General features: G+C 36.8%; 1 pseudogene; it reads right to left on the minus strand.

The window, feature by feature from the left end:
• Positions 1 to 57,003: 57,003 nt before the first annotated feature.
• LOC705156 (mitochondrial import receptor subunit TOM6 homolog pseudogene) lies at positions 57,004 to 57,392 on the minus strand (annotated as a pseudogene).
• Positions 57,393 to 144,179: the final 86,787 nt, after the last annotated feature.

Here is a 144,179-nt window from a genome sequence, read left to right on the forward strand (position 1 = left end):
TTTACTGCAATCTCTGAACATAAATTGTGAAGATTTCATGGACACTTATCACTTCCCCAATCAATACCCTTGTGATTTCCTATGCCTGTCTTTACTTTAATCTCTTAATCCCATCATCTTCTTCGTCAGCTGAGGAGGATGAATGTTGCCTCAGGACCCTGTGATGATTGTGTCAACTGTACAAATTGTTTGTAGAGCATGTGTATTTGAACAATATGAAATCTGGGCATCTTGAAAAATGAACAGGATAACAGCGATGTTCAGGGAATAAGGGAGGTAACTTTGAACTGGCTGCCGGTGAGCCGGACGGAACAGAGCCATATTTCTTCTCTTTCAAAAGCGAATGGGAGAAATATGGCTGAATTCTTTTTCTCAGCAAGGAACATCCCTGAGAAACAGAATGCGCCCTGAGAGCAGGCCTATAAATGGCCCCCTTAGAAGCGTGCGGTCTTTTAGGGTCGAAGCCGAAGGGATGAAATAAGCCCTGGTCTCCTGTAGCACTCCCAGGCTTATTAGGATGAGGAAATTCCCACCTAATATATTTTGGTCAGGCAGGTTGTCTGCTCTCAAACCCTGTCTCCTGATAAGATGTTATCAATGACAATGTGAAACTTCATTAGCAATTTTAATTTTGCCCCATCTGGTGGTCCTGTGATCTCACCCTGCCTCCATTTGCTTTGTGATATTTTATTACCTTGTGAAGTATGTGATCACTGTGACCCACACCCTATTCGTGCACTCCCTCCCCTTTTGAAAATTGCTAATTAAACTTGCTGGTTTTACGGCTCAGAGAACATCACAGATCCTGCCGACATGTGATGTCTCCCCCGGCCATCCAGCTTTAAATTTCTGTCTTGTGCTCTTTCCCTTTATTTCTCAAACCAGCTGAGACACTTAAGAAATAAAAAAGAACCCACAATAAATATCAGGGGTGGGGTTCCCCCCATACTCAGTGTGATACCAAAGTAAGCCTTTCTTTTGCTCATAAGTTTGTGCATCAGCATCCACTTCAGGTGCTAGTCTTCCTGTGAGCTGAGGTTGCTCTTCTGATGTGTCCCTCATTTTTTGATCAGCAGGTTAGTGTGACATTTTTCTCCTTGTGAAGATGGCAGAGATGCAAAGAAGACAGTCTGACCCAGGCAAGCGCATATCACACTCTTACTTGTGTCATGCCTGCTGATATCTCACTGACCAAAACAAATCACATGATCAAGCCCCAAACTAAGGGCTAAGAATATATTATCCAACCTCCTCCCCCAGTTATGATGCCATGGCAAGGGTGTTGGATGTGAGAGAAGTGAAGTATTGTGGTCAATAAATCAATGTACTATGCACAATTTTTCTTACTCCATATTACTAGAAAATTAGAAAAATTAACTTAGAAGGACATCATTTATGGCAGAAATTGACTGTCAAGTTGTTTTCTATACCTGAATGGAAACTTTCAGTTCTATGCTAAGTGATGAGACAATGAGATATCACTCACACCTGGAAGTGTGTGTGTGTGTGTGTGTGTGTGTGTGTGTGTTTTAATTTAAAAGGTAATAGTAAAGTGCTTCCTAACCCAGAGTTGAATGTATTTGACTCGGGAAAGCATTTTATAATGTTTTTAGAAGCATTTTGAAGGCATTTTAAAATATGCACAATAACATGTCATTTGTTATTTTTTGTGATGAATAAATACTTTTCTTTCTAGTCTAGCCTTCTTATATCTTAGCCTCAATATTATTAGTTTTTCTGCTTGGAGGCTATAAATTTTAGGCTACTCAAGACACAGAATTCATTACTGATATATGTACCCTGGTGTTAATGGCTGGTGGAGAACTGTTTGATTCTCTTATTGCCCAACCTGTGTGCACACCTTTTCTCTTAATGACCAGCATGACCTAGCAGGAGAAAGCAGGATTGCACATTACTATTTTTTTAAATTATTTTTTATTAGGCAGCCTTAAAATACTTAGACTTAGGGGCACAAAATAATTGCATTCACTTTTTCACCATTTCTTTCAATGTTGAATCAAGATTAGGAGGCAAAATCAACTGTCATCTATGATTAATGGAGTGTAGTAATTGGCATTAAGAAGCAAGCTTTTTAATTTGATTAACTACACTGTTTATTGCTACATTCACAGATGCTACTCTGTTAGTAGTAATCACGACATATTTTATCTTTTTCTATTTTATTTTAATACACAAAGTAATCATTAACCAAAGTAAAAAGTATTTCGTCTACTGTATCATGAGTTTTCAGCAACAGAAAAAAAACCCCCACAGTTTTCTCATAAACTCCTACCACATATGTGAAGAAATGGTTTAAGCTTTGCTTACGATATGGCTTTATCCAGCTCTAAAGTGAATTATCTTCTAGCATGCATATGGGGTGAGACTTGCCTTTTCAAATTACATGTACTTTCCATTAAGTGTTATTCCATATTGCCATTCAGCAATGGAATTTTGCCAATAACAAATTGTGTTTTCTTTCTGACCAGATTCATCATGTAATTGATATCATATAGTACTTGTCCTTCTATGTCTGATTCCTTTTGCTTAGCATAATGTCCACCAGGTTATTCTAAGTTGCCACAAATGGCAGGATTTTCTTCCTTTTTAAAGGCTGAATAATATCCCATTATATGAATATACAACATTTTGTTTATCCGTTCATTTCTTGGTGGGAATTTAGGTTGCTTCCATATCTTGGCTATTGTGAATAGTACTGCAGTGAACATGGGAGTGCGGCTATCTCTTTGAGATCCTGATTTCAATTCCTTTGAAAATATACCCAGAAGTAGGATTGCTGGATCATATATTTCTATTTTGAATTTTTTGAGGAAACTTTATAGTATTTTTCCATGGAAACAATTTATACCTCCACTAACAGTGTAAAAACATCCCTTTTATCCTCTGCCTCTTGCCAACATTTATATATATATATTATATATTGCCTTTTCTTGAATTTTTTGTCAGTTTGTACGTCTCCATCTCTTTAGGGTCAGTCCCTGGCACTTTAGTTTGTCCCTTTGATGTCATGTTTCCCTGAATATTCTTTATCTTTGCTATATGTCTTGGTGTCTGTGTAAGAAGCAGGTATTTATTCCAGTCTTCACAGACTGGCTTTGTCTGGAGAAGTTCAACAGTTAGCCTGTCCAGGGATTCTGGGCAGACTGTCTCTTGTGGACCACGGTCGGGCTTGCTGCTGGAGCCTTTGGGATAGCTGGTCAGCTGTCTGGGTCAGCAGGTAAGTGGGCTCAAGGCATGAGACCCCTGGAGCTGACCTAGCAGTGGAGCAAGCCTTAAGTCTGGGTCTGTTGGAGCCAAGCTGATCGTGGGGTGGGCTTGAAGCTTGTGGCCGTTGGGCCTAAGATGGCAGTGGGATAGACCCAAAACCTGCTTCTGCTGAGACTGCTCTGGAGCTGAGGCAGGCCCAGCAGTAATGTGATCTGGAGATTGAGTCTGCCACACAGGTCTGAAACCTGGGCTGTAGGGTCTGGCCTGGTGTGAGGGAAGATTTGGAGGCTGAGTCTGCAGGTACCAGCCTGGAGTCTGGGGCTGTGAATGCTTTCCTGATGCTGGGTTTTTCTGTGGCAGGCCTAGATTTGGAGTCCAAGGCAAAGTCCTCTGCTCACTTCCCTGTTTTTCCCCTGAGTGGAGTTTTTTTCTCTACATGCTCTGCTACCTGGGGTTGAGGGAGAGGTGACATTGGTAATGTAAAGCTGTCTTTCCTACCCTCTTTAATGCATCTTTTCTCATTTCTATGCTCTACCCAGTACTGTGATCTCTTACTTGGTTTGCTTAGCTCTTGTAAAAGATTTTCATGCATGGATACCTGTTTAAATTGATGTTTTGGCAGAGGAATTATCATTAAGAAGTCCTATTGTATTCTTGCTCTACCCCTTTCATGTTGCCTTTTCATATTATTGATTGGTTCCTTTGCTGTACAGAAGCTTTTCAGTTTGATGTAATACCACTTGTCTATTTTTGTTTTCATTCCTTGTGCTTTTGGTGTCATATCTAAGAAATCATTGCCAGGGCCAATGTCAAGAAGGTTTTTCTCTGTTTTCTGCCTTGCTCCCTCCCTCCCTGCCTCCCTCCCTCCCTCCCTGCCTCCCTGCCTCTTTTTTCTCCCTCCCCTCCCCTCCCCTTCCCTTCCCTTCATTTCTTCTTTTAGATGGGGTCTTGCTATGTTGCCCAGACTGCTCTTGACCTCTTGGACACCAGTGAACTTCCTGCCTCAGCCTCCCAAGTAGCTTGGATTACAGGCACATACCATTGCATCCTATGTTTTATTTGAAAAGTTTTATAATTTCAGGATTTATGTTTAAATCTTTAATCAGTTTTGAGTTGATTTTGTGTATGGTGCAAAATAAGAGACCAATTTTATTCTTTTGCATGTATATATCTAATTTACCCAGCATCATTTATTAAAGAGTTTTTTTTCTCATTGTGTATTCTTGGCACCCGTTTTGAAGATCAGTTGACTGTACATGTGTGAGTTTATTTTTGGGCTCTCTATTCTGTTCCATTGGTCTGTTTGTTTTTATGACAGTACCATGCTGTTTTGATTATTATAGCTTTGTAGTAGACTTTAAGACCAAGGAGTGTGATGCTTCCAATTATATTCTGGTTCAAAATTGCTTTGGCTGGTTAGGATCTTTTCTGGTTTTATATGAATTTTAGGATTATTTTTCTTATTATGTAAAAATTTTATTGGGATTTTAATAGGAATTGCATTGAATCTGTAGATAACAGAATCTAGAAGGTAGTGGATAGTGTGGATATTTTAACAATATCATTCCTTTCAGTGAACATAGGAATGTCTTTCAATTTATTTACATCTGCTTTAATTTCTTTTCTCAATGTTTTGTAGTTTTCAGTAGAGATTTTTTACTTCCTTGGTTGAGTTTGCTCCTAAGTATTTTAAAAATTTTGTAAATGGAATTGTTTTCTTAATTTCCTTTTTGGATAGTTCATTGTCAGTGTATAGAAATGCAACTGATTTTTGTATGTTGATTTTGTATCTTGCAACTTTGCTGAAAATGCATATTAGTTTTAACAGGTTTTTTTTTTGTTTGTTTGTTTTGTTTTTTTTGGAGGGGGTCTTCCGGGTTTTCTACATGTAAAACATGTCATCTGAAAACAGAGGTAATTTTATTTCTTCCATTTGATTTACATGCCTTTTATTTCTTTTCCTACCTAATTGGTCTGGCTAAAATTTTCAGGTCTATGTTGAATAGAAATGGCAATAGTGGGCATCTTTGCCTAGTTCCAGATTTTAGAAGAAAAGTTTTCAGTTTTTCACCATTGAGTATGACGTAGCTGGGGCTTTCATATGTAGTCTTTATTCTGTTGAGGTATGTTCCTTTTTTAAAAATTTTTTTGAAACAGGGTCCCGCGATCACCCAGGCTGGAGCCCAGTGGTGTGATCATAGCTCACTACAACCTCAGATTCCTAGGCTCAAGTGATCTTCCTGCCTCAGCTTCCTAAGTATCTAGGACTACACCATGCCCAGCTTATTTTATGTTATTTTATTTTTTGTGGAGATGGAGTCTTGCTATGTTACGCAGGTTGGCTTCAAACTCCTGGTCTCAAGTCATTTTCCTACCTTGGTCTTCCAAAGGAGGAGACCTGGGATTACAGGCATGAGCCACCACACTCAGCTATAAGTTTTTATACCAGATACTTTAAGAGTGTTTTTTATGATAAAATGGTATAAAATTTTGCCAAATGCTTTTTCTGCATCGATTGTAATGATTGTGCCATTTTTTCCTTCATTTTGGTAATATCATCTATCACATTAATTGATTTCAATGTGTTGAACATGCATCTCCAGGATAAATCTTACTTGATCATGGTGTATAATTATTTTAATATGCTGTTAAATGTGGTTTGATAATATTTTCTGAGGAATTTTCCAGTCATGTTCAGCAAAGATATTGCCCTGTAGTTTTCTTTGTTTGTGATGTCTTTGTCTGGCTTTGGTGCTGGCCTCATAGACTAAGTTTGGAAGTGTTCTTTCTTCTCCATTTTTCGAACAGTTTAAGAAGGATTGAATTGATTCTTCATTAGATGTTTAGTAGGATTCACCAGTGAAACTATCTTGTCCTAGGATTTTCTTTCTAGGGAAATTTTTGAATACTGATCCTTTTTTTATATTTTATTTTTCCTTATTTTTTATTGGTCTGCTCAGGCTTTCTATTTCTTATTGATTCATTCTTAGTAGATTGTTTCTAGAAGTTTATTTCTTCTTGGTTGACAAGCTTGTTGGTACAGAATTGATTATAACAATCCCTTACTATCTTTTTATTTTGGTAGCATTGGTTATGGACTTACTTATTTGAGTCTTCTTCCTTTTTCTTAGTCTAGCTAAGGTTTTATTTATTGTATTTGTCTTTTCAAAAGACAAACAGTTATACTGTTCCTTGTGTTGTTTTTCCATTCTCTATTTCATTTATTTCTGCTTTACTCTTTATTATATTCTTCCTTATGCTACCCTTGGGCATACTTTCTTCTTATTTTTCTCATTCCTTGAGGTGTAATATTAGGGTGTTTATTTGAGATTTCTTCTTTTTTAATGCAGGCATTTATTCTTATAAACTTCCCTCTCAGTACTGCTTTTGCTAGATCCCATTAGTTTTATTATGTTACATTTCATTTTTATGTGTCTTGAAATATTTTCTAATTTCTCTTTTCATATATTCTTTGACCCAGTTGTTGTTTTTGTGAATTTTTCTGTTTTCCTTTTGTTATTGGTTTCTAGTTTTATTCCATTCTATTCAGAAAAGTTATCTGGATAAATTCAATCTTAAGAATGTAAGATAGGTTTGTTACCACCTAGCATGTGATCTGTCCTGGTGAATGTTCCATGTGTGCTTGAGAAGAATGTATATTTTGTTACTTTTGGTGGAATGTTCTGTTTTTGTCTGTTATGTCCATTTGGTCTATAGTGTTATTTAAGTTTGCTGTTTCCTTTGTCAGTTGAACAATGACAAGATGCAGAAATTTGAAAAGAAGAGCTTTATTTCTCATAAAGGTCTACAGCCTGCAGAGTGGCCATTCTTACAGGCTGGGAAGCATAACCTCTAGTTAGAAGCCAGAAACAGGCACTTCAAAGGTGGAAAGAATAAGACAAGGCTTTATGCTGAATGTGGTAGCCGAATATACATATTTAATAAGCTATAGGAGGATTCATGAGTATTTATGAAAGGAGAAAGGTACATGTACAGTTGAGCTTCAGGCCCCTCCGTGAGACCCATGTTCAAAAAATGGCAGTGTTAACATGATCCAAGCATGAAAATTTTGCCCTCTGATGCCAAAAGGTAAAGCAGAAGACATGAAAACCCTCGCTGTGCAACATGCATAGACTGGCCAGAATCACTCTGGTCAGTGGTCTTTTAGCAGGAACAAGTGCTGGTTAAAACTGCAAAAGGGAGGAGTAGTGTCAGGCAACCCTTGATACCAGGGGTGGAGTGAGTTCATTCAAAAAGCTGGTTTCTGTTTAGTCCTTAGGAAAGAGAGCCTAATGGTGTTCAGTGAGGGAGAGGGTATAATGAGGCATGTCCCATTTCCTATTCTGTTATGGTAAGAATTCAGTTTTCATGGTTTATATTGGGCCCTTTAGTTAAGTGGGGGTCCATTCATTTGGTTGGAGGGCTTAGTATTTTATTTTTATTTCTCTTCTTGATATTTTTGTCTGGATTATCTGTCCATTATTTTAAATGGGTGTTGCAGTCTCCTATTATTGTATTATCTACTTCCTTTAGATCTGCCAATGTTTGCTTTATATTTTAGGCGCTCTAATATTGGGTCCATATATATTGTAATTGGTTTTTTTTTTTTTTTTTTTTTTTTTTTGAGACGGAGTCTCGCTGTGTCACCCAGGCTGGAGTGCAGTGGCGCGATCTCGGCTCACTGCAAGCTCCGCCTCCCGGGTTTACGCCATTCTCCTGCCTCAGCATCCCGAGTAGCTGGGACTACAGGCGCCCGCCACCACGCCCGGCTAGTTTTTTGTATTTTTAGTAGAGACGGGGTTTCACCATGTTAGCCAGGATGGTCTCGATCTCCTGACTTCGTGATCCACCCGCCTCGGCCTCCCAAAGTACTGGGATTACAGGCTTGAGCCACCGCGCCTGGCCTATTGTAATTGTTATAGCTTCCTGTTGAATTGATACTTTTATCTTTATATAATGACCTTCATTTCTCTTGCAGCAGTTTTTGATCTGAAGTCTACTTTGTCTCATGTAAATATAGCCTCCCTTGCTCACTTTGTTTACCATTTACGTGGAATATCATTTCCAATTTCTTTGTTTTCAGCCTATTTGTGCTCTCAAATTTGAGTGTCTTGTAGACATTATATAGTTCAATATATGTGTTTAAGTCTATTCAGCTACTCTATATATTTTGATTAGAGAACTTAACCCATTACATTTCAAGTAATTATTGATAAGTAAGGATTTACTGTTGCCATTTTGCTAATTGCTTTCTGTTTTGTCCTTCTTTTCCTTTTTTGCTTTTTTATGTTTTGATGATTTCTTTGTAGTGATATACTTTGATTATTTTGTCTTTATCTTTTTTATATTTGCTATAGGTTTTTTACTTTGTGGTTACCGTGATATTTAGCATAACATTTCTTGAAGTTCTAATAGAGTATTTGAGCTGATAGCCTCAATCACATAAAGAAAACCCTCTATACTTTTACTTCCTTTTCAACACTGTGTTATTGATGTCAGAACTTGCTTCTTTTACACTATGTATCTATTAACTAATTTTTGTGGTTATAGTTATCCTTTATCCTTTTATCTTTTAGCCTTTGTACTAGGGCTAAAAATGTTTTATGTGCCACCCTACAGTATTACATTACTATTCATTTGTCCATATATTTATCTTTACCAGTGAGATTTATGCTTTGATGTGCTTGCATGTTGCTCTTTAGCATCCTGTCATCTCAACTTAAAGAACTCCCCTTAACACTTCTTATAAAACTGGTCTAGAGATGAGGAACTCCCTGTTTTATTTGTTGGTCTGTGATATAATTTGGCTCTATGTCCCCACCCAAATCTCATGTTGAATGGTAATCCCCACGTGTGGAAGGAGGGGCCTGGTGGGAGGTGACTGAATCACGGAGGTAGATTGCACCCTTGCAGTTCTCATGATAGAGTTCTCACAAGATCTGATCTGGTTGTTTGAAAGTGTGCAGCACATTCTCCTTCTCTCTCTCTCTCTCTCTCTCTCTCTCTCTCCTGCTTTGGCCATATGAACACTGTGCCTGCTTCTCATTTGCCTTGCACCATGATTGTAAGCTTCCTGAGGCCTCCTCAACCATGCCTCCTTTATAGCCTGCAGAACTGTGAGTCAGTTGAACCTTTTTTATTCATAAATTACCCAGTCACAGGTAGTTCTTTATAGCAGTGTGAGAAGGGACTAATACAGAAAATTGGTACCAGAGAGTTGGGCATTGCTCTAAAGATACCTGGAAATGTGGAAATGACTTTGGAACTGGGTAATGAGCAGAGGCTGGAACAGTTTGGAGAGCTCAGAAGAAGAAAGATAAACAAAGTTTGGAACTTCCTAAAGACTTGCTAAATTATTGTGACCAAAATGCTGATAGTGATATGGAAAATGAAGTCCAGACTGGAGTAGTCTCAGATGGAGATGAGAAACTTAATGGGAACTGGAGTAAATGTCACTCTTGTTATGCTTTAGCAAAGAGACTGGTGGCATTGTGCCCCCTCCCTAGAGATCTGTAGAACTTTGAACTTGAGAAAGATGATTTAAGGTATCTGGTGGAGGAAATTTTTGAAGCAGCAAAGCATTCAAAATGTGGCCTGGCTGCTTCTAATACTGTAAGCGCATATGCATTTGCAAAGAGATGGTCTGATATTGGAACTTTTATTAAAAGGGAAGCAGAGCATAAAAATTTCAAAAATTTGCAGGTTGACCATGTGGTAGAAAAGCAAACCCATTTTCTGGGAAAGAATTCAAGCTGGGTGTAAAATTTGCACAAGTAAAGTGGAGCCAAATGTTAATAGCCAAGACAATGGGGAAATGCCTCCAAGACATTTCAGAGACTTTCCAGGCAGCTTCTCCCATCACAGGCCTGGAGGCCTAGGAAGGAAAAATGGTTTTGTGGGCCAGGCCAGGGCCCCATTGCACTGCACAGCCTTGGGACATGGTGCCCTGTGTCCCAGCTGCTCTAGCTCCAGCTGTGGCTAAGGCCAAGGTACAGCTTAGGCTGTTGCTTCAGAGGTTGCAATCCCCAAACCTTGGCAGCTGCCACATGGTGTTGGGCCTGTGAGTACACAGAAGGCAAGAGCTGAGGTTTGGGAGCCTCTGCCTAGATTTCAGTGAATGTATGAAAACACTGAGATGTGCAGGCAGAAGTATCCTGTAGGGGTGGAGCTTTTGTGGAGAACCTCTACTAGGGCAGTTTAGAGGGGAAATATGGTGTTGGAGCCCCAACACAGAGTCCCCACTGAGGCATTACCTAGTAGAGCTGTGAGAAGAGGTCCACCATCATCCAGACCCAGAATGATAAATCTACCAACAGCTGGCAGTGTGCACCTGAAAGCCATAGGTACTCAACACCAGCCCATGAAAGCAGTCACAAAAGCTGTACCCTGCAGAGCCACAGGGGTGGAGCTGCCCAAGGCCTTGGGAGCCCACCTCTTGCATTGATGTGGCCTGGATGTGAGACATGGACCCAAAGGAGATCATTTTGGAGCTTTAAGATTTAATGACTGCCCTGCTAGGTTTCAGACTTGCATGGGGCCTGTAGCCCCTTTGTTTTGGCCAATTTATCCCTTTTGAAATGGGAGCATTTATCCAATGCCTATGCCCCCATTGTATCTTGGAAATAACTAACTTGTTTTTGATTTTTCAGGCTCATAGATAGAAGTGACTTGCCTCGTCTCAGATGAGACTGGACTTTGACTTTTAAATTGATGCTGAAATGAGTTAAAACTTGGGGGACTGTTGAGAAGGCATGATTTTGTTTTGAAATATGAGACCTACATGAGATTTGGGAGGGGCCAGGAGTGGAATCATATGGTTTGGCTCTGTGTCCCCACCCAAATCTCATGTCAAATTGTAATGCCCATGTGTGGGAGGTGATTGAATCATGAGGGTGAAATTCCCCTTTGCTGTTCTCCTGATAGAGTTCTCACAAGGTCTGGTTGTTTGGAAGTGTGTAGCACTTTTCCCTTTGCTGTGTCTCTTTTTCCTGCTCTGGCCCTGTGAAGACCATGCCTGCTTCCCCTTCACATGCCATCATGATTGTAAGTTTCCTGAGGTCTCCTCAGTCATGCCTTCTGTATAGCCTGTGGAAATGTAAGTCAATTAAACCTCTTTTATTCATAAATTACCCAGTAGTTCTCTATAGCAGTGTGAGAATGACAAATACAGTCTGTGGAAGCCTTTTTCCCTCCTGTATTTTTAAAAGACAGTGTTGCCGTATATGACAAACCCATGGCTAATATCACAAAATCATGTGAGACTTTATTTGGTAAAGTCAAAATCTATTTACATTTGTTAGTAGTAAACCTTAAAAGAAATTCAGCTTAAATATGTGGATCCATCCTTCTTATAGTTAATAAGAAAGTAGGTAACCACAGTTTAAAAGGCCACCTTGCAAATGAGAGCTTATAATAGCAGTTATACTTTCTTTAGTGGAAAGAACACAGGAAGGCATGTTTCATGTGACCCTTACATATTTATAGTTTTTATGTGTATCCTTAGCCACATTTTATTTGTTTTTGTATAATTTCACTTGACAAACTAAAATGTTTGTGACTCTCCTTATTCAGTATTGCTTTTATTATCTATGTTTCAACATACATGCCCATGAGATTTGACAGGATGCCCTTAAGCAGTCTCCTAACTATCATAATATGATATAATGCTTCAAATGAACATAAATGTATAGTTCAAAATATGCATCTACAGCTCAAACTATGCATTTACCAACAGAGTTAAATACAATACTCTAAAGATACAAGAATTTGTTGTTGGGTGTATGTATAGGTGCTCTGTGAACTCATTCTCACTATATCAATGTTATTTCCTACAAGTATAGGAAAAGTAAGTGATAAATTAAAATTCTGTTAACTCTTCTATTGGAAGTTTTGTATCTTTGGCTTTATATACTTTATTTTGACTAAAACCATAAATGACTCAGAGGAAAGGAAAAAAAGTACTTTTGACAATGCATATATTTATATTTCAGGTCAGGAAATGAAACTCAGGCAACCAAGTTTACACATCAAAGTGTACATTCTTTCTTAAGCTAAAGTAGTAGTATTTCATATTGTAAAGAATAAGTAAGCTAAAAAATAATTGGATTTTTATTTAATTTCAATGATAGCAAAGACCTCTTGTTTAGTACTATATTCCCAGAGCTTTAAAGGATGCCTGGCACACAATACATACTCTAAAAATGAATGAATGAATGAATGAATGAATGAATGCAAAGATGACAGAGAGGATTTTTGACTTAAAAAGTATGCTTTTTCATCACCAAAACTCTCTTTAAAGTTACCTTATTTTTTAAAAAAAAAGCATGTTAAGAACTCCTGGGCTTTAACCTGTCACCTTGCAGAACAGTCTGTTTTCAAGAAAATATAGCTTTTACGGCAGAGGACTGCAGCAAACTCAAGGGGCTAAGTAGCTTTCCGGATCCCTTAAATCTCTTCTCAGATTTAGGTTTTGTTAAATTAGCTATTAGCCAAATACAAGTAGAAGAGTTGTCAGGAAGATGAAATTCCACAGTCAAGTACAGCATAAGAATAAATAGAAATAGAAATGTGTAATCTGTAGGTTTCTCGAGGGGTTTGAAACTTGCCAGCTGGCTTGTTAAGGGGAACTCAGACAAAGCACTGAAAGCTCTGATTACTAAAGGATGCTTTGTTTTAGGACATTGATAAAAATGAAAGCAAATACATTCTAAGGATGAATTTAACAAAAAGTGTTCATTGAATGCATAGGCTTTTTAAAATCAGGATTAAAAAGTTTCTGCCTCCAGGTCTTTGATTTTGTAAAAATGCTTACGGAATATTCAATCTGTTGTAGACAGTTGATGGAATCTGGTAATCTATGTTAGGGAGCAATCGCCTTTTGGGTTCATCAGATTTGTTTATTTGGTCAAGGTGGAAGAATCTACAGCAATGCTTAGAAGATAATTAAGATTTCAGCACCCAGATCAATAAGGAAAGATAAAGAAAAGGAGATTAGTTCTTTCAGAAGATAAGTTTGAGAGGTGACTAGATGTCAGTCTTTAAGTATATGTAGAAATTATCAAGCAGACCAGTTTTCCTCTTTCTTTCTAGCATGGCACAGAAGGAAGTGGGTTTGGTCAATCTTTCATCAAATATTTATTGAGAGCTCGTGTTTCGCACAGTATTGTGAAGGATACTGTAGCCAACACAGGGAAATATGGATCTCCTCAAGTGTGCAGTATGAAATGCAATTTAAAACACTTGACTATCTACTATGTATAAGTATATAAATATGTGTAGTTTCTCCACTGTTTATTTTTGGGGAGAGAATAGCAGCTACCTTAGTTCAGCATTTTGACAGGAACCAGGAAACCTTCTGATCTTTACCAGATGTATGGCAACCTAGAACAAAAAGCACATTTTTAGCCTCTTTTGCAGCTAGGAGTGCTTATGTGCCTAAGTCCTGTTAACGAGATATGAACACAGGTAAAATGTGTAATCTGTAGAAAATTCCCTTAAAGGGAGGAAGTGCATCCTTTTCTCCCCTGTAGGCTGAGTTCTAGAGCTGGAATAAGTAGCACAAGGTGGGAGCTGAAAGAGGAGGGTGTGGAATAGAGAAATGTTTCCCCTCATTTAAGAAGTTCATATGCTTATAGATACTTCCATTTGTGTAAAATAGTTAATTAAAACATACAATGTTTGTGATATGAATGGTACCCTTTAGACTTGTACAGTGCAGAACCTATACAATCACATTAATATTTGATAAGCCTGATAATCATGGAGCCACCATAACTAGTCTGAAACTGCAAACACATTTTACAATTTTTTTTCGAACTTTTAGTGTTTTTGTTACTCAAGGCCATACCTAATCCTATATGCTGTCCTTAACATGTAAGCTCCCCTGAAGCAGAGATATTCCCTTTCTTTGACATTCTCCAGTGCCTCGATAGAGCCTGCTATATAGAAGACACTAAAATATTTGTTGGCTGACTTCTGAAAAAGAAAAAGGAAGAAAACAAAACAACAAACAAACAAAGAGAGAGATTGACAGTGTGGGCTGGAGAGCTAGGAATATTTTTTCCTTTGCTAAGAGTTTGTGACCTTTTGAAATTTTACCATACATAAAACTGTTTTTATTGGAATCATATGTAAAATAAAGTAAAAATTGGGCCATTAATACCTACCATATTTTGTGATAAAGAAAATTGCTTAATTCTTTAGAGTAATGTTTTTACAATATAAACTAGTAAGTTTAAAATAACTCAGGCAAGCTGGGCATGTGGTGGCATGTGCCTCTAGTCCCAGCTACTTGGAGGCTGAGGCAGGAGGATTGCTTGAGCCCAGGAGTTTGAGGCCATAATGCACTGTGATTGTTCCTATGAGTGGCCACTGCACTCCAGCCTGGAAAAATATAGTGAGACCCTACCTCTAAGAAAAACAAAATTAAAAACATCTTTTTAAAGCCAAGGCCTAGCTACATATTTATATTGAGAAATCAGCCTTTAGCATTTTTTTTTCAACTTTTATTTTAAATTCAGAAGGTACATGTATAGGTTTGCTACTTGTGTATCCCTCCCTTCATCCCCCACTTCAGAAGTTCCCAGTTTCTGTTGTTGGCATCTTTATGCCCATGAGTAAGTACTTAATGTTTAGCTCCCACTAATAAGTAAGAACATGCATCAACCTGTAAAATTTAAATTGTGACCATTTCTGAAAGATTGACAAAGAATTATTTTTTTGGTCAATTATTTAGCATTTGCTAAATTTCTCCTGTGAGGACAACACTGTGGTAGACACTGCGTAGCTCACAGGTAGAGTCTCCATGTGATTGCTGACCACACCCATTCTTTACAGGTTCTGAAATAAAGGAACAATATATAAAAGAGCTAAATAGAGAACAAAATGCTTGTTTCATTGATGTTAAGGCTGGATTAGAGAAGTCAGCCTTATGAACTTACTTGCCATGGAAAAGCCACGGTAGATGACAGAAAGCACAGAATGTGGACACTGTTCATCCCCAGGTAGATTGTCAGAAACCATCTGCATCAGCCCCTCTCCTCCCCTGCACTGGGATAGGAGGTTTCATGGTTGTTTCTTTTTCCCCCCATCAATCTCAGCCAACCCGTCTGATTCTAATCTACTGATGACAGCCACCCTTGTTTTTCCAACAGTTTTGGATTTATTCTCAAATATATTTGTCATTTCCCCCAAGTTTTGGGATGGGCATGAGGTAAACATATGGGCCAGTCTTTCTTTACATCACTCTATTTCAGGTCACCAAGATTTTGTGTATATTTTTTTCCTATTTACTATGCACTTATTTTAATTAAACAACCACAAATAAAAAATTCATTTGTTTCTGCAGTTCTAGATATATATTTTTATTTATTTAAAAAAATATATTTCTGGTGGGGCACAGTGGTTCATGCCTGTAATTCCAGCACTTTGGGAGGATGAAGTCGGTGGATTGCTTGAACCCAGGGGTTCATGACCAGCCTGGGCAACATGGTAAAACCACATCTAGACCAAAAAAAAGAGAAAAGTTAGTGGGTGCGGTGGCATGTGCCTGTAGTCCCAGCTACCAGCTACTCGGGAGGCTGAGGTGGGAGGATCTAAAGTCCAGGAGGTCGAGGTTGCAGTGAGGGGTGACCATGCCACTGCATTCCAGCCTGGGTGACAGAGAGAGACCCTGCATAAAAAAACAAAAAACAAAAAACAAAAAACTGTGAGGTTTATGCTTATTGGAGATAAGAAAAATGATGGTCAAAGGTGTTTGAATGAGAGATTGTGTTTATCCATGTGCTTAAATAATAAAGTAGCATCCTTGTCTGTGAAGTTAAAAGTTGGCACAGCTACTTCCAAATTCATACAGAGGAGCTCCCTTTAATCCCTAGCTCAGCCTTGGTGGGATTTACACAAAGAGATTTTTAATGTTGATTTGAATCTTCCCAGTGATACAATCTCAGAGTAGTAAGTTGGAAACTGGATGGCGTGGCCTGTTAGACTGAGAACTAGATGTCATAAGGCAGAGTGTGCTTCTTCCTTTTTATTCTTACTATCCAAATGGTCAAGGGTCCCCAACACTACCTTCGATTCCAAGATTCACTAGAAGGACTAACAAGATTCAGCATAGAGCCATAGCCATGGTAAGATTTATTATAGTAAAATGATCCAAAGCAAAATCAGCAAAGGAAAAAGGTGCATGGACAAAGTTCAGAGAAAACCAGACTCAAGCTTCCAAGGGTCCTCCCCAAAGGAGTCTCACAAGATGTGCTTAATTCATCCAGCAATCTGATCTGTTGCGAGAATATATATGAAATGTTGTCTACACAAGAAGCTCATTAGAGACTCGGTTTCCAAGGGTTTTATTGGTGGCTGGTCATCTAACTATCCTCTACTTACTACATAACCAAATTCTAGACTCCCAGAAGAAAAATAGGTGTTCAGTAGACATCACATTATTTGTATGAATATTTTAGGCACAGTATATCACCTTTATCTGTTAAAGAATGGTAGGAACACTCCAGAAATCCAGGTTACCGAACGCCAGCCAATGGCCCACCTTGCAAATAGTCCTTTCTAAGGATAAATAGCTATCTCAGTTCAGACCTATTATTGAAGTGTCTGCTATATACTGGATTTCTTCCTCCCTACTGTGTGAGTTATTAATATTTTGCCCAGTTTTAGTAATTCTTCTAACAACAAATTTGGAAAAGCAGAAGAAATTAGTCCATTTGCATTTTCATGAGTAAAACTTTTAAAGATTTAACCAAGAATAATGTTAAAAATACACAAACATATACGTTTACTGTAGGTTACATGTAGTCTTGCTACATCTTTTTCCACTGAACTGTATTTAATGAGAAAATTAAGTTTTCTTAATATCTTATGTATTCTGTACGTTATTGAATTTATTAGTTGCTTTTATTCTTTTTTCTTAAACTTTCAATTTTGAGATAACTGTAGATGCAAATGTATTTATAAGAAATATACCCTCCACCCAGTTTTTTCCAGTGGTAACATATTGCGTAACTATAGTACAATATCACAGCCAAGAAACTGACATTGGTATGGTCCACAGATTTATTCAGATCTCACCAGTTTTACACATATTCATGTGTATGTGTGTTGTCTTTGGTTTTATCAAATTTTCTCACATGTGTAGATTCTCATAACTACCACCACAGTCAGGGTAGAGAACAGTTCATCGCCATAAGGATTCCTTGTGTTGGTCTTTCTATCCACACTCTCCCTCCATCTCCACTCCACTCACTAATCCCTCATAACCACTAATCTTTTCTCTATGTCTATAATTTTATCATTGTAAGAATGTTGTATGAATGAAATCGTACAGTATATAAACTTTGGGATTGGGCTTTTTCATTCAGCCTAATTCCCTTGAGATCCATCCAAGTTGCCTGCATCAATAGTTCATTCTTTTCTATTGCTAGTAGTATTCCATGGTATGGATGTACCATGGTTTGTTTAACCATTCGCCCATTGTCAGGAATTTGGGTAGTTTCCACTTTTTGATTCTTACGAATAGAACTGCTCTAAATATTTACCCATTGTGCCATGAAAATAAATTTTAGTTTTATCTGATAAGTGCCCAAGGGTGCAGTTGCTGGGTTACATATAGTTGCATGTTTATTTTTATAAGAAGCAGCCAAATTATTATCTCATAAGAAAAGTATAAGAGATAAAGTTTTTCTGCATCCTCACAATCATTTGTTGTTGTTCCTGTTCAGCCATTCTGATAGATGGGCAATGATCTCATTTTGGCTTTAATTTTAATTTCCCTAAAGTCTAATATTGTTGAACATATTTTCATGTACTCTGTTGCTCTCTGTATATCGTCTTAGGTGAAATGTTTATTGCTCATTTTCTAATTAAATTTTAAAAAATTGTTAAATTTTGAGAGTTCTTTATATACCCTAGATATTAGTTATTTGTCAGATATTTGCAAATATTTATTTCCAATCTCTAGCTTGTCTTTTCCTCTTCTTAATAGATATTTCACAGGGCAAAATTTTAAATTTTGATGTTCAATTTATCAATGTTTTCTTTTATGAATCATATTTTTGTGTCAAGTCTAAGAGCTTTTCTTCTACCTAGCCTTATGTCCTGATGATTTTTTCCTAGTTTTTTCTAAAAGTTTTATAGTTTTGTATGCTATATAAAGTGACTGCCTGGAGCAGCAATTTTCAGCAAAAAAAGCCACCTTAGAATTAATGTTGCAAATGGTGAAACACTAGACGTGTTTTGCCACTGTATAATTGTCAAATTTGTGTGAATACACGTATTCTGTTGTAGAGTACAGATTGCTTGTTGCTAGTGGTGAGAAATAGTAGACTGAGACAGAAATAAGCTTTAAATATTTATTAAATTGTCATTCCTTGAATTAAATTTTATCATGTGTCCATCTCAACTTATTTCTTTTATTTGACCTGAATAATTGAAACAATGAGAAACAAAACACAGGAAAAGTTATAATAAATAATGTGGTATTCCTTATTTATTTTTCTAGAAATATGAGATTAAAAACTTTTTTAGTGCAGAAAGACCATTTTATCTTGCAGAATTACCTTTTAAAAGCATTTTGTGAGTGCTTATTCAGAGGTGTCTCAGGAAAAAAATTACCATTTCAGATTTTAAATTAAAATATGTAACAATGTTTGGCCATTATAGTGGTTCCTCTCCAAGCCACACTTTATCTCCAATCTTGTTCATCCTTAACAAGATCAAGCACATCTTCAAACTCAATTCCGTGTAATGTCTGATTCTGGATGTTTTTATTTTTACCAAATTCTGCTTGACACAGAGAACCATTCAATTAGGCTTTTAGCTTGCAATGGCTTTCTTTCTATGCTTTCCACACACTAGAATACAGTTCACTTCCTGGCAGCTAAAAAGAATAGCTTTTTGAACCTTTCTCAGAAGGAAAAAAAATCCCCTCTTTTAATGCAAAAGTTAAAATTGCTGGGAAGGTTTCCTATGCCTGTGGATCTGGAGTCTGGAACAGTGCCATTAAAATATATCACATTGTTAAAAATGACTGGACTGCTCTGTAGGTGGCAGACTACCATTACTTTTTCCTTAGCTTTAAGCATGTACTTGCTTATTAACAAGTCACCAAGTAGCGCAGACGCCTGTTCCCAGTTCCAAGAATCATCCAATTTTCAACCACTTTTTAATTGATTTCTATCTCTTCTAAAGTTGTCTTGGACTTCTATTTTGTTTTGACTCACACTGATGTCATGTCTCAGTGTTCAGACATTCTATGTCGATTATTTGAAAACATACTACTGTTTCTACCCTAATAAATTTTATATACACTTACACTCTAAAATCATTCACTGGCATTTATACACTGAATATGTCCAATAGCATATTAAAACCCACATAAATAAAACCCAAGAATGTAAATGTAAAACAAGTTTATTTCATACCATTTCTCAACTAAATGATGCTATATAAACAAAATGTATAAGCTACATTTTTATCGCATATATAAAATTTTGCTTAAAGTTAGCATTTATGTGAAGAGGATATTGATTTGAGAGTCAAAAATAATCACAGGTCATTTCTAGTATGTCTGATAATCTCCTCATGTATAAATTGTCTATCAAAAATTAAAATGAAAGCTCTCTTAATTGTACTAAAAGGCATTTAATATTTATTTTCTAGTCCTTTTAATAGTAAGTTTTGTTTTATAATTTTTGAAGAAAAATATTTCAAATTATATTTTTACTGTATTACAGGATTTTGAGGTAAATTTTAAAATAAATTTATGAATTAGTATACCATTTTGAAATAAAATTTTAGAGGTTGGAGAATTTCAGATTGGCTTATTTTTAGTGACTGTAACAAAGTCAGAATACATTAGAACCAGTAATATTTTCATTGTGTCAGAAGAAATATTTTGGAAATACTACTCTCTCTAGATTTAGAGTATTATACAAACCCAGAGGTAATGTAATTCTCATGTATCTAATAAACACATTTCAAAGAAAAAGAGCCACCTTCTGAGGTTATATGGAATATCAGTCACAGAAACTGGATGGAGAGACAAGTTTTCATAGCTGCTTGATGCTTTTAGTCATGGGGTCACAAAGAGATTAATCTTGAGAATGATGACAAAATGTGGTAGGAATTTCTTACCCTCAGATGCTCTTTATTATTTTTTCTGACCCTGAAATTCCTATGCGTTCTCTGTATTTCTGACAAAAACTCATGAGGGCTGATTGGCTCTGATGCTCCCTGGAAGAAATAATTTAATTGCATATGACATCTAACAGCCTCCCAATTTTCTTTTCTTTTTTTTTTTTTTTTAATTATGTGCTGGAGAAAATCTTTGCTAACCATATATCTGACCAAAAATATAAATATCTGTAATATCTTGTAGCTAGAATACATAAATAACTGAAAGCTCAACAACAATACAAATGACCCAATCAGAAAATAAGTAGTAGACACTTCACTGAAGAGGGTGTGCAGATGGCAAATAATCTCATGCAAAAATATTCAACATCATTAAACATTAGGGAAATAAAAATTGAAACCATAATGAAATATAACTCTGCCCTTGTCAGAATGACTAAAAGACAGTGATAGCCCCAGATGCTGATGAGGATTCTGAGAAATGGGATCACTCATATTTTGATGGTGGAAATGTAAAATGGTAGAGTCGCTATGGAAAATAATTTGACAGTTTCTTATAAAAATCAACCTGTGTTAAAGGGAAAACTTTAGATAAATTCAATTTAGCAAATAATCACATAAACTCTGAGCAAAGTACAATTCATGAATTGGGTAGCACCCTGAGCCAGTAGAGATTTGGAGAACTCCATCCAACAATGTGGGCAGACATTATTTATAGACAGAAAGAGAAAGTAACATATAGAAACAGCTTGGTTGTTTACAGCTCAGCATTTGCCTTAAGTTAACATGGTCTGATCAGTTGGCAGCCTGTGATTGGCTGCAGCTTGGCTGCTGTGATTGGCTGTAATTCTTGTTACAGTAGATTCTGGTTATAGAAATATATTCTCGAGTTAGGTTTCAGTTTGTTTACATACTAAGTTTGCTTGCGGTTCCCTAGTATGGCAGCAGATTTAGGCCAAATTTAATTTAGTTTAACACATGAAATTACCGTGTGACCTATGGATTGTACTCTTGGACATTTATCTCAGAGAAATGAAAACGTATGTCTAAACAAAAACCTGTCCATGAATGTTTACAGCAATTTTATTGATAATAGCCAAATATCTGTTAATGAGTGAATGGTTAAAGTGTAGTACATTTGCACTATGGGACACTACTCAGCAATTAAGAAGAAAAAACTACTGAAAATCACCAGAGAATAATGCTCAATAAAATCATAAAAGGTTACATGCTGCATGATTTCACTTACATAACACTCTTGAAATAACAAAACTACAGCGATAGAAAACAAATTGTTGCCACAAAAGGTTAGAAATGGGAGAGTGGATGCAGCTTTAAAGAACCACCACAAGGGAATCTCTGGATATAACTGTTCCGTATCTTGATTGTGATGGTTGTTACATGAATATACGCATGTGATAATATTGCCTGCAAATATAAACACACACGCACAAATGCATGCACAACTGGCAAATTCTGAAACAACTCTGTGAGTTGTATCAGTTTCCTTGTTGTGATATTGTACTATAGTTATGCAAGATGTTAAAATTAAAGGATGCTGGGTAAAAGATGCTTGGGATCTCTTCAACTTCCTTTTTAATCTTTCTAGGAATATATAATTATTTCAAAATAAAAAATCAAAATGCTTATTTTTTTCAAGAGATTATGCTATGCTAATCTCCCAGAGAGTAAACTGATTACTATTTTTGTTATCTTTATGATTACATAAGTTTAATTTTAAAAAGAGACACAAGGCCGGGCACGGTGACTCAAGCCTGTAATCCCAGCACTTTGGGAGGCCGAGAGGGGCGGATCACGAGGTCAGGAGATGGAGACCATCCTGGCTAACACGGTGAAACCCCGTCTCTACTAAAAAAATACCAAAATAAATAAATAAATAAATAAATAAACTAGCCGGGCGAGGTGGCGGGCGCCTGTAGTCCCAGCTACTCGGGAGGCTGAGGCAGGAGAATGGCGTGAACCCAGGAGGCAGAGCTTGCAGTGAGCTGAGATCCGGCCACTGCACTCCAGCCTGGGCGACAGAGCCAGACTCCGTCTCAAAAAAAAAAAAAAAAAAAAAAGTAAAATAAAAAAATTAAAAAAATAAAAAGAGACACAATTTCTAGACATAAAAGTGTAAAATGCAAAAATGTTTTGTTTAAATTATTTTTTTTAGGATCTGCACTCCTCTTAAACCTTTCAATCTGTCATACATGTTCTAGGACTATTCTCACTTAATAGTTTCTTAGCATTCTGCTTTTTTGCCATATGTGAGGTGTAGTCTGGAATTTATTTTCCTCCCCATTTGATCTAGATTAAGCTATTTGGCTCCTGCGCCTAAGAAATCCCAAAATACTATGAATCAAAATGAAGGCATGCATGTGATAACTTGCATGTAGACTTTTATGATTCTGGCAGAACTCTTAATATATCCTTAGTGAAAACATTAACTTGATGTTAAAGTAAATTTCTAATATAATACCATTGGTATTACTAGAAATTTTCTAAATGTTTCTAGGAAAACATAAATGGGCACCTCAAAAAAAAAAATCTAATTCTCCAAGACCAACTAAAATCACAGTGTTACGGCAACAGCAAGATTGTGGCTTTGAAAAATGATCACTTATTTTTAGGAAGCATTAAACCTCAACGTCTTGGTTCTTATATGTGATTCTAGAATGAATCTCCTTTGAGGCTGGTCTTCCTGAATTAAGGATATATTTTAGGGCCAAGCTCAACAGTTTTTAAGCAATTAAAAATTTTTACCTGTTTACAGACCTCACCAGGTTTTCTCTGCTCTCAATTAATTCTTTTTTTCCTTTTCTTCCTACCCTGAGAGGCTTTGGAGCTGACCTTTTAAAACATCTTGACAAACAACTTCTCTCTTAAGAGACCAAATCTTCTTACTGCTTGGAGTATGAGATAGTGCTGTATGTGACCCACAGGGCCAAGCAGTCGGAATTAGACCAGAGTGGCATTTATTAAACATTCTTCTGCAATGTGTGTGTGTGGGTGGTGTGTGTGGGATGGCTGTTTGAGTAGGAAGAATAAAGTGGCCAAGGCATGTACCAAAATGGACAGGATAGTTTTTTCAGTGTTGCATATTTTGCCATGGATTAGACCAGACGCAAATTTCTCCATATTAATTTAGGAAAAATTTATAATTTAAAACCTCTACATGCTATGGTAAGAGTACTGGGTTTATAATCAGGAGATCTGGGCTAGAGCTGTCTAACCCAGACTGACTTTCTAATTTTCCAGTTTTATGATCTTGTATGAAGTTAATTTTGTGTTCTTTAATACTCTCATGTGTAAAGTGAGGCCTGTAATACTGTCTTAAAATAGCTTTCATGAAGATTAAATAGGTTAATATACATGTGAAATTACATTTCAAAATATAAAAGTCTATTTAAAGCGGGGCATGGTGGCTCAAGCCTGTAATCTCAGCACTTTGGGAAGCTGAGATGGGCGGATCACAAGGTCAGGAGATCAAGACCATCCTGGCTAACACGGTGAAACCCCGTCTCTACTAAAAAATACAAAAAAGCTAGCCGGGCGAGGTGGCGGGCACCTGTAGTCCTAGCTACTCTGGAGGATGAGGCAGGAGAATGGTGTAAACCCGGGAGGCGGAGCTTGCAGTGAGCTGAGATCCAGCCACTGCACTCCAGCCTGGGTGACAGAGCGAGACTCCGTCTCAAAAAAAAAAAAAAAAAAAAAAAGTCTATTTAAATATAAGATGCTATTGCTCTTTAACAATCATTATGATTTAGTTAATGTATGTAAATCTACATGTGTGATGTGTATGTGAGTATATTATATATGTATATGTAAATATCCTTCATGAAGGGTGAGCGTAGACCTTTATATTTCTTTTTAAACCAGTACATGTCCAGTGCCCAGTACATAGAAGACACTTAATAAATATATACTGAATGAAGAGATGAATGAACTTAGAATGTTCAAATCTAAAGACTTTATTCTAATTTAATCAATATCAGGTAAATAATAAGCACAGAAACTGTTAGAACAAGAACTGAATTATAGCATCTCCTACATGAAATTAAATATTTTTAGAAATGGTGGTAAAAGTTTTTTATTTGTATTAGCACAGATATAAGCATCAATCATGACGTCTTTCTGCTCATAAACCTTAAGTAACTCCCATTGCTCCTATTGCTTAGAAAATAAAATCCATTTCTTTAGTGTGGGACTAACCTTTTCAAATTTATTTTCCACATTACAATCTTGCTTCTTTTGGATATTTCTTATGTATCACCCAACTTCCCCCTTTCCCCCATCTCTTGCTACCTTGCCTGTGTCCAGGCTTTATGGTCATTTTGAAATGTCCTTCAACTTACCTCTATGGAAGCCAATTCCACCCATCTGTCAAGTTCTGTCCCTAATGCCACTGCCTCTATGGAGCCTATGCAGATATCCTCAGATAGAGGTAACCTCTTTCCACATTCATTCCACTTTATGTTTGCCCTCTTGAGACCTTTGTCACTTCCTAATCAGATTATAAACTTTTTTTTTGGTGGCAGATTCTATGTCTCATTTACTTTTATATTTACAAAATTTTCTGCATTGTAAATATAAAACAATTGCTTGTTTATTAAACTGAAGGCGTATGAATTGTCATGCTTCTGCTTGTGAAAGACATGCATTTTTCAATAATTGTTATGTACAGTAAGGAATATATAGGTATCCATGATTTTGGCATACTTATCATCATTATGGTTAATTGATTTTGGCAAAAGTGCCAAGGTGATTCTATTGGGAAATGACATTTTTTTTTTCAACCAACAGTTCTGGAACATTTGGATAACTTATGCCAAAAGCAAAGCAAAATAAAACAAAAAAGGAATTAAAACTCTTATTTCACCAATAACAAAAATTAACCCCTAATAGATCACACAAAGAAAATCTTTTTGTTCTTGAGTTATGCCAAGAGGTCTTAGATTTGACATCAATAGCAAGATCTATAGAGAGAAAATGGTAAATTAGACTTTAAATTAAAAATTAAATGTTTATTCCTCAAAAGACACTAGTAAGAGAGAAGAAAAGACAACCCAGATAATTTGAGAAGGTATATATTAATCATATCTGAGAAAGGACTTATACCCAGAATATATGAATAAAGACAGAGTAAACCAATTACTGTCTAGAATATGGAGAAATGAGAATCCTGAGACATTGTTCATGGAAATGGAATGTAACACAGCCGCATTGGAAAGCAGTTTTATCATATCATTATAAAGGTAAACATACACTTGCCATGTGATGTAGAAATTTTACCTTTAGATATTTACCCAATAGAAATGAAAACAAGTCTCTCCACAGAGACTTCTAAGTTAATGTGGATAGTAGCATTGTTCATAATAGCTCCAAACTGAAAGCAATCCAAATATATCCAACTGATGAATATGTGAACAAGATGAAGCGTATCCTTACAAGGGAATATTTTCTGGCAATGAAAAGGAACAAAATACTGGTGTATGTAACAACATTTATGAACTTCAGAAACATCTTAAGTGAAAGAATATTTATGTATGTAATGATTCAACCTGTAAGTTTCTACGTATGACAAAACTATAGAGACAAAACAGATCAATGGTTGCCTGGTGCCAACAAATGGTCATGCTGGAACTTTTTGGGGATAATGGAAATGTTTTAAAATAGAATTGAAATATTGTTTTTAACCCTGTACTAATTTAATAAAACTCACTGTTACACTGATAGTGGGTGTATGTCATGGTATGTAAATTATATTTCAGTAAATCTGATGAAAGAGAAAGATTTTATTTAAATTTTGAGATCAAGAAAAGTCTAAGGAAACAAAATTTAAGCTTAGACCTAAAATATGAATAGGAATTAGGGAACAAAATTGCTGTTAAACAGAGACAGATCATATCAAACATGTAGGGAGGCACTAAAAATTTGCTTCAATGAATGAATAAATAAAGGAAGTGAGGATTGGAAACTTCATTGAAAATAACTTATAACCTCTCAAAATCATTATGATTTGAATTATTTCCTTGTTAGAAATATTTGTTCTACCTTTTATTGATTCAAAATCTGCTTTCCTATAGATTATATTTATTGATCCTATCTCTCTAAATCTGGAGCTATGCAGATGTCTAGCCGTTCACAAGTTTATATAAGACTAGCATGCTATTTTATACTCTTCTCCAGGATACACTCCATAATTTCCTTAACCATTTCTTACCTGACTTGTTTTAAAGACCCTTTATTATTTGGATTGATGGTAACTTTGCTGTGTCTTCTTTTTCTGTTCAAATACGATTTTGTGAACTGAGAGCCATTTATGTACTGCATAGACTCGGACCATCAGGGAGTAGATTAGCCAGCTCAGTCTTTTGTCTCTAGTTACAGACCAGACATTAATAGAGCCCAGGGTTGAGGAAGCTTTGGGGATTTTATTGTAACATTGAATAAATGGTGTTCAGTGTCAAATAAAAACCTTTTTTCTTCTTTCTAACATATGCTTCAGCTCAATTGCCTTATCTCTCTCAAGTTACCATGAAATAAATGTTTTACTTATCACTTTTAAAAAAATAAAGATTCAGTTTTTCCAGACTAAAATTATTTTGGATTTTCATTCATTGACAAAATATTTATTGAGCATCTGTATTAGATACACATGGTAGAAAAGAAAGTGAGCTGCTTTCTCTCAAGGAGTGCATATTCTAGTGACTTTATTTCACCCTAGAATATGAGCACATCATTTTCTTTCTGTCTTAATCCAAGTATTTAAGAGTAAAGAGTTCAAGGCTAAGAGTGGAGTAGAGTGGCACATTTCTGGAAACCTTTCACAAAACTATCTTTAGTAGATTAATAAGTACTATGTCATTTAACCAGCATAATAATTATTCCTGAACTTTGCAGTTCAACCTGAATTCCTGATATATTATACCTTCCATCTTTCACTGTGCCATCGCTCCAGTCTCTCTAAGAAGGAAATGAATTTAACGTATTGTTAGAGATAGAAGATCCTAGTTAGTCTTCCAAGGACTTCCATTATATTGCCCAGGATTAGGGTCCTTCTTGTGATAATGTTAAGTTCGTTGGCTTTTAATAGAGATGGAAGTAGTTGTAGCACAGGCAATAATAATAGCTTCACTCATCACTTACTAGCTTTAATACATAATATCAAGTGTTTAACTATTTTACTTTATCTTCACAATAGCTTAATGAAGTAGGTCCTATATTATCCCCATCGTATGTATGAGAAAAGAGAATCATAGAGTATTAAGTAACTTGACAAAAAAATCACATAACTTATGAGGGCTGCAGGGACTCCCTGGTATCCTAACCATCATGTTACATTACCCTCCATGAAAACTGGAACCATTGCATCTCCTGTCTAATGCAATGCCTCAATGCCTGCCAGGAAGATAAACTTGTTAGTAAGGAGGACATGAACTTTTTGTCTCAACTTTTATTTCAGGATCAATGGGTACATGTACAAGTTTGTTACAAAGGTATATTGTGCAATGCTGGGAAATGGTGTATGAATGAATTCGCCGCCCAGCTAGTGAGCATAGTACCCACAAGGTAGTTTTTCAACCCCTTTCTTGCTCCCTTCTCCTCCCTTTTGTAGTACCTGGTGTCTATTGGTTCTATCTTTGTATCCATCTGCACACAGTGTTTAGCCCTCACTTATAAGTGAGAGCATGTGGTATTTGATTTTCTGTTCCTGTGTTAGTTTGCTTAGATAAAGGTTTCCAGATGTATCCACATTGTTGGAAATGTATTTTTTATGGCTATATAGTATTCCACGGTGTATTTGTACTGCATTTTCTTTGTTCAATCCACCACTGATGGCCAGCTAGGTTGATTCCATGTCTTTGCTATTATGAATAGCATTGCGATGAACATAAGGGTATATGAAGGAAGACATGAATTGTAGTAGATGTTCTTCATATAATAATTTCAAATGGAATGTTAGACATGACTTGTCATGAATTTCCAAGAAACTAATAAAGCTATGGCTTTAAGGACCCCAACTTACAGGTTTCCTCCAAAGATTTGTTCCCTAATTAGTGATTTAAAATTCTGGGTTCTTTTTTTTTTTTTTTAACAAGGACCACCAAAATTGTGTAAGTGTATCCCCCAAAAACTTACATCTGCTCTTGCGCATCATTTTTTTTTTGTTAATTTTGTTTACCTATTCTTCCACCAGGAAGTTTTATTGGCCTTTATTTCCAAACTTTTTCAATTTTTCACCCTCTCTAAGTTCTTTCTCCTGCTCCTCTTGGATTCCCTTTTCTCTCTGATTAAAAACCATCTCTTTGTCTTATTTGGATGAATTTCTCTCTTTCCTCCCATGTTTTGGTCTTCAAATAGGTTTCCCCCAAAGTGGGATATTTTTCTCAAGGATAGATCCCAGAAGTAAAGGAATGATTATACCAACTTTTTTTTTTTTTTTTCCTGAGAAGGAGTCTTGCTCTGTTGCCCAGGCTGGAGTGCAGTGGCACCATCTCAGCTCACTGCAACCTCCACCCTCTGGGTTCAAGCAATTCTCCTGCCTCAGCCTCCTGAGTAACTGGGATTACAGATGCGTGCCACCACAACTGGCTAATTTTTGTATTTTTAGTAGAGACGGGGTTTTGCCATGTTGGTCAGGCTGATCTCGAACTACTGACCTTGTGATCTGCCAGCCTTGGCTTCCTAAAGTGCTGGGATTACAGGTGTGAGCCACTGTGCCTGGCCCCATGCCAACCTCTTTCATAGATTTTTACTTCCATTTACTTTCAGCATTGAACACAGACTCTCCAACTTATTTCCATGAAAATATCAACAGGTCTGTTTTTTATGAAAATGGTATAATCATCTATTGCTGTATTATAATTTTAACTCATTTCTCTCTTCTTAAGTCAAAACTATAATTTTGTATCATTCTCTTTTTCAAAATTCCAAATTCATATTGGTACTCATGACATAGATGATTAGGGCTGAAAGTACTATTTCCATTTGCTCCCATTTTCTATTTACATATGAATCACTTCCTACAGTCTAAGTACTCAATCTGTTTTCTTCTAGTTATGTTATAGAAGTAGACTCCCAGTGAGGTCTTTATATATATTTGTGTGTGTATTGATCATGAAGACTATTTTTAGAACATGATGAAAGATGTGTACTATCTCCATAAATATACACATATATAACATATTACTTCTGTACTATCAGGGGATTGACTTACTCTTTGAAGCCCACCTATAATTTCCCAGGCCCACAGACACCAGACTAAGTATCTTCACAGTACAATTACTAAAATCTAGAATAGGTAACAATATGTGCTGAATTACTTTGAAAATCTACTTTTCTCCATAGTGTCAGTTTTTTGTTATGTTCTTTGAGGGCTGAGGAAATGTCCTGCATATATGCAAATTGTTGGATCACTACGTTCTTGAATCATTACCATTTTGCTGAGGACACTGGTAATGTAGTTGATTTAAGTCTTTAAGTCTCCTAGTGAGGTTTATTTTTTTTTTTTCCAGAACAATGTGACTCTTCTCTTTTAAAACCCATTAAGGGATGAAAAAGTCATTAGAATGTGAATGTGGATATCTCAGGAATTGATGTACTACATTTGGAGCTGTTATATTAATGAAAACGAGATTATCATAGAAATGAATCATATAGCCATAAACTTGTAACACACAGTGGGATCCATTAGTATGTCAGTGGAAATGATGTGGTGTTATCAAAGAAAATGTAATTTGTCTTAATGGAGAGAAAGTGTGAGCAGAACATATAGATGAATTTTAGAAAATTTTTAAGAGGATTTAAAAGCTACAACTATTTCTATATCTTAAAAGTCTTTAAAATCGGTTCTATTGTTGAAGAAGATTACATGCAGATAATGATGTTATTTATTATATCAACTAACAAAGGTTGAAATTAATTACTGTAAGATTGTTAATTTTTACCTATCTTTTAATATGTGCAGAATTTCTACTGATGTATAGACATGTCTTCTTTTCCTGCATCTATCTTGTAGTTTAAGACTCTGATATAAATTTCTTTCTCTGAAAGCCATTCAAGTCTCCTGTTTATAAAAGTAGCTTTGGTATAGTGGTTGGGGATAAAATAAAGACACTAAAAAGTTCGTCTTTTACTTTCAGTGACTGCAATTAGAGTGGAATTGTAACTTCCCTTCTGCATTAAAAATGTGAGTAGAGTTTAAGATGAATATATAGCAATTACTTATTCTCTAAGCTGAAAAGTTGCTTCAGTAGGTTTAGTCTGAGTGTTATGATGAAAATTAGGGGTTATTGACCCTGATAAAAGAAACCTGGATTGATGGTCCACTTAATTTTTTATCCAGAGATCCCTGAGAGGTCTCGCCCAGCAAATGATAATTTGGAGTTTACGATTTTACTTTATTGTTGTCTTCCAAATGACTTAGATCTTGAACTGAAAAAAATATCTCACATCACAACCTGGAAATAATATCTTCATATAACTTCTTATCTTTCTTTTTGTATTCTGGAAAACATAAAAAGCTATATACACAAAATGTATTTTCAGTATTTAATCAATCATGTGAGTTGTTGAAAATTAACTAGTTAACAAAAATAACATATATAATCCGCTAGTTCAAAAATTTGATAATTTGTAAACTAAGGCTAATAAGAGAAAATTTTCATGAACATGTTAATGTTTTATAGATACAATGATGATTTCTAGAAATAAAAGCAGAAGGCTTAATAAGTTGATTAACTAATATTTATGAAATTGGCACAATAATTAATAAGGCAAGGAAAGCATTCCCTGACTCCACATGACAAACAATTAGATATTTTAAATAAAGTGTGAAAAGTGCCTGGTGATAGGAAATACAAAAAATGGCAGTGTACTAATAACTTAGGCAGGTAGTTTAGGAAATTCTGAGACCCTAGCTTGTCCTCCAAGTATCTCCACTGATACATATCACAATGCCATGAACATTTCAGATGTTTAACAAATATTTGTTAAATGAATACATGAAGATATCATGCCCACCCTTAAGTACCTAACTGCTGGAGAGACAGACATGGAAAGAAGTCTTAATTACATGCTAATAATAATAACCACTTAGTAAGCATTTCTTTTGTGGGAGACCAACTATGCAGGCATTTTATGTCTATTATGTATAATGTTTTAAACAATCCTTAAAGATAATAATGACGAATTAGTAGCTGATATTTACATAATGCTTACCGTGTGCTAGTTTTTCCTTTTTGTCTGGCTGAGAGAGGGTAACTTAGGGAGAAGGGAGTAAGGTGTGAGACACTTTTTCAGTCAAAGGGTACATCCTGAGTAAAGCCAGAGAAATAGAAGAATGAACAGTTTGTTCAGGAATAGAAGTAGTTATTCAGTGATCAAATGATTTGTAAAAGATGTTTGGAATTCAGTTTTACCCTGGACCTACTGCCCCTCTGAACTTTATGTGACGTGAATCATTACTTTCCATGAAAGGTGAGTGTTTTAATGTTAAATTAAATCTTACTTTCTGTAGTATATTTTGTTATATACAATGATCTTGGCTTCATTATGGCTGGTGGAAAGAAGGTCATGATCCCCTTTCTGTCATGCCAGAGAAGATATGAGTGTGACATCAGTGAAAGTCACCGAGTGAGGAGAAATTAGACCATACAGAACCTTAAAATTCTTACAATATGTTCTTTTACACTGTTGAAGGCTTACTCTCATAAAACAAGTCAATGGGTGAAGAGCAGCTGAAATCAGAGGCTCTTTCCTGCTTTCCGCCACTGTTTTTATATTAGAAGAATGCAAAGAAAGAAACACGCATGTGATCTCAGCTACACTAAAAAAGCCACTTTTGGGTTCTCTGTTTTTCAGATACGGCAAAAGGAATTCAAGCAAATTATTAGTCACATGAATGCAAGGAGATGACAAATTATAGATGAAAGTGAGAAACCCCTCTAGGAGAGGTTTATAATAAAATTGTCAACACTCTCTTTAAGAGACTCAGCTGGAAGCTGCTATAGTCTCTAAAATCACTAGCCTCAGATTATCTTTTTTCTCCTTTATTGAAGCACTAACATCAACCACAGGTGGTAAGTGGTAGCCAATTATGCTCCCACTTTCTTTTTTTTTTTTTTTTTTTGAGACGGAGTCTCGCTCTGTCGCCGGGGCTGGAGCGCAGTGGCCGGATCTCAGCTCACTGCAAGCTCCGCCTCCCGGGTTTACGCCATTCTCCTGCCTCAGCCTTCCGAGCAGCTGGGACTACAGGAGCCCGCCACCTCGCCCGGCTAGTTTTTTGTATTTTTTTAGTAGAGATAGGGTTTCACCGTGTTAGCCAGGATGGTCTCGATCTCCTGACCTCGTGATCCGCCCGTCTCGGCCTCCCAAAGTGCTGGGACCACAGGCTTGAGCCACCGTGCCCGGCCCTCCCACTTTCAAAATTAATAGCATTGTGCAGTCTGACAGTCTTATATTCTTGGCCTATGTGTTAACTGTTAGGCCACTGCTACTTTTTCTCTTTTTCACCAGTGAATACATTAAATTCAGCAACTACAGCTGACCAGTGGGGCCCATCTGTCTCTCGCTTTCTCCTAATGAGCTGTGAGTCTGGGAATGACCAGCATAACCTGTCCAAGCAGTCGTCTTCTTGCCAGAGCCAAGCCACACCAGCGGGGCCTGCTTCTTGCCCCCTCCTCTGGCATCCAAGCATAGACACAGGTGAAATCTAGTGAAAGTGGCAAAGGGGACGTAGAGCTATCTTAGCTTCATGTGCTTCTTGTTGAGATTTCAGGGAGAGAAAATGTAAATACAACATTTAATTAGCTACACTGTCCCGTACTACCTGAAGTTCTTTTGATTAGTAAGATTGAGAGGTTTATCTACAGGCATAACTCAAAATTTAGATTTTAATAAGTCTTCATATTTATCTCATAGTGCTCTTACCTCTGTTTTCTCCAGTCTTTTCTTGTTGTTGTTAACTGTAAGCACATACGTGATTCATTTCAATCCACGTCTTCATCAGTGGAAGTTTGGACTCCTGCAATAATCCTCTTCCTGTAGTGCTCCCAAGACAACCCTCGCTCCCATTCCCACTTCCTGTTATTCCATCCTGCATATTGGTGGCGGATTCATCTTCCTGTTATAGTTTCTGCTTAGGAAACAAACAACTTTTAATATTTCTACTATATTAAATCTAATGTAATTTAGGGAGTAGGTAGCAGTGTGCCAGGAGATAAAAGTGGCTTCAATGACCTACTTATCCAGTTATTTTTCTGTTCTTTATCTTATTTAAAAATATATTTATTCTACTGCCAGACCCAGTTCTCTCTCTCTCTCTCTCTCTCTCTCTCTCTCTGTGTGTGTGTGTGTGTGTGTGTGTGTGTGTGTGTGTTTTGGTTTTGGTAAATAATTTGCAATCTTTTCTGATAAACTACTCTCATTATTTGTGGACAATTATTTCATATTTCTAGATAATTTCAAAGAACACAATCGCATCTACCATTTGACAAGTATTCCACACATTTACATTTTACTCCATAATCCATTTGTGTCCACTTAAAAACATTTCAAGTCAATTGCCATTGAATAAAGTTATAGTTCTAGAATACGTACCATGTTTATTTTGTGGACTTTTTTTTTTTTTTTTTTTTTTTTTTGAGACGGAGTCTCACGCTGTTGCCCAGGCTGGAGTGCAGTGGCGCGATCTCGGCTCACTGCAAGCTCCGCCTCCCGGGTTCCCGCCATTCTCCTGCCTCAGCCTCCTGAGTAGCTGGGACTACAGGCACCCGCCACCGCGCCCGGCCAATTTTTTGTATTTTTAGTAGAGACGGGGTTTCACTGTGGTCTCGATCTCCTGACCTTGTGATCCGCCCGCCTCGGCCTCCCAAAGTGCTGGGATTACAGGCTTGAGCCACCGCGCCCGGCCTATTTTGTGGACTTTTGAGGACCCAAACATACTACCCAGTATTTCATGTAGTACAGTCTTCAGTTGAGGAAGCTGGTTTTTACACTGTTTGCTTCTTTGGTATTAAGATTTTTACTTATTCGACTCACAGACAATCTCATCTCCCACTTCCTCTTTGAAGACTACTTGGTGTACTCCAGGCTTTGTAGGTGTTCCTCTTTTTTTAACTCTTAAAATATGAAACATTTCCCCATAATTTATTGAATATCTTATTTGGAAAAGGAAAGTATCAATTGTTCAGTGTTTGGCACATTCTGTCTGTTTTAATTGTTTTGACTTGGACTAAAAATTCCTTAAAGGGTAAGGGGCATGGTGCAGTGAATGAAGATACGAAGAACACTTAATATTCTTCTGAGTATGAAATAGTTACATATGTGGTTGGTTGTAGAAGGTTTCTTAAACTACTGACAAGAGTTGAAAAGGTGAAAATTGTTGATGTTTTTGTTCTGATAGTTGGATTTTCATTTTTCAAAATACATGACCATGATTACTAAGGACAGATAACTCCTCAGAGTGACCTTCTAGTGAAAAGAGTAATAAAATGTGCTTTCATTTGTACTTTTTTTTTTTTTTCTTTTTTTTTGAGACAGTCTTGCTCTGTCACCCAGGCTGGAGTGCAGTGGTGTGATCTCAGCTCACTGCAAACTCTGCCTCCCTGGGTTCAAGCAATTCTCCTGCCACAGTCTGTCTAGTAGCTGGGATTACAGATGCACATCACCATGCTTGGCTAATTTTTTATTTTTAGTAGAGACAGGGTTTTGTCATGTTGGCCAGCCTGCTCTTGAATTCCTAACCTCAGGTGATCCGCCCACCTTGGCCTCCCAAAGCTGGGATTACATGAGTGAGCCACTGCGCCTGGCCGATTTGTACTTTTCTAGTTAGTTTTATTTAATTTCTTTTTCCTTTGTCAAAAGCTCTTCCTGATGAAAGTCACTTAAATAAATCATTAAATTGAGAGACAACGCTTGGTGCAAGGATAATCTAATCAGTTGTTACTGTGACTAATGATTAATCTTTTTTCTAAATTCTTGTTACATTTGTGGTCTGTGCCACACTATTAAGTAGTTAGTTGCATGCTATTTTTTCCTCTAGTAATTTTTATGCAGAATTAGTTGACCTCATAAGGACAGAATCTGTTCTTGCAAATACTTGTGGATCCCACTGTGCTGGGCACCCTAAATACTTAGCTGTTTAGCATTCAAACCTGTGCTTAGACACAACTGAAAAATGAACAATATTTCTACAGAGAAAGGTGCCTGAAACTTCTCTTATTTCATACTCAATTTGCATTTCATAATAATATGATGAGCTTGTATGTGTATATAAACATTTACCTTTTCAAATGCTTTCACATTATAATCTTATTTCATCCTTTTTGGTATTTTATCCTACTGGTTCCTAACCTTTTATGATAACAGTGCCTCTGGTTGATTTTATAAACCACACATGACACTTGGAATTCGGTTCTTGTTATCCTTCATGTCAGAGAAGTTTTAAATAATCTTTTAGTAGAAGATTTTTACTTTTGAAAATCAAACACTATTTCCCTCAGTTTTATAGTTTAGAAAGTTTTCTGTAGTCTCCCAAAATATTTTTAGCATTCTGTTAATTTTCTCAGCACATCCAATGATGAGTTGTAACCCTTAAGGTTTACATCATCATCAACATTGAACAATCACTCATCTTGTACTAATACAAAAGGTTGCATCTGAAGAAACCCATTCCCTCCCTCCCTCTGTCCCTCCCCTTCCTTCCTATCCTATGACTCCCAGGACCATGATTATCAGTGTCTCTTCCATCTCATTTTCTTCCTTTTTTATTCAAGAGTCCCAGCTCCTTTGAAGTATATGCCACTCACCATCCACAACTTCTACTAAGCTTCTTACAAGTCTCTCATTCACTGAAAAATTAGCTCCCAGCTTATTATTGTCTTCCTCTCTACCCCTACAGCCGTCATTATTTATGGTCAATTCAACATTCACATGGATGACACACCCAACATTCTGACTTCTTAAATCGTGAATCTTCTCATTTTGAAAAATCTGTTCTCTACTGCAATGGTCATATATATCCTAGACCTTGTCACTTTGGTAACTATGTCAGCTCCTGTTTTTCCACTTCATTTACTCTAGTATTTCCATATTCCAAAAGTCCTTTTATTTAATGAAAACCTTATATTCATATTTACTTTCCATCATGCTTCTCTAATTTTTGCTTCCTTCATACCTATCAGAGAGTCTACAGTTCAGTTAAATAGCTTCTGTAACAATCTCAACTACTTTTCCTCTATTTATTCAACTGTCAAAATTCTAAATTTGATTTATACCAAATTGTTTCCTTCTCTGTGGCTGTCCTAGAGAAGCTGGATATTTTAAAAAATAAGAATCACAGAACCCTGTTGACTTCTTTTTCTTTAAGTTAATTAGCATACAAATTTAGTTAGCACTTAACTCCATCAGATAATTTTGCTACCTTTTCCTAGTGAGTTTAGTTTTCCACTCTCTGTAAACTATTCTAGTACCTTTTCTCTCCTGATCATATTCTCTCATCATGTCAGCTGATGAACTCACATCATACTTCCAGTTGACGAATCTGTTGTATGTGTACTCATAGTTTCTGCCTTGCTACTTGCACAGTAATTGAAGTGTCCCTCTTTCTATCAGAGGCCACCTCCTATGTGCCTATGAGTCTCATCCCTCCTCAACTTCCCCAAATTCATCTCTGCAGCTCTTTTTCCCCCTTTCTGCTTTATTACTGTGTTTCCCACCCTCTATGATCATTCAACAATGCATATAAACATGTTCTCCAATCAACTATTAAACGACACTTCCCTCCTTCCCCCAGGTAAAGTCTGTACTTCCCTAGTTCTGAGGGTTGTCTCCTTGCAAGTCTAGATTGTATATACCACCTCCATCCTGGTCTCCACTTTTTTGAAACTGTTTTGGAAACCATTCTTGTCATCACTCTCAATGCTGTACAATAAGTAATTCTAACGTCTCAGTGGCCTAAAACCCCATTTATCAATCTTTCATATTTTGTAAGGTTGGCCTTAGTAGGCTACGGAGGTTCTTCTGATACATCCTACTCATAGGCATTGCTTCTCTCATGCGTCTTCCCATTCTGGAACTTAGGCTGAAAAGGGAGCAGCTTTTTCGGACTTCCTGCTGGCAAAATTAATGAAAGTTCCTGAGAGGGTCAATTAGCCATATGGTCATTACAATAAAGAGTATTTCATATTTGTTATTATATGTAAATTATGTACTATATCTTTGAGTAAAATTTATAATAAGACTTTGTTTGAAATGCATTTGTATATCTTTTTTTTTTTTCCTGGAGAGTTTAACAAATGTTAAACATTTGCCAGCATACCACTGCTATTATGCTTCTTATATGCAGCACATCTAAAAAAAAAAAACTCCTGCTATTCTCTTTTCACAGCTCTCCCTCTCATGACCGTGTCACCCTCTCAGTCTTCTCTGTCCTGGTAAATGATATAATCATTCAATCTGTTGGAAAATCCTAAAACCTAGTAGTCATGCTTGGTTACTTTTTTTTGTCTTCTAAATCCAGACAATCAAGTCCTGTCATCTCTACTTAAAATATAAATTACTCTCCACTTTCAGTGTCACCATCCTAATCCATTGTCACCATTATTCATTGCCTAGGCTATTGGCAATTTCTCTTAACTGGACTCCATTCTTCCTTGTCTTGTCTCCCTACATTCGCTCCTTGCTTAGTATAGCAATTTTTCAAAAATATAAATCAGGTCATGTCACTTCCCTGCTTAAAACACCTTGATGACAGATGCCTTACTTAGCCAGGTATTCTTGGGCCACAAAAATTTTTCTTAATAGGCTTTATTTTTTAGAACAGTTTTTAGTTCATAGCAAAATTGAGCTGAAGATGCAGAGATCCCCCATATGCCCTCTATCCCCACATATGCACAGCTTCACCTACTATCAACAACCCAGACCACAATGGTACATTTGTTACAATTGATGAACTACATTGACAAATTATTATCCAGCATCAATAGTTTACGTTAGGGTTCACTCTTAGGGTTGCACATTCTGTGGGTTTGGACAAACATATGATGCCATGTATCCAACATTATAGTCTCATACTGAATATTTTCACTGCTCTAAAAATCCTTGGTGTTCCACCTATTTATCCATGGTGAAATGGATAAATCTCCTTAATCCCTGGCAACCACAGATCTTGTTACCGTCTCCTTAATTTTGTCTTTTCCAGAATGCCATATGGTTAGAATCATAGAGTATGCAGCCTTTTTAGATTGGCTTCTTTAACTTTGTAATATGTATTTAAACTTCCTTCATGTTTTTTCATGACTTGATAGCTCATTTCTTTTTAGTACTAAATAATAGTTTATTGTCTGGATGTACCACAGTTTGTTTATCCATTTACCTACTGAAAGACATCTTGGTTGCTTCTAAGGTTGAACAATTATGAATAAAGCTGGGAAGGAGTTAAGAATATGTCACACCAAAATTTTACCACAGTTATTGAGATTCTTATTAAACCACTAGAAAGGCCAAGGTTGTGAATGTCAACAAATGTTATGTGACCTTTCCGGTATGGTCTAGAACGTCAGGAACTTTGTGCTGTTACCTCTTCAGGAATTACTGAGAAACTTTCTCAGATTTCTCATTTTTCCCCAGCCACATCCAGGTGGGGAGTATCAGATGGGAACTTAAAGAAGGAGACAATGGGGCCACTGCAAGATCTTACATCTGTCAAAGCCACACATTGATTCACTACTGCTCTGGAGGGTGAAGGCAATTAATTCTGCTTCTCTTATACTTCTAAATCTTATACAAATTGAACTCACTGGCAGAATGTAACTCATATCTAAACCCTGGAAACAAGGAAGTCTGGAAAATTTATTTTTCAGGCTTCTAGCCCCTGACATTCAAGGAAGAACATGGATAGTTTTATAGATAAATCCTGGTTGCCAAAATAAGCAAAAAGAAAAAAAAACCAAAAAAAAAAAAAAAACAAAAAAAAACCCACCAAACCAAACAAAAACAAAAACAAACAAACAAAAACGAAGCAAGCAATGTGCAAGACAAACTAAATACATATCCCCCCCTTACCTCCAGATGGATGGTTAACAACTGCAAAGCAAAGCAGATGCCCTGAGAATAAAATTTTCTTCTCTAGGAAGTTCTTGATTAAAGGATTCTTGTCCCACTGAACGTCTGATTCAGACATGATTTCTCAAATCCATTCTCTCTGTTTTTCTCACATGTAGCAAAAATGATAAGAGCATTATAAGAGAAAAGGTGAAAGGGCTGAATGAAATTTCCATTGATTCTGGATGATGTCTGCCCTTTGAAGATTTAAGAAAGGAGAAAAATACTGTTTTCTACATTATGGTACTTGAAGACCTGGCTGAGGAAACAAGATTAAAGCACATAGAACAAACTGGGAACAAATATGCTGTATGTTAATAATATGCTTGGTTTTGTAACATGGGAGAAAATATTGGTGTGTGTAGAGTAATGGAAGAAGGCGTCTGTCTGAGCCTTAAAGATGGATAGTAATTGGGGCAGTGAGAGGAAGGGAGGAACATTCAAGGTGTATGTATGGAGGGGATAATGCTGTAAGGAAGGGTTGGAACGAGCATGTCAGGGAATAGTGGGAAGTTTTTCAACAACCTCCTAAAATAACTTCATCTCTAAATTTGCCCTGTCAGTTAATTTGCTGTACCTATTACCAATAGTTCTTCACTTTGCCCCCCTGCCTTGACACATGAAGACCCTCATTTTTATTACACACTCTCAAGTATTTACCTAAAGTTATTAACATTTCATGTCATGGTTCTGCCCTTCTCTTTCTTTACTGGAAATACTTATCAATAAGTAAGTGAAAAATAATGATGAATAATAGTGATGGCTTCTAACTTGAAAGTGGAAGAGCATATCAGAAAACAAACTGTTGGTAATCAGTTGAGAAGGTTGTTAATTTGCTCCTATATATGTATATTTTAAATATGTTCACAAACTTTGTTAACTATATTAATAATAAATAAATGTCAACATATCTTTACATTTTGGGAAAACATCTGTGAGTTTTGATACGAGTATTGAGGATGGCTGTTTTGTCCAGACAATAGGTAGATAAATGTAAAATGCAAATCTGGTTTTATTACCTTTATAGAAATAGTTCAGTGGCTCACTATTATATCTGTGCTTTGAATTTGTCATCCAAAGTCTTGTCCCCTGTCCACCTCTTTGCTGTCATCTCTCACCTTGCTAAGAGGTATACTTATGCTCAGTGATTTTCTAGTAGTTTGCTGCAGGCATTATGCTGTTTCACATCACACTGTCTTTGCTAATGTTCTTTTTTCACCTAAAAGATTCTCCTCAAACCTGTTTCAATGTGTTTAATTTTTCCCTGTCTTTAGAAATTTGGCTTAGGCATCAACTGCTACAAAACATCTTCCTTAACCTTGTATGATGAGGTTTAATGTCTCTGTGCTTTCACATAAATGTGACTATACTTTTATCATTACACTTTCCATAGTATATTGAAATTGTCTGTTTGGATTTCTGTCTTCATCACTAAAATGTAAACTGTGTAATAATTGTAACCATGTTATATTGAATATTGATCATTGTATTCCTTGTACTTAGCAGAATGCCTAACATATAATAATATCTTCAATTGATGAGAACTGGTAAGAGTAGAGGTTGCAAAATTGGGGAAATTTTTTGAAAGACCAGATAGCTTGCTTAGGGAGGCTGAGAATACCAGGCTCAAAAATGTAGGCTATGTGTAATAGGAAGCTACTCTAAATTTTGTGAACACCTAAGTTTTACTAGGCACTTAAAAATGCTTTATGACAGATAGGCCAATTGAACAGAATAGAGAGCCTAGAAATAAATCCACACCTATAGATAAACTGATCTTCTACCCAGGTGAAAAGAATGCATGATGAGAAAAGGAGAGTTTCTTCAATAAATAGTGTTGAGTAAACTGGGTATCTACATGCAAAAGAATGAAATTGAACCCTTATGTTATATCTTATTTAAAAATGAACTCAAAATGTATTAAAGACTTAAACATGAATGTCAAAACCATAACACTCATAGGAGAAAATATACAAAAAAAAAAACTTCTTAATATTGGCCTTGGTAATTTTTTCTTGAATATGGCACTAAAAGCACAGGGGAAAAAAGCAAAAATAAACAGTGGAGTTACATTAAACTAACAGGCTTCTGCACAGCAAAGAAAATAATCAATAAAATGAAAAGGCAACTTATAGACTAGGAAAAAAGATTCACAAATCATACATCTGCTAAAATGTTAATGCCCGAAACATATAAGGAAATTCTATAGTTTGATAGCAAACAAAGCAAAAGAAAAAACAAAATACAACAAAAAACCTTGAAACCAAACCAAAACCACAAATAGCCCCATTAAAAAATGGGCAAAGGATCTGAATAAACAGTTCTTCCAAAGAAGCTTAGAAATACCAAGAGGTATATGAAAAGGTGTTCAATATCACTAATCATCAGGGAGATGCAAATCAAAACCACAAGGAGATATCATTTTCCATCTATTAGGGTGGCTATAATCATAAAACCAAAAGGTACATGTTGAGGAGAATGTACAGATAAGGAAAACCTATATACTTTTGGTAGAAATGTAAATTGGTGCCACCATTATGGAAAAATGTATGTAAATTTCTCAAAAAATTTAAAATAGAACTACCATTTTGTGATAGTTAATGCTGAGTGTCAATTTGATTGGGTTGAAGGATGCAAAGTATTGATCCTGGGTGTGTTTGTGAGGGTGCTGCCAAAGGAGATTACCATTTGAGTCAGTGGGCTGGGAAAGGCAGACCCACTCTTAATCTGGGTGGGCACCATCTAATCAGCTGCCAGTGCAGCTAGAATATAAGGCAGGCAGAAAAACATGAAAAGACTAGACTGACCTAACCTCCTAGCCTACATCTTTCTCCCATTCTGGATGCTTCCTGCCCTCAGACATTGGACTCCAAGTTGTTCAGTTTTGGGAGCCGGACTGGCTCTTCTTGCTCCTCAGCTTGCAGATGGCCTGTTGTAGGACCTTGTGATTATGTGAGTTAATATTTAATAAACTCCCCTTTATATATATATATATATACACACACACATATATATATACACACACACACACACACATACACATACACATATATACACACACACATATCTCCTATTAGTTGTGTCCCCCCGGAGAACCCTGGCTAGTACACATGTATATTCCAGCAATCCCACTTCTGGGTATATATTCAAAAATATTGCAATCATAATCTTGAAGAGATATCTGCACTCCCACGACCACTGAAACATTATTCACAATAACTGAAACATAGAAGCAACATAAATGACCACCAATGGATAGATCGATGAAGAAAAGGTGATATAGTCATGTAATGGCATATTATTCAGCCTTAAATAGGAACTATTACTATTTGGGACAACATGGATGAACCTGGAAGACATTTTGCTAACTGAAATAAGATATAGAAAGGCAAACACTAGATAACACTACATCTCTGATGGATCTAAAATAGTCAAACTCATAGAAGCAGAGAGTAGAATGGTGGTTGCCAGGGGCTGAGGGGAGGGAAGTATTAGTTAAAGGTCACAATGTTTCAGTTACATAGGATGAATAAGCCCTAGAGATGTACAGTACAGCATAGTGCCTATAGTTAATAATATTGTATTATATACTTAAAACTTTGTTAAGAGGATAGATCTCATGATAAGTGTTGTTAACACACACACGCACATACAAAGATGGTGGGAGGCAACTTTCAGAGGTGATGGATACGTTTACAGCATAGATTGTGGTGATAGTTCCACAGGTATATAATCTTCAAACTCATCAAAGTAGTAGTATATATTAAATATGTGCAGCTTTTGCATGCCAGTCATACCTCAATAAAGTGGTTAAACATGCTGTATAAATTAGGTCTTAGGAATACCTAATTTTTCTGTCTTTGGGGGTAGGGATTATTGCATATATATATATGTATTTTATATATATATATAAAAGACATAATTGATGCTCAGGGATGACAAATAGCTTTCTCAGTATTACAAAGTTGGCAAAAAATGGAGTGGGTCTTTAAACTACAATCTGTCTCTGAGGTCTTTCTATATTGTGTTAAGTAATCTAACAGAAGTAATTGCTGTAAATGGTTATTTGAAGTAATCACTCTTTCACTGATTCCTTACTTGAAGGTTTAGGTCATATTTTAAAGCTTACACACAATACCAGTGAACCCAGATTTTTTTCAGTTTCACAGTGGTTCTTTGACCTGCTAGAATCATGTGTTTATGGAGAGAGCCAATATAGCACACAGCCTGTTACATTATTTGGGATGCCATTCAAAGTGCAGCTGGCAAATACTTCTGCCAAAGGAAATTTCAGTATAAAAGTGCTGCTGCTGAAGGCTATTGAGCTACCTATTTGTAAAAGCTATCTGAGTCATTTTTCTTTTCATCCTCTATCACCAGCAGTGGGTAATCCTTTAGTTCCTGTATTGCTTTTCTAGTCATTCTTCTTAGAATGGCAGAATCACACAATGGTTGCCTGGAATGTGCCAATTTCTTGTGGTTTCTCCTCTGATTATGTTTGGAGATGTCGAGAGAGAGGGTGAAACATGTAAAACCAATCTACTAATACCAGCTAACTTAAGTAAAGTTTGTTTCAAATGGACTGCCCTGGAAGCCACCAAGAATCATTACGTAAGCCACATTTTTCTGAAATGTAGGTGAGCAAAACTGAGCTTAGTTTCTTCCTTTATACATTTATTTAACACCTAATACAGGTGTTCATAGCATTTATTATTCTTTTAATTTCTTTACTAATCTCTTTATCACCTTCTAGATTGTCAACTCTATCAGTACAAAAATCTTGGTTGCCTTTCTCAGCACTTTACTGCTAGCATCTCACATGGATCATGGCGTGGAGTAAGCAGTTAAAAGGACAATTACTGGATGAATAAGTTATAAACATGCAATATTTTTGACTGTTACAAAATTCTCCACTCTGGTACAAAAAAGGCAAATAATTACTATATTCTTTAGAACAGTGCTTCTCAAACTTTCATGTATCTGAATTACCTGAGGATCTTGTTAAAATGCAGTTGGCTGGCCGGGCGCGGTGGCTCACGCCTATCATCCCAGAACTTTGGGAGGTGGAGGCGGGCAGATCAGGAGATCAGGAGATCGAGACCATCCTGGTTAACATGGTAAAACCCCGTCTCTACTAAAAATACAAAAAAAGCTGGGCGTGGTGGCGGATGCCTGTAGGCCCAGCTACTCAGAAGGCTGAGGCAGGAGAATGTCGTGAACCCGGGAGGTGGAACTTGCAGCGAGCCGAGCCTCCAACCTGGGCGAAAGAGCGATACTCCATCTCAAAACCAACAAACAACAAAAATGCAGTTGGCTTTAGCAGAGATGGGACAGAGCCTGAAACTGCATTTCTAACAAGCACGTGGATGATGCCACAGTTGTCATTAGACATTTTGAGAAGCAGCTGTTAGAACACCTCAGCCATGAACTGCTATGTCCATGTTGCCACTTCTTCCTCCAGTTTCATTTATTTGCTGGCTGGCCTATCTGGCTTTCCATCAGCAATTCATTAACCATCTTTAGATAGATAAATCGCTGTGGCTACTCAGCCTGGGACACACTAGATGGATACTCTCTCAGAGAAGCAACTCAATTGCAAGTTACAGCCTTCACTTGATAGGATCTGTCCCTTGTGACTTTTGATTTTGGGTTCATATCTGAAGCTCACATTTGTTTTCTTTGTGTCACTCTCTTAATACAAGTAGTGCATCTCTCTGTCCGCAGATACCAAGGGCTGGCTGTTCCCCTTATTGTCACAGGCTTTGAAGGACTGTCCAAGATAAAATGTATGTATGCTTAACATTTCCCATGTTAAGCTGGATGATTCTTAAAATACCCTACTAAATGTTGCAAAAATCTATCCATGTATTTTGGAGGGATATAAAAACCAAAAACAGGATCAACACATATAAGCTTTATTATATTTATGGAGATTCTTTTTCTGTACATGGGGTTATTGAGAGGAATAAGTAAAACATCTAGCTCAGCTATGTGATAAGAGCTTAATACAGGGATCTATTAAAATATTTTTATTGATTTCATTACTGTTGGCTTGAGGTGTGTCCAGCGCTACACAATATAGGTATTTTATGGATTCCAATTGGGTTATAATATACCTTTTGTTGTAAATTAGCTAGAAACTGAGAAGTTCTATCGCTAGCCCCAATGCTGACTCAGGCTATTTACTGACCATCTTCTAGATTATTTTTAATAGAAGGGGAACAGTTTTTCACATCATTGAATTCCATTTAGGCTTTTTAAACCTTAAATAGTATTTAAGTAATGACATTATTCTTTTTCTCCTCCTAAATATTTCCTGAGCTCCGTCAATTCCCTTTTCATGATGGTCTATTGTTTAGGCAAGTTTTTTCCTTATCTTTTTCATTTTTGATTTATTCTTTAATTTCATGACTTCTACTTTCTTATTTTATCTCATATTTAATATTAGGTTACAGTTTTCTTCTACTTTGCAGCTATATTTTGTTGCTGTTCTTTCATTATCTGTTAACACATGAATCAGGACTTTTTCCTTTAGTTCTTAGGATATAATTTCATGAGGTTGGGTAGCTAGCCTTTTCTTCTTTTCGTGGCTAATCAGATGGGTTTTCCTCTATTCTCAGAAGTAGGTTCCTGTGCAGGGGGTGGGTAGGTTAGGGTAGCTTTCTCTGTTTTTTGCTCAAGGACTTTCTCTTCTGTGGTTACCACGAAGTATTAAAACTGTGGCCTCTTTGTGTAGAAATGTCCACAGATCTGTTATCTGCCTTCTCAGCACATTTTACATCCAGTAACTGTACCCTTGGCCTCCTGACCTGTTCAATTTGGATTCTATTTCCGGAATGTTTTCTCCCTCAGTGTGAGTTTTTGTGTTTATGAAAGAGAGACTGCTGAGTATTTCTGAGATGCCCAAGTATTTAAGCAGCCTCAGAAAATCCTGCTTCTTCAGGAGACTGTTGCTGAGTCCATGCCATCTTTTCTGGTCATGCTAAACTGTGATTGCTATTTATTCCACCCCTAGTAGAATCCTCTCTTTTTGGGGGTATTCGTTAGAAATACATAAAATAAAGCTTGGAGGCACTCGAGATCATCAGAATTCCCTATATCTTCCCTTCACTATTTCTGCAAAGTGTTAGATCCATGCAGATTTGGGCCCTCTCACTCATATTCTGGAAGATGGCTGTGCTATCCTAGATGCTCAGTTATTAAGAGGATTTAAGGAGTGACTGATTGTGTAGAATCACCTGGGAAGCTTTTGAAAAATACCAATACCTATCCCTTGCTCCCAAGATTCAGTCAGTTTGAAGTGGGGCCCAGGAACCAGCATTTTAAAATTGCTCCCACCATGTTCTAGAACGCAACTATGACAAGTAACTGCTGTTCTAGGTTGATTTTAAGTTTGGTACTCAATTCAATTGGTGCAGAGTTTGAAGTCTTTCCTTTCCTTTTCCCTTTCCTTTTCCCTTTCCTTTCCTTTCCTTGTCTTTTCCTTGTCTTTTCCTTTCCTTTCCTTCCTTTGACATAGGGTCTCACTCTGTGATACAGGCTGGAATGCAGTGGCACGATCATGGCTCACTGTAGCCTCGAGCTCCTGGGATTGAGTAATCCTCCAACCTCAGCCTCCCTAGTAGATAGGATTTCAGGCACAGGCATGCACTACCACACCCGGCAATTTTTTTTTTTTTTTTTTTGGTAGAGACATGGTCTCACTATGTTACCTAGGCTGGTCTCGAACCCCTGGGCTCAAGCGATCCTCCCACCTCTGCCTTTCAAAGTGCTGGGGTTACAGACATGCGTCTTCATGCCCGGCCTCTAAAAGTCATTCTTTTAATACAAATGCAGCATTAGTTTTCCCTCATAGAAATGTAAAAATCAAATCCTTCCTATAAAATTATCATTCTGCAGTATCTTCTCTATTTTTTTTCCCTCTTGCCATCAGAAAATATTTTGAAAAGTTAAGGGCTTTTTATCTTTATGGAATGTGAGCATAGAAGAAGCATTTCTAGTCAAAATACCTGACTTAACTGTTTTTTTTTTTTTTAAATATTTTCTTATGCTTTTAATTGTGTTGAAAGGATTACCAGTTTTCTAGTTTCTTGGTGCTGAGAAGAGATTTGCTAATTCAATATTGTCCTCAAAAAAACACAGTGAATAAAATTTTACTACAGAAAGGGATGCCAGTTATATATACACAATTTAAAATTTTTTCCTTTATGTTGAATTTCCTTAAGGGAAAAAGTAGTATTTATCTTCAGTCACTTCAGCACTTATAAAATATATGGCATAAAGTAATGTAAAAATTTGTTAAGCAAATGTTGTATGAAATGAATGACAAAAATGCCAGCATTCATTCCACAGGTTTTTAATACCAATTGTGCAAATAATTATTTAGTATATATGATGTTTAAGAGCTACATTGAATAATTTTTGTTCGATTCAAAGTATATGCATTTCTAGAGACAACAGCAGAGCGTACATGATTAGATTGCTTTAGTTCATAAAATAATGTCAAGAAAAAAATGGTGTGTCAAAGTAAATTTTAAGAAATTAAGAGAACAATCTTTAAAATTTAAAGATATATTTAGAGTGTCTTTAGGAAAGTCTGGCTTAATGTCCAACGTTTAGTGCACTGATCACGTGGACATGAATCTTTGATCTTCATTTTCTTTTTTTTTTTTTAATTTATTTATTATTATTATACTTTAAGTTGTAGGGTACATGTGCATAACGTGCAGGTTTGTTACATATGTATACTTGTGCCATGTTGCTGTGCTGCACCCATCAACTCGTCATTTACATCAGGTATAACTCCCAATGCAATCCCTCCCCCCTCCCCCCTCCCCATGATAGGCCCCGGTGTGTGATGTTCCCCTTCCTGAGTCCGAGTGATCTCATTGTTCAGTTCCCACCTATGAGTGAGAACATGCGGTGTTTGGTTTTCTGTTCTTGTGATAGTTTGCTAAGAATGATGGATTCCAGCTGCATCCAAGTCCCTACAAAGGACTCAAACTCATCCTTTTTTATGGCTGCATAGTATTCCATGGTGTATATGTGCCACATTTTCTTAATCCAATCTGTCACTGATGGACATTTGGGTTGATTCCAAGTCTTTGCTATTGTGAATAGTGCTGCAATAAACATACGTGTGCATGTGTCTTTATAGCAGCATAATTTGTAATCCTTTGGGTATATACCCAGTAATGGGATGGCTGGGTCATATGGTACATCTAGTTCTAGATCCTTGAGGAATCGCCATACTGTTTTCCATAATGGTTGAACTAGTTTACAATCCCACCAACAGTGTAAAAGTGTTCCTATTTCTCCACATCCTCTCCAGCACCTGTTGTTTCCTGACTTTTTAATGATTGCCATTCTAACTGGTGTGAGATGGTATCTCATGGTGGTTTTGATTTGCATTTCTCTGATGGCCAGTGATGATGAGCATTTTTTCATGTGTCTGTTGGCTGTATGAATGTCTTCTTTTGAGAAATGTCTGTTCATATCCTTTGCCCACTTTTTGATGGGGTTGTTTGTTTTTTTCTTGTAAATTTGTTTGAGTTCTTTGTAGGTTCTGGATATTAGCCCTTTGTCAGATGAGTAGATTGCAAAAATTTTCTCCCATTCTGTAGGTTGCCTGTTCACTCTGATGGTAGTGTCTTTTGCTGTGCAGAAGCTCTTTAGTTTAATGAGATCCCATTTGTCAATTTTGGCTTTTGCTGCTGTTGCTTTTGGTGTTTTAGACATGAAATCTTTGCCCATGCCTATGTCCTGAATGGTACTACCTAGGTTTTCCTCTAGGATTTTTATGGTATTAGGTCTAACATTTAAGTCTCTAATCCATCTTGAATTAATTTTCGTATAAGGAGTAAGGAAAGGATCCAGTTTCAGCTTTCTACTTATGGCTAGCCAATTTTCCCAGCACCATTTATTAAATAGGGAATCCTTTCCCCATTTCTTGTTTCTCTCAGGTTTGTCAAAGATCAAATGGCTGTAGATGTGTGGTATTATTTCTGAGGACTCTGTTCTGTTCCATTGGTCTATATCTCTGTTTTGGTACCAGTACCATGCTGTTTTGGTTACTGTAGCCTTGTAGTATAGTTTGAAGTCAGGTAGCGTGATGCCTCCAGCTTTGTTCTTTTGGCTTAGGATTGTCTTGGAGATGCGGGCTCTTTTTTGGTTCCATATGAACTTTAAAGCAGTTTTTTCCAATTCTGTGAAGAAACTCATTGGTAGCTTGATGGGGATGGCATTGAATCTATAAATTACCTTGGGCAGTATGGCCATTTTCACAATATTGATTCTTCCTATCCATGAGCATGGTATGTTCTTCCATTTGTTTGTGTCCTCTTTGATTTCACTGAGCAGTGGTTTGTAGTTCTCCTTGAAGAGGTCCTTTACATCCCTTGTAAGTTGGATTCCTAGGTATTTGATTCTCTTTGAAGCAATTGTGAATGGAAGTTCATTCCTGATTTGGCTCTCTGTTTGTCTGTTACTGGTGTATAAGAATGCTTGTGATTTTTGCACATTAATTTTGTATCCTGAGACTTTGCTGAAGTTGCTTATCAGCTTAAGGAGATTTTGGGCTGAGACAATGGGGTTTTCTAAATATACAATCATGTCATCTGCAAAGAGGGACAATTTGACTTCTTCTTTTCCTAACTGAATACCCTTGATTTCTTTCTCTTGCCTGATTGCCCTAGCCAGAACTTCCAACACTATGTTGAATAGGAGTGGTGAGAGAGGGCATCCCTGTCTTGTGCCAGTTTTCAAAGGGAATTTTTCCAGTTTTTGCCCGTTCAGTATGATATTGGCTGTGGGTTTGTCATAAATAGCTCTTATTATTTTGAGGTACGTTCCATCAATACCGAATTTATTGAGCGTTTTTAGCATGAAGGGCTGTTGAATTTTGTCAAAAGCCTTTTCTGCATCAATTGAGATAATCATGTGGTTCTTGTCTTTGGTTCTGTTTATATGCTGGATTATGTTTATTGATTTGCGAATGTTGAACCAGCCTTGCATCCCAGGGATGAAGCCCACTTGATCATGGTGGATAAGCTTTTTGATGTGTTGCTGAATCCGGTTTGCCAGTATTTTATTGAGGATTTTTGCATCGATGTTCATCAGGGATATTGGTCTAAAATTCTCTTTTTTTGTTGTGTCTCTGCCAGGCTTTGGTATCAGGATGATGTTGGCCTCATAAAATGAGTTAGGGAGGATTCCCTCTTTTTCTATTGATTGGAATAGTTTCAGAAGGAATGGTACCAACTCCTCTTTGTACCTCTGGTAGAATTCAGCTGTGAATCCATCTGGTCCTGGACTTTTTTTGGTTGGTAGGCTATTAATTGTTGCCTCAATTTCAGAGCCTGCTATTGGTCTATTCAGGGATTCAACTTCTTCCTGGTTTAGTCTTGGAAGAGTGTAAGTGTCCAGGAAATTATCCATTTCTTCTAGATTTTCCAGTTTATTTGCGTAGAGGTGTTTATAGTATTCTCTGATGGTAGTTTGTATTTCTGTGGGGTCGGTGGTGATATCCCCTTGATCATTTTTAATTGCGTCGATTTGATTCTTCTCTCTTTTCTTCTTTATTAGTCTGGCTAGTGGTCTGTCAATTTTGTTGATCTTTTCAAAAAACCAACTCCTGGATTCATTGATTTTTTGGAGGGTTTTTTGTCTTTCTATCTCCTTCAGTTCTGCTCTGATCTTAGTTATTTCTTGCCTTCTGCTAGCTTTCGAATGTGTTTGCTCTTGCTTCTCTAGTTCTTTTAATTGCGATGTTAGAGTGTCAATTTTACATCTTTCCTGCTTTCTCTTGTGGGCATTTAGTGCTATAAATTTCCCTCTACACACTGCTTTAAATGTGTCCCAGAGATTCTGGTATGTTGTATCTTTGTTCTCATTGGTTTCAAAGAACATCTTTATTTCTGCCTTCATTTCGTTATGTACCCAGTAGTCATTCAGGAGCAGGTTGTTCAGTTTCCATGTAGTTGAGCGGTTTTGATTGAGTTTCTTAGTCCTGAGTTCTAGTTTGATTGCACTGTGGTCTGAGAGACAGTTTGTTATAATTTCTGTTCTTGTACATTTGCTGAGGAGTGCTTTACTTCCAATTACGTGGTCAATTTTGGAGTAAGTATGATGTGGTGCTGAGAAGAATGTATATTCTGTTGATTTGGGGTGGAGAGTTCTATAGATGTCTATTAGGTCTGCTTGCTGCAGAGATGAGTTCAATTCCTGGATATCCTTGTTAACTTTCTGTCTCGTTGATCTGTCTAATGTTGACAGTGGAGTGTTGAAGTCTCCCATTATTATTGTATGGGAGTCTAAGTCTCTTTGTAAGTCTCTAAGGACTTGCTTTATGAATCTGGGTGCTCCTGTATTGGGTGCATATATATTTAGGATAGTTAGCTCTTCCTGTTGAATTGATCCCTTTACCATTATGTAATGGCCTTCTTTGTCTCTTTTGATCTTTGATGGTTTAAAGTCTGTTTTATCAGAGACTAGTATTGCAACCCCTGCTTTTTTTTGTTCTCCATTTGCTTGGTAAATCTTCCTCCATCCCTTTATTTTGAGCCTATGTATGTCTCTGCGTGTGAGATGGGTCTCCTGAATACAGCAGACTGATGGGTCTTGACTCTTTATCCAGTTTGCCAGTCTGTGTCTTTTAATTGGAGCATTTAGTCCATTTACATTTAAGGTTAATATTGTTATGTGTGAACTTGATCCTGCCATTATGATATTAACTGGTTATTTTGCTCATTAGTTGATGCAGTTTCTTCCTAGCCTCAATGGTCTTTACATTTTGGCATGTTTTTGCAATGGCTGGTACCGGTTGTTCCTTTCCATGTTTAGTGCTTCCTTCAGGATCTCTTGTAAGGCAGGCCTAGTGGTGACAAAATCTCTAAGCATTTGCTTATCTGTAAAGGATTTTATTTCTCCTTCACTTATGAAACTTAGTTTGGCTGGATATGAAATTCTGGGTTTAAAATTCTTTTCTTTAAGAGTGTTGAATATTGGCCCCCACTCTCTTCTGGCTTGGAGAGTTTCTGCCGAGAGATCTGCTGTTAGTCTGATGGGCTTCCCTTTGTGGGTAACCCGACCTTTCTCTCTGGCTGCCCTTAAGATTTTTTCCTTCATTTCAACTTTGGTGAATCTGGCAATTATGTGTCTTGGAGTTGCTCTTCTCGAGGAGTATCTTTGTGGCGTTCTCTGTATTTCCTGGATTTGAATGTTGGCCTGCCCTACTAGGTTGGGGAAGTTCTCCTGGATGATATCCTGAAGAGTGTTTTCCAACTTGGTTCCATTTTCCCCCTCACTTTCAGGCACCCCAATCAGACGTAGATTTGGTCTTTTTACATAATCCCATACTTCTTGCAGGCTTTGTTCGTTTCTTTTTCTTCTTTTTTCTTTTGGTTTCTCTTCTCGCTTCATTTCATTCATTTGATCCTCAATCGCTGATACTCTTTCTTCCAGTTGATCGAGTCGGTTACTGAAGCTTGTGCATTTGTCACGTATTTCTCGTGTCATGGTTTTCATCTCTTTCATTTCGTTTAGGACCTTCTCTGCATTAATTACTCTAGCCATCAATTCTTCCACTTTTTTTTCAAGATTTTTAGTTTCTTTGCGCTGGGTACGTAACTCCTCCTTTAGCTCTGAGAAATTTGATGGACTGAAGCCTTCTTCTCTCATCTCGTCAAAGTCATTCTCCGTCCAGCTTTGATCCGTTGCTGGCGATGAGCTGCGCTCCTTTGCCGGGGGAGATGCGCTCTTATTTTTTGAATTTCCAGCTTTTCTGCCCTGCTTTTTCCCCATCTTTGTGGTTTTATCTGCCTCTGGTCTTTGATGATGGTGATGTACTGATGGGGTTTTGGTGTAGGTGTCCTTCCTGTTTGATAGTTTTCCTTCTAACAGTCAGGACCCTCAGCTGTAGGTCTGTTGGAGATTGCTTGAGGTCCACTCCAGACCCTGTTTGCCTGGGTATCAGCAGCAGAGGCTGCAGAAGATAGAATATTTCTGAACAGCGAGTGTACCTGTCTGATTCTTGCTTTGGAAGCTTCCTCTCAGGGGTGTACTCCTCCCTGTGAGGTGTGGGGTGTCAGACTGCCCCTAGTGGGGGATGTCTCCCAGTTAGGCTACTCAGGGGTCAGGGACCCGCTTGAGCAGGGAGTCTGTCCCTTCTCAGATCTCAACCTCCGTGTTGGGAGATCCACTGCTCTCTTCAAAGCTGTCAGACAGAGTCGTTTGCGTCTGTGCAGAGGTGTCTGTGTGTCTTAGTTTACTGTGCCCTGTCCCCAGAGGTGGAGTCTACAGAGACAGGCAGGTTTCCTTGAGCTGCTGTGAGCTCCACCCAGTTCGAGCTTCCCAGCAGCTTTGTTTACCTACTTAAGCCTCAGCAATGGCGGGCGCCCCTCCCCCAGCCTCGCTGCTGCCTTGCCGGTAGATCACAGACTGCTGCGCTAGCAACGAGGGAGGCTCCGTGGGTGTGGGACCCTCCCGGCCAGGTGTGGGATATGATCTCCTGGTGTGCCTGTTTCCTAAAGCGCAGTATTGGGGTGGGAGTTACCCGATTTTCCAGGTGTTGTGTGTCTCAGTTCCCCTGGCTAGGAAAAGGGACTCCCTTCCCCCTTGCGCTTCCCAGGTGAGGCAATGCCTCGCCCTGCTTCAGCTCTCGCTGGTCGGGCTGCAGCAGCTGACCAGCTCCGATCGTCCGGCACTCCCCAGTGAGATGAACCCAGTACCTCAGTTGAAAATGCAGAAATCACCGGTCTTCTGTGTCGCTGGCGCTGGGAGTTGGAGACTGGAGCTGCTCCTATTCGGCCATCTTGCTCCGCCCCCCCGATCTTCATTTTCTTATAAACTTTTATTCCTTTGGTTGAACTTATTATATATATAATCTATGTATATTTATGTGTATATACCCACATATTATATATATAATATATTCATAAAATATGTATTTTTATAAGAGATGTATTGTTTGTACAAGAAAGATTAGTGCATTCTATTATACATTCCAGTGTCATCTTCAAGCTACTGCCAGGTAATAACTATGTAGTCTTATATTTAGTCAAACATTTTCCCATTTCCTTAATGGCAAAGGCCAAATGAAGTCAAGACTAAATAAACTGATTAATCCAGCAAGGAAAAGTATATTTAGGACTGAAGAAAGGCTTTGTTTGCTTTGAAATATGTCTCAGCACCCTAGTTTGGCAGGGGCCTTTATTAATCTACTTTATACCTCATATAAGGATACATTTGACCTTTTAAAAAACTGTTCTTACAGTATGAGATAGATGAGTTGTTGATGAGAGTTGACATGGGTACTGTGTGGATTACATAGGAATGAGAATATATGATTTACCTTATGTATTATTTTTTCAAATCATGAGCTTAAATAGTTTATTATTACTCGTGTTGGTTCTTTTTTTTTTTTTTTTTTTTTTTTTTTTTTTTTTTTTTAAATAGACGGAGTCTCGCTCTATCGCTAGGCTGAAGTGCAGTGGTGCGATCTTGGCTCACTGCAAGCTCCGTCTCACAGGTTCAAGCTATTCTCCTGCCTCAGCCTTCCAAGTAGCTGGGACTACAGGCGCACTACCATGCCCAGCTAATTTTTGTATTTTTAGTAGAGACTGGGTTTCACCATGTTGGCCAGGATGGTCTCAATTTCTTGACCTCGTTATCTACCTGCCTCAGCTTCCCAAAGAGCTGGGATTATAGCAGTGAGCCACCGTGCCTGGCCACTTGTAGGTTCTTAATGCACATTTTAAAAATAAGTGACAGAGTTCATTTTATACTCTTCAGATTCCCCAAAGGAGACACTCTGCATGATTAGATTATTGTCTAATACAAATAGAAACGGTGACACAGGTGTGGAGTAGTGCATTATTTTAAGAGGTGGCCTTTGGTAATGTTAGTACATATGAAACTGTCACTCTTCTTCCTCTTCTCCTAAAAAAAAAAAAAAAAAAAGCCACAGGGGTGAGCTTCCTTACTGGACAATGCTGTGTGCAAGTAAAGGCCAGGAGTAATCTGGATTCAAAATTCAGCATAAAACACTGTATTAGAATTGATCACTCCAGAGGCTATAAATACAAAATGTCTGACAAAGGCCCTGACAAATAAGAAATTTATCAGAAAACAAGCCAATTGTGGATCACATATAACAAGTCAGCAGCAAGCTTTGTTGAGCTGTCTTTTTCTGCTGAGTAGAGATAAGATTGATTGGCGCAACTTTAGGCAACCTCCCTTAAGCAGCAATAAGAACACAAAAAGTAGAGGCTGGAGGAGGGATAGTGTAGATATATAATTGGGGAGTTTCACAAGGAAATGAGGAAAAAATCAGCAAGAAATCTCTAGGGAAAGAGAATTAGCAGATGGCATGCCAAGTAAATACAAACTCCTGTCACTTATCACATTGACTGTGATTATCTCTGCCTTGCTTACCATAATTAGACATGGAAAGTGTTTTGCTTTTTTTTTTTTTTCTTCTGGAGAAAAGTTCCTGTTTTCCTAATATAGGGTATAAAAATAACTAGATTATATAGTTACTTGATTAACACTCTAAGCATTTTATTTCTAGTTCTTTTATGTGGGAATCTTCAATGGGGTTGTATTTGTAAACTGATCACACATTATAAACCAGTAAAAAAAAAAAAAAAAAACTACTTATTTGATCAATGTAGATAAAGCAGAATCATACATTGTGATTTTCTGATTGATTGGTAATAAAAAATGTTTGAGAAACAAAAGGAGACAACTAGAAAATACTTTAAAAAATATTGTTTTTTTAAGGACTCTATTCCAGAATATATTTTTATTTTTATTATTTAAATTATAAAAAGGAACTGAACAGAATTTGTGTGTGGCCAGAGGTCTTTGCCTGATTGCGTTTTCCCCTCTGGAGGAAGAATAATGTATGCATTCTAAAATTGTAATTCCATGAAGCAAGATGATCATCAAGGTGCATGAGTTAAATCAATATTTTAATTTTCAAATACATTATAAATGTCTAGAAAATATATGTTTAGGGGAATTATTTTTAAGACATATTTGCAAGGCGGTTTCAAAGATATATATCAGTGTTGTCACATAAATTGTTACATGAAAAATTGATGGTTGAAACTAGCCCAGACACTTCTTCCCATTAAATACAGTAGAAAAAAAATGGCAATTTTCTAAGTGTCTTGTGTTACTTTGTACAAATGCCAAGAAATACTGTGGTGTGGTGGATAACAGCATGAAACTGGGAATCTGATGGACCACAGGCCAAGTTACAGCTCAGCTACTTAACCACCCCCTGACCTCATGCATGCTATTTGTCTGCCCAAGTAGCCTCCACATTTTCTTTTTTCTTTTTTTTTTTTTTTTGTGTGTACGATATTTATTTTAAATGTTTGTTAAAACAGCACTGTTATTTCTCAGGACAAGAGCAAAGATCACCCCCTGAGAAGCTTGGGAACTATGTACAGAACTTTATAGAACAGAGGCAATACTTCAGCTTAAGCCTGTCTGCTGACTAGAGAATAGAATTCTGCGTGGACTCAAGGAACAAAAGGAAACTAGGCAGGGAGAGGGAAGAAAAGTGCCCATCTGAAACAAACTTCAGCTGCCATCAGGGCACATCTTGTGGTGGTCACAGATTGTAGGCTGTTTTTTGGAAGATTCGGGTTCAGCACAGGATTCCATTTGTCTATTCGGCTACACCCCTAGCTGAGGTGCCATGAGGTCAATCTCAAGTTCCCGGCCAGCCCAACTCCCGCAACAAAGCTTCCCAAATTTAGTATCAAGTTCCTCCGGAAGTCATTCCTATCAGTGGCAAAGCGGTAGACGCCCCGAAGCCAATCTCCCACGTTGTCCAGTATTTCGGGAGTTTCATTAGCCGAGCCAGCAGCGCTCACCGGGACCCCGCTGGAAGCCATAGTAGGCAGCTTCCCATGAAAAATGAGGCCAAATAATAGTCTCAGCCTTGTGAAGATTAAATGGGTTAAATCATGTAATATATTTAGCACAGTAGCTGGCACATGGTAGCTCTCAAATTGTAGTTATTATTTTACTATTAGTTCATTGAATCACAATAATTAGCAACAGTACTTGAAAGAGAACCTTGATATTTTAAAAATAAAAAAAGTTCAACGTTTTCTAGCTTGTCATTAAATATGTTCAAATAAGAAGTTTGCCATGCCAGGCACTCCACAATAGGCCCAGTATACCTCTCTGAACTTTTCTTCCATAGCTTACCACCCTCCCACCACCCTGCAGTTCTCTCTCCCAGTACAAATGACCCATTTTTGGCAAGCACACAGTCTTGTTTACTACCATAGCATTGCTTTGCTCGTGTTGTGTTCTTTGCTGAGAATGTTCTTTTCCAGGTTTTTGGAAGTTCATATTCTTACCAGTAAAATCTTGTACAAATCGAATTTTTAAATTCCCTATGGTGCGTCCCTCACTTCTCCATCTGTCATGATGAGGAAAAATACAAATCCTCCCTTCTTTGATCTGGAAAATTTAATCTATTTCTTTCTCCTGTGAAACTTAATTACGTGCTTGTCTTCCTTCTCCTATTTGATTGGAAGGCAAGAGTATACGTCTTATCCATCTGTTTACTTCCTCTCCAGCACAGCATTTTGCACAGAGGAGATGCTTTGTGAATACTTATAGAATGAATGAATATTGCATTCGTGATATATTTAACACTAGCAGCTATTAGCCAACACTGATAACTACTCATAACATGTTCAAGTAGTTCTTAAGAATAAGGAAAAATTTATTTGAATAATTATTATTGTGAATTTCATAAATATTCTAAATCACCTCAGTATGATCTGACCTTATTTGGAAATAAAAATTTGGAAATAAAAGCTTCGGGTTTATTTTTATATATAGATCTAAAATTTGAATATTTTTCTGTGCTGATTAAGTAGAATTTATCCTGGTCATTTAGATTCTGAACTTTTAATCAAAAATATTTGTTTGCCTGGATTATTGAGATAACTGCCATAATCTTCCATTTCTTGTGGTTTATGTCAATTACTGATCTTACTCAATTTTCTAATATTGTTTCTTTGTTAGACAACAAATTCCCTCACCCCAAAAACTCATTTTAGTGACAGTAATCAGATTGTGATGTGGCCTGAAAACAACACTGTTCCTCCTTCATGAACCAATGGCCCTGTGGGAGATTGAGAGAAACTCTGTACCAGCTTTGCTTGGTCAGTCTGGTTGCCATGTTTACTCAGTGCCCAGGAGCCTGGTCTCTTCTGATGCAAAATAATGATGATGATGAAAGTGTCTCATATACATTCAGTACTTTTTTATTCCTTTAAAATACATTATCATATTTGGTATAATAAATATAAAAAGTGACCTTTTTCTTCCTTTTTTAGTTTTTGATTTAACTATGAAGAATTTCTATCATTAGGAAATACAAAACACATGTAGAAATGTGAGGATATGACTACTTTTTGAGCCCATTTGCTGAGCAGTGTGCTAAATGTCAAGCTAATTTAATTTAATTTATTTCTTATCTTTTTAGGATCGTTAATGTCTTCATCTTGATGATGTTCTTCCTCTTTCCTCTGTATATGTCAGGCATGAATATATACATTTATTCACTGAGCGCCTATTTTGTGCCGTATACTATGTTAGATGCAAGTATTTTTATAAAGATTGTTTAAACAGTAAGATTTATTAATTTTTTATTGGTGTTATTTTTAATGTTAAATTACTATTTATTTTTTATTTGTTCAAGAATAAATTTTATTCATTCAAGAATCTCAAATGCCTTTTTCAACATTTTTGCTGCTATGCTGTTACAATTGAACAAGCTTAGTAAGGCAGAAGAAGATATAGTAGTATTAAATTACTTTAAAAAAAGTAAAAAAAATCCACTCAAAGAAAATTCAAGGGAAAATCCCAGGAAAATTGACCGGAATGAAAACTGTGAAAATAGCAGGATTATTCAAAAATGTAATTAGCCTAAATTATGTTATCACCCATTTTTCTGGATTACAGAAAAAAAAACTCCTAATAATTAATAGTTATTAACCATCTACTTGTACAAAGAGCTATAACATATTGACAACCTATTAAGAAATAAGATGAAAAATAATTATGGATGTAGACAACTAATTTGGAATAGATTTGGAGCAATGAAAGGAAAATGAGAGAATAGACAGTAGTTAGAGGGACAGAAAAGTCAAGGACTGGTTGTTAAGGGGAAGTCTTGCATATAATTGAAGTCAGAGGAAAGAGGAAGAACACCATAAAGATGAAGACATTAAAGATCCTAAAAAGATAAGAATTAAATTACATTAAAATAGCTCTTAAAAGTACGGGAAGAAAATAGCGTAGATGGGGGTATATTTTTCCTTTCCAGGATAGAGTATTTATTTGACCTGAAAAATACATGGGTTAAATGCTTTAGAAAAAAGAAAGGTACCAGTGCTATCACCTTAGTATTTGGAAGGCATTACTTACATTATCTGAGCTGGATAGGAAGTTCCGAGCAGCATACTTTTGACCTAAGTGAACTATCGAATTTGTGGTTGTTGTTTAGAGAACCTGGCAACCCACATGATGTGCTGGTCCTGGTGTTGTCTGGAATTCTAACTGAAAACACTGTTAGGATCTAAGAGAGAGAATGAAGGACAATAAAAATTGTGTGAAGGTTATGTTTTTTAGAAAGTGACCTAAAAGTCTTACCTCCATCTAAACAATTTCAGGTGTCTAAATTCTTGAAGGAGCCCATTTACTTTAGGGCTATTCAGTGCAAAGTCTTACATAAGACTAAATTCCATTAAAATATTTTTTAAAAGCAAAATCAACATTGTTTACAGTGGATTTGCTGGGTGATGTATTCAAATGCAAGACTCTGTCAAGTGTTTTTGCTACCATATGTACACCTATTAATTAACTCCTTGTAAATGTCTCCAGTATTCCCTTGGGTTTTCTGAAGTTAGGTGTTGAAGCATCACTTTTGTCACAAATCCTATTTCTCTCAACTTTTAATATGGAGTTTCTAGAGACCTAATAAATAGCCCCCCTTCTCTCTCATTCAAGTTGATAACCATTTCAGAGATAGATATGGGAATTAGGAAATAGGAATGAATATATAAATTTTATTACTGATGAAGCTGGTACTGAAGGTCATAACTTCTTGTGAGAGCCAAATGGGACTTGCTAATAGAGCCTTTCCAGATTAGACCAAGTTATCCACCCAGTTCCAGGCAGTGCTGAACAATGACAGGCCTCTTCTCCATGAAGAAGCTGAGCCACAGATATGGATCATGAAGAACAGAACATATACTCTCTTCAGGCAGGTGGACTTCAAGACAGAGAGGCAGGTCATGGCTAAGCTTGCTCAGTTTCCTTTCTCAGACTCATCTACATAAGTCATGCTGTCACCAAGGGAAAGGGTTAGTAAGGCCAGTAAAGTTTAGTTACTTTAATTGAATACTTTTCTCTTAAACCTGGTTGATGTGGGAAATATGCAGCCACCCTGACATCACAGGTGTATACTGCAGTGTTTTATATTAAAAAGAAAACATTATTGAAACATGTGAGACAACTTTGTAAAGATTCCTAGGGAACAAATCTGACTAGGGACCTAATAACTTATCTTTTTTTTTTTTTTTTTTTTTTTTTTTTTTTTTTTTTTTAAAGACAGAGCTGCACTCTGTTGCCCAGGCTGGAGTACAGTGGCACAATCAACACTCACTTCAACCTCAAACTCCTGGGCTCAAGTGATTCTCCCGCCTCAGCCTCTTGAGTACTTGGGATTACAGGCATGTGCTGTCACACATGAGTAATTTTTTAATTTTTTGTAGATAGAGGATCTTACTATGATGCCTGGCCTGATCTTGAACTCCTGGCCTCAAGCACACCTCCTGCCTTGGCCTCCTAAAGTGTTGGGATTACAGGCATGGGCCACTGCACCCAGTCAACTTCCACTTTTTAAAAAGCCATCTTCTTTCCATTACTTTCTGTTTCATGGAAAAGTGTTGAGGATTTCTACAAAGCAGTTAAGTGATATAAAGAAAACATCAAACACAACAGTTTAATATGTTGTTACTAGCGTTTTGACAAAGTTCCCTTCAATTTACCTCATTGACCAATTTTATATACCAAAAATACATTTGTCATAAGTCTAGGGATGCTGACCATCTTCAGATCATGTCATACTTTCTATGGTTAGGATAAAACTTTCAGCTGATAAACTTGTGTTTTGAAATCAACTAAAATTCAGCTGCCCTGCTGATGTTATGAAGATAATTTATTGTCAATTTTGAGGCATAAAAGCATGATATTTCTTTAAATATCTCCACATTGTTCAAAGGTATTCACATACATATAAAATGTTCTTTTAAAACTACATCTTTAAAACTTTAAGCTGATAAACTTGTGTTTTGAAATCAACTAAAATTCAGCTGCCCTGCTGATGTTATGAACAGAATTTATTGTCAATTTTGAGTCATAAAAGCATGATATATGTTTTTTTTAAATATCCCCACATTGTTCAAAGGTATTTACACACACATAAATGTTCTTTTAAAACTACATCTGCCAAGGAGTGATAATTATGATTAGTATTGAAATAAATTTATTTTGTGTTTCCCACTGAAAAGACTTCATTCTGCTGGGGTGCCTCCCACTGGAGTAACACAGCACCTGCCTGCTGGACTTGCAGGCTGAATAATACATTGTCCTTGACTGAGTACTTTATTTATTTATTTAGAGACGGAGTCTCGCTCTGTCACCCAGGCTGGAGTGCAGTGGCACCATCTCGGCTCACTGCAAGCTCCACCTCCTGGGTTCACACCATTCTCCTGCCTCAGCCTCCCGAGTAGCGGGGACTACAGGCGCCCGCCACTGCGCCTGGCTGATTTCTTTTTGTATTTTTAGTAGAGATGGGGTTTCACTGTGTTAGCCAGGATGGTCTCGATCTCCTGACCTCGTGATCTGCCCGCCTCAGCCTCCCAAAGTGTTGGGATTACAGGTGTGAGCCACCGTGCCCGGCCGACTGAGTACTTTAATGCCACAATGAATGGCATAGACATTGAAGCTGTAAGCTTGGGTTCAAACCCAACTTTGCTACTGATTTGCCATGCTTCCTTTGACCAGTTACCTAATTTCTCTTTGCTTCAGTTTCTTTTTTTGCAAAGTGGAAATGTAATAGTATCACCTTTTAAGGTGATATCTAATAACAGGGTGATATCTAATAAGATTATTATTAGATATGTTGTTAGTATCAAAAAACCCACTTATCAAGCACATAATAAATATTAGCTATTATAATTATTGTCCCATTGATAGCCCGGTAAATTCATCTTCTTACAAGGCTACCAGTCCTATTAGATTAGGACATCGTTTACCCCTAATTACCTCCTAAAGGTTCTGTTTCCAAACGCAGTCTCATTGTCAATATGTGAGTTTTGTGGGGACATAAACGTTCAGTTCATGACACAGTCTAATAATGATCATAGTTCATAACAACATATCTAACAATAAGATATGTTGTTAGTATCAAAAAACCCATAACAACACATCTAATTATTATTTAAAAAACCCACTTATCAAGCACATAATAAATATTAGCTATTATAGTTATTCTTGTTTATAATTATTGATAGCCAGGGAATTCCTAAATCACTTTTACTTTTTTATACATATCTTGATCTTCTGATGGGAACAGATACAGATGAAGGTCCTTTTAGGCATCTTGGCCTCTTAATTTTGTTTCTCCTCCATTTTCAATGGCTTTTTCTCACTTTCTATAAATGTAATTAAGGTCCTCCTATCCATTTTTAAAGTAAAGAAAGAAATCTTTCTTTGGTTCTTTTTTCTCTAAGTATGAATCTATCTTCCTCTTTTCTACCAGCTTCAGTATTTGGACATTCTCCATTTCCTCTTTTTTTTCCTAATCATTCCTCAGTTTCTAATTAACTTTACTCTCATAAATACTCATTGAACATACACGTGTGCTGGGCACTGTGTTTGGAATGAGGATATGGTGGTGAATAAAATACATCCAGACTCTGCCTGCATAAAAATTCTTGTCCCTATTATTCCGCTGAAACTTCTCTCCATAAAAGTTATGAAAGATCTCCTAGTTAAATAAGTTAATGACTTATTCTTTGTGTTTTATGTAACATCTCTAGGGCATTCAAGACAGATAACATTCCTGAAACTGTGCTCCCACTGGCCTTCTTTCTAGCGCTTTCTCTGGGTCTTTTTCTACCTCCCAGGATCTCCAAATTAGTTTCTTTAGGTTTCTCTTTCTAATCATATTTTAAATATTCCCTAGAGCTTCATTTTTGGTTCTTCCTAGGGATCTCAAGGTAGCATTTCCAGTTGTTTACAAAATATTCTAAACTATTAAATTCCAAAGATAGCTCAAAGTCATCATATTCAAACTTGCTCAGCCTCCCTCTCTCTCTCTCACACACACACACACTCACATACTCTCTGACACACACACTCTTTCTCTCTCACTCATTTGCACACACACTCTCTCTGATCTGCTCCTGCCTGGCATTTGCTACTTCACTTAAAAGCATCACCACTGATCCCTCTATTTCCCAAATTTGAAACCTGAGAACCAGCCTCAATGTCTCTCTTTCTTACAATTGATCTAGTCCCACTGACTCTACTTCCTTAATAGCTCCTTAATATCCATGTTGCCACCCTATATGTATGCCTCTAAGGGGACCTTCCTCTTCCCTAAGCCTTTTCAGCCATGTCAAATCTATCTAATTGATAAATCTAGCCAAATAAAAGTGGAATCTAAATCTTTCACTCCCTCACCCCCAGCTTTCTCTTATAACATCTACAACCTTTCCCCCACCCCAGCTGCTCTGAACTCATTTAGTACTCTTATGAACTGAATGTTTATGGCACCACAAAACTCATTATGTTGACACCCTGAACCCCATTGTGACTGCATTTGGAGACAGGACCTTTAGGAGATAATTAGGAGTAAGTGATGCCCTAATCTGATAGGACTGGTAGCCTTGTAAGAAGAGAAAAAGAGAGTGAAATATTTTTCTCTCTCTTCTATATGAGGACACTCCTGTTTACAAACCAGAAAGAGAGATCTCATCAAGAACCAAATCAGTTGGCACTTTATTAGGGACTTCTAGCCTCCAGGACTGTAAGTTAATAAATTTTTGTTATTGAAGTCAATCAGCCTATGGTATTTTGTTATGGCAGTCTGAGAAGACTAATACACCAGGCCCAAGTAAACTTCAGAGAAGTTGAAAGTTTCATTTCTGACCACTGGTTGCTATTTGACAGTACCATGCCTCTGCAGTCTCTCTTCTCTTTTTCTAGAATTCTTTCTGCTTTCCTCATATATTAAATTCTCCTCCTCTTCTGAGAGCAAGTTTAGTTATTTCCTCCTTCGTCTTTTCTAAATGTGTTCACTCACAGAAGCAGCATTAGTAACATTTACTTTTGGAACCTACGTATTGGTATTAAGGCAATGACAACATTGCATTTTTATATTTCTCTGCCTTACAAGTAAGCTGCTTAAGCCAAGGGAAATTTTATTCTTTATATTTCCAGGGCTAAGCAGACTGTTTTGCTATTTAGTAAATACTATTGAATGAACTAAAGGATTGATGAATGAATGAACAATATAAAGGCTGAATGCATTTCACTAAAGCACTGATACTAAGTTGGAGAATGAACCAACATTCCTTAGAGCAGTGGTCCCCAACCTTTTTGGCACCAGGGAGGGGTTCAGTGGAAGGCAATTTTTCCATGACCTGCGGGGGGTTGCAGGGAGTGGCATGGGATAAAACTGTTCCACCTCAGATCATCAGGCATTGTTAGAGTCTCATAAGGAGCGTGCAACCTGGAACCCTTGCGCCGGTGCAGTTCACAATAGAGTTTGTGCTCCTACGGGAATCTAATGCCACAGCTCCTCTGACAGGAGGCAGAGCTCAGGCAATAATGTTCACTTGCCCTCCACTCACCTTCTGCTGTGCAGCCAGTCTCCTAGCAGGCCACGGACCAGTACAGCCCACATTGACCTGATCCTCTTTCTGTGCTACTGACTTACTAATTTATTCAGTATTGTGTATTAAACAGTTAATAGTTGTACCATTAACTTTATTCCACTTAGCAGGGAGAGGACTGGTGAGTTGAAAGAAAGGAAAAAAAAAAACAGTTCCATAAATAGTTCACTTTTTTGTTTTTAAAAACATGTTTAGATCATCATGGGAGCAAAGTGTAACTATTCATTCTAATAATAAGACCTTCCAATAAACACTGAATGTGTCACTTTTATAGGCTTCAGAGAGTAACAATGGGTTTATATAAACAGCTGAAATTTTTCCTCTTTGGTAGGCAAGACCTTCTATTATCCTGTATAAATAACTGTTTTAGCTATGCAAATAAAATGAATTTAGAGTTTGAAAGGAACATTTTCAGAGGCAACAATAATCACAGTAAGATTCTGGATAAATGCAAAATATAATCTTAACATTAACAGTGCTAGAATAATGCAGCCAATGTAATTTCATGTTTTTAATGGGCTATAAGGAAATAATAATATATCTTCCCATTGGCTCCAAAATTTTAACGTGATGTAATTTGCACTTTCATTTTTAATATAATGTTGTGAATGGTAACTTCCATTATGACTGCCTCCCTTTGTTCTAATGAAATTTGTGGCCCAACAGTGGTACCTTAAAATTAAATTTTTTAGTCTTACTATTTGCATCAATTTATCAAATTTTGCAATTTAGTTGTTAGGGTTTTAAAAAGTAGCATTTGAGGAAGCTGTAGCAATTTAGTGTAGACATTGTTTTGTGCAGATGATGGTACTGTGTTCCGAGAAGTGTTTATATACCTGAGGTTCCATATGTCATTCCTAGCGTAGAACATAGAAAGGTCTTCAACCTTGCAGCACTATTGGGTAGGAAGGCTCTGCTAACATTCAGTTAAAACAATTTTCATGGTGAATAAAAATCAAGGTATAATAATGAAAAGGATGCAGAATCTGATTTTATGGGTCCTGGATTTGAGAGCCCCCTGTGTGCCTTCCTTGCAGTCTCCAAGGCCTGAGTAAGTGACTCGTTGTATCTCACGCAGCATCACTTGTGAAGCAGTAACAGTAACTCCCATCTCACTGTCATATTTTGAGGTCAAGGAGGGCATGCATTCTGTTCACCATTGTAGTGCCAGAGCTTAGCACCGTGCCTAGCACAGAGGACATCCACCAAAACTATTAGTTGGGTGAATAAAGAATGAAAAAGTGTGTGAATTAAGCAAAGAGTTTGGAGGCAGAGTGTTCACGATCCACTTTATGTAGTTGTTTAAGCTGGAAAGGGTGTTGATTTGAATCATTAATTATATAATACATCTCATATTAATACTGGGTATTATTTCTGGTATTTACTCCGCTGTAACTGACTTATTAAAGCTATGGACTTGCCCAGTTGCAGTAAGAAGTCTCTTCAGCCTTTCTCACCATCCCTCGTTAGCTCACTCTCTCAGGCAGGTTACACTTTCCCACTTCTGGATTCATCCCTAGGCTGTCACTCTCTAGTTTCCCGTGGCTTTGTATTGGTAGTTATGAAAGTCTGACCAACTCTAGTATCACAGCTTCAATCTTCACCAGATTTCAAGCTCCTCCATCCCCTAGACCAGGGTTACTTCAGATGGGGCAACCCGTAATGAGAAAGGATGCTGGGGTTGAGGCTTCTGTTTTTCTCTCCACTTATTTAGCACTCTGCTACTTTCACCTTCACTGATCCCCAAGGTTGGCAACTTAGGGGAGGAAAGAGAGTTAAGAGGATAGAAAGATTTTCATTCAACTTTTACAATTATAATCTGGAATTGGTGTTCCCTGGGTATGGCAGATGGTGAGCTTACGTTTTCTCTTGTGCGATCCTTAGATGGGTTACTAGAAAATTCTGCACTGCTGGAGTGGCCCAAAGTCAATTTTCCTGATGCTCATAACTAACTCCCTGCTCCCCTCCCAGTCCTGCTGCTATGGTCCCATTGTCCATCTAGAACAACCTCTTGGGTGGAATCTCCGTTAAGACAAACCCCAAACAGCTGACTTCCATGGAGCTTGCCTCTGGCCCATGAGTGTGTTAGTTTGTTAGGGCTGCCATAACAGAATACCACAGAATAGAAATTTAACAACAGAAATTTATATCTTCACAGTTTTGGAGGCCAGAAGTGTGAGACTGAGGTGTCAGCAGGTTTTTCTTTTTCTTTTGTTGTTGTTGTTGTTGTTTTTTCTGAGGCCTCTGTCCTTGTCTTGTAAGTGGCAGTCTTCTCTCAGTGTCTTCACATGATTTTCCCTGTGGGTGTGTCTGTGTTGAAATTTCCTCTTATAAGGACATCAGTCATATTGGGTTAGGATCTACCCTAATGACCTAATTTTATCTCTTTTAAGGTCCTATCTCCAAGTAGAGTAACATTCTCGGGTACTGGGGGTTAGGACTTCAACATATAAACTTTGAGGGGATACAATTCAGAACGTAACTAGAAATACAGATATTCAGGACCGGCCAACCACATTCTGCAAGTTCAGGAAATCACCAACAAAGCCTTTTCTCTTGTCGTTTGGCCACCAGTCAGCTCCGTCCAGTTGGACTCATGTGCAAGTCAGACACCAGTTCCTATGTCCTTCAAATTCCAGAGGACACATGCCAAGTTTTCCCAGTTGTTCTCTTGTTTCGAAGAGTGTGTAGAGGAATCTTCAACTCAGTCATCGAAAATTCCCTCTTCAAAGAAACCCCTTTATAAGCATCTTCCTTCTCTTCTTTTACATGTCTGATGGGAAGGGTAGTGATTGATTAATGATGGCAGGATCACAGGGACGTGGGTGGTCCAGTGCTTTGACTCCTATCAAATTGTTCCTGGTTTGGGAAGCTTCTCCAGAAGCTCTTCTGCTATTATAAACAATACTTTAATGAGTGTACATGAACTGAGGTCACTGTATACATTCACACTATTTACTTATTTGCTAGATACATTCGTAGAAGTCATTATTTATGGTGTCTTTTGGTAAGTGAAATATTTTATTTTTAATGTTAAAATTTTTGATCTTTTTATTTATAGTTTGGGTTTTGATGTTTTATTTTAGATAATTTTCTCTGATTGGAAATCCTAAACATATTTATGTATATTTCCACATAGGAGGATTATGATTTCTGCTTTTAGGATTTTAAAGGACCTAGAATGTATTTTTAAATTTATGGCAAGGGGTATGAATCTCATTTTTTCCTATGATCACATAACCATTGTCCCAAAAGCACTGTTTGAGGAGTCCTTCCTCTATTGACTTTTAAGGCCACCTGTATCATATATCAAGGGTCCATATATGTACAAGACTGTTTCTGTGCTTTGTATTCTGTTATGTTGATTTTTTTTGTTGATTCCCATATCACTACTATGTTGTCATAATTACTACAGCTTTGTAAGTAGTCTTAACATTTGCTGGGGCAAGTTTCCTAAAACTTCAAAATGAAATTGTCTTAGCTATTCTTCACCCTTGTGTATTTGACAATAAGTCATAGAATACATTTCTCAGGTTCCATGAAAAACTTTTAAGGACATTTTGTTTGAAAATAAATGAAATTTATAGATCTGTTAAAGATAATTGGCATTTTAATAAAGTTCCACCTGCATTAATATATTTATCCATTTAAGTAATTCCTGTTTTGTGAGCTTCAATAATACAAAAATTTTTTCTAAGCAATTAAAGTTTTCCTGTTAGATTTTTTCTTAAATGCCTTATAAGTTGCAATCTCCCCAAATCATAACATTCATATGAGAAAATGCCAGCAGTGGAACACCAATTTCCTAGTCCCATACCATCCCGCTTCCTAAAACTCAGTGCTGTTCACATTTTAAGCTTTTAGGAGGGCAGAGTTAAGTTGAAAGTGCTGAGAAGTAGGCAGAGATGAGAGAGAGGGCATTTAATTAATATAAAATTGAAGTCGTCAATGACATTGGAAAAAATAACATGCTTTCCTTTGGACTATGTGTACACGGGCTCCCAAAGACCAAATGGAAAAACCTCGTTAAGTTCTTTTCCACTTGGTGACTCTGCTGTGTGATTTAACTTAGCAGTGACATCTACTCAAAAAATTAAAAACAAAAAATGGATGGCAGTTCATAGACTGCTAGTATCATTCTTTATTAAGCTAGTCTAATGTTGAGAGGTGTTTCAACATGTGATTTGACATAGAGATCACCTCAGAAAGGTAGAATAAGTTTTTTTTTGTTTTCTGTTAAGTGGCTCCTTCAGTAAACATTGATTTAGTGTTATGATCCAGGCACCGTACCAGGTGCTGAGGAAGCCACGATGAATATGACACAGTCTTCAACCTCAAAGAACTTACAAGGAGATAAGACACCCAAGTGTGCAGTGAAGAGTTCCAGGGGATAAGGCAGCATATGTGCAGGGCACAGTGGGCATTCCCAGGAATGGACAATCATTTCTACCTTGGATTACAAGAACAGCTAAATTTCCCAGATAGTTGGCTGTGGCTGGGATGCAATAGAGAGGGAGTAATTACATAGGTAAAAGATGTGACATAAACTTGGAGGCATGAAGTGTTCTGGTATGTTCAAGAAACTGGTAGTAGTTTTAAGTATGGAATATGATTGAGAGGGCTTTGAGGAGAAGACAAAAGACCAGTAGAGACCAGAGCACAGATGTTTTGTAGTCTATTCCAGGGATGTAGACAGGGTAGGCAGTACAGTAAAACTGAAGGAGGGAATGGAATTAAAAAACCTGACTCTAACTAAAATTAGGACAACAGCATCAGGAAGTGCAGAAAATGGAGACATGGAGACCAGACAATTGCGTTAGTGTGAGTGAGAGATGATGTGGGACTAAAATAAAGCAATCACAGTGGAAATAGAGAAAAATGGATGAATGAAGATTTATTAAGGTGGTGGAATCAGTAGGACTTGGAAACAGGGTGTGTGTGGAGAATAGGGATGTGGGGGCTCAGGAAGAGCTACGATTCTGAGAAGATTTCTGGATATCTGGCTTGGAAAATCAAGTGACTTAGTCATATGATAGTACTACTCATCCTCCTAGGTAGATTTGCTTCTATGTGATTGATAGAAGTTTCATTATGTAGCAAGTGAACTGTAAATTGAATGTAGGGCTCGAGATGTACATTATAATACATTATGAGAGACTAAATTTTAGAACTTCCACTTGACAAAAGATTTCACAGAACATCTCTGAGTAACAATAAAGTACTACAATTAGTTTGCATCTGTTCTATGGCATAGATGTAAGGCATAGATCATTATCAATAGCTTGTTGCCATATCTCAATCAGCTCTTTAAACATTTGCATTTACATTTATAATCTAGATATAGACTACTCATCTTGAGTTCTGAGGATGTTCAGGTCTGAATGAACAACTGATCTGAGTCAAAATCACCTGAAGGAACATAAAAATGTAATAATGTTTTTATTTTTTTCCCTATCACATTAAGTTAATAGGCAGTAAGAAAAGACTTCTATGTTTACTTGTCAGTCTGAGAGAAATTAGCACTTTAGAGTTACAGGTCACCTGCATTCTTATGCAAAGTTTGAATGCACATTCATCAAAACAGAACAAGTATTACATTAGATATAAATAACCAAGGCGACTCAAATAGTAAGCTGTTAGGAAAAAAATCTCAAAAATCAACCTTAAGAAACTTGACAGTCATTTCAATAAGTCATTAGGTATTCAGAAACGTTGATTACATGTTGATTAAAATTAGAAAAATAACTCAGAACATTAGAATTGAAAGTGCATCCTTTTATTAAAAACATTGATTTAATTCTTTTCTTCTTCTTGCTTCCAAATATACATGAATATTATTACTACTAACTAAAGAAGGGGTTGCTATAAATTAGTAGATGACTCATATATTGCTATGTAACTACTAATTACTTTAATTTGCTAGGAGTGAGGGGGGGAAATGTATTTTGGATTTTCTATTTCATATACACTTTTATCAATGAGATAGTCAGATTAATTCTCTTTGTTTTGAGTTTTTCTTTTCTTGTAATTTAATTAATGAGAAGATTTTAGTGTTTCATTATCTTGCAAAAGAGTTGTGCTATAGAAATACAAATAATCCTCAGAGAATATTATAAACCCCTCTGTGCAAATGAACTAGAAAACGTAGAAAAAATGGATAAATTCCTGGACATATACACCCTTCCAAGACTGTACCAGGAAGAAATTGAATCCCTGAACAGACCAGTAATGAGTTCTGAAATTAAGGCAGTAATAAATAGCCTACCAACTAAAAAGGCCCAGGACCAGATGCATTCACAGTTGAATTCTACAAGAGCTGGTACCATTCCTACTGAAACTATTCCAAAAAACTGAAAATGAGGGAACTCCTCATTTTAGGAGGCCAGCATCATCCTGATACCACACCTGGCACAGATACAATAAAAAAATAAAACTTCAGGCCAATATTCTTGATGAACCTCAATGCAAAAATCTTCAACAGAATATTGGCAAACTGAATCCAGCAGCACATCAAAAAGCTTATTCATGACAATCAAGTAGGCTTTATCCTAGGGATGCAAGGTTGGTTCAAAATATGCAAATCAATAAATGTGATTAGTCACATAAACAGAACTAAAGACAAAAACCACATGATTATCTCAATAAATGCCAAAAAGGCTTTTGATAAATTGCAATATCCCTTCATGTTGAAAACTCTCAATAAACTAGGTATTGAAGGAACATAGCTCAAAATAATAAGAACCATCTATGACAAACCCACAGCCAATATCATACTGAATGGGCAAAAGCTGGAAGCATTCCCATTGAAAACCAGCACAAGACAAGAGTACCCTGTCTCAACACTTGCATTCAACATAGTATTGGAAGTTCTGACCAGGGAAATCAAGGCAAGAAAAGATATAAAGGCATTCAAATAGGAAGAGAGGAAGTCAAACTATCCCCATTTGCAGGTGACATGATCCTATATATAGATCCTATATCTAGAAAACCCCATCATCTCAGCCCAAAAGCTTGTTAAGCTGATAAACAACTTCAGCAAAGTTTCAGGATACAAAATAAATGTGCAAAGAATGCTAGTATTCCTATATACCAAAAACAGTCAAGCCAAGAGCCAAATCATGAATGAACTCCCATTCACAATTGCCACAAAAAAGAATAAAATACCTAGGAATACAGCTAGCCAGGGAGGTGAATTATCTCTACAGGGAGAACTATAAACCACTACTCAAAGAAATCATAGATGACACAAACAAATGAAAAAGCATTCTCTGCTCATGGATAGGAATAATCAATATATTGAAAGTGACCACACTGCCCAAAGCAATTTATAGATTTGATGCTATTCCCATTAAACTACCACTGACATTCTTCACAGAACAAGAACAAGCTGTTTTAAAATTCATATGAAACCAAAAAAGAGCCCAAATAGCCAAGGAAATCCTAAGAAAAAGAACAAAGCTGGAGGCATCACACTATCTGACTTCAGACTATACTACGAAGCTATGGTAACTAAAACAGCATGGTCCTGGTACAAGAGCAAGCACATAGACCAATGGAACAGAATAGATAACCCAGGAATAAGACTGAAAACCTATAACCATCTGATCTTCAACAAACCCGACAAAAACAAACAACAGGGAAAGGATTCCCTATTCAATAAATGGTGATGGGTTAACTGACTAGACATACGCAGAAGACTGTAACTGGACCCCTTCCTTGTACCATATATGAAAATTAAATAAAGATGGATTAAATACTTAAATGTAAAATCCCAAACTATAAAAACTTGGGAAGACAACTTAGGCAATACCATTCAGGACATAGGCATGGGCAACAATTTTATGATGAAAACACCAAAAGCAATTGCAAAAAAAGGCAATATTGACAAATGGGATCTAATTTAACTAAAGAGCTTCTATACAACAAAAGAAACTATCATCAGAGTGAACAGACAACCTAGAGAATGGGAGAAAATTTTTATAATCTGTCTGACAAAGGTCTAATATCCAGAGTCTACAAGAAACTTATATTTAAGTAGGAAAAAACAAACAACTCCATTAAAAAGTGGGCAAAGGACATGAACAGACACTTTTCAAAAGAAGACATACATGTAGCCAACAATCATATGAAAAACTCAGCATCACTGATCATTACAGAAATACAAATGTAAACCAAAATGAGATACCATCTCACACCCGTCAGAATAGTGATTATTAAAAAGTCAAAAAACAACAGATGGTGGGAAGGTTGTGAGAAAAAAGGAACGCTTATACACTGTTGATGTGAGTGTAAGTTAGTTCAGCCACTGTGGAAGACAATGTGGTGATTCCTCCTTAAAGACCTAAAAACAGAAATACCATTTGACCCAGCAATTTCATTACTGGGTATGTACCTAAAGGAATATACATCATTCTATTATAAAGATATGTGCATGTGTATGTTCACTGCAGCAATATTCACAATAGCAAAGACATGGAATCAACTTAAATGTCCATCAGTGATAGACTGGATAAAATTATGTGGTACATATAGAACACAGAATATCAAGCAGCCATAAAAAATGAGATCATGTCCTTTGCAGGGACATGGATGGAGGCCATCATCCTTAGCAAACTAACACAGGAACAGAAAACCAAATACTGCATGTTCTCACTTAAAAGTAGGAGCTAAATGTTGCGAACACATGAACACATAGAGGGGAGCAACACACACTGGGGCCTTTTGGAGGGTAGAGGGAAAGAGGAGGGAGAGGATCAGGAAAAACAACTAATGGGTATTAGCTTAATATCTGGGTGACGAAATAATCTGTACAACAAACTTCCATGACACAAGTTTACCTATATAACAAACCTGCAATTGGACTCCTAAACTTAAAATAAAAGTTAAAAAAGATTAAATTTGAGAAGTTTTGAAGAGGCTATTTTTTCCTTATAATAGGCCTAAACTGTAAGACTTCCATACATTATTAGTAGATGATCACTTGTGTAGTAAAAGTGTTAATTTTCGTTAGTTAATTTTTAAAAATTCAATTTGCATAGCTTTTGAGAAAGAAGGATCAATGACATTTCTTATTTTTATGAATTGAAGAATAATTGTGACAGTGTTACTTAACTGTTCGACTCACTGTTTTTTGTTGTTGTTGTTCAGTTTTACATTAGTCAAGCAATTCCAAAGTAATTTGTAAGGGTAACAATGGAACATATTGAATCTTGAGAATTTACGTAAAATATAGGAGATTAAAGGGTTTTTCCCAATATTCTTAGACTGTGGGGATTATAAATTATATTTTCAGAATTGTATTTTACAGAGGCCATATTTGTATATTGGAGAGGAAATAAAGTCACTGGAAACAATTATTTTTATGTTTTACAAAATATACAATATGTTTTACAAAATTGGTGCTATAGACTTTCCCTGACATTTCAGTAATTATTAGAAAATTCACTGAAAGTGTAGATGTGTGGCATTAGTTCTGAGGCCTCTGTTCTGTTTCGTTGGTCTATATATCTGTTTTGGTACCAGCACCATGCTGTTTTGGTTACTGTAGCCTTGTAGTATAGTTTGAGGTCAGGTAGAGTGATGCCTACAGCTTTGTTCCTTTGACCTAGGATTCTCTTGGCTATATGGACTCTTTTTTGGTTTCATATGAAATTTAAAGTAGTTTTTTCTAATTCTGTGAAGAAAGTCAATGGTAGCTTGATGGGGATAGCATTGAATCTATAAATTACTTTAGAAAGTATGGCCATTTTCATGATATAGATTTTTTCTATCCATGAGCATGGAATGTTTTTCCATTTGTTTGTGTCCTCTCTTACTTCCTTGAACAGTGGTTTGTAGTTCTCCTTGAAGAGTTCCTTCACATCCCTTGTAAGTTATATCCCTAGTTGTTTTATTCTGTTTGTAGCAATTGTGAATGGAGGTTCACTCATGATTTGGCTCTCTGTTTGTCTATTATTGGTGTTTAGGTATGCTTGTGACTTTTGGACATTGATTTTGTATCCTGAGACTTTGCTGAAGTGGCTTACTAGCTTAAGGAGATTTTGGGCTGAGACAATGGGGTTTTCTAAATATACAATCATGTCATCTGCAAACAGAGACAATTTGACTTTCTCTCTTCCTATTTGGATATCCTTTATTTCTTTGTCTTGCCTGATTGCGCTGGCCAGAACTTCCAATACTGAGTTGAATAATAGTGGTGAGAAAGGGCATCTTTGTCTTGTGCCACTTTTCAGAGGGAATTCTTCTAGCTTTTGCCCATTCATTATGATATTGGCTGTTTGGTTTATCATAAACAGCTCCTATTCTTTTGAGATACATTCCATTAATACCTAGTTTATTGAGAGTTTTTAGCATGAAGGGGTATTGAATTTTATCAAAGGACTTTTCTGTATCTATTGGGATAATTATATGATTTTTGTCATTGGTTCTGTTTATATGATAGATTACATTTATTGATTTGTGTATGTTGAACTAGCCTTGCATCCCAGGGATGAAGCCATCTAGATCATGGTGCATAAGCTTATTGAAATCCTTGACGAACCTGCCAAAACAAGCAATGGGGAAAGGATTACCTATTTAGTAAGTGGTGTTGGGAAAACTGGCTAGCCATATGCAGAAAACTGATACTGGAACCCTTCCTTATACCTTATACAAAAATTAACTCAAGATGGATTAAAGACTTAAATGTAAGACATAAAACCATAAAAACCCTAGAAGAAAACCTGGGCAATACCATTCAGGAGATAGGCATGGGCAAAGACTTCATGACTAAAACACCAAAAGCAATGGCAACAAAAGCCAAAATTGACAAATGAGATAGAATTAAACTTAAGAGCTTCCACACAGCAAAAGAAACTGTCATCAGAGTGAGCAGACAACCTACAGAATGGGAGAAAATTTTTGCAATCTATTCATCTGACAAAGGGCTAATATCCAGAATCTACAAAGAAATTAAACAAATTTACAATAAAAAATCAACCCCATCAAAAAGTGGCTGAAAGATATGAACAGACAGTTCTGAAAAGAAGACATTTATATGGCCAACAAACATATGAAAAAAAGCTCATAGTCACTGGTCATTAGAGAAACGCAAATCAAAACCACAGTGAGATACCATCTCATGCCAGTTAGAATGGTGATCATTAAAACATCAGGAAACAACAGATGCTGGAGAGGATGTGGAGAAATATGAACACTTTTACACTGTTGGTGGGAGTGTAAATTAGTTCAAGCATAGTAGAAGACAGGGTGCTAATTCCTCAAGGATCTAGATCCAGAAATACCATTTGACTCAGCAATCCCATTACTGGGTATATACCCAAAGGATTATAAATCATTCTACTCTAAAGACACATGCACATGTATGTTTATTGCAGCACTGTTCACAATAGCAAAGACTTGGAATCAATCCAAATGCCCATCAATGATAGAATGGATAAAGAAAATGTGGCACATATATGCCATGGAATACTATGCAGCCATCAAAAAGGATGAGTTCATGTCCTTTGGAGGGACAAGGATGAAGCTGGAAACCATCATTCTCAGCAAACTAACATAGGAACAGAAGACCAAACACTGCATGTTCTCACTTGTAAGTGGTAGTAGAACAATGAGAACACATGAACACAGGGAGAGGAACATCATATACTGAGGCCTTTTGGGAGGTAGGGGGCTAGGTGACAGATAACATTAGGAGAAATACCTAGTGTAGATGATGGGTTCATGGGTGCAGTGAACCACCATGGCACATGTATACCTATGTAACAAACCTGTACATTCTGCACATGTATCCCAGAACTTAAAATATAATAATAATAAAAAAGAAAGACTAAGACTTTTGAAATAGCCAACAAAATCCAGTGTTATTCTAAGACACGGGCTTTTAAAGATCTGCATACAGGGTGTATTGATCTTCCATATTTTTAAAAAGCCTACAATGTGCTTTCATCAATGAGTTTAAAAATATTTTCTTCTTTGTAGCAAACTTCTAAATTTTATTGCTTCTACTTTTTCAGTCTACTTCTCTACACCTTGCTGATTGCTTTGTATCAGAAAGAGATTCATATAAGATGATAATATGCTCCTGGAAATATTTCAGCAGACCATCACATCTCATTCTTTATGGTAGAATAATTTTTAAGCCTTCTTGAGGTGATGTTAACCAAACTGTTCCTAACTGTAAGTCCTAAATATTTCTATGCTTCACATAATTCATCTGGTGATTATGAAGCTTGCATTTTAAAATTAGGATTTTATACTATATGTTGTTGTACAAATGTTTAGCAAATCATACAAATGGTGATACAGTGTTTCCTTTTGTATTCCCAGTGTCTCTTGAAATGTTCTCCTTATTTTACACTTAAAATATCTGTTCCTGGATATCTTATATTAAACTATGTGTGTCTGTGTCTCATATATAGATGGATATATATAAAATAGGAATATATATATATACACACACACATATATGCCCATATATGGTATATATTTTCACAGTGATATGTGGCTTTTTTTCTATTTTTTTAGGAGGAAAATGCAGTTTCCTATGTGAGTGCACTAAAGTGACTTTCAGCAGATTTTCAGAGTTGCTGGGCTGATGGAAAAATCACAAAATATATTACTAGGGGAAGAGGAAAGGTTTTTTTTTACTCTGCTTGAGAAGTGACAGAATAAAAGAATCCTTGAGAAATGTGTCAAATAGATCTTTTCCCCCCTTGCGGAAAAGAGTCTGATGCTATAAAGAAAAGGCAGCCTTTGTGAGCCTTACTTGCAAACTGTGCCAGCCTACCTGAGCTTTTTGTTCATTCTTAACACATTGAACATCTTGAAGTATCTAAGAATATTGAGATAGAGAGTCGCAGTATAATCTAAGGTAGAGTGCTGTTCTAATGAACAGTTCTGAAGTGGAAGTTGAGTAGGATATTTTTTGGTACCCTAATAAGTGGTTCAAACTTTGAAATACTTCCAGCGTTAAAGAAAAATCCCAAGTATGTATGGATATGAAAATTGCATTAATCGGTCAGACTCCATGAGACCTGTCTTGTAGTTTCCTGGGCTGTGGTAACGCTGCTTTTATGTTAATCTCAAATAGTCATCCTCTGAAGCAATTCAAGCTGGCTACATTTTCTTTCTTATACTCAGAAGGAAATGTATAGTCTTTTGATAGATTTCTTCATGAATCTTTGTTCATTTCTATGTTGGTTAGTGTGTTCTCTCTGAAACTCTAAGGAATTAGAAACATTTTATTGCATAAAACTTACCATTCATGTAGTCTAATTCAACATAACCTCAATTTCCTGTACCAAGTACATGATTAATATATATTTGGGTCATGATGACAAATAATGTACATGGAAACACTACTGGTAATGAGCTCTAACAAAGGGTAGGAATCTTTGTTCATTTCTATGTTGGTTAGTGTGTTCTCTCTGAAACTCTAAGGAATTAGAAACATTTTATTGCATAAAACTTATATTCTAATGAATGAATGATTTATAATGAACTATAGGGGTTACAAACTTATTTATAAACTGTAAACTGTAAGGGTTACAAGTTTATTTATAAAAAATAGCTCCATATTTTGTTTTCCTAATTCAGCCTAATTTTTACTCCATATGCCCATTTTACTTCAGTGAGAAAAATTCATTTTGATCATTGCCAGTGCCTTCTTCCCAGGATAAATATATAGATTCTGGGAATAAGGGTTGTAGTGACTTAATAGAATTCCAGGAGATTGGAAGAGTGGAAACCATATATTGCCTGTCTGTGTGAAGATCTAGTGATATGTTGGTTGTCCCATTTGAACCTTGGTCTTTGATTTCTGAAGATCATGCTGAAATGTAGCTTGGCCCTGTCTGCCTGGACCTTTTATATCTTGGTGGCATCTTTGCTTCTTCTAGGACTTTGTTGGGGACATAAGAATCATTCCACTATTCTAGTGCCTTGTTAGTGACATAGAGCCTGGGCTAGCTCAGTCCATTATCCACCCGTGCCACTGAATCTGCCCCTATAACTTTATAAAATTAACCAGAAAAAAGGGAGAGAGAGAAATGAAATAGACCCAGCTTGCAGCACACTGAACATTAATTATTTGGTCAGCTTACTGCCTGACCCCTTCCTCATAGTTGATTGCCTCTTGCCTCAGAATCATGTAGACCCTGTTACAAGATTATAGATTGCCCTAACTGCTCTACAGGTAACAACTTGAACATTATGAAGCATTAAGTTTTCCCTTTGAGATATTTTTTCAGGTCCTTCCCACTAATGAAACTGCTTACTCAGCTGGTCTGCAGGACCACAAGGAGCTGAATCATCAAAGAATGCAGTTCGCACATACTGATGACTTCCTCCTCCTTACCCAGACCCATCAATGACCCCAATTATTCAGCCCCTCACCCTCCAAGATCTCCATAAAACCTCCAGCCCAGAACTCCTCCGGGAGATGCATTTGTGTGTCTCCTCCTATCTCCTTGTTGGGTGCCCTGCAATCATTAAACTCTTTCTCTGCCCTGAACCCTGGTGTCTCAGTGCAGTGGGTCTCTTATTGCTTAGTGGGCATAGGAACCTATTGGCGTGTAACACCACCTTGTGAGGACTCTTTCTAGGGAAGATATATTCTTTGCTCTTGGTCTCACACACTTAGCACACACAGGGCTCTAACATACTTACCTCCAGGGCTGCTGACTCTCTGGAGAGGCAGGTTTCAGAATCTCTTTATCTGGGACATATATTCATCTATATTGTCATTAATTTCTCCTCTGTGTTTCTTTCCCTCCTTGTCTCCTCCTAGCCCACACCTATAAACTCTTTAAAAAAATATATGCACCCCTCAAAAAAATTTGGTGTTCTCTTATTTCTCTAAGAAATTTGTCAGTTCAAACACAAAACTCCGAAAGATATTAATACATTCCCTTTCCTGGACCTTTGCTTCCTCACATTCTTCCTTTGAGGAAAGAAGCAGAAAATAGCAGGGCAGCTCTAACAGGGGACTGGGATGAAGATGAGAGACTAAGAAATGTAAACTGCACCGATTAGTATCTTGGAAATATTATATTACTGCATTAAATGTAATAATCCTTAGTGAAACTAAGCATTTTGGTAGAGGGATGTCATAGGAAGAAAACATCTAAACTTCTATTTGACTGTGAAAGATGGATTTTTGAACACATTTATTATCAATAGAGATAATCATCAATAGAGATAATAAATCACATAAAAATATGTTGTCGGACTCGGCGCGGTGATGCACACCTGTAAACCCAGCACTTTGGGAGGCCAAGGTCGGTGGATCACCTGTGGTCAGGGGTTTGAGACCAGCCTGACTAACATGGTGAAACTCTATCTCTACTAAATTTAAAAAAAAAAAAAAGTTAGCCGAGCATGGTGGTGCATGCCTGTAATCCGAGCTACTTGGGAAACTGAGGAAGGAGAATCACTTCAACCCAGGAGTGGAGGTTGCAGTGAGCCGAAATTGTGCCATTGCACTCCAGCTTGGGAAACACGAACGAAACACCATCTCAAAAAAAAAAAGAAAAAAAAAGTGTGTTGTCTTTTTCTGTTCATCTGCATTGATGATCACAACACCAGAATCATCTGCATTGATGACCACAACACTAGAATAAGACAACATACTTTTATGTGATCAGAATCTCTTCTAAGGCAAATTTAGAATTCTTTTAAATATAATAAGTTATATGCTCCTCTTTAGTCTCATGTGATCCCATCTTTAATTTAAATGAATGAGCAGGGGTATTTTAAAAGGCAAACTGAAATGTTAAAGAAAAAAAATGGTTCTCCTTGATTTCTTTTTTCCTATCTTAGTATTATCTTTTTTTTTTTTAGTATTATCTTAAATACTTAGTATTATCTTAGTATTTCCTATCTTAGCTTATCTTTTCCTATCTTAGTATTATAAAAAAAGGTTATACACAACACAGTGTACAAGGGTCACCAAGCTTGTTCCATAGGTTATACTACTCCCAGAGCCCTGAGAGTGAAACGTCTGGAGGCTTACTGGGCTTTCGGTGCTTCTCTTTGAATAGTGGTTTCTTTAGCTACAAAAGGCTTTAGGAGCTCCTCTGGAAACAAGCCTCAAAGACAGAACCTTTAAAAATAAAGGTTCTCTTCTACCCTAAGGCTAGCCTTTATGTGAATAGGCACTGTGGGTACATTGTAAAGGAAATTGGGGTTTTATTTCTAAGTCCCGATGCAGGCGAAATGAAGAAACTGAACTTGGATGAAGGTTGAGGTGCCGGTGACAGTATTTTGTCATTAAAGCAGTGACAATGGCTTAGAAAGCCTGGCTGTAAATTCACACTGCTATTCGGCATATGTCACTTTGAAAGAGTCTAAAAATTATCTGTAAAACCAGCCCTGGATATTCAAATATGTTTTTATACAAGGCAGATCATTACTTGTGATTAATTGCAAAGAAGTGTGGTCTGTGTCCCTGTGGGTATGAACCAGCACTGGCTCTTCTCTTTAGCGGCTGGCTGGGGGCAGCAGACAAGAAAGATAACCTTTACCACGAGCAAGTAAATTTACTGTCCTTTCCTAGATTGAACTAATTCTTGAATTAGTGATGGCATTCAAGACATAATTGGTGTAGAGACAGGTTACGGGTGCCTGAGGAAAATGTCAGGGGAAGCAGAACATGAAGGGCCTTGAATGCCATGCTCTCAACTTTCAGGTTTGTCTGAGCCATCACTGGATGTGTATAAGCAGGTGAACGGCATGAGCATCTGTGAATCATGCATGGTAACATTTGCATTTTAGGGGAATCATTTTGAAAACAGTGTGAACATTTGGCTACTCTGAAGAAGTCAAAGTAGTGAGTATTTCATGTTTATTCTTTCTAGGTCTTCTGTTTTACCTGCTTAACTCCTTCAATAGCTATTACCCTAGGAGGAGGAAAATTAAATCACTCACTCAAGGTCATACAAACAGGAGGTGACACCTCATTTTTTTCCTACAGTATTATGATGTGTCTTGCTGAAGTCTGGGGGACTAGTAAGGAGGATACTTTAGTGATCCAAATAAAAATTCATGAAGTCTTGACAAAGACATAGAATTAAATATAGACAGTTAAAAGGTTGAATTAACTGGACTTGGTACATGACTTAAGGTAGGGAAGAAGAGTTTAGAATTATTCTTTGGGTTGTGAATGGGGGAAATGGGTAGATATTGCTGTTAGCATAGAAGATAAGAATTGTGAATCCTGAACAAATGTTTTATTTTATATGTGGTGAGGGATTGGGATTCCTGTGGGACTTATAGAGGAGATATATAGTAGAATGTTGACAAAATGGACCTGGAGACCAGGAGAATGTTTGGGGCTAGAGAGACAGATTTGTGCTGATAAATATGTAAATGGTGGCTGGAAGAACACATTGTGCATGCGATTGTCCAAGAAGTGAGTGGAGAGAGATGAAACTTGAGGAACAAGCATATTTAAGGCAGAGATTGTTTCCTGTGTGTAGAAATCCCACTTAGGTAGCATGGAAAATATCACTTCCCATAGTCTATATCCAGGGATGCTGATGAGCATCCAGGGAATTCTCATGTTAGTGGATAACACTTGGGAAACATTCATTTATGGGATGAACAGTTGGAATCTGAGAGAAGGGTTACTAAAATGGTAGAAAAAGTAACAGAAGTCTGGGCACGGTAGCCTACACCTGTAATCCAGGCACTTTGGGAGGCCGAAGTGGATAGATCACCTGAGGTCAGGAGTTCGAGACCAGCCTGGCCAACATGGCGAAACCCCATCTCTACTAAAAATGCAAAAATTAGCCGGGTGTGGTGGCGGGCTTCTGTAATCCCAGCTACTCAGGAGGCTGAAACAGGAGAATTACTTGAACCCGGGAGGCGGAGGTTGCAGTGAGCTGAGATAGCGCGACTGCACTCCAGACTGGGTGACAAAGCAAGACTCCACCTCAAATAAATAAATAAATAAATAAATAAATAAATAATGAAAAGAAAAGAAAAAGTAACAGGGAATTGTCAGTCTCAGAAGTAAAGGGAGGAGAAGCTCTAAAGAAATAAGGCATTATCATCAATGTTGAAAATTTCAGAGAGCATATAACTTGGACTGAGGGGTAGCTTATTCTGGCTGGCTGTTGTGTTGCTCACTTTCTACATTGAGGCATAGCCCTATTTCCTTCCAGTGCTACCTGCTTTCCTCAATTCTTTAATGCAGTAAATACTCAAGGGCTTTCTTTCTCTGGGGAATGCTGCCTTCTTTCTCCATTTCTGGACACTGACTTCCAAATGAGGAAACAATTCACTTTTACCAATAATCAGATTGAATGTTGTCCCACACCAAAAAGACACAAAAACAACAAACAAAAGGAGGACTTACCGCTTACATCACCACCATCACATTTCATCCCTGAAATATAGGAGCATTTTCTCCAGAAGCAGGATGCTGCAGGCATATTGGAAATGGCATACGTTTGTTCAGGCAACCCTGTACTCTCATATCAAATGTGCTACTCAGATCTAAGAGGTTACTTTATCCTCAAAATATTTGCTTTTGCTTCAAGAGTGAGGGTGCTTGTTTTACAGCATGAAATCATTTGCCAATCCATCTCCTTCCCATCTCCCAATATACCGCAGCCTTGTGGAAATCACCCATGGGGATCGGAACTGCGGAAGTGGCCAGTAAGCAAACAGTAAATGCTATTCATAAATCTCTAAGTCAAGCTTGAAGCAAACTCACACAGAACACCAGAAAATGAATTTTATTTTAAATCGAAACAGGGATCAGGAGATATAGCTTGGGATTTGGAGATGATTAAATGTTGGATTCAGTTAAGAGGTTTCACCTCTCCAGAAAATATAAGGCAAACAGTCCCATGACTGACCTATAGATCTTTGCTGTATTTGGCATAATAAAATGACAGAGCTGATCGTGTGTTACTTTAACAGACCTTACTACGACTTGACTGAAGTGTTGAATTCGGAACACAGGGAAGTCAATTTTTGGTTCAGTAGCTATGATAGTTTATTTTGAATTTAAAATTATTTTTGCATAAAATTGTTTGGTAGTTCTAATAAGTATTGCCTTTGAAACCCCAGAATTGACAAGAACTTTGGGGTTTAGAATCCTTTTAATATGCTCCTACAACTTTCCTAATGGAATATGAATGTTGATAAAAAACAGCATATCCCAACACATCTAGATATATTTTGAAATTGTATTTCTACCATTTATTGTATAATATGTGTAATCACCTTGATGCAGAAAATTGATGGTGGCCAAAGAATTTGTTGTTGGCAATCTGTTAAAAATATCTTGAAGGGTAAAATTAGAAAACAAATTAAAAGGAAACCTGATCCATGCTTATGTGAGCACAGAGAATTCTTGGTGCACATCGAGGGATGCTTAGTGCTAGCCTCTCTGTCTTGATGGTTACTTCCTCATGTCTCCCCCTCCGGCTTCCTCTGAAGCTTCATTAGGGCAAACCTTAATAAATTTCTCCTCCCATCCTTCTTGTCTTGTACACCATTTTTATGGTTAAAGCCTCTATCCTCCTACACTTTCAGGGACTGTATGTCTTTTCTTAAATATCTGGTTTTTTGAATAAGAAATTGTATGTATCACTGAAATATCCCATATATAAAATTAGATATCTTTATGTTCCAATTAACAAGTGTTACATATCAGTATTATGCTTCTCATGTGCTAAGTAGAAAAAAAATCAACAACATATATATCTGTAAAAGCAGAGACAGCATAAATAGCTGAGCTCTGGCTTGCAAAATAGTGCAGTGACAGCCACTTTGGACTCATAAATGAGATGTTTGAAAAGGGCATGGATAGGGCAATAGAAAAAAATACTTTGCTTAGCAACACACCTGTTTTTCCTGTTAATATTGATTCTTGTGAGATGGACTTCTTCAATTAGAACTCCTTTTGCCTTTTTTTGTCCCCACTATTGAGCTTTCCACCATGAAACTAAACATGAACATCAAAGGAATGTTTGGTATAAAGCAAGCAATTGAGAACACCTCTGCTAAATGTGTAATTCTTATCTTGAGTAGACAAAGTAACAAAAAACACATAGCAATTAGAGTGATATAGTTCATTTATTTGTTCTTAAAATTAAATAGATTAAAAATATAAAATAATTATGAAGCGTAGTTACATATGCTTTCACGAAAGAAAATTTATACCTAATTTCTGTATGAAATTCATTGCATTTTTCCTTCCACATGCATCCTTTGTGTTATGAGTTAGGTGTAAAAATTAACATACCAGCTTTGGAAGTCTTTTTTTGAGGGTTGAGACTAAATATTTGGTTTCAAGAGGTTTTAACCCCATTAAATCTCAAACTCTTGGAAGTGAAGGTCCCTTCCTTTGGTGTTTACTCAAGTTTGTTTGTTTTTAGATTTATCTTTCTTTTTTTTTTTTTCTTTTTTTTTATTCTTTTTTTTTTAAATTTATTTATTATTATTATACTTTAAGTTGTAGGGTACATGTGCATAACATGCAGGTTTGTTACATATGTATACTTGTGCCATGTTAGTGTGCTGCACCCATCAACTCGTCATTTACATCAGGTATAACTCCCAATGCAATCCCTCCCCTCTCCCCCCTCCCCATGATAGGCCCCGGTGTGTGATGTTCCCCTTCCTTAGTCCAAGTGATCTCATTGTTCAGTTCCCACCTATGAGTGAGAACATGCGGTGTTTGGTTTTCTGTTCTTGTGATAGTTTGCTAAGAATAATGGTTTCCAGCTGCATCCATGTTCCTACAAAGGACACAAACTCATCCTTTTTGATGGCTGCATAGTATTCCATGGTGTATATGTGCCACATTTTCTTAATCCAGTCTGTCACTGATGGACATTTGGGTTGATTCCAAGTCTTTGCTATTGTGAATAGTGCTGCAATAAACATACGAGTGCATGTGTCTTTATAGCAGCATAATTTATAATCCTTTGGGTATATACCCAGTAATGGGATGGCTGGGTCATATGGTACATCTAGTTCTAGATCCTTGAGGAATCGCCATAGTGTTTTCCATAATGGTTGAACTAGTTTACAATCCCACCAACAGTGTAAAAGTGTTCCTATTTCTCCACATCCTCTCCAGCACCTGTTGTTTCCTGACTTTTTAATGATCGCCATTCTAACTGGTGTGAGATGGTATCTCATTGTGGTTTTGATTTGCATTTCTCTGATGGCCAGTGATGATGAGCATTTTTTCATGTGTCTGTTGGCTGTATGAATGTCTTCTTTTGAGAAATGTCTGTTCATATCCTTTGCCCACTCTTTGATGGGGTTGTTTGTTTTTTTCTTGTAAATTTGTTTGAGTTCTTTGTAGGTTCTGGATATTAGCCCTTTGTCAGATGAGTAGATTGCAAAAATTTTCTCCCATTCTGTAGGTTGCCTGTTCACTCTGATGGTAGTTTCTTTTGCTGTGCAGAAGCTCTTTAGTTTAATGAGATCCCATTTGTCAATTTTGGCTTTTGCTGCCGTTGCTTTTGGTGTTTTAGACATGAAGTCTTTGCCCATGCCTATGTCCTGAATGGTACTACCTAGGTTTTCCTCTAGGGTTTTTATGGTATTAGGTCTAACATTTAAGTCTCTAATCCATCTTGAATTAATTTTCGTATAAGGAGTAAGGAAAGGATCCAGTTTCAGCTTTCTACTTATGGCTAGCCAATTTTCCCAGCACCATTTATTAAATAGGGAATCCTTTCCCCATTTCTTGTTTCTCTCAGGTTTGTCAAAGATCAGATGGCTGTAGATGTGTGGTATTATTTCTGAGGACTCTGTTCTGTTCCATTGGTCTATATCTCTGTTTTGGTACCAGTACCATGCTGTTTTGGTTACTGTAGCCTTGTAGTATAGTTTGAAGTCAGGTAGCGTGATGCCTCCAGCTTTGTTCTTTTGACTTAGGATTGTCTTGGAGATGCGGGCTCTTTTTTGGTTCCATATGAACTTTAAAGCAGTTTTTTCCAATTCTGTGAAGAAACTCATTGGTAGCTTGATGCGGATGGCATTGAATCTATAAATTACCTTGGGCAGTATGGCCATTTTCACGATATTGATTCGTCCTATCCATGAGCATGGTATGTTCTTCCATTTGTTTGTGTCCTCTTTCATTTCACTGAGCAGTGGTTTGTATTTCTCCTTGAAGAGGTCCTTTACATCCCTTGTAAGTTGGATTCCTAGGTATTTGATTCTCTTTGAAGCAATTGTGAATGGAAGTTCATTCCTGATTTGGCTCTCTGTTTGTCTGTTACTGGTGTATAAGAATGCTTGTGATTTTGCACATTAATTTTGTATCCTGAGACTTTGCTGAAGTTGCTTATCAGCTTAAGGAGATTTTGGGCTGAGACAATGGGGTTTTCTAAATATACAATCATGTCATCTGCAAACAGGGACAATTTGACTTCTTCTTTTCCTAACTGAATACCCTTGATTTCTTTCTCTTGCCTAATTGCCCTAGCCAGAACTTCCAACACTATGTTGAATAGGAGTGGTGAGAGAGGGCATCCCTGTCTTGTGCCAGTTTTCAAAGGGAATTTTTCCAGTTTTTGCCCATTCAGTATGATATTGGCTGTGGGTTTGTCATAAATAGCTCTTATTATTTTGAGGTATGTTCCATCAATACCGAATTTATTGAGCGTTTTTAGCATGAAGGGCTGTTGAATTTTGTCAAAAGCCTTTTCTGCATCAATTGAGATAATCATGTGGTTCTTGTCTTTGGTTCTGTTTATATGCTGGATTATGTTTATTGATTTGCGAATGTTGAACCAGCCTTGCATCCCAGGGATGAAGCCCACTTGATCATGGTGGATAAGCTTTTTGATGTGTTGCTGAATCCGGTTTGCCAGTATTTTATTGAGGATTTTTGCATCAATGTTCATCAGGGATATTGGTCTAAAATTCTCTTTTTTTGTTGTGTCTCTGCCAGGCTTTGGTATCAGGATGATGTTGGCCTCATAAAATGAGTTAGGGAGGATTCCCTCTTTTTCTATTGATTGGAATAGTTTCAGAAGGAATGGTACTAACTCCTCCTTGTACCTCTGGTAGAATTCAGCTGTGAATCTATCTGGTCCTGGACTTTTTTTGGTTGGTAGGCTATTAATTATTGCCTCAATTTCAGAGCCTGCTATTGGTCTATTCAGGGATTCAACTTCTTCCTGGTTTAGTCTTGGAAGAGTGTAAGTGTCCAGGAAATTATCCATTTCTTCTAGATTTTCTAGTTTATTTGCGTAGAGGTGTTTATAGTATTCTCTGATGGTAGTTTGTATTTCTGTGGGGTCGGTGGTGATATCCCCTTTATCATTGTTAATTGCGTCGATTTAATTCCTCTCTCTTTTCTTCTTTATTAGTCTTGCTAGTGGTCTGTCAATTTTGTTGATCTTTTCAAAAAACCAACTGCTGGATTCATTGATTTTTTGGAGAGTTTTTTTGTGTCTCTATCTCCTTCAGTTCTGCTCTGATCTTAGTTATTTCTTGCCTTCTGCTAGCTTTCGAATGTGTTTGCTCTTGCTTCTCTAGTTCTCTTAATTGCGATGTTAGAGTGTCAATTTTAGATCTTTCCTGCTTTCTCTTGTGGGCATTTAGTGCTATAAATTTCCCTCTACACACTGCTTTAAATGTGTCCCAGAGATTCTGGTATGTTGTATCTTTGTTCTCATTGGTTTCAAAGAACATCTTTATTTCTGCCTTCATTTCGTTATGTACCCAGTAGTCATTCAGGAGCAGGTTGTTCATTTTCCATGTAGTTGAGCGGTTTTGATTGAGTTTCTTAGTCCTGCGTTCTAGTTTGATTGCACTGTGGTCTTAGAGACAGTTTGTTATAATTTCTGTTCTTGTACATTTGCTGAGGAGTGCTTTACTTCCAATTATGTGGTCGATTTTGGAGTAAGTACGATGTGGTGCTGAGAAGAATGTATATTCTATTGATTTGGGGTGGAGAGTTCTATAGATGTCTATTAGGTCTGCTTGCTGCAGAGATGAGTTCAATTCCTGGATATCCTTGTTAACTTTCTGTCTCGTTGATCTGTCTAATGTTGACAGTGGAGTGTTGAAGTCTCCCATTATTATTGTATGGGAGTCTAAGTCTCTTTGTAAGTCTCTAAGGACTTGCTTTATGAATCTGGGTGCTCCTGTATTTGGTGCATATATATTTAGGATAGTTAGCTCTTCCTGTTGAATTGATCCCTTTACCATTATGTAATGGCCTTCTTTGTCTCTTTTGATCTTTGATGGTTTAAAGTCTGTTTTATCAGAGACTAGTATTGCAACCCCCGCTTTTTTTTGTTCTCCATTTGCTTGGTAAATCTTCCTCCATCCCTTTATTTTGAGCCTATGTATGTCTCTGCATGTGAGATGGGTCTCCTGAATACAGCAGACTGATGGGTCTTGACTCTTTATCCAGTTTGCCAGTCTGTGTCTTTTAATTGGAGCATTTAGTCCATTTACATTTAAGGTTAAGATTGTTACGTGTGAACTTGATCCTGCCATTATGATATTAACTGGTTATTTTGCTCGTTAGTTGATGCAGTTTCTTCGTAGCCTCGATGGTCTTTACATTTTGGCATGTTTTTGCAATGGCTGGGACCGGTTGTTCCTTTCCATGTTTAGTGCTGCCTTCAGGGTCTCTTGTAAGGCAGGCCTGGTGGTGACAAAATCTCTAAGCATTTGCTTATCTGTAAAGGATTTTATTTCTCCTTCACTTATGAAACTTAGTTTGGCTGGATATGAAATTCTGGGTTTAAAATTCTTTTCTTTAAGAATGTTGAATATTGGCCCCCACTCTCTTCTGGCTTGGAGAGTTTCTGCCGAGAGATCTGCTGTTAGTCTGATGGGCTTCCCTTTGTGGGTAACCCGACCTTTCTCTCTGGCTGCCCTTAAGATTTTTTCCTTCATTTCAACTTTGGTGAATCTGGCAATTATGTGCCTTGGAGTTGCTCTTCTCGAGGAGTATCTTTGTGGCGTTCTCTGTATTTCCTGGATTTGAATGTTGGCCTGCCCTACTAGGTTGGGGAAGTTCTCCTGGATGATATCCTGAAGAGTGTTTTCCAACTTGGTTCCATTTTCCCCCTCACTTTCAGGCACCCCAATCAGACGTAGATTTGGTCTTTTTACATAATTCCATACTTCTTGCAGGCTTTGTTCATTTCTTTTTCTTCTTTTTTCTTTTGGTTTCTCTTCTCGCTTCATTTCATTCATTTGATCCTCAATCGCAGATACTCTTTCTTCCAGTTGATCGAGTCGGTTACTGAAGCTTGTGCATTTGTCACGTATTTCTCGTGTCATGGTTTTCATCTCTTTCATTTCGTTTATGACCTTCTCTGCATTAATTACTCTAGCCATCAATTCTTCCACTTTTTTTTCAAGATTTTTAGTTTCTTTACGCTGGGTACGTAATTCCTCCTTTAGCTCTGAGAAATTTGATGGACTGAAGCCTTCTTCTCTCATCTCGTCAAAGTCATTCTCCGTCAAGCTTTGATCCATTGCTGGCGATGAGCTGCGCTCCTTTGCCGGGGGAGATGCGCTCTTATTTTTTGAATTTCCAGCTTTTCTGCCCTGCTTTTTCCCCATCTCTGTGGTTTTATCTGCCTCTGGTCTTTGATGATGGTGATGTACTGATGGGGTTTTGGTGTAGGTGTCCTTCCTGTTTGATAGTTTTCCTTCTAACAGTCAGGACCGTCAGCTGTAGGTCTGTTGGAGATTGCTTGAGGTCCACTCCAGACCCTGTTTGCCTGGGTATCAGCAGCAGAGGCTGCAGAAGATAGAATATTTCTGAACAGCGAGTGTACCTGTCTGATTCTTGCTTTGGAAGCTTCCCTCAGGGGTGTACTCCACCCTGTGAGGTGTGGGGTGTCAGACTGCCCCTAGTGGGGGATGTCTCCCAGTTAGGCTACTCAGGGGTCAGGGACCCACTTGAGCAGGGAGTCTGTCCCTTCTCAGATCTCAACCTCCGTGTTGGGAGATCCACTGCTCTCTTCAAAGCTGTCAGACAGAGCTAAATATTTGGTTTCAAGAGGTTTTAACCCCATTAAATCTCAAACTCTTGGAAGTGAAGGTCCCTTCCTTTGGTGTTTACTCAAGTTTGTTTGTTTTTAGATTTATCTTTCTTTTTTTTTTTAACATCTGAGGTAGGTAGCTACTGCATCTCTGAATCTCAGAAAAATTGGCTGGCTAGACAAAATTTAGCTGGCAAATTTTATCCTAGGTAAGATGAAGTACATTTAATAGTCAGATAAAAAGATTTTGAGGCACTGGCCAGGAAGACAAGATCACAGTGACTTAAAATGTCAAGTGGCATGCATCCTTGAAGTGGTGTGCTCAAGGAACATTAAAAACCCACAGGGTCTGGAAAGGAAGCTTTATGATTTATACTCCATTCTCCACTTGACAAGGAGATCCTTTATCTGTAGGAGAAAAACTTCTGACAATGTTATTCATAATTAGCTTGCTTATTTTCATATGCTTGAAAGTAAAAAATTACACATTACTGAAAGCAGAAGGAAATGAAGGATGTTTTGTTATGTGTTTTTAGCAGGAATCTACATATGGCATGACAATGGTAGCATGAGTTGTAGTCCATTCAAAAGCTAATGTCTATCTAGGCTTTTGGTGAGATCATATTAAACCTTGAGGATTGTTTTTCTGTTAATTTTTCTCCTTGATTTTTATGTGATCACTTATAAAACCTTAAAAATTGAATTTCCAGGATGCACACAATGAGATTTTTAAAGCCATGCTTTCCAATCTTCAGGGATCCATATGTTTTCACAGTTATTGTTTTTGTGCCTTATATAGAGAATTTATTTATTTTACAAGGTACAAGGCAATGTATCAGACCTTCTTTTTATCAGGTGCGCACACAGGTCCTGTTGCTTGCCCTGAAGGGGCTTTTGGGTTAGTGGGAGAAACAGAGAAGTAAATAAGCAATAATGATTTTGTATGGTAAGGGATACAGTTGCGGAAAACATGGAGGATAGTGGTAATATGCAAAAGGCAGCACAGAGGCCACATGTAGTCTTCAGCAAGGGATTCCCAGGGAATAAGATTATTTGGCTGAAAGATGAATCCAGGTATTCAGGCAAAGAACGAAAAGATAGTCCAAGTAACAAGAATAGTGTGTAAAAGGGTTAGAAGTGAGGACTCCAGGGAGCTGTAATTAGGTTCACTGTAGAGGAACCAGAAGGAGCTAGGGAGAAAGCGGGGGAGATGGGATGGAAGCACAAGCAGGGGCCAGACCCAGACAAGCCCTGAAGGGGCTTCTGAGAGTTGTAGGGCTCCACTTTTAAGTGGAGTGAGCAAATGACTTAGAGGTGGAAAGGTCTTAGATAGAGAAATCAAAGACATTTCAAATGCCGATGTTGTAACTGAACTCCCTGTTCTGTCCTCAAACCTACTATCACAGTCTTCCACTTCTCGCTTCTTGGCCATTCCACCCTTTCATTTGCCTGGTGTCATTTTTGACTCTTTCTTTCTCTCACAGCCTGCATCCATGTCAGGAGATCTTGGCTCAGTCTTCAAAATCTATTCAGAATGTAGTGCCTCCAGTCTTCGCTTCACCATCTCTCACCTGGATATTGTAAAGGGTTCCAACACCCTTCTGTCCCCATCACTTCCCCTCCAAAAACTACACCTCTGAACTTGTTTTGCTCAACCCATCTCCATCTTTATTCCTTTTTTGTCTGATTATTCTATCAGTTCCTGAGAGAGGTTTGTTAAAAATTAGCACTATAAGTAGGGATCCACCTAGTTCTTTCTTTAGTTCTGTTTTGCCTTATAAATTTCGAGGACATGCTATTAGGCACACATATATCTAGAATTGAAATATTTCCCAGTGTATTACCGTTATGAAATGTCTCTTTTTATTTCTAGAGGGGCTTTTTCACTTCAGTGTAGTTTCTCTGTTATAATTATAGCTACACTAGCTTCCTTCGGTTAGGGTTTGCATGGTGTACCAGGTTTCCAGTCAGGAAGACAAAAATCACATTAGATATTGTAAGCAAGAGATTTAACAAAGAAAATTGGTTACACAGGTTTGGAGAGGTGAAGGTAATGCAAAAAGATAACCGAGGTAACCCAGAGATAGTAACCATAGAAAACAGCAAATCTCCTTAGCCTGGGAGAACAAAAGAAAAATGCCGCGGTAAAAGGAAGAGCCCTGTGGAATTGGTGCTAAGACCTTTAAAAAGAGTGTGCCGTTCAACACGGAGATGTGGCCTGTGGAGTTGTTCTCAGACCTCGGAGGAGCCAACTCTACCCAGTGGCTGCTTGAACCACTGAGGGGCCATGATGAGGCTGGCTCTGGGAGAGGCAATGGAGAGCGATGGGTTTGGCCTGCCACAACTGGGGCCACCTAACAGTAACGACATTAACAGAAACAAGAATATAGTAAATGAGTCCCTTCTTCCTTTCTCTGGCCTTCCAGATTCTCTCTAGTGACCCTTATTGGAAAAACTAGCAGGATTTCCGCAGGCAGCCTGGAAAGGTGTGTGCAGTGTCCTAGGCCTGATATCCTAGCCCTGGCATCACAGAGCAGAATATAGCAAGGAGTTTTTAGAACTGAGGGATGAGAATTAAATAACCAGCAAATATGGCATGTGTTTTTCTCTCTTTATTTATTTATTTATTTTTATCAAACATGCATTTTAGTATGTTTACTTTTCTTCTATTTCTTGGTGGGAGTGTAAATTAGTTCAACCGTTGTGGAAGACAGTGTGGTGATTCCTCAAGGATCTAGAACTAGAAATACCATTTGACCCAGCAATCCTGTTACTGAGTATATACCCAAAGGATTATAAATTATTCTAATATGAAGACACATGCACACGTATGTTTATTGCAGCACTATTTACAATAGCAAAGACTTGGAACCAACCCAAATGCCCATCAATGACAGACTGGATAAAGAAAATGTGGCATATATACACCATGGAATGCTATGAAGCCATAAAAAAGGATGAGTTCATGTCCTTTGCAGGTACATGGATGAAGCTGGAAACCATCATTCTCAGTAAACTAACATGAGAACAGAAAACCAAACACCGCATGTTCTCACTCATAAGTGGGAGTTGAACAATGAGAACACATGGGCACAGGGAGGGGAACATCTCCCTTTATTTTCACCCTATATTCTTGTATTTTACTTTTAATATTTTCTTGTATTCTATATTCTAAAAGTATATCTATATTCTATATTCATATATTTATATTCTATATTATTCTATTTCATAATTATTCTTATATTATTAAAGTATCTTTTAAGCAGTATATAGTTGCATTTAAAAAAATTAAGTCTGACAGTTCTTTAGGTTAGAGAATTTATATTTAATCTGCATGATATATAATTACTATTACATTAATTACTAGCACATTTGAATTAAGACTTACCATCTTGTTATTTGCTTTTTATTTATTCTGGTTAGTTTCTTTATCTCTCTTTTATGACTTATTTTGAATTAACTATTTTAAAAGAATTGTTACATTTTTCTCCTTCAATTGGCTTGGAAGATTCACATCATTTAACTATATTTTCATAACTATTCTATTATTTATAACATAAGTATTTTACATATGAAAGTCTATTACACATAAAATTAGACTTTCCCTCTTCCCATAGGTTGAGCATCGAGTAGCCCCCACCCCGTCACTGGTTCTAAATTCCAGTTTTTGTCCCCTAGTCCTCTGGTATCTACTGAGAGCTCTGTCCAGCTCTCAGCCTGCCCAGCTCTGAGCCTCCCAGAAATCTCTTCCTAAATAAGACATAGGCCCCCCAAGAGAAAAGTAGTCTCCTATGCCAGGTGAGCTTTCCACTGCCTTCTACTCCCAAATGTGTCTATAATTTTCCAAGCCTTTTTGACTCTCCAGTATCTTCTGATGACTTTTTAAAAATTCTGCTCCTCTAGTTCTCAGCTGGAGGATTGCTCTGAATTAGTCGATTACAACAGAATGTAGAACCTTTTTAGAGTCTGTTCTCTCTAGAGAATAATACAAGTCAGAGACTATCATTCCTCTACTAAAATTCTTTCAATGGATCCTAAACTCATTCAGGGGACAAGCCAGAATTCTACTGGAGGCTTCACTCACCATTTCCTCTCTGACATCACCTCCTCCTCCTCTCAGCACTTCTCTCAGCTGTGCTGATTTTCCTGTTGTTTCTGAAACTGAGCTGACGTGTCCGCACTCATATTCTTTATGTTTGCCCTTCCTTTTGTCTAGGATAGGATTTTTTTTTTTCACTTATATTTTTGGCATGTCTCCTCCTCTTCCTCAAATATCTCCTCAAATGTTGTTTTCTCAGTGAAGTTTTATCTCATGATTCCAGTTAAAATTGAACTCTGTAGACACTACCCATCCTTTTTCATTTACCTTTCTCCTTAGACATTATTACCTTCTAATATATTCTACAGCTCATTTATTATCATTACTTTTGATCTGTTTTCTTTCATTCTATATTCCAAAATGACAAAGAATTAAAAAACATTCAACACATATCCCCAGAATGTAGAATAGTGTCTGGCAAATAGTAGGTGCTCAATAAATATTGTTTGAATAAAGAAATGAGTGATGTAGTTACCAGTGGAACAAGAATTCTAAATTTATATTTGACAGGTGTTAAGTAAACAGAATTAACTGTTCTGTTGGTTAAATGGCAATGATAACATTGGAGGAATCCAGGATGATAATCACATTTCTGTCCCAGGGACACTTTCTATTCCTCTGAATGGACGCACTCATTTACTAAGTGACATTTACTACCTTATTTCTTCTCTGACTCCGTTTTGGGTTGATGTCTCATATCAGCACCCTAAATGCCATAATTACATTAAGGATGCTCTCCTAGTCAATGATGTCAAAGGCCAAAACATATCTTGAGGGCTATGTTCCCTGTATCTACTGAATTCAGGTAGAATTTACTAAGTGCCAATTAATTGAAAGAAATAAGTGCCATTAATGTTGAAAGGAGAGAGGGATTCCAATGGCTCAAGTGTCTCATAAAGGCTGTAGAAATAAAAGTAATCTTTCATATGCTCTCTAACATTTGGATAGGATTTGACTATCTGGAAAGATTAGGCTTTCAGCTCATACAGGGCATGAGAAAGAGCATAAATGTGAAGGTAGAGATGGGATAATGGAATGGATTTTGGAAGAATGTAGAACAGTTGGAATGGGCATGTAGGATGAGCATGTATACAGAAGCAAATATCTTTAAATTGCTTTTGAGAAAGGTGAGTATCTTTTGCTTTAAAATGACAGAATTTACAATTATTCAGACTGTTTATTTAAAAGAGGAATGGAGATGAAGCTGGAGAATATATGATAGAGAAACACAGGTTACTTTAGTCCATTTTAATAACCAGGCATTTTGGAAAAATATATGTTATTTGATAAAATGTTATTATTTAATAGATTCAAACAACGTCATACTCTTCACATTAGATTAGTGTGTCATTTTTAAAAAAGCAACAAATATGTTTTCTATAAGGATAAGGGGTCCACTTTTAGTTTTCTGGAGGCTTATTTCCTCTCTACACACCTTACTACTGGAAGCTGTTCTTTAAGATGGGAAACCTAATAGGGAATTCACATCTTTGAGAAATGTGGATGTGCAATTCCTAGATCAGAAAAACTGTCCAGTTTATTAAAAAACAATGGAGAGTAAAAAACACAAAGTTGACTATATATGGATGAAAGTAAATTAAAAATTGAAAATCTGATGTGAACTATTAAATGTTTTTGGAGCATTAACAGGAATCATTTTGGCTTGCTGTGGAATCAGATGTTTATCAGATCAATAACATACACTTAACTTGCTCTGGCCAGCTCCTCGCTTTTGGGTGTCTGGAGTTTCAGTCACACCTTCTCCTGAGCTCTCTTAGGCAAATTGATGTAGTAGAAGGAATCCTAGGACTAACTATGCCACTAAATAGCAACAATCTTGGGCAAGTCAATTAACTTCTTTAAATCTCAGTTTCCTCATATGAAATATCTGAGTATTGAAGAAAATACTCAGGTCGAGTGCAGTGGCTCATGCCTGTAATCCCAGCACTTTGGGAGGCCGAGGCCGGTGGATCATTTGAGGTCAGAAGTTCGAGAGCAGCTTGACCAACGTGGTGAAACCCCGTCTCTTCTAATAATACAAAGTTTGCCGAGTGTGGTGGTGCACACTTGTAGTCCTAGCTACTTCGGAAGCTGAGGCAGGAGAATTACTTGAACCCAGGAGGCGGAGGTTGCAGTGACCGTAGATCGCGCCATTGCACTCGAGCCTGGGCAACAAGAGCGAAACTCCATCTCAAAAAAAAAAAAAAAAAAAAAAAAAGAAAAATACTCATTATATCACTTTCCAGTCTAACACTCCATTCTTTGATAGGAGCCTTTGTCTAGGACCTGCACCTTGTCTTGGTCTTTGGCCGGCTGCATCAGAGGATGATTACAACATGACCCAAGGTTAACTCACCACTAGCACCATATTTGCAAAAGAGCTTACTTGCTAAAGCAAACAATTAAAATGGATGTATCCATGTTCACTACAGAGGAAACGACTAAACTAAAATTTTGATCTTATAAAAGACCAACACAAGCCCTCTGAAATTGAGTGTTATCCCCGAGGAGATTTGTATTATCTAAATGAGATTTTTTCTATAGTATATATTTCCGGGACATTTGGAAAGATGAAGAGCTTAGCAGGTGCCCGTTTTAGAAGACAGAGGCTAGAGACGTGTCTGTCTTGTGGAAACGTGTACTTGTGTTTAGCTCTTGCAGTAACCCTGGCATCTGTAAATGCAGATCCTTTACCTTTAAGCTGTTGCAGATTTCACTGCTGTGTTATTTATGAGGTGTCAAAGACAGACTCAGCAGGACTGAAGGTCTTAATAAATTTATCATTTTATTGAGCACCTCAGACCATAGTTGCTAGTTATATAGCAACGTTCAGTAATTCACTTTTAGATAATTGGTTTGTATGAGGATCTATATTGTTTATCAATATAGAATGAGTAATTTACATTTATGGATTTTGTTTGCATGCAGGAAGAAGTTCAGTGAAGTCTAAAGAGCATAGGCTTTTGAGACAGGAAGACTTGGGTTGAAATTCCAGTTCTACACTTTGCTAAATGTAAAATCTGAAAATAGTTACATAACCACCATAAGACTTAGTTTCCTATTTTAAAAATTTGTATAACGAAACCTAAGTCATAGTTGTTCTGTAAACAAACAATATAAAGTAATTAGAGTTCATAGCATAGTTCCTGACACATAGTAGATCCTAAAAAATAATTGTTAAGTGAATGAAAGTGAGTTTCCTTCTGCTTTTGTTCATTCCTCAACCTCTTTGTTTCCTGAAAGTTGTGGAAAATAAAATATGGCAGCAATAGCAGGTATCCATTTACCTGTTCTCTTCCATTCCCTCTTTTCTCAAACTCAATCTATTTTTCCTTTGAGAATTGTGCATTAGAGCTAGACTGTAGCACTATGGCCAAATTTCATTCCAACTTAATACAATATACACATTTCTGTTTACTCTGTGCTAGAAACCATATGAATGATCAAAATAAAATCCTTTCCCTCAAGTAACTCCCACTGGAGCAGAGTGAGATACAACAGAGCTGCTATGTCCTTGTATAGAGGTCTTTTGTTCAGCAGTGTTCATGTACGTTGCCACATGTGTTTGCAGGATTAAACTGTCACACCAATGCAAATCTAAGAGTCTAAGATTGAGAATGAATAGGAAAAAAAATTTTAATCTCAATTGTCTTAATCTAATATCAAAGGCAAAGTAGACATGAGAAAATGTAGTCAATAATGTTGAACTACCAAGAAATTAAAATGTGAGGGATTTTGTTTTTAATAGGTCATGTATTTTGCAAAGACTTATCTATTTCAAGACACTTCTCAAGTTTGAAGTAATTTTTTTGTTATTCTTTATCTACCAAAAAAGAATCAGGTGAAGGAGTAGAACTTTATGCCGTTAATACGGATGTGAATTGCTGTTATATTAAATGAAAGCAGCAGATATCCTTGGATCAGAAAAGATGAATCACACATTATTGAGTGAGAAATTGGGGAAAGAAAATGGAAAAAAAAAATGATAAAGGAACTAAAACAGCTAAAACTGAAGTTACAAAAGAGTGGAAAATCTTTTTTCAGTAGAACAAATATTAGGCTATATCTTTAAAAATAATGAGGGTTATTAATTTTAATATAAAAACTTTACAATTAATTACCGAAATGATTGCCTCTTTTTTTTCCTTGTCTTTCTCCTTGATAGCATCACCACTGCCTTCCTTAAATATATCCCTCATCCACACAAAGAGGCTTCCCAGGCTGTCACAGCACAGATATAGTGGTTCATCGAATTGGGGCAAACATGAACCAAAACTGTAAAGGTCAGAATTTAGGAAAGCAAATGATCATCTGGTTTGGATACTCTGGGACCACCGATTGTCTGTCTGAGAAACTGACTTGGCTGGGCTTATACTGAATAGACAGCCCCGAAGAGTAAAAACAAGCTAGAAAGCAAGCAAAAAACAAAAACAGACTTTGAATTGAGACAGGCCTGGTTTAAAATTCTGGCTCTGCTGTTTTGTAGATTTGTGATCCTTGGCAAGCAATTGCTCATCTTTGAGGCTGTTTCATTTGCTGTCTGTGTCAAAATGTGACGATTAAATGGGTTGGGGTAGAAAGCACCTGGAAAATATAAGTTGCTCCATCTATGAGGATTCTCTATTTTTTCCCCTAAGACGGGCACTGATGAGGTGCTTAGTAAATATTGAATATTACTAAATATTAAGTATATATTGTTAAAATTGAATATTTAACTCTTGTAATGGATATGCAGATATACATAACAAATATACAACAACAGCAACAATAGCATCGATACAAAAGCTTGATGCATGAAAGAGATCACAACAGCTGGCTCCTGTTTGTCCCCATCCGTAAAATAATGAAGTGGTTCTAGATGGCCTGCAAGATGCTTTTTAGCTTTTAAATTTCTACAATTGAATAGATTCTGATTCTCTTTATAAGAAAGTGTAGATTTGTGTGTACTTTCATGTAGAAAAATATCCAGTTTCAATAGAGCACTTTGTCTGGCCGTACATCCAATGGGGTCTCCAAATCCTTCATAAAAGCTGATTTTTTTTTTTAAAGAAAAATCAACAAAAACCTTCCTTCCCTTATTCTTCTGTGAAAGCAAGGAATCAGAAAAAGTTGAGAGAAAATGAACAGGTAGCAAACTCTAAGGACATTGAAACAGACAGAAAGAAGATTGACTGATAATTACAATAATGGATGGATCCTAAGGAGAAAATGTTAGTGAAATCACGTTTGAAGGCAGAAAGAAAGTGCCTGGATGTGAATGAATGACTAGAAATAGGAGGAGAATAGATTATAGCCTGGTAGAGGAGAGGAAGACATGGTCAAAGGAAGGCAGGAAAACATCTGAGTTGAGTTTCCTGACAAAAAGAAAAAAGAAAAATAAAAGAATGAAGGGCAGGTAGAGCAGACACATATTTTTCTCAAATGGCTTGCAAGTGTTGAATTAGGTTCTATCTATTATTAACATGGTTTATCTATGAGATTTAGCCACTGATGACCTGTTGTCTTCATGAAGCCATTACCAGTAAATTGGCTCACTTCTGACTTACCTCAAAACAGCTAATAAGAAACAGAAGCCATGAATATAGGCAGCATGGGAGGAAATGTATAATTAGTAGAACTAAGAGGTGACGGTGAATATTTTTTTTGTGGGGGCCAATTTAAAGCACTGTGGAACAATCATGGCTTTTAGGAAAGAAAACATTAATTTGTTTGGTTTGGAATTTTAGAAGACAAACTCAGGGAACAGACAAGTAGCTTTCTCAGGATAGCTGACACATTAAAATTTTCTACCGCTTGGGAAAAGGTCCAAATACCGTGAGTATGGTTGTCTAAAAGACAAACTTAAATTCAAAGCGTATGTTAACTGACAAAATTAAAATCACATTTTTTACCCACTTAGTTTTCTGTTTTTTACTGAGGAACTACCTTTATAAGATATATATTTACTAATAATACAGTACTCCCTTAAGTTTGGTGGAAAAAATTTGTTACATTATCTGCACCCCCTGGGTTACAGATGTATCTCTTGTCCTTAGCATGATAAGACTTTTCTGTTGCCTTCCAGGTTTCTCTCCCCAGAATTCACTCCAGTTTGTTTATAATCCAGTCACCAGATTCTTCTTAATGTGCAATGCCCAGGACAGAATTCATCATTCTTGGTGGGAGCCTGGAGTGATAATATAGAAGGTGTACTTTAAGAAGATTAATATGGCAGCTGTGTGTAGATGGATTAGTGTGTGCACATTTTAACAACACTGTTAAAACCTGTATAAGGTCAAATTTTCATTCCTGGAGTTTGACTTCTTATGTGGGGGTGCTTATTTGGGCCTTGCTCCTTTTTATACTTAAAAAAAAAAAAAACTCTGTACTTAACTTCAGGCCATCTTTATGCCTTAATTGTTGCTATGGTCCTTGGACAACTTGTGAGCTCCTCTCAAGGAGGGCATTACACAGCCTCCTATCAGTGCCTGGTTGGCAGCAGCTGTTCTAACACTGATTATAGAAATCACTCAGTATTCTAGACAGTCAATGGTCTAAGCATGGGAGAGTAAGTCAGAGGGAAGAGAAGCAAACACATATAGGATGAATGACAGAGAAAAGAAGACAGGATCAGAGAAAGAAAAGAACATCAACTAAAGCCTAGTTATTAACTCTTGTTCATCCACTAATCCAAATGTTTCTATTACTATGTGATATTTTCGCCTGAAAATGATGGTGTCATCTATAAAAATTTTCATATTTTCTGTCTTTAAAAATTTTACTTTAAAATGAGCATCTTCCTATAGACTATATATTTTTGGAGAAATAATGTTATAGTTCTTTTTTTCCCCTTTGGCACACTGATAGTGTACTCTCTGAATGTGGAAAGGAGTAGACAGGCCAGTATTCACACCCGATAGTCTTTTCTCTACCCAACTTCTTCATGCTATCCCAAGGTTAACTTTTGTTCCATTATTGCTGTCCAATTACATAATAGGGTACAAATACTTCAAACTCTCTGTATATATGTGTGTGTGTGTGTGTGTGTGTGTATATATATATATATATATATATTCAATGGCTTTTGGGGTACAAGTGGTTTGGTTACATGGATGAATTGTATGTTGGTGAATTCTGAAATTTTAGTGCACTTGTCACCTGAGTAGAGTATATTGTACCCAAATATGTAGCTTTTTAATTCCTCAACCCCCTCCCAACTTCCTCCTCTCTGAACCTCCAAAGTCCGTTAGAGCACTCTGTATGCCCTTACATAACCACAGCTTAGGTCTCACTTATAACTGAGAACATATGGTATTTGGTTTTCTGTTCTTGAGTTACTTCACTTAGAATAATGACCTCCAGCTCCATCTAAGTCGCTGCAAATAATTTCATTCTGTTTAATGGCTGAGTAGTATTCCATGGTATATATATACCACATGTTCTTTATGCATTCATTGGTTGAGGGGCACTTAAGTGTATTTCAAATCTTTGTGAATTATGTGATGTGACAAACATACACTTGCAGATGTCTTTTTAATACAGTGACTTACTTTTCTTTAGGTAATGACTTCTTTTATTTTGGGTAGATACTGGTAGTGGGATTGTTGGGTCAAATGATATTTCTACTTTTAATTCTTTAAGAAATCTGTATACTGTTTTCCACAGAGGTTGTACTAATTTACATTCCCACCAGCAGTGTATAAGTTTTCCCTTTTCACCACATCCATGCCAACATCTATTGTTTTTTTGACGTTTTAGTAATGGCCATTTTGGCTGGGATAGGGTGGTATCTCATTGTGGTTTTAATTTGCATTTCCCTGATGATCAGTGATATTGAACATTTTTTGCATATTTTTGTTGTCCATTTATATATCTTATTTTGAGAAATGTCCACTCATGTCCTTTGCCCACTTTTAATGGGATTATTTGTTTTTTTCTTGCTGATTTGTTTGAGCTCCTTGTAGATTCTGTATATTAGTCTTTTGTTGGATATGGAGAGTTTGCAAATACTTTCTCCCAGACTAAAAATTAATATTTTTAGTTTAATTAGGTCCTACTTATTAATTTTTGTTTTTGTTACCTCTGCTTTTGGAGTCCTAATCATAAATTCTTTGCCTATGCCAATGTCCAGAAGAGTTTTTCTAGGTTTTCTTCCAGAACTTTAATGGTTACAGGTCTTAGATTTAAGTGATTGGTCCACCTTCAGTTGATTTTTGTATATGGTGAGAAATAGAGATTCAATTTCATTCTTCTACATGTGGCTATCCAGTTTTCCAAGCACCATTTATTAAATAGGGTGTCCTTTCCAAAATTTATGTTTTGGTATGCTTTGTCAAAGATCAGTTAGTAATAAATATTTGGGTTTCTTTCTGGGTTCTCTAGACTATTCCATTTTTCTATGTATCTATGTTTATACTAGTACCATGCTGTTTTGTTACTGTAGCCCTATAGTATAATTTGAAGTCAGATAATCAAACTCACCTAATCTTAAAACTAAAAAAAATCCACTTAGTGATCACTATGTTTAAGGGATTTTCAGATGCTGCTCTAAGACTTAAGAAAAGAAAAACAAGGAAAAAGAAAGTGAAGAAATTGACTAGGCTAATGAGAGAGAAAACGAAAAGAATGAAGGACATGTTTCCTTCTCCCAGGTGCCTAAAAAGCACCTGGGATATAGTGCTTTTCAATAATGGATTTTCAATGTATATTCATTAAGTTATTGAGCAAACAAATGCATTAGAAATTAACTCTGAAAAGCAGGAGTTAAGAAAATCTCCATGAAATATTCCAAGTGAAACCAAATTCCTATAATCTCTCATCGTTGGTAAAATAAGTCAGAAAGTAAACAGGTGCAAATATGATACTTATAAAAAGTTTAAAAAGTCACTTTTCTCCTCAAAACCACCTCTTTGATTCTACTGTTTTGATAGATTACTTTTTTACAATTTTATGGAGATAAAATTCATAAACAATTGACCCATTTAAAGTGTAGAATTCAATGGGTTTTGGTATGATCACAGAGTTGTGCAACCATCACTACAATCAATTTTAGAGCAATTTCATCACGCTCAAATAAAATTCCCTCCCCATTAGCAGTCACTTCTTATTTTCTCACCCCGACCCTCCCAGCCCCAGGCAACCACTAATCTACTTTCAGTCTCTATGTATTTGCCTGTTCTGGGAAGTTCATGTGAGTAGCATCATATACTATGTGGTCTTTTGTGACTGGGTCCTTTCCCTTAGCAAAGTATTTTTAAGATTTATCCATGTTGAAGCATATATCAGTACTTTGTCCTCTTTTATTGCTAAGTAACATGTATTTCAGTTACTGAATAATATATGTTCTAGTGTATGAATATACCACATTTTGTTTATTTGTTCTTCAGTTAATGTACATTTGGGTTTTTGTCTACTTCTTTCCTATCATGAACAGTGCTTCAGTAAACACTGCCTTACAAGTTTTTGTGGAAACATATGTTGACAGTTCTTACGGATATGTACCTGGGAGTAAAACTGCTGAGACATATGATAATTTTGTGCTTAACTTTGTGAGGAACTGTCACTGTTTTTCACAGTTGCTGCATCATTCTACATTCCCAACTGTGATGTATGAAGGTTCTAATTTCTCCACATCCGTCATCCATGTCAACACTTCTTATTATTGACTTTTTGATTATAGCCATTCTTTTTTTTTTTTTTTGAGACTGAATCTTGCTCTGTTCCCCAGGCTGGAGTACAGAGGTGTGATCTTGGCTCACTGCAACCTCTGTCTCCTGGGTTTAAGGGATTCTTCTGCCTCAGCCTCCTGAGTAGCTGGAACTACAGCCATGTGCCACCATGTTCAACTAATTTTTGTATATTTAGTAGAGACAGGGTTTCTCCATGTTGGCCAGGGTGGTCTCAAACTCCTGACCTCAGGTGATGCACCTGCCTTGGCCTCCCAAAGTGCTGGGATTACAGGTGTGAATGTATATGAATGATAGGTAATTATGATTTTGGTTTGCACTTCCCTGATGACTGATAATGTTGGGCATCTTTTCATATGCTTATTAGTCATTTGTATATGTTTAAAGAAATGTCTATTGAGATATTTTGCCAAGTTTTTAGATTGGGTTATTGGTCTGTTTTGGGGTTGTAAGAGTACTTTACATATTTTAACTATGAGTCCCTCATCAGATACATGATTTTCAAATATTTTTTCCCATCCTGTGAATTGTCTTTTCAATTTCTTGATGGTGACTTTGAAGCAAAAAAATCCTTAATTTTGATGATGGATTTCTATTTTGCTCAAGTAAAAGCTTGTCTTTATAATGGTTCTAAGGGACCCGCTCAGTCTTTTCTCCCTGACCTCACTGACTCTTCCACCCCAGCTCACTCTGCTCCAGGTACACTGACTTCCTTGTTGATCAGCCTGCCTCAGGCTTCTGCTTTTCCTACAAACAGCCTCTTTGCTTTCCCTCTTACTTCTTTTAGATCTTTGCTCAGATGTCACCACCTCAGTGAGGCTTTTCTTGAACACCTTATTTAATATTCCATCCCTTCCCTCACTCTGGCACACCCTCTTCCCTTGGCTGCTTTATTTTCCTCTAGGGCACTTAATACCATGTAGTTATTTATTTAATTTTTATAGACATTGACTTTAAAAAATAATTTAAGCAATTTTATGTATTCATCTATTTGTTGATTTGGTCATTCATTTATTGTTCACTGAAGTGTGACTTAAATCCAATACAGTTTACCCATTTTGGGGTATATAGTTGATGAATTTTGAAAAAAATGTATGTATTTGTGTAGCTACCACCACAATAAATATATAGAAAGTTTTTATTACCCAAAGCATTCTCTTTGCAGTCAACACCCTCTGCATTCCCAGCACACAGTAACCACTCACTGATCAGCTTTCAGTCACTGTAGTTTTGCCTTTTCTAGAATTTTATATAAATAGAATAAAACATTTGTGTGGGTGTGTATGTGGATGTGTGTTTGGCTGATTTTACTCAGCATAATGCTTTTGAGATTTCCCATGTTTTGGGGTGTATTAGTAGTTTTTTTCCTTGCTGTGTAGTTTTCCATTCTCTGGTTAATCTATAAGTTGTTTATCTATTTACCTGTTGGTAGACATTCGTGCTGTTTCCAGTTTGGACCACGGTGAATAAAACTGCTTGAAAACTTGTGTACCAGTCTTTGAAATCCTTCATTTCTCTTGGGTAAATATCATGGCATGGAACTGCTGAGTGACATGGCAAGTGGTATGCTGACATCACAAGAAACTACCAAAATACATTCCATAACTGTATCATTTTGCATATGTTCCAGTTGTTCCGTGTCTTTGCCAACATTAGTATTACTGGTCTTCTAATTTTAATCACTCTTGCCGGTGTGTAATGCTATCTCATGGTGGTTTTCACTTGTATTTTCCTAGTGACTAATGAAATTAAACATCTTTTTATGGGCTTATGTGCAGTATATTTATGTTCTTTGGTGAATTGTATTTTAAACATTTTGTCCATTTTTAAAATTATTTTTATTTTCTAATTATTGTATTTTGATAGTTATTTTTCATTCTCTATACAAGTACTTTATTAATAAGTTGTTTGCAAATATTTTCTTCTTGTTTGTGGTGTGTCTTTTTAGCAATATATGGCAGTGTTCCTTGGTGTGGCTTTCTATATATTTCTTTTGCTGGGTGTTTAAGTTTCTAGGGTCTCTGGGTTCATAATTTTTAACAATTTGTAAATGTCCAGTGATTATTTCTTCAAATTTTTTTCTGTCACTTCTCCATTTTTTTCTTCTCCTTCTGAATCTCCAGTTACACATATGTTAGACTAGTAGATACTGTTCCACAATTTTCTGAACATGTGTTTTTTTCTTCTTAATCCTTTTACCTATGATTTTTATCATACTGTGTTTTTAAGTTTCCACATCTTCTTCAATGTTTAATCCGCTAGGAATCCCATCTGACATACTGTTTATTTTAGATTTTGTAGTTTTTTTCCCCTGTGAGTTTAATTAGGATCTTTTAAATCTTCCATATGTTTTCTTTTTGTGCTTATCTTCTCTTTAACATTTTTGAGAATATTTGTAAGATTTGTAGTAGCCATTTTATGCCCTTATCTGATAATTCTATAATCTCTGCCATTTTAGGACCTATTTTTACAGATTGACTTTTCTTTAGGTTATGAGTCATGTTTCCAACTTTTTCATGCTTAGTAATGTTGACCAATCCAATGATCTTGTAAATTTCACATTATTGAATATTAGGTTGTCTTGTATTCATTTAAAGGGTTTGGACTTTGTTACTCCACACTGTAGGTGACAGACTTCAGGGTGGCTCCATAACCCCTGTCTCTTGGTGTTCATGCTCTTGTATAATCTTATCCCCATGAGTACATCTAATCAATAGAATGTGGTAAAGGTAATGTTATGTCACTTTCCTCATTGGTTATGTTTTATGGCAAAGGTGATGCTGTGTCATTCCTGTTATATTATAAAACTCCATCTTATCAGATTGGAACTGTAGGCTTTCCTTGCAGGCTTGTTGAAGAAAGTGGCCATATTGGTCAGGCTATTGGGCAGGGAACTGCAGGTGGTACCCGGGATCTGAGGATGGCCTCCAGATGACAGCAAGCAAAACCCAGGGCTCCCATTCCTCTAACCACAACAGAATGGATTCTGCAAACAATTTTAGTGAGCTTGGAAGCAGACTCTTCCCCAGGCGAGGCCTCAGTTGATACAGTAGCTTGCCTGACATCTTCGTTGCAGCCAGAATTATGCTGATAAATTTGTGGCAACTGTTATATAGCAATGGGAAATGAATGTACACAAAGTAAGTTATTTTTGATATAGATGGATACTTTTGAGGCTTGCTTTGAAAGGTTTTATAATAAGCCTGGAACAGCATTTACTCTAGGTATAACTTATCCTCCATGAAGATATAACCCTCTTGAGGCCTTGGTTGAATGCACTGGGTAGTTAAAAAGTCTCTTCATTCTCTCTGGCAGGAACACAAATGATTCCCTATGCAAGTTCTAGGAATTATGTGACCTACCACTTTCACCTGCTTATTCCTCAGCTTCATGGAGTTTTACCCCACAATGGCACAGAATAGTACTCTACCAAATAATGAGAAGATCCTTCTGTGATTCCAAGCTATTTCTTTGCACGGTCTCTCCCCGTGGGGTATTCTGCTCCACAAATTCTACCCATCTCCTGAATTCTCTCATCTGTCTTTTCAGTTCAATGGATTGGTAAGCTCTATTAGCTGAATCATGGAATTTGCCTTTTTAAAGTTTTTAAAGTTCTAGGATACCTGTACAGAACATGCAGGTTTGTTACATAGGTATACACATGCCATGGTGGTTTGCTGCACCCATCAACCCGTCATCTACATTAGGTATTTCTCCTAATGCTATCCCTCCCCCAGTGCCCCACCCCCTGACACGCCCTGGTGTGTGTGATGTTCCGCTCCCTGTGTCCATCATGTGTTCTCATAGTTCAACTCCCACTTGTGAGTGAGAACATACATTGTGTCTGTTTCTGTGTTAATTTGCTGAGAATAATGGTTTCCAGCTTCATCCATGTCCCTGCAAAGGACATGAACTCATCCTTGTTTATGGATGCATAGTAGTCCATGGTGTATATGTGCCAGACTTTCTTTATCCAGTCTAACATTGATGGGTATTTGAGTTGGTTCCAAGTCTTTGCTATTGTGAACAGTGCTGCAGTAAACATATGTGTGCATGTGTCTTTATAGTAGAATAATTTATACTCCTTTGGGTATATACCCAGTAATGGGATTGCTGGGTCAAATGGTATTTCTGGTTCTAGATCCTTGAGGAATCACCACACTGTCTTCCACAATGGTTGAACTAATTTTCAGTCCCACCAACAGTGTAAAAGCATTCCTATTTTTCCAAATCCTCTCCAGCATCTGTGGTTTCCAGACTTTTTAATGATCGCCATTCTAACTGGTGTAAGATGGTATCTCATTGTGGTTTTGATTTGCATTTCTCTAATGACCAGTGATGATGAGCTTTTTTTTCTTATGTTTGTTGGTCATATACATGTCTTCTTTCGAGAAGTGTCTGTTCATATCCTTCACCCACTTTTTTTTTTTTTTTTTTTTGTAAATTTATTTAAGTTCCTTGTAGATTCTGGATATTAGCCCTTTGTCAGGTGGATAGATGGCAGAAAATTTCTCCCATTCCATAGGTTGCCTGTTCACTCTGATGATAGTTTCTTTTGCTGTGCAGAAGCTCTTTAGTTTAATTCAATCCCATTTGTCAGTTTTGGCTTTTGTTCCCATTGCTTTTGGTGTTTCAGTCATGAAGTCTTTGCCCATGCCTATGTCCTGAATGGTATTGCCTAGGTTTTCTTCTAGGGTTTTTATGGTTTTAGGTTTTATGTTTAAGTCTTTAATCCATCTTTAGTTAATTTTTGCCTAAGGTGTATGGAAGGGGTCCAGTTTCAGTTTTCTGCCTATGGCTAGCCAGTTTTCCCAACACCATTTATTAAATATGGAATCCTTTGCCCATTGCTCATTTTTGTCAGGTTTGTCAAAGATGACATGGCTGTAGATGTGTGGCGTTATGTCTGAGGCCTCTTTTCTGTTCCATTGGTCTATATGTCTGTTTTGGTACAAGTACCATGCTGTTTGGGTTACTGTAGCCTTATACTATAGTTTGAAGTAAGGTAGCATGATACCTCCAGCTTTGATCTTTCTACTTAGGATTGTCTTGGCTATACAGGCTCTTTTTTGGTTCCATATGAAATTTAAAATAGTTTTTTTCTAATTCTGTGAGGAAAGTCAATGGTAGCTTGATGGGGATAGAATTGAATCAGTAAGCTGGAGTAATTTTTTGACTCATTTTTATCCTAGGCTGTCTGATATCCAATGTCTGAAAACAGTTATTTCATATATATATAATTTTCTGTTTTGAGTTTTGTTTTTGCAGGTAGATCATTCCTAGAGCAGTTAATCATTCATGGGCTGAAGCAAAAGTCCTGTCATACTTTATTTTGTTATCTGTCATCATTCTGGAATGTATATGTCATGAGGGCTGATATTTGGACTGCTTTTGTTCATTGCTGGACCTCCAGTGTCTGGAATATTGTATGTTCAGAGTATATGTATATGCACAATAAGTAATTTAATATGAATGAGTTTAGACATACCACTCTTAGTGTCTGTGGAGTGTATTTTTCCTTTTCTGATATGTATCACCAACTTGAGAGGTTATGTGAGTTTGGCTTTCCTTGTTTCACCTGGGGTATTTCACAGAGCCTTTCTTATTAACTTCTGCTTCTTAGAGTTAATTTCTAATGCAATTTGTTTGTCCATTAATTTAGCTAATGTACATGGAAAATTATGATATCCCAGGTGATCTTTTAGGCACTAGTTAAGAAAACATACTCTTAGATCTTTCCTTTTTCTCTGTCGTAAATGTAATCTCTTTCCTAACTTTCTTTTTTTCTTCTCTTTTAAGCCTTATGATAGTATCTAAAAATTCCTTAAACATAGTGATCAGTAAGTAAATTGTATTGGCTTTAATAATAGGTAAGTGGGTCTGAAGTACTTGTACCCTGTGTGTAGTGGACAGTAATGATGGAGCAATAGTTGATCTTAGGGAGGTGTAAGAAATCTTAGTAGAGCAAAAGCTATACAGCATGAATAGTTGGCACCTTTCTCCTTTCCAAACTTGGACAGGACACTATCAATGTGCTAAAGGGAAAAGAAAATGCCCGGATCATTATTTCTCCAAAAGTGAAGTATACTGAAAAATATGGTATTAAAATAATCATCATAATAAGTGATTTTTGAAATGTTCTAAATTTAAATCTTTTGAATCTAAAGTATGATTTTTTCTATGAAAGTATTGCTGTACATATGTTATACACAAGATTTGGGACAAGAAATTTGATGGTTTAATGTATTGTATAGTTTTCTAGGCATTCTTGTTTGGGAAGTACAGTAGTATCTTAAAAAATGAAGCAAAACTACGATCCTGGAAAGGTAATCCCAGAAAGATATAGCCTAGCTTCACTTACAATAAAATCATCCATCCTTCGATATTTCTGTGGGTACAACAAAGCTTGGTTTGCCAGAAATACTTTAATTAATATTTTAGAGTTTAAAATACTATTACTGAAAATTTATTTGCTTAATCTTGCTTTTGTTAAAAAATTATTTTTTCAATTTGCCAGACTGTTAGCTCCATTAGGACAAAAAACATATTTTTGATTTATTGATATAATCCCAGAACTGGCATATTCTAGGTGTTCAATAATTATGTGCTGTAAGAGTGAACAATTAATTACTAATGATGTTGTTGAAATAAGAATATATTAGTGATTATCTAGATTTTCAAATTTACTGTATAAAAATAGCCCTTTATCAAATGGTTAAATTGTGAATGAAGGCATATGCAATTTGAAAGGTAACCATAATTTAAAAGAATAGAACATTTACTCATGTAGAAATTCTATCTGATCTGATAAAAAAATTTCCATTGGCTTAAACCGCATGACAACCTATTAGAACATTAATCAAATAATAAAAGGGAACATAAATCATTAAAATATGTGTGTTTAGCAGAAAATGTGTCAAAATACACAATACAGTTCTTCGAGAAAGCTAAAAGCAAAAGCCATCATGGTGAAATACAGTTCAAAATTATTTTAGCTTGTTTTATTTTATTCTCTTGATTAGGAATAGAGAAATCTATGAATGAGAGAAACTCTGGGCAAACTGTAGAGAGAATACACAGATAGAGTTTTAAGTTTTATACTCATTATCCTTCACATCCTTTTTTTGTGGGTTGTGGAGGGTTGGTTGGGGAAGGAAGTATCTTTTTGGCTCTTGGAGACTTTGTAGACTGGACTACATTGTCAACTCTCATGACTTATCAGAGCAATCGTTGCTGTACTAGACCAAAAGCAAGCACTCCTCCTCCTCTCTCCAATTTCCCACATGCTTTGTCTTGGCTTGCTAAAGACTCTTGGGGAGAATGCTTTTATTAGAATCACTTTAAGGGGTGCATCTGACTTGTGTTTGGACACAGGCTACTTGGACTGATCTAAAGTATCAGGAAAATGTTATGGTACAGCCAAAGCATGCATATAGCTAGTTATCTCTTTTCAGGTTTTCAGGATGTTCATTGTGCTTTGATTTATTTCTCCTTCAACTAATTTGTTGAGGTGTTTTGAAGGTTTTTGTTGTTGTGACCTCCTTTTGGTAGAATTTGCCTGCAGATGTTGGCTACTGAATTTGACTGCAGTGAGCCATGATGCTATCTTCCCTGGCAACCATATCTTTGGGTCTGGTTATGAGTACAGTGAGATATTGCACTTCCTTTCTGCCCTCAAGAGAAATAAGAAAGGAATAGATATTTTTCTCCTCTAAGGAAGATAAAGCTCAAAACTCACTTTCTTATAGCATTACCAAATACAAAATCTAGAGAAAACAATATTAGACCAAAATGAGGACTCTAATTAAATATATAGTAATGTTTTCACACTTTTGATTTTAAACCATTATTGACATCATAGGTTACGTTGCTCCCCCTTGGATAGCTTCCAAAAGTAAAAAATTGCTCATGTATCAAATATGTAAAGGTTTATGGTGATTCAATCATTTCTGGAGTGAACTTTCATACCTCTCATTCCTGGAGTGTGTGAATGCTCATAACAGTGAATGAAAACAAACTATTTTTGCTATATATTTAAATGTTATCCAAGGTGCAAGAAACCACACTCATTCATACAGACACCGTCACCTTCTTTTGAAGGAAATAAAATATACTAGTTTATTTATTGGTAAGCACAGTTTGTTCTGGTCTCTGAAATATGCCATAAAATTTTATAAGTTATAAAAGAGTAATATTCACCAAGAGGCTAGTGGAGACTTTTGTTTTGAGGAGGAAAATAAAAAAATTAAATGAAAAAATAGTTACATGCCTTTTAGTTTAGATTTTGGGTAGTAAAAATAAGGTTATTTTATATAATGTCAATGCAATTTTTATATGAAGAGGTGAATGAAACAATTCTGTGTATTGGCTTCAATAGAAAGTGAACAAGATAGTGACTAAAATATAATAAAAATTTTATGATTTTCTGACTTATGGAATCAGTATTTTAATATTCATACTTTTCCATTTGTGTTTTCTCAAAACTATATGCTATAAAAACTTTGACAAGGGAGTACATCTTATTAATGATTTCACAGTGGTGTCTAATATAATTTAGAGTCTTGATAATTTAGGTAATGAATAAATATGTGATTTCTTTTCAACCATGTGATTATTTGAATACAATTTTGCATGCACACAATTAGTTTTACATCTCTCATATCTGAAATTATTTTCTTTTTGGTGCATGGGATTTTCTAGCATTGAACTTCCAAAGCGCCTAAAACCCTGTATAAAAACAGCTTGCCTTTTTTTTTTTTTTTTGAGACTGAGTCTGGCTCTGTCGCCCAGGCTGGAGTGCAGTGGCCGGATCTCAGCTCACTGCAAGCTCCGCCTCCCGGGTTTACGCCATTCGCCTGCCTCAGCCTCCGGAGTAGCTGGGACCACAGGCGCCCGCCACCTCGCCCGGCTAGTTTTTTGTATTTTTTAGTAGAAACGGGGTTTCACCGTGTTAGCCAGGATGGTCTCGATCTCCTGACCTTGTGATCCGCCCGTCTCAGCCTCCCAAAGTGCTGGGATTACAGGCTTGAGCCACCGAAAAACAGCTTGCTTTAAAGAATGGGGTGAAAGCCAATTGTAGAGATCTGTGGGAGGAAGCTCTTATTGCAGAGGTAAGGGTGTGCTATCTAACTTGTTCTTCAGGTGAACAAGTAGTATGATCAAGTCATCCAGTTTTCCTGTGACTTTGCTAGTTTTAGCACTGAAAGCCTTGAATCCTGGGAATGTCCTTGGTCCATATAATCATACAAAACTTCAGTGGGTCAGGTGATATCTAACCTATGTCTATGTCTTTATCTATAAATGAATCTGTATCTGTATTTGTCTACATACTGGATATGTGATATGGATATACACAGTGATTCAGGAAGGGGGAAAACACAAACGGGTCTTATATGCTTGTATGTACTGATATAGTACATGTGTCTAATATCTGCAGGTGCAAAGAGTTGTGTTAACTCTAGTATTAGTTTCATAACAATTGCCATGGCTGGTCCATTCCAGATCTTCTCATTTTATTCATTTAATCTATTTTCCTTTATCCCTTATTTCTACCATCCACTCTAGTAATATGTTCCATATATGTTCTCAACTATTTTTGAATTCTTATAAAATAGGCAGTATTTGTTTGTGGACATAGAGGTTTTAATTTTCACAAATGTTACTGTACTATAGGCTTTACTTTATTTGTTAAATTTATTTTTGTTTTTAAGATTTATAATACTCTAAGAGAACAATCTGATTTATTATTTTAAATTGCTGCATAATATCCATCACATGCATCTACTACATTTTAACTTTCATTCCTTTACTGATGAAAACTTAAACTGTCCCCAACCCCTTGCTACCACAATAATGCAGCACTGAACATTTTGGACTTTTCTGAGTCTATCTGGATTTCATACCTTAAAATCAGAGTTCTGTATGTCAGGGAATAGGCATCCTTAATTTCAATATGCTCTGCCAGATTGCATTCCAGAGACAGTGAACATGTTTATACTTTCACTTGTATTAAACAAGACTTCCCGTCTCCTTGTTTTTGTTTCAAAGCTTGCTGTTATCCATCTTTCTAATTGAGTACTTTGTGTTTGATGCTCATATTTTAGCAAATTGTATTAACACACATTTTGGTTAGTCTTTAGTTTTCTGTTTCTTCTTATCTGTCTTCATGTTTTATTTTATGTTATAATTAAAGGTATCACAAACTATAGGACACATGTGTAGAAGAAGCAGCATTTCTTAGGTGCTAGATTCACTTTCTTTTTGACAACCAATATTGTTAAATGACTTCTAACTTGAAATTTTATGTACCTTGTTAAAGCATGAAGAACATTTGAAATACTGAAGGAAAAAATTTGCTCCAGATTTTATTTTAGCTAAATGTCTGGGTTTATCAATCCCATTACTGGGTATATACGCAAAGGAATATAAATCATTCTGTTATAAAGATACATGCATGCGTATGTTCATCGCATCACTATTCACAATAGCAAAGACATGGAATCAACCTAAATGCTCATCAATAATAGACTGGATAAAGAAAATGTGGTAAATATACACCAGGGAATACTATGCAACTGTAAAAGGGAATGAGATCATGTCCTTTGCAGGGACATGGAGGCAGCTGGAGGCCATTGTCCTCAGCAAACTAATGCAGGAACCCAAAACCAAATACCACATGTTCTCACTTTTAAGTGGAAGTTGAACGATGAGAACACATGGAGGGGGAACAACACACACTGGGGGCTGTCAGAGGGCAGGGGGTCAGGGGAAGGGCATTAGGAAGAATAGCTAATGGATGCTGGGCTTAATACCTGGGTGATGGTATGTCCTGTGCAGCAAACTGCCATGGCACATGTTTACCTATGTAACAAATCTGCACATCCTGCACATGTACCCCTGAACTTAAAATAAAAGTTGGAAAAAAAGGTCAGTGTCTGGGTTTATGAACAGCAAAAACTGATATATTTCATATAGTGGAGATATTTCTTTCTGAATATTCCATGATTAAGGCTTTTGTGTGCATACATGACAGTGTGATCAATGTCTTATATAACGTCAACCTCCTGAGGCCTCACTATTCTGTGGTTACTAGTTAGGTCATATTACCATTTGTGCTCACATTTCACCTGCTTGTAGATACTGTACCATCATAATTTTCTAATCAGCATCTCCTATTCCTGTACTGGGAGTTCCTGGGGCCTTTTACATGTGTCTCTAGTCTCCTTTCCCTAAGGTCTTAAAGAGCCAGTGCAAGATGGAGCTTATTGTTCTGCTGCTACCCTCCTTGAAAACAGTGCTTCTCTCTCTACTGATTTCTTTGCTGTCTCCTAGGCTGTATTTTGCTACAAAATGCTATATTTTATTTGTTACCTTATCCCCAGTGTGCTTGAGTTAGTACCTGCCACATGATAGCGGTGAAGTAACTATTTGTGGATTGTATGAGTAAATGAATGAGTTCATTAATACACACATGTTTATTGAGTATAGGTACAAATAGAAGAAGGCTAGTAGCTGAGGATACAATGATGGACTTTAGAGACATGAATTCTTTCCACACGGAGGGCAGTTATCATTCACTGGAGAATACAGATCAGTGAACAGGCAGTCATCATGCAGCACAAGGTGCCAAGTGTCATGTGAGGAGAGTGCAGGATGCTGGACCCACCAATGAAGGGCACCCAGCGACTCCATTTAGGATCCACCCAGGCCACCTGGTCTGTAGATAGCTGTTTGCACTGGTCTGTTTTATTGGGGATGGGCAGAGAAGTTCTTTACTTCTCTGGATGCAGGACTGCTTTTCCTGCCACGATTCTCTCCAGAATTGAGGATCTCTACAAATTCTAGGTCATTTCTGGGTTTAAGGGCTTTAAAAAAATACATATTTCCAAAGCAGAAAGTTGGTTCCTTAATGTATTTCTGTTTCTAATTTACCACAAGAACATTTCTAAGGAGAATCTAAATTTATCTTTTTTCACTTTAAAAATGTAGTATACTAACTATAATGTCTGGAAAATAAGATGAAAACCTAAGACTAATTCACCGTATTTTTTTTTATTTTTTTGGGGGTGGTGGGGTGGAACATGCAAGGGGAAGAGTAATGTATAATTCTCTGTAAGACTACGTTGCAATGCTGGTCTTTTTGTCGTTTTTTTTTTGTTGTTGTTGTTCTTATTTAATCATCACTAGCAGGTGTGAATGATGATGTTGGGGTTTCTTTTATTTCTGGCAAAGCATTTAGCATACAGTTTTATGTTCATGAAGTATATTTCAATGAGACCAATGTACTCATTGGCGCTCATTAAATATCACATTGTGGTAGACTAGGATAAGAAACTCTTTTAAATGTACTCCCCTCTCATTCATATGCTAATATTCTGTCAAGTTCAGTATGTGTCCTAGAGCTTTAGAAAGTGTTTTATCTTCAGATACTTCATTCATGCTCATCAAAACACAGTCAAATAAGAAAAATCTGTTTCATTTTCTAGTTATTTTCTGACTGATAACATATTGCAGTATATTTATGAATGTAGCATACTTTTTAAATGTTTTATTAATTTTCTCTTTGATTTTGTATACGAAACACATCAGCTCTGTTTGATTTAAACGGAGAGAAAATGTATAACGAAACACCCAGGATTTGGTTAGCAAGGCTGCTGTTACCTTATCCCCAGTGCTTGGGTTACTTGAGGAGACCGCCTGGGGGCTTCCACGGCCTTGGGCCTTGCCAAACTGCCCAGGACTGAGAAGATTAATATCTCAGCACATCTGTGCCCCACTGGTAGGTAGCACACTGCTTGGGAAGATTTATCCTCGTGTGCAAAAGGCAGCCATGGCAAAATTGTGAAGTATATTATTGTATACACAAACTTTGACCCTTTTCCTCTTCTTTCTTTTCTTCTTTCCCCTCATCATCTAATGTAATATTCATGAGGTGTTTTTCTGAATTTAACTAAAATTTTTTGATAAAAAATAGATAATGTAAAATTACTTGTATAACTACAACATTCCAAAATAACTGTGGTTATATAGGATATGTGTAAATTGTGATCATAAGTCTTACAGACTACAGATCTAATGGTCTGTATACATTTCCCCATAAAATCAAACATGATTTTAATTCCTGTGAGATATTCCATTAAAAGAATGTTCTCCTGCTAATTAAAAAAAATTTTTTTTTGCTAATTGTTATGTTTTCCTCGTATTATAGTTAGTGTATGGGTATGTATCCTTAAATATAATTAGGATTAATTGTAGAAGTGAAAATAAAGATCTATTTTAGTTGCAATAGCTGCTATAACAATTAAACCCCAAAGTATTAGTGTTTAGCAGGGTATGCTTTTTTGTTCACACAAAGATCAATCATGGTGAAGTGTGGTTTTGGGGGGTAGCACAGAAAGAATGCCATTCTTCACATTCCAGGATCATGGTGACAGGTTTTACCCTTGTCAGTGCATGCCTTCAGTGGTCACTTTGGGAGATGACATACAGCCAACAGATTGGGGAAGGGAAGCAGAACGTTGCATTGCATGGAAGCTTTATAGGGGCCCCACCAGGAAGTGGCCTCAAATCTACTCATGCTCCATTGCTAGAATGTGGTCACAGACAAACCACACCAAATTGATAGGTAAGCTGGGGAAGGTAGTTTAACTGTGTGCTCCACTGCCTGGTCATCATTTCAAGGTCATAATTTTAACCATATTTAGATTTCTTCTCAATTATCCTAAAGAATCTTTCACTCAATTTATACTCACAATAGCAATGTAGAAAAAAAAATGCTTATTTTACCTCAATGGTAATGGGTACTTAAAAAAAAAGGTTTCTGATTTTAAAATAAAAAAGAAAAGGCTTCTCATTGTTGCTTTAAAAAGCAATTCTTTGTTTACAAGTGAGGTTGAACATTTTTGATATGCATATGGACCTTTTTTCATTCTTTCTGAATTATGAGTTTATGAATTTGACTATTTTTTTTCCTTCTAAGGCACATTTTTTTTCCTTAGTGATTGAAAGACTTCTTTAATGAAGTTGTAGAGAAAGCACTTTCTAGTGTTGATTTTTGTTTAGCCACTTTAGGTCTGTGTTTTAACTCTGTTCTGACATATATTTTCCATAAAGTAGCCTTTAATTTTAATGTGATCAAATAAACTGTTTTTTTTTTAATGTTTTTTTCTCTCTCTTTTTATATACCCAGCTTTTCTGATATGTTTAATCCTCTTTCTTTTTGTCCCATCCTGAGTTCCTTGATGTCCTCTTAAACCTCTGTCTGTTAAATCCTCTTTCTGTTTTGTCCCCTCCTTAGTTCCTTAATGTCCTCTTACACCTCTGTTCTGTTCCGGGTTTTTCCACTGTGATCATTGCCTGTCTCCCAGGATAGTCTTATTTGCTGGGGATTGTGAATTCTTCTTTTCACTCTACACTTGTCTCTATTAAAATTGATTGGCACAGAGAATCGTTCTGGAGAAAGAAGCTCTTAACTACATCTCTCATTAATACACTTATTAAAATACTTAATATGTGCCCGGCATTCTTAAGTGCTTTAAATGCAGTGTTTCATTTCATCTTAATATCATTTGGGTTAAAGAAGTTACCACTTGCCCAAGGTCAAGAAACAAGTGAATAGAAGAGAATGGATTTGCATTGCTGCATCTTGAAATATGAGAATCATGCTTCTAGAAGATAATGTGGGTGAGGGCCTTTTAGGTGCTCAGGTTTAACCCTTGATTTGGTGATGCCCACATCATTAAGGACATTCTTGACTCCTAGAGTTTGAGCTTCCGCTCAAAGTCTCTGCAAATCTTTACTCTGAATAGTTCAGCCATAAAGGTACCCATTTCTTTCTATTTGTCTTTGATACAAATGAGCAGAATCAACTTTTATTCAAATAGAAAACTGTACTTCCCATCAAGTAAAATGCTCCGCTTTTGAAATTTCCATTTTGGCTTACATCAGGAGTTACCGGCGCTGATTAATATATTGTGGATGACTAAATATCCTCCCAGGCCTGGTGCCCTAAAGCTTTTAGTAGCTTAACCATCTTCTATCCATGGTTTTATTATCTCCTTTCTCCTAGGATGGTAAGGGACTTGTGTTATCCTTTATTTGATTCAAATTCCTGATTTGTTCAAATCCTGTAGATCAAACAGATGCTGTAAATATGTGAATCTCATCACTATTATTTTCTGCCATGAAACAATGGACTCTGAACAAATGGGCTAATAAATCTCAGTATGCTGCTTATACATGCCATGTGGATTTGGGTATTTATGTTTCAAATTCAGAATATTAATGACCTTTCTACTCACTTCATTTTTATGCTTTATAGCATCATTCACATGGTCGACTCTAAGAATGGTTATCTTCCTTCCAAACAGATACACTCCTTATTAAATCCTTATGTGTGTATTTGTGTATTTTTTTTTTTTTTTGCAGGAGATGATAACAATATGTGGGGTTGATCTCATGCCATATATATAATTCTGAGAAGAAAACAAAGAAAACCTGAGCCAGGCAACTGTCCCTTGAGGTGATTTCAGTGTCTGTCATTAGATAGCTTTTTAAAGAGAAGCATCCATAATAACTGGATTGTCGTTTTCTGATTTACAGTGGGATAGTAGCTCTAACAGAACCATGAAAGATCATCTAGAATTATTTGTGACTATAAAATAATAACAGTTTGTGGCAATTGGCTATGGGATTTTCTCATTATTTTAGAGCTGGATCTAGTAATTTCCTTGTCTATTGACAAGGCCATTTGTACACAGTCACAAACAAAGAAAAATAAGGTTTTTTTAAGAAGTTTTCAGAGCAAAAATCCACTACCTCCCTTTATAAATACTTTTTATATCAAAGAAATCAGTATCAGAAAGTGCTTCTTTGCATTTAATCTAAATTAGAAGAAGCAGCAATACGTGCAATTCTCAGCAGAGCTGTAGGCATTCTCGATACATCTTTAACTCATTTAATCTTTCTTGATATTTTTTCTAAAGATAAGAAAATAAAGACTTGAGAAGATAAAACACTTAACTCATTTGTACAATAATTCTAAAATTATAAAACAAAAACTATTTCAATTAGGGGGTCAGTGAAGAGATCTAAATATATTCCTTTTGTTGAATGTACTATTCTTATTAAAGGCTGAAATTCCCTGAGAAGCCATTATTCCTGCTGCAAAAACAAAATTAAACTCAATTCAGTCAGTAGCTATTAAATCCAGGTGCATTACCTTTAGGCAGAGGAACTTAATCCTCTTCTTTTACTGTTTTGGCCTACTTACAAATTTACTAATATGATACCTTAGATATGCGTAACTTTTTTTGTCTGAGGAGTAGTGAAAACTATAAGTACTAAGTTCAATATTTGCAACTGATTATCATATTATAAGAGGAAATATTGGTCTTAGTCATTGTCATATTAAACATCATTTTCTGAATAACTTTCAGCTCATCTTTTCGTAAATATTTTTTCCCCACTATAAGCCATACAGATTTACTTTCTTTTTTATGTTTACTTTTTAGAATACATTGGTTAGAGTGGTATGAGTGTAAGGTAGCTGGAATGGGATGAAAATCTTGAGATGTATGTATTTTTCCATATAAATTACTCCATAAATCTGTAAGAAATGCTTGGGGTGTGTTTGTGAATAATGTATTGTGCTTCAAGTGTGACACATTTGTTCCTGTGCATATGCATTTTACAGAGTTCAGATTGGGTCTACTGGATTGCATTTGAAAATATGTCAACTTTTAAAATAGGCTCCTGGATAGACCCATATGATCTATTCAGACTTAGTTAGTAATATATTCCAGTCTTTTTGTGGAGGGTCAAAATGCTCATATTTTACTGTAGTAGTTACCATCCATCGAACCATATGAAAATTCCTGGATCAAAAATGAGGTTTTCAGTTTCTGAAGCTTTTATAATACATGTATAACTCTGAACACGAATATTTCAAACTTTTAAAGTTTTAATAATATGGGAAATGGATTTTTATAACCTATTCCAGGCAGCATTGTATATTCAAGAAGTCTTGTGAATGTGCTTCTATTCAATCCCTGGAATCTCAAGAAGGTAGTGTATCATTTTATTCTTATGTCCTCAAGGTAGCCTGTTTTTACATTGTTGAAAGTTGTTAGAAATGTGATTATGGCAAATCTTCTTAAAAACATGAAGAATATTTGTTCAGAACTTTCTTCAAATTCTTATTCAGAAAGTTTTGACTGCAAAACCACATTTAAACTAAACCACGTTGTGGAATGGGATGGAAATGAAATATTTAAAATAATGATTAGCCTTTTTACAACTTTTTTGAACCTCACTAACTTTTGGAAACTAAAAATTAAAACCACAAACCTGTTTTATGTTCACTGATAACTTATTTGATAAATAAGTACCCCATGGCATGTATTAAATATAAATTAGATTGACTTGAAATTTTAAGGATGAGTGATTTAACTTTCCACACAACACAAACCAATAATCTTTCTAAACTGTAGTAAACAAGAAGCAATAGCAATTAAGGTCTTATATTTTAATGGTGAATACAGTGGCAGCTGTATAAAGTGATGCCTAGAAGGTCACATATGTTAGCTCTGTGGGGAGCCAGCTCCTTCACTTTGTAAGGAATTAGTAAACAGGGTTTCTCCATAGATGAATGTGAGAAAACAGATGGTTCTATCTTCCATAATGTATCGGTTTAAACTTAGGAAATGTACTAAACATATAACCTGTCATGCTCAGAAATTTTAGGTAAATTATAATCAAGATTCCTGAAAAAATGCAATCAGAACTGTGGGTGGGGTTTGATTGTTGTTGTTTGCTTGTTTGGTGTTGTTCGATTGGAGTCTGGGTTTGAATTACTTTGTGTCAGAGCTTGGCTCTGAACTGAAATGAACATTGAGTTTCATAAAAGTTGTATAACCCTTGGTCAAGTTGTGTAACCTTTACTAAGTTTTAGTTTCAGCATTTTGTGATAAGTAATAATGTAACATCACGTATGTCAAAGGGCTGTCTGGTGTTCCCCACAACATATTAAAAATTCTTATTTTTACTATTTGCTCTCCTTGGGCAGTCTCTTCAGTTCTCATGGATTTCAATTCCATTTCATGGTAATGAGGTCTCTAGTCCAGGCCTCTTCTGTGTGCTTTAGACTTGCCTATCTTTTAAGTGATTCATCTCCACTTGGATTTCTCAAAGATATCTAAATAAAGTTTACCAAACTTCAAATTACTCTTTTCTCTGCAAAGAAATTATCCTTGATTTCTTCCCCCTTCACACCCCAACATTGAATTTATGAATAGACCTGCTGATTGGATTTCCAAAATCTAACTTCATCCTCTTTCTTCTATCTCCTCCATCTAATGGTGGTACCACCTCCTTCGTCAAATGCCAGTTATCTCCTGCCTAGATTGCTCCCAGAGCATATAATCTATCTATGACTTTTTCCATCCTGTGTCCCTCCTGCCCAATCTCCACAGTGCCGCAACTGTGACCTCCTCAGCACCTAATTTGGATTGCCTCATTCTTTTGTTTTATATTCTGTAGGGGTTTCCTACTGAACTTAAAATATAATACATATTTTTTCCATGGCTCACAAAACTCTTCATGGTTGCTTGGCACGTATCTTGCCAAATGGGTCTTTTGCTGCACTCCTTCTAGTTTCTCACACTCAAGCCAGACTATTTTTTCCTTCAGTTCTGAATGACCCCAAGCTCTTTCTGGCCTTGGGTGTTTGGTATAAAGCATGCCCTTTGCTTGGCATGCTCTGCTCACCCCTTACCCTATACTTCACTCAAACTTATTACATTGTTTTCTCACTTTGGGCCTCAGGTTAAAGATGTTTTTCTTTGAGGTCTTCCGTGACTGCCCAAACTAAAGAAAATTCTTTTATAAATTCTTTTATGTGTTTTATCTCTTATGTGTTTCTATGTTAATACTAGAAATTGGAGTTATTTTATTATTTATCAGTTTGCTTTCTTTTGTGTCTGCATTCTCCATCAAAAGTTAAGCTGAATGAGGACAGAGATAGTATCTGATGTCCTTTCCTGGAGTTTCATTTCAGTGAACAGAAAATGCGTTCCATGGTTTGTTGAGTATTCATGTATTGTCACCAATCCTGACTTTCCATCTAAGAATGTGAAAAGTCCTTCTTTCAAACTGCTCTAAGCCAATGCAAGGGGCAGCTCTTTGATTCCTCTTTGGTGTGTCTAGATGATGTCAAAGATTCCTCTTTGATACTGTCTAGTCTAGGACATTACTCTTTATCCAGTAACTAGCAAAGTTCCTGGCACGTAATTGACAGTGAGCAAAATATATATGTTGAGTGAATATATTTAATCAGAAGATGCATTGGAAAGCAGAATACACAGAGGGCCCTATTAATATCAAGTGCTCAATAAATGTTGCCTATAACAGCAACTTGAGTTTATGCCTCAAATCCTGTTTGAGGTTGAAGGAAAAGAGAATATAAAGTATCTTCTTAAAACAACATAGCTGACTCTGATGGCTTTTTTTGGGGGGGGTTCCATTTTATAGTTCTTTGGGGAAGTTAATTTTTTCCCTATATATTTTGCTGGCAAGAACATTTAAATGATGATTTCAAAATAGTTGTATAATGATAGGCGTATTAGCAGTCTTCAAATACGTGAGTTAGCCATAGCCTTTGGATTTAGTAGACCAATTTTGAACTAATTACAAAAATAATTGGCCAGGCACAGTGGCTCATGCCTGTAATCCCAGCACTTTGGGAGGCTGAAGTGTGCAGATCACCTGAGGTCAGGAGTTAGAGACCAGTCTGATCAACATGGTGAAACCCCGTCTCTACTAAAACTACAAAAAATAGCTAGGCATGGTGGCAGGCACCTGTAATCCCAGCTACTCAGTGGGGCTGAGGTAGGAGAATCGTTTGAACTCATGAGGCAGAGGTTGCAGTGAGCCAAGATCGTGCCACTGCACTCCAGCCTGGGTAACAGAGACAGACTCCATCTAAAAATAATAATAATAATAATAATAATAATAATCATCATCATCATCATCTAGTTTCACTGTAATTATTAGATGCTTTGTGTATGTATACTCAGAAAGAAATTTAAGAAACAAAAGAATCGTGGAGAAATAGTGTATTACACCCATTTTTTTTCAACTCCAAATAGGTGGTATTTTGTGATCCCAAATAATGATGACTATATAATCTCTAGGGAGAGGTTGTGGCTTATGTGTCCTAATGGCAGGGTAGGGGGTGGCCTGCTGTTTCTGTCTCATAGGCCAAATTCACTCGATTGCTGCTTGTCACTAGGGATTAGCATTCAGTTCTGAGGACAGTGTAACTTGTGATGTTGTCACTTTCTGTGTGGGTAAAGCTCAATCTCACCTCAACCTTGGATCTCTGTGACTTTTTGCTGTTGTTTAGATTCATTCAAAGCCTGAGTGGGCATAGAGTTTTCTCTTATGCAGGTCTTGCTACAAAGCACTCTGTTTTTCTAAGTAGATTCCTTAGCTGCCTCCTCAAGCTGACACTTACAGAGTTCATCCACACCAAAGAGGAATCAAAGAGCTGGCCCTTGGGTTGGTTTAGAGCAGTTTGAAAGAAGGACTTTTCACATTCTTAGATGGAAAGTCAGGACTGGTGGCAATACGTGAATACCCAACAAACCATGAATGAATTTTCTGTTCACTGAAATGAAACTCCAGGGAAGGACGTCAGATGCAGATATTTGACCATTTGTTTCTCTCCTCATCTTCTTTGTTTTCTTTTCCTCATAATTTCCTTGGGCAAAAGAAGGCTTTTATTTTAGTTACCATATTTTGTAAAGTAACGATTATTATGACCTCATTTTCTCAAAATAAAGGGTGCTTTCTCTATCTTAGGAGACTACTGAATTATCTGAGTCTTCAAGGCTTGGTCTTTGCTATACTTCTATAAAAGCATCTAAGAAGTCCTTTCTCAAAACAACTGGTTTGTAAGGAATTTTCTTCCTGCAAAATTTGATTTTACTTATCCGGCAAAATATTACTAGGCTTACAGTATTTCTTTAAAAGTTCTAACATTAACCCACAGACCTTTAAAAAGATAAAGATCAGATATTCATAAAGACAAAAGAACAAAAGAGGTAATTGCATTCATAATTGCCTACATTATGGCATTCATACAAAACAAAAAATTACAAGGAACACGGAAATCAATTTGGTACAAATATTAAGTTATTCACAAGACTAAGAAAAAAATACGAAAAAAATAAACAGAGATCTTAAAAGATATTTCAGTGTGTCTTAACATTTTTGTATTTACACTATGAATACAGTGTACCATATGTGAATTATGCTGGGTTTGCATATAACTTTAGCTTCTGAAGTTCCGGGGGCTTAATATGAATCTGCCATGAGTGCACAGTATAGCCTGTTTTGGTTGACAACATTTAAATCCAAAAGTTGTTGTCTGTTTGTTCTTCTCAACCTCGAATTGTTCACTGCACACTCGGTACACATTCTATCTCGTGCCCCTGCTTTTGTCCGATTTAGTGAAGATCAAGGTCCATGTAAAAAATGTTGCACAGTCAGCACTTAAAGAAGGAAGCAAAATTTGTAGCATTGACTCTGCTGGTAGATAAGCTGTAAGAAAAGATTGCAGTTATTAAAATAAGATAGTGACTGTTAGATGCCTTTGCCAAGAGGTTTATATAATGGGATATGGATCTTGTTAATTAACTCAGTAAAAATACTAAATCTAGGAGGTCCTCTCTGGAAAGCATAGAAAAGACAATTTATGTGCTCTAAAAAGTGTTATAAAATCAGCAGCTTTTTCCTTAAAAAGCAAAATGCCTACAATGTGCCATACAATCTTGGCTCACTGCAACCTCTGCTTCCTGAGTTGAAATGAGTTCAAATGATTCTTCTATCTCAGCCCTCATGAGTAGCTGGGATTACACGTGCCTGCCACCATGCCTGGCTAATTTTTGTAGTTTTAGTAGAGACGGGTTTTCACCATGTTGATCATACTGGTCTCGAACTCCTGACCTCAGGTGATACGCACACCTTGGCCTCCCAAAGTGCTGGGATTACAGACATGAGCCACTGTGCCTGGCCACTTGTAGGCAGAATAAATTGGATGTTTGCTTGACAGATGTTCAGTGATTCCCAAGAAGTTGAATATTACCATTGGCTCACATTCTCTTATCAGAAATCCTTGGGCCAGATGTACATCTGGATTCAGAACTTTTAAGATTTTAGAAAGACAATAAGTTTCTTATATCAGATGTTACATACCGGTGCCAGTAGGATCTGTGACAACCTTGTAATCAAATGTGTTTTTATTTATGTGATGTAACATGCAAATAGTCAAGCTAAGTATGATTAAATAAAGACTATAAAGCCCTACATCATATCAGGGTGGGTTTTGTTACCAGATTTGGTTAGGTTAGTTCTTATTGCTGATAGAAGAGTTGCAAAAACACTATTAGATTTCAAAAGTTTTAGATCTTGGAATTTCACATAAGAAATTGTGAATCTTATAATCCTAATCAAGCTGTACTAACGTGAACAATACTGATTGAAAGTTTTCCTTTATGCCCAAGTTGTGCAAACGTATTTGGAGTAATTCAACTCCATAAAGGGGAGATTTAGTAACATCATGAACTAACCAGATTGTCTTTGTGCTGCCACAACAAAATACCCCAGACTGGGTAATGTATACAAAACAGAAATTTATTTTCTCACAGTTCTGGACAGTAGGAAGTCCAAGATCAAGGTGCTGGCACCTGGTGAGGTCCAGTCTCTGCTTTCAAGGTGATACTTTGCAAGCTGCCTCCCTTGAGGGAGGGAGGAAGGCTGTGTAAAGGCTCTTTTATAAAGACCTCTTAAAAGTCCCACTTCTTAATACTGTCACAATGAAGGGGACATATTTAAAATACAGCATAATTATATCAGAATTTTTGGCCCCAGTTTTATCTGTGTAGCTTTGTATATCATGATAATATACACTTATAATCTTAGCAAGTTGCCAGATAAACTCTTTACTCTTGATCTTCCCTCAGAACTGTTGTTATTACTTAACATTCTCATTGCTGTTCATAGCATCTTCACCCAGCTATTCCTTAATCAAGAAATAAAACATTATTCCTGTTGATATTTGGTTTTCCCTCATTGTGTGTCAATTTTGAATTCATTATCCATTCTTTTTTATTTTGATCCCAAAAGTAGATCTCAAATGCACTTCACACACAAGTGTTTCTTTACAAGCACTGTTCACATTACACTGCTTCATAAACATCAATGGCTTTCCATTGTACATACAATAAAAACCAAAATTCTTTAAGAGAATAAAATTTCCTGGGTGATTTGGCCCCTTCATGTCTCTCTGACATTATTTTACACCATTCTCTTCTATCTGCTATTTTTTACTGGAAAACTGAAAATTATTCCTTTTGTTTTTTTTTTTTTTTGCATTTATATATATCATGTCCTAAGCCTGGCGTGCTTTTCATCCCCAGCTCCTTGTCTATTTCCTGCTCATCTTTCTTTATATAGTATTGACTTTTCCTGGATCTAAGGCAGGTTCCACTCTTACTATTTTTCATAGTACCCTGGTCTTTCCCTTCAAGTCATCACAATTTGATTATATACTTATTTCTGTGTTTTTGGTTAATGCCTAGCTCCTCCATTAGACATTAAGGTCTACACTGGCATGGTTCATATGTTTTGGGCCATTTTTGTATACTCAGTGTTTGATAGAGAACCTGGCATAGGATAGAAGCTCAAAACTGCTAGATAAATGAATGCATGAGTAAGTGAACAACTTAATCGGTAGTGACTAATAGCTAACAAAGCAGTCTCACATTCATTATCACATTTAATCTCAAATCAACCATGTGAGGTGAGCAGGACAGGTATTATTAGCTCAAGGCTATCGATAAATATGACAAGCTTAAAAAAATAAAATGACTTGATGAGAATCACGTAAGAGTAAGAATAATGTCTTGGATTTTTGATTCTTAGCCCATCCTTTTAAAATTTATTTTCCCCAAAGTACTGTATACTATTTCATTATCAGTCTTTGAATATGAAAGTAGATTTGGAAGTCATGCTTATAGACTTCAATAGGAAAAAATATGTGTGACAGATTTGTAGGTTGTGGAATAAATTCCTGAATGAATATTGCTCCTGATGGTTCCCTTTACCAATTGGATTTCACATTTCAGGATAAGGAGATACAACAAGGGTAACTTATCTGGTGACTCAGAAACACATTTAGAAAATGGTGAAAGAGTACACTAAGATAAACCTAACTTTGCATTCAAAGATATGCCAAAGGAAACTGAGTAAAGGGAATAAACATCTGCCTATAATCAACAAAGGGAAGAGTATCTGACCCTAGACAGAGAAATAAAAGCATTTTCTCATGATTTGCATAAGACATCTTATTGAAGCCTTTTTTTGTTGACTAAGAATAATTCTTTAGGTCTCATATATAATATCGTAAGTCCCTGTAGATGCAAATAAAGGCCATTCAGTTGTTCAAAAATTATTTTGAATGAGGACATAAATAAAGTTGTAATTTCAATGAAGAAGGCTGTTTGAGGAGACTGATCATTTCTTGACCTTGTTTCTTATCTATAAAATGAAAGGGCTTTACTAGATGTTTCATAGTGTAATTTCAATCCCTAATATTATTTTATATGGATTCTAAAATGGGGAAGGAGATGCCGTAATTGTGAAGTCCTTAATATAAAATGCATAAAACAGAGTGATCTACTTCTCAATCACATATTCTATTTTAGAAAATAGTATTTAACAGATATGTTAAGTGAAGATAAAGTTTCAGTAAAGATTTTGACAATTCTGCAAACGAGGTCAGGCCACCTTCACACTGCTGTGCCACCAAACAACATGTCTCAGAGTTTCTGGTCAAACCCACTATGTATCAGAAGTGGATTGATTACAAGAGATGCATGGTCAAAGGCAAGGCAGGACAGCTATTACCAAGAAAAGCTATTACAGTAGATTTCCAAATATATACAGTCCCATTCGGAAATATGGAAATTCATCTTCCAGGAATACGTCTATGAACTCCTACATGAAAGACAAGCCTGGTTATAGAATGACTCTAGGCACATGTAGCAGATTGTGAAATCTGTTTGTTCATCATTCCCACTATAGGAGAGGATATAGCATAATGGTTTAGCTCATTAAGAATCTCTGTGCTGAAATCACAGAGACCTGGGTGTGAATCCTGGCTTTGGCACTTGTTTGTGACCTTGGGAAGGCACTATCCTGTCTATGCTACAATCTATAAAGTACTAGAAGCAAATATTTCTTTCTATAAATTACACAATGAATGTAAATGCTTATACTCCAAAATATTACCTGCTACAGTCTATAAAGTAATAGAAGTATTTCTTTCTATAAATTACACAATGAATGTAAATGCTTATACTCCAAAAGATTACCTTTTGTTGCATAGGTTAATTCTTATTTAAGAAAATTATTTATATTTCCATACAAATTATGCATACTCCCAAGTGACAGACAAAATAAAAAAGCAAATTTGTATTTATTATTAACACTGTTACTAAGAAATACTTATTTTAAGCATTTTTAAAAATCTGATTAGTAATGGATAACACATTTATTTAGAAATAATAAAGAACTACCTTAATTACCTAACAACCTCCTTCTCTCATTTTTTTTATCATTTTGTTTGCTTCAGTTTCATTCTTATAGATCCATATAAAGAGTTTCTTTCACCTGTGCCCAGGCTTTTTGGGGGCTGCTCTTTATGATCACATGATTATCCCTGACTACAAAGCTCCCAGATTGCAAAGCAACAAACAGTGAGATGATTGTGCATAATTGTAAATCCACCCACACTTCTTCCATTTTTGTCCATTGTTAAGTATTCACATTTTTGTACTCAGCTGGAGAGCATCATGTACATTAATTGGCACTGGGGTTGCTACTGGCTACCACTTTTATTTTGGAAAAGTATTCAAGGCAAAAACATATAAATTCTAATGCAAGCATTTCAGTTATTTGAATTCTTTATATGCAGTCCTTTTAGAGAAAGTTAGAGAAAGCGTGCACAGGCATTGGTCTTGATTATCTGGATATAGTTAGAAGCTTATTGCAGAGGAAATAATACGAGAATTAGCATCTTACATTAGGCACAAAGAGGGGTGTTTTGTGAAGAAATGAAGAGAGAGAGAAACAGTTATAAACATTTTTAAAAGATGTTCTAAATTTAAGTAATTTGCAGTGAAAAACTAAGGAATGCAGCCTGTTTAGTGCTCTTTGGGAATTATTAATGTTATGATCAATAATTTGACTCGATATGTTAGAAAACGTTGATGTGGATATTTGTGTCTTGCAGCCTATAAATTGGATAACTAATTTTGGGAATGACCTAGAAGTATGCAAAGACATCTAACAGAAGGACCAGACCCTGCATCATATTCTTACCATTTACGCTTTTTGGGATATTAGCGTTTCCCTAGGATGTATCAGAGAACTCAGGATCTGGAAATAGCTCAAATCATCCTATTGGTTCCTCAAGAATCCTTCTTGAATACTCACAATGTATGCATATTTAAGAATTGGGAGAATTACTACAGTAAAAATTCCTTTTCAATTGTATTTAACCTAGCATTTCCCAAATTTGTATGGTTATAGAACCTTAATTTTTGGATTTATAATGCCTATGAAAATTGAGGACACAAATATAAGAAACACTAGGTTAAGTATGGGCTATAGAAGGGAGCTATTCAGTTGCAAATCTTAATGTGGTAGTTAACTCTCAAGACCAATCAAGTTTATAATATTAACACTTAACTTGTCATTGTGAATTAATTTTCAGGTTATAGGACCTCTCAGTTGCCAGAGGTCAGTATCCTAATGGAATGGGGATAATAATGATTATACTAATAGCTATTATATTGAAAAGTTACTAGGTGTCTGGCAATATGCAAGCTATTAAATATGTTTAATTCTATTTAAACATCATGAAACAACTATAAGGGATACAGATATAATTATCTCTGTCTTCAAATAAGAGATTAAAAAATGTTAAGCAATTTGAAAAAGCTGTACAATTAATTAAAGCAGATCTGAGATTCTGATCCATATTTTCGGCTTCTTAATTATCTAGGAGAGGGTATGGAGAGCAGGAGGTGAGGAGTTTCTGTTCAGTTAAGTAATGTGGTCTCACAGTGAAAGATCGCTGGATTCCTAGAAAGGGTGGTCAACCAAGGCCTGAAAGTGGGGGAGGGCACATATATTTGGCTTGATTCATAGTTTGTTCATCCTAATATCAATTAGCAAACTACAGAATCATGGAGTTCATAGAATTTTCTAAACTTATTGCACATATCACTTGTTTTTTTGATAAATTGACTCTTGTAAATCAATTACATGGATAGATTTTTCTGAGGGACCCCTCCAAACACATAATTTTTCAATAATTCAACAGACGATACTATGCGTTAATCTTGTGACTAAATAATGAATTTTGCCTCAATGATAATTGGTTTATAATCAAGAAAACAGTTTTCCCAGTAGGAAAAGTGCAGTTGTTATTCTTATTTATGTGCATCTCTAAATCTCTTTTAAAAATTACTGAGCTTGCTGGGTGCTGTGGCTCATGTCTGTAATCCCAGAACTTTGGGAGGCCAAAGTGGGGGGATTGCTTGAGCCCAGGGGTGTGAGACCAGCCTGGGCAACATAACAAGACCTGTCTCTACAAATTTTTATTTTTTATTTTTGAGATGGAGTCTCGCTCTGTAGCCCAGGCTGGAGTGCAGCGGCGCGATCTCGGCTCACTGGAAGCTTCGCCTCCTGGGTTCTCGTCATTCTCCTGCCTCAGCCTCCTAAGTAGCTGGGACTACAGGCATCCGCCACCACGCCCGGCTCATTTTTTGTATGTTTAGTAGAGACAGGGTTTCACTGTGTTAGCCAAGATGGTCTCGATCTCCTGACTTCGTGATCTGCTCGCCTTGGCCTCCCGAAGTGCTGGGATTACAGGTGTGAGCCACCGCACCCGGCCTACAAAAAAAACTTTTTAAAATTAGTTGCATGTGGTTACATGCACCTCAGGTCTCAGCTTCTCATGAGGCTGAAGCAGGAGAATCACTTGAACCAGGGAAGTTGACACTGCAGTGAGCGGTGATTGTACCACTACATTCCAGCCTTGGCAGCGGAGCAAGACTCTGTCGCAAAAACAAAACAACAACAACAAAAAAACAAACAAACAAACAAAAAAAAAACCCCAAAAAAATTAAAAAAAATTACTGAGCTAAGCTTGTAATAATAGTTGCTAATGAATTGATGAAATAAATAAAATGAGAGTTGACATTTTCTTTTGTTTAATTTTAAGTTTTGGGATACAGTTGCAGAATGTGCAGGTTTGTTACATAGGTATACATGTACCATGGTGGTTAGCTGCACCTGTCAACCCATCACCTAGGTTTTAAGCCCTGCACACATTAGGTTTTTGTCCAAATTCTCTCCCTCTCCTTGCCCTCAACCCCCCGACAGGCCCTGGTGTGTGATGGTACCCCGCTTCGTGTTCTCACTGTTCAACTCTGACTTATGAGTGAGAACATGTGGTGTTTGTTTTTCTGTTCCTGTGTTAGTTTGCTGAAAATGATGGTTTCCAGCTTCACCCATGTCCCTGCAAAAGACATGAACCCATTATTTTTTATGGCTGCATAGTATTCCATATTGTATATGTACCACATTTTCTTCATCCAGTCTATCATTGATGAGCATTTGGGTTGGTTCCAAGTCTTTGCTATTGTGAGCAGTGCTGCAATAAACATACATGTACATGTGTCTTTATAGTAGAATGATTTATAATCCTTTGGGTATATACCCAGTAATGGGATTGCTGGGTCAAATGGTATTTCTGGTTCTAGATCCTTGAGGAATTGGCACACTGTCTTCCACAATGTTTGAACTAGTTTACACTCCCACCAACAGTATAAAAGTGTTCCTATTTCTCTACAGTCTTGCCAGCATCTGTTTCCTGACTTTTTAATGATTGCCATTCTAACTGGTGTGAGATGGTATCTCACTGTGGTTTTGATTTGCATTTCTGTGATGACCAGTGATGATGAACTTTTTTTCATATGTTGGTTGACCACATAAATGTCTTCTTTTGAGAAATGTCTGTTCATATCCTTTGCCCAGTTTTTGATGGGGTTTTTTCTTGTAAATTTGTTTCAGTTCCTTGTAGACTCTGGATATTAGGCCTTTGTCAGATGGATAGATTGCAAAAGTTTTCTCCCATTCTGTAGGTTGCTTGTTCATCCTGATGATAGTTTCTTTGGCTGTGCAGAAGCTCTTTAGTTTACTTTGATCCCATTAGTCAGTTTTGGCTTTTGTTGCCATTGCTTTCAGTGTTTTAGTCATAAAGTCTCTGCCCATGCCTATGTCTTGAATGTTATTGCCTAGGTTTTCTTCTAGGGTTTTTATGGTTTTAGATTTTACATTTAAGTCTTTAATCCATCTTGAGTTAATTTTTGTATAAAGTATAAGGAAGGGGCCCAGTTTCTGTTTTCTGCATGTGGCTAGCTAGTTTTCTCAGCACCATTTATTAAATAGGAAATCCATTCCTGATTGCTTGTTTTTGTCCAGCTTTGTCAAAGATCAGATGGTTGTAGATGTGTGGTGTTATTTCTGAGGACTCTATTCTGTTCCATTGGTCTATATGTCTGTTTTTTCTGTTTTGGTACAACTACCATGCTGTTTTGCTTACGTAGCCTTGTAGTATAGTTTGAAGTCAGCCAGTATGATGCCTCCAGCTTTGTTCTTTTTGCTTTGGATTATCTTGGCTATATGGGCTCTTTTTTGGTTCTATATGAAATTTAAAGTATTTTCTAATTGTGTGAAGAAAATCAATGGTAGTTTGATGGGAATAGCATTGAATGTATAAATTACTTTGTGCAGTAGGGGCATTTTTACAATATTGATTCTTCCTATCCATGAGCATGGAATATTTTCCCTTTTGTTTGTGTCCTTCCTTATTTCCTTGAGCAGTGATTTGTAGTTCTCCTTGAAGAGGTCCTTCACATCCCTTGTTAGTTGTATTCCTAGGTATTTTATTCTCTTTTTAGCAATTGTGAATGGGAGTTCACTCATGATTTGGTGCTGTTTGTCTATTATTGGTGTATATAAATGCTTGTGAATTTTGCACATTGATTTTGTATCCTGAGACTTTGCTGAAGTTGTTTATCAGCTTAAGGAGATTTGGGGCTGAGATGATGGGTTTTCTAAACATACAGTTATGTCGTCTGCAAACAGAGACAATCTGACTTCCTCTCTTCCGATTTGAATACCCTTTATTCCTTTCTCCTGCCTGATTGCCCTGGTCAGAATTTCCAATACTGTGTTGAATAGCATTGAGGAGAGAGGGCATCCTTGTTCTGTGTTGGTTTTCAAAGGGAATGCTTCCAGGTTTTTCCCATTCAGTATGATATTGGCTATGGGTTTGTCATAAATACCTATTATTATTTTGAGATATGTTTCATCAATACCTAGGTTATTGAGAGTTTTCAGCATGAAGAGGTGTTGAATTTTATCAAAGGCCTTTTCTGCAACCATTGAGATAATCATGTGGCTTTTTTCATTGGTTCTGTTTATATGATGGATTACATTTATTGATTTGTGTATGCTGAATCAGCCTTGCATCCCAGGGATGAAGCTGACTTGATCGTAGTAGATAAGCTGTTTAATGTACTGCTGGATTTGGTTTGCCAGTAGTTTATTGAGGATTTTCACATCGATGTTCATGGGGGATATTGGCCTGAAATTTTCTATTTTTCTTGTGTCTCTGGTATGTTTTGGTATCAGGATGATACTGGCCTCCTAAAGTGAGTTAGGGAAGAATCCTTTTTAAAATTTTTTTGGAATAGTTTCAGAAGGAGTGGTGCCAGCTCCTCGTTGTACCTCTGGTAGAATTTGGCTGTGAATCCATCTGGTCCTGGGCTTTTTTTGGTTGGTCGACCATTAATTACTGCCTCAATTTCAGAACTTGTTACTGGTCTATTTAGGAATTCAAATTCTTCCTGTTGTAGTCTTGGGAGGGTGTATGTGCAGGAATTCATCCATTTCTTCTAGATTTTTTAGTTTATTTGCGTAGAGGTGTTTTTCTGATGGAAGTTTTTGTTGTGTCTATTTGATTTTTCTGTCTTTTCTTCTTTATTAGTCTGGCTAGTGGTCTATTTATTTTGTTAACCTTTTCAAAAAACCAGGTCCTGGATTCATTGATATTTTGAAGGGTTTTTCATGTCTCTATCTCCTTAAATTCTGCTCTGATTGTAGTTATTTCTTGCCTACTGCTAGCTTTTTAATTTGTTTGCTCTTGCTTCTCTAGTTCTTTTGATTGTGATTTTAGGGTGTCAATTTCATATCTGTCCCACTTTTTGATGTGGGCGTTTAGTTCTATAAATTTACCTCTAATCATTGCTTTAGCTGTGTCCCAGAGATTCTGGTATGTTGTCTCTTTGTTCTCTTTGGTTTCAAAGTACTTCGTTATTTCTGCCTTAATTTCATTATTTACCCAGTAGTCATTCAGCAGCAGGTTGTTCAGTTTCCATGTAGTTGTGTGGTTTTGAGTGAGTTTCTTAATCCTGAATTCTAATTTGATTACACTGTGGTCTGAGAGACTGCTTGTTATGATTTTCATTCTTTTGTATTTGCTGAGGAATGTTTTACTTCCAATTATGTGGCCAGTTTTAGAGTAAGTGCTATGTGGTGCTGAGAAGAATGTATATTCTGTTGATTTGGGGTGGAGAGTTCTGTAGATATCTATTTGGTCCACTGGGTCCAGAGCGGAGTTCAAGTCCTGAAAATCCTTGTTACTTTTCTGTCTCATTGATCTATTTAATATTGACAGTGGGGTGTTAGAGTCTCCCACTATTATTGTGGGGGAGTCTAAGTCTCTTTGTAGGTCTCTAAGAACTTGTTTTATGAATCTGAGTGCCCCTGAATTGGGTGCATATATATTTAGCATAGTTAGCTCTTCTTGGTTCATTGATCCCATTACCATTATGCAATGCCCTTCTTTGTCTTTTTTGATCTTTGTTGGTCTAAAGTCTGTTTTATCAGAGACTAGGATTGCAACCTGCTTTCCATGTGCTTGGTAAACATTCCTCCATCCATTTGTTTTGAGCCTATATATGTCTTTGCACATGAAATGGGTCTCCTGAATACAGCACACCAATGCATCTTGACTCTATGTAATTTGCCAGTCTGTGTCTTTTAATTGAGGCACTTAGCCCATTTACATTTAAGGTTAATATTGTTATGTGTGAATTTGATGTCGTCATCATGATGCTAGCTGGTTATTTTGCATATTAGTTGATGCAGTTTCTCCACAGTGTCATTGGTCTTTATATTTTGGCATGTTTTTGCAGTGGCTGGTATCAGTTTTTCCTTTCCATATTTAGTGTTTCCTTCAGGAGCTCTTGTAAGGCAGGCCTGGTGGTGACAAAAGCCTTCACTATTTGCTTGTCTGTAAAGGATTTTAATTCTCTTCCACTTATGAAGCTTAGTTTGGCTGGATATGAAATTCTGGGTTGAAAATTCTTTTCTTTAAGAATTGTGAATATTGGTCCCAACTCTCTTCTGGCTTGTAGGGTTTCTGCAGAGAGATCTGCTGCTAGTCTGATAGGCTTCCCTTTATAGGTATCCTTACCCTTCTCTCTGGGTGCCCTTAACATTTTGTCCTTTGTTTCAGCCTTGGGGAATCTGATGATTATGTATCTTGGGGTTGCTCTTCTTGAGGAGTATCTTTGTGGTGTTCTCTGTATTTCCTGAATTTGAATGTTGGCCTGTCTTGCTAGGTTGGGGAAGTTCTCCTGGATAATATAATGAAATGTGTTTTCCAACTTGGTTTCATTCTCTTTGTTACTTTCAGGTACACCAATTAGTCATAGACTTGGTCTTTTCACATAGTCCCATATTTCTTGGAGGCTTTGTTTGTTCCTTTTCATTCTTGTTTCTCTCATCTTGTCTTCACACCTTATTTCAGTAAGTTGATCTTCAATCTCTGATATCCTTTCTTCTGCTTGATTGATTTGGCTACTGATACTTGTCTATGCTTCATGAACTTTTTGTGCTGTGTTTTTCAGCTGCATCAGTTCATTTATGTTTCCTGCTAAACTGGTTATTCTGGTTAGCAGTTCCTGTAACCTTTTATCAAGGTTCTTAGCTTCCTTGCATTTGGTTAGAACATGCTCCTTTAGCTCAGAGGAGTTTGTTATTACCCACCGTCTGAAGCCTACTTCCATCAGTTCATTAAACTCATTCTCCATCCCTTGCTAGAGAGGGGTTGTGATCATTTGGAGAAGAGGCATTCTGTTTTTTAGAGTTTTTAGCATTTTTGCACTGGTTTTTCCTCATCTTTGTGTATTTATCTACCTTTGATCTTTCAGGCTGATGACCTTTGGATGAGGTTTTTGTGGGGGGTTCTTTTTTGTTAATGTCGATGTTATTACTTTCTGTTTATTAGTATTTCTTCTGTCAGGACCCCGTTCTGCAGGTCTGCTGCAGTTTGTTGGAGGTCCACTCCAGACCCTGTTTGCCTAGGTATCACCAGTGGAGGCTGCAGAACAGCAAAGATTGCTGCCTGCTCCTTCCTCTAGAAGCTTCATCCTGGAGGGGCACCAGCCTGATACCAACTGGAGCTCTCCTGCATGAAGTTTCTTTTGACCCCTGCTGAGAGTTCTCTCCTAGTCAGGAGGCATGGGATCAAGGACCCACTTGAGGAGGCAGTCTGTCCCTTAGCAGAGCTCGAGCACTGTGCTGGGAGAATCCTCCTTGTCAGGATCCACTGCTCTCTTCAGAGCTGGCAGGTAAGAACGTTTAAGTCTACTGAGGCTTTACTCACAGCCGCCCCTTCCTTCAGGTGTTCTGTCCCAGGAAGATGCAAGTTTTATTTATAAGCCCCTGTCTGGGGCTGCTGCCTTTCTTTCAGAGACTCCCTGCCCAGTGAGGAGGAATCTAGATAGGCAGTCTGGCCACAGCTACTTTGCCATGCTCTGCTGCATTCAGTCCAGTCCGAACTTCCTGGCCTCCTTAGCACTGTCAGGGGAAATCTGCCTACTCAAGACTCAGTACTGGTGGAGCCCAGCCAAGCTCTATCATTCCAGGTCGACTTCAGACTGCTGTGTTGGCAGCAAGAATTTCAAGCCAGTGGTTCTTATCTTGCTGGGCTCTGTAGGAGTGGGACCTGCTGAGTGAGACCACTTGGCTCCCAGCTTCAGCACCGTTTCCAGGGGAGTGAACGGTTTTGTCTCACTGGGGTTCCAGGGACCACTGGGGTAAACAAACAAAACAAACTCCTGCAGCTAGCTCAGAGTCTGCCCAAAACAGCCGCCCAGTTTTGTGCTTGAAACCTAGGGCCCCGGTGTTGTAGGCACATGAGGAAGTTTCCTGGTCTGCAGATTGCAAAAATCGTGGGAAAAGTGTAGTACCCAGGCTGGATAGCACAGTCCCTCACAGCTTCCCTTGGCTGAGGGAGGGAGGCCCTGGCTCCTTGCACTTCCCGAGTGAGTTGATGCCCCACCCTGCTTCTGCTCACCCTCCGTGGGCTGCACCCACTGCCTAACCAGTCCCAATGAGATGAACTGTGTACCTCAGTTGGAAATGTGGAAATCACCCACCTGCGTTGGTCTCTCTGGGAGCTGCAGACTGAAGCTATTCCCATTTGACCATCTTGCCAGATCTCCTGACCATCTTGCCAGGTCTCTGCTTTTTTCTATACATGAGTTGTTGCAAGATGACGGGAATTAAATTATATAGGAAGATTAAAAACAAAATCCAAACCTAGAAATCTCACCTACAGGGTGTCAAGTGAAAATAGAGAAAAAACAAACTTTAAGGTAAATCTTTGAGTCTTTTAAAACATTTGCTTATTTTTCACCACCAATCAATGATTAAAACCTGTTGTTTCTGCTTTTGAAGAAACTCTCCCTATATTACTTCTTTTCAGTCCTGATGCTCTCATACATGAACTGGTCATTTCTTGACCTGGGCTGCCACTGCCTTTGAGATCACTGCTTCTTTTGCTTCAACCCCAACACAACTTCTGGAATGCTACTAGAATAACCTCTGAGAAGTAGCTTTGAATCCCTGTCTTAAATATTTTTATGTCATAATGACCCATCCCATCATTATTTACTTATGGGCCTTGGCCTTACCTTTTTGGACTCATTTTTAATGATCTTCTACCTCACAAATACATCTCCAGCCCATAAAACACTTCCATTTCTCAAGCACAGCAAGGAGTTGCAATTATTCTGCTGAAAACTCTTCCTCAATCCTCTCCTTCACCTGGGTAGATACTACTCATTTCAAAATTCAGCTCAGATGTCAGCCACTTCCCCTAGGAAACAAACAGTTTTTGAACTGAGTAAAGTGCTCTCATAATAGTATTATGCTATTGGATGTAAATGTTTTTGCCTCTTTCCTCACTAGGATGATAGGAGGGACTGTGTTTTTTTTTTTTTTTTTTTTGTCTCTGAAGCCCCATTAGTTAAATCAGTGAACACCCAATAAGTTTCTAAGTACAGCCAGTGCTGGACTATGGAAACCAAGATTCAGTTCCTAAACTTAAATACATTATAATCTAGTAGGGAAACAGAGAAATAAGGACAATTGTATCCCACAAAGTAAGCATTATGGTAGGTAATCCAAGGAGGCTGTAAAAGCACAGTAGAAGACATCCAAACACAGCACGGAAAAGTGGGAGTCATGGAATGACCACCCAATTCTGAAAGACTAAGGCTGTTGAATAATAATGTCACCCACTACTTTTTGTGTTCATGCATTGCTCAAGGCTTAGATACATAACACCTCTGTAGCCATTACAGATAATGCATAAAAGGTTAATTCATTGGGACAAAACCTATTTAGGTCCACAAAATTAAATATCTTTGACATATTTCTTCAAGAATGAATCTAGCACTCTCCTTTACAATTCTTCTCTCTAGAAAACATATTTTATGCTATTTCAAAAACTATTGTAGCTTTAAGGGATTTTGGAAGAGGTTAAATTGATTATGCAAATGGAAATTAATTACTTGTTGCTTCTTGGAGGATGATGTTGACAGTGATGCTGAGACTGTGTCTTGGTTCCATGGTCGATGGTGCTAAAATTGGTTGCTGATGTCTGTCAGGAAGTGGGTAATAGCATTACAAGTGCCAACTCACTTTTAGATGTTGTTCATTGACTTCAAAACAGCATTTTACACGTGAAAAGGACTGAGACACAGAGAGGTGAAGTGACTTTGTCAGACAGTGAATATGTCTCAGAAACAGAGATAGACCCTATACCTTTTGTTTCCAGGACCCATGAAGTTTCCCTTGGACAGAATTGCTATTCTGATTTTTTTTTTTTTTGGTGTAAATAAACAAAACTTTCAGAGTCCTTTTCTGAAAGAGTGAAAGCAAAACAATAAAAAATTTCATTAAGATGCAAGAAATAATTAACAGTATCTTTCATATAATTATCAATTTTGGGTTCTTCTTCTTATCAGAAATAACAAAGGAATAACAAATAACACTTATTCTATCCCGGAATGGTCCTTTATCCTGGATAAGCTGGTATTATTTTGAAAGCTTAGAAAGTCCAAGCTACGAAAGAAGGTATTATGATATCACTTAACCAAACAAAAGTAAAATAAAGGCCAGTTCCTGTATTTTGGAGTCTGCTTAATATTGTTATTTATTTTTCTCTCCAAAGTTATTTATAATAAGTAAAATATTATATTTTGAGTTTTTATTAATATGTAAAATTAGATTTTACATATTACTCCTCCATTTTACAAAGACATGTTAGGAAAATACTTAAAAATATATTAAAATTATTACTATTAGTTATTTGAAGATTTATAGTTCACCATCTATTACTTTGTTCTCACCTCTCATCCTCCTCTTTAATTCATTTTGATGAAAGATTTTTTTCTAACTGTGTATTGTTAAAATATATATTGTTATATTACTGTAACGTGACTTCAGAGTTCTTTTTTGTACAACACAGTTCACTAGAACTTTCTGCAGTGATGGAAGTCATTTGTGCTGCCTAATATGGTGACCACTAAGTGTATGTGTCCACTGAGCACTTGAAATGCAGCTGGTGTAACTGAGGAACTGAATTTTTAATTTTACTTAATTTCAATTAAAATTAAGATTTAAACAGCCATACGTGGCTAATGGTTACCATATTGGATAGCACATGCCTGGCAGGTACTTTTACTGTCACCAATTCTTTATTCACATTATGAGGCATCTATTTCTTGAAGTTCCTATCCACTTTTTAGCTGTTGAAAGTAAATATTCTTTAAGAGACACTCCCTAAACAGCAGTAAAATCCTTTAGACTCCCCTCTGACCCAAATCTCATATTACAACTGTCTGTGGATCTGTCCTTTTGACTAGTATGGTATTAATTTAGATTATTAAAGCAAGATACCACTTATCTTTTATTTCTTGTTCCTGAGCACTGCTTTACAACAAAGGACATAAAGGTTAGAAAGGCTATTTAACTTAGGGGACCATGCTCATAATGAAGATACTAAAATGGGTGACAAAAACTTTCTTATGATTCAGAAAAAGTATGCCCTTAATAACATTTTTATACATAAAATTGGACAAATTATTAGTTGCCTTGCAATAACCTGGGTTTGTTACAAATTATATAGAAATGCATCTACTGAATGCTAAAAGAAAACCAGGACAGTCTGTAAATGTCAGCCCATTGCTCCCGGGCACTGGGCTGTGCCTTGTTAAATTTTAGTAAATTTTATTTTCTAATTACAATTATTAGCATCCTTTTCTGGGCTTGTAAAACAGTTGAATCACAGGGATAGATAAAGACACACAAAAACACTGTCAGAGTTGAAATATGGATGATAAAAAAATGAAAAAAGAGAAACAGGTGATAGAAAGTAAAAGAATTGTAAATACAGATAAAATCGCTGAAAAGGATTCTGTAGCGGGTTTGTTTAAATAGCCTTTATGACCTGAGAGTGATAACAAAGAAAATAATGAGCTTCAGCTACCTACCACTGTTTCCCAATATAGAAAATGTGTAGTGTATGTTTCCTTGGTATTTGTGGTTTATGTTTTAACTTATTACATGCTATTAAAAGTCGTCAGATCATACTTGTACACAGTGGGTTTATAATTTACTATTGCATCAAATTCCAAAATGTAGATAACGGATTTTTTAAAATAAAAAATAGGGAATGATTTAATGAGAAAAATACTTCTAATTTTATATATCTGTGTTTTGTACACCAAAGATGCTTTTTCAACCTTTTGTCACTGCAACTCTTCTAATAATTGGATGGTATCTTTCAGGGTATCAGTCTTAGAGAAGACTGTGACATTTATTTATTCATTTGTAAAATAAAAATATATCAAGACCCAGTGTATGTCAGTTCCTGTGCTGATTGTCTGAAATACAGAGAGTAAGTCATGGCACCTGCCGTCAATATGCTCACAGTCTGCTTGAAGATTCTTGATATAGGCCATCAGGGTGCCCATAAGATTATGAAAAAGATGCCACGCAGCAGTGGAGGAGAGGAAAGTTTGGTGAATTTGGGAAAGTTTACTATATGAAATGACCCTTGAGATAAGCCATGAATGAGGTAAAAGGAGAAGGAGCATTTTAAATAGAACACATAAAAAGGCATAACCTTGAAAAAGTTCAGCATTACTAGAATTAATGGTTTCTGTGGAGGGTGATAAGCAATGAATTTAGAGCATCCAGATCTTGATAAATCTTGTATACCATGTTAAAAAGATTTGATTTTTTTTTTTTCTGGAGAAGTAGAGTTTTAAAATTTTATTCTTGAACTAGTTTGTCAAAAGAGGTCTTTTCAAGTACAGTTGACCCTTGAACAACATAGGAGTTGCCCAAGTAACTTTTGACTCTTCCAGAAATTGACTACATATAG

Source organism: Macaca mulatta, chromosome 5, assembly GCF_049350105.2.
Source record: "Macaca mulatta isolate MMU2019108-1 chromosome 5, T2T-MMU8v2.0, whole genome shotgun sequence".
Lineage (NCBI taxonomy): Eukaryota > Metazoa > Chordata > Mammalia > Primates > Cercopithecidae > Macaca > Macaca mulatta.